Source organism: Equus caballus, chromosome 19 (genome assembly GCF_041296265.1).
Source record: "Equus caballus isolate H_3958 breed thoroughbred chromosome 19, TB-T2T, whole genome shotgun sequence".
Lineage (NCBI taxonomy): Eukaryota > Metazoa > Chordata > Mammalia > Perissodactyla > Equidae > Equus > Equus caballus.
The window spans coordinates 47,658,189-47,763,213 of NC_091702.1; the positions used below are offsets into that span (position 1 = coordinate 47,658,189).

The 105,025-nt window shown below is 35.9% G+C and overlaps 2 protein-coding genes across 10 annotated transcripts; one reads left to right on the top strand and one right to left on the bottom strand.

The window, feature by feature from the left end:
- Window positions 1–5,830: 5,830 nt before the first annotated feature.
- On the bottom strand, window positions 5,831–46,832 carry EAF2 (ELL associated factor 2). Of its 4 annotated transcripts, none has more exons than XM_023623151.2 (6): window positions 45,868–46,832; window positions 38,836–38,930; window positions 32,095–32,231; window positions 29,963–30,108; window positions 14,513–14,773; window positions 5,831–6,270 (listed from the first exon to the last, which is right to left on the bottom strand). In XM_023623151.2, the coding sequence occupies exons 1-6, from the start codon at window positions 45,890–45,892 to the stop codon at window positions 6,224–6,226; spliced, it is 711 nt and encodes a 236-aa protein (XP_023478919.1). In that variant the 5' UTR covers window positions 45,893–46,832; the 3' UTR covers window positions 5,831–6,223. The 4 variants fall into 4 exon arrangements, with proteins under 4 accessions (XP_023478919.1, XP_070098508.1, XP_070098507.1 ...); NM_001309227.2 differs by having other exon boundaries at window positions 5,835–6,270; window positions 45,740–45,896; XM_070242407.1 differs by lacking the exon at window positions 32,095–32,231 and having other exon boundaries at window positions 45,868–45,952.
- On the top strand, window positions 45,958–91,356 carry IQCB1 (IQ motif containing B1). 6 transcript variants are annotated; one of them, XM_023623670.2, is made up of 16 exons: window positions 46,015–46,113; window positions 46,638–46,719; window positions 49,795–49,856; window positions 51,520–51,631; window positions 51,867–52,029; window positions 54,081–54,210; window positions 57,463–57,556; window positions 61,399–61,498; window positions 70,091–70,269; window positions 71,322–71,431; window positions 72,031–72,140; window positions 78,165–78,307; window positions 80,221–80,369; window positions 87,850–87,981; window positions 89,736–89,892; window positions 90,759–91,356. In XM_023623670.2, the coding sequence occupies exons 4-16, from the start codon at window positions 51,532–51,534 to the stop codon at window positions 90,986–90,988; spliced, it is 1,797 nt and encodes a 598-aa protein (XP_023479438.1). In that variant the 5' UTR covers window positions 46,015–46,113; window positions 46,638–46,719; window positions 49,795–49,856; window positions 51,520–51,531; the 3' UTR covers window positions 90,989–91,356. The 6 variants fall into 6 exon arrangements, with proteins under 6 accessions (XP_005601999.1, XP_023479438.1, XP_005601998.1 ...); XM_023623667.2 differs by having other exon boundaries at window positions 46,045–46,165; XM_070243710.1 differs by lacking the exon at window positions 46,015–46,113 and adding an exon at window positions 46,162–46,293.
- The last annotated feature ends 13,669 nt before the right edge of the window (window positions 91,357–105,025 follow it).

Sequence of the window (105,025 nt, forward strand, 5' to 3'; positions counted from 1 at the left end):
AATGATGCTGAGCATCTTTTCATATGCCTGTTGGCCATCGTTATATCTTCTCTGGAGAAATGTCTGTTCAGATCTTTTGCCCAGTTTTTAATTGGGTTGTTAGTTTTTTGGTTGTTGAGATGCATGAGTTCTTTATATATTTTGGATATTAACCCCTTATTAGATACATGGTTTGCAAATATCTTCTCCCAATTGTTATGTTGTCATTTCATTTTATTGATCGTTTCCTTTGCTGTGCAGAAGCTTTTTAGTTTGATGTAATTCCATTTGTTTATTTTTTCTATTGTTTCCCTTGCCTGGTCAGACATAGTACTTGAAAATATGCTGCTAAGAATGATGTTGAAGAGCGTACTGCCTATGTTTTCTTCTAGAAGTTTCATGGTTTCAGGTCTTCCATTCAAGTCTTTAATCCATTTTAAGTTAATTTTTGCATACAGTGTAAGATAATGGTCTACTTTCATTCTTTTGCATGTATGTGGCTGTCCAGTTTTCCCAACACCATTTATTGAAGAGACTTTCCTTTCTCCATTGTATGTTCTTGGCTCCCTTGTCGAAAATTAGTTGTCCATAGGTGTGTGGGTTTATTTCTGGGATCTTGATTCTGTTCCATTGATTTGTGTGTCTGTTTTTGTGCCAGTACATGCTATTTTGTTTACTATGGCTTGGTAGTATATTTTGAAATCAGGGAATGTGATATGTCCAGCTTTGTTCTTTTTTCTCAGGATTCCTTTGGCTATTCAGGGTCTTTTGTTGTTCCATATAAATTTTAGGATTGTTTGTTCTATTTCTGTGAAAAGTGTCATTGGAACTTTGATAGGGATTGCATTGAATCTGTAGATTGCTTTAGGAAGTATGGACTTTCGACTATGTTAATTCTTCCAGTCCATGGGTAAGGAATATCTTTCCATTCCTTTGTGTCTTCTATTTCTTTAAGTAATGTTTTAAAGTTCTCGGTGTATAGATCTCTCACTCTATGGTTAAGTTTTCTCCTAGGTATTTTATTCTTTTTGTTGCAATTGTAAATGGGATTGTATTCTTAATTTCTCTTTCTGCTACTTAGTTATTAGTGTATAGAAACATAACTGATTTTTGTATGTTGATTTTGTATCTTGCAACTTTACCATATTCATTTATTATTTCTAAAAGTTGTTTTGGTGGATTCTTTAGGGTTTTCTGTGTATAAAATCATGTCATCTGCAAACAGTGATAGTTTCACTTTTTCCTTTCTAATTTGGATCCCTTTTGTTTCTTTTTCTTGCCTGATTGCTCTGGCTAGGACTTCCAATACTACGTTAAATAAGAGTGGTGAAAGTGGGCATCCTTGCCTGGTTCCTGTTCTTAGAGGGATAGCTTTCAGTTTTTCTCCATTGAGAATGAAATTAGCTGTGGGTTTGTCACATATGGCTTTTATTATGTTGAGGTTCTTTCCTTCTATACCCATTTTATTTAGTTTTTATCATAAATGGATGCTGTATCTTGTCAAATGCTTTCTCTGCATCTATTGAGATGATCATGTGATTTTTAGTCTTCATTTTGTTAATGTGGTGTATCATGTTGATTGATCTGCTGATGTTGAACCATCACTGCATCCCTGGTATAAATCCCACTTGATCATGATGTATGATCTTTTTAATGCATTGTTGTATTCAATTTGCTAGCATTTTGTTGAGGATTTTTGCATTGATATTCATCAGTGATATTGGCCTGTGGTTTTCTCTTTTTGTGTTGTCTTTGTCTGGTTTTAGTATCAGGGTAATGTTGGTTTCATAGAATGAGTTAGGAACTTTCCCTTCCTCTTCAATTTTTTGGAAGAGTTCGAGAAGGATAGGTATTATGTCCTCTTTGAATGTTTGGTAAAAGTCACCAGGGAAGCCCTCTGGTTCTGGACTTTTACTTTTTGGGAAATTTTTGATTACTATTTCGATCTCCTTACTGATGATTGCTCTATTCAAATTCTCTATTTCTTCTTAATTCAGTTTTGGAAGGTTGTAGGATTCTAAGAATTTATCCATTTCTTCTAGGTTACCCAATTTGTTGGTGTATAGCTTTTCATAGTATTCTCTTATAATATTTGGATTTCTGAGGTGTCTGTTGTAATTTCTCTTCTTTCATTTCTGATTTTATTTGAGCCTTCTCTTTTTTTCTTGGTGAGTCTAACTAAAGGTTTCTCAATTTTGTTTATCTTTTCAAAGAACCGGGTCTTGGTTTTTTGATTTTTTTCTATTGTTTTTTAAGTCTCTATGTCATTTATTTCTTCTCTGATTTTTATCAGTTCTTCCCTTCTACTGAGTTTAGGCTTTGTTCTTTTTCTCATTCCTTTAGGTGCACTATTGATTGTTTGAGATTTTTCTTGTTTGTTGAGATAGGCCTGTATTGCTATAAACTTCCCTCTTAGAACCGCTTTTGCTGTATCCCATCAATTTTGGTATGTCCTATTTTCATTTTCATTTGTCTCTAGGTATTTTTTTATTTCTTCATTGACTCAATCGTTGTTCAGTAGCATTCTGTTTAATCTCACATCTTTGTGGCTTTTCTGATTTTCTTCCTGTAGTTGATTTCTAGTTTCATACTGTTGTGCTCAGAAAAGAAGCTTGATATTATTTCAATCTTCCTAAATTTGTTGAGACTTGTTTTGTGGCCTAATATGTGATCAATCCTGGAGAATATTCCATGTGCATTTGAAAAGAATATGTACTCTGCAGTTTGGGGATGGAATGTTCTGTATATATCTACTAAGTCTATCTAGTCTAATGTGTCAGTTAAGACCAATGTTTCCTTATTCATTTTCTGTTTTGATGGTCTATCCACTAGTGTAGGTGGAGTCTTCAAGTCCCCTGCTATTATTGTGTTACTGTCTATTTCTCCTTCTATGTCTGTTAATAATTGCTTTATATGTTTAGGTGTTCCTGTGTTAGGTGCACATATATTTGCAAGTATTATATCCTCTTGTTGGATTGTTCCCTTTATCATTATGTAGTGCCCTTGTCTCTTGTTTGTTTTTGTTTTAAAGTCTATTTTGTCTGATATATAGGTACTGCTACCCAGTTTTCTTTTCATTGCTATTTGCATGGACTATCTTTTTCCATCCCTTCACTTTCAGTTTGTGAGTGTCTTTAGGTCTGAAGTGTGTGTCTTGTATGCAGCTTATATATGGGTCATGTTTTTTTAATCCAACCAGCCACCCTATGCCTTTTTATTGACGCATTTAGTCCATTGACATTTAAAGTAACTACTATAAGTGTGTACTTACTACCATTTTGTTACTTTTTTTCTGGGTGTTTCAGTAGTTCTTCTCTTGCTCTCTTCCCTTGTGGTTTGATGTCTTTCTTTAGTATTATGTTTGGATTCCTTTCTCTTAATTTTTTGTGAATTTATTACAGGTTTCTGGTTTCCATTCTTGAGTTCTTAATTTTTATTATTAATAAATTGGAAATTACTAAAGTAATTATTATAAGAATGGTACATAAATAATTCCTGAATTCTGACATGTCTAAGAATGCCTTCTTACCAAATTATGGATGACATTTGATGAATATATAATTCATAGGTCACACTGATACTCATACCCTTATGCAGATGCAGCTTTGCTAACTTTAGAGTTTTAATGTAGTGTTATGGAATAGTTCAATGCCCATTAATTTTTGTTCCTTTGTAGCTAACTTACTTTTCCTAGTTTCATGCTTATACCATCATCAATTTCATCAAACCACTCAAGTCAAACTAAAAGGATATGTGCTTATGTTAACCAACCTTATTGTAGCAATCATTTTGTAATGTATACATGTATCAAATCATCATGTTATACATCTTAAACTTATACAATGTTATATGTCAATTATATCTCAATAAAGCTGAGAGAAAAAAAGATATGTGCTTAGAATCATGTCAGGATCATCATCAGATGGTTCTGGCAGAGAACCTCTTATCTGAGAACTTGTCTCATCCACAACTCCCTACATTTCAATGTCTGGAAATGCATCAAATAAGGAGATACAGGGATACAAGGGCTGGCCCTGTGGCCAAGTGGTTAAGTTCACGCACCCAGCTTCAGCTGCCCAGGGTTTCGCCAGTTTGGATCCTGGGTGAGGACACGTCACTGCTCATCAAGCCATGCTGAGGTGGCATCCCACATAGTACAAGAAGAAGGATGTACAACTAGAATATACAACCATGTACTGGGGGGCTTCGGGGAGAAGAAGGTGAAGAAGAAAGGAGGAGGAGGGAGAGGAAGAGAGGGGAGGGGGAGGAGGAGGAAAAGATTGGCAACAGATGTCAGCTCAGGTGCCAATCTTTAAGGAAAAAAAAACAAAAAGAGATACAAGAAAGCACAGGAGATAGTATTTCATTCCTTTTTAAGGTACTTATATTTACCCTTAACGGGTATTGAGAATGGTATACCAGGTATTCAATCCATAAAAAACATTAAAAAATCCATAAGAACATGTTTCATTTATGGGGGAAATAGGAAGAAGAGAAGGATGAGCTGTTTAGATTGTAGGAGGTATGGTTTGTGAACATACTGGGTATGACATAGCCAGCATTATCAGCTCATATTACCATGTATTAATTTCTGGTAAGGTAAACACTAATAATAGAAATCTCAGCATAACAACTTTCAGTAAAAACATTATAATTTGTATTCCTACATTAAAACGATAAGCATGTATTACTAGCTACGTTCAATATTTGAGCTTGCTTTAGTTAAATAATAAACGACATAGTTGTGATACTCAGATAAACACTGATGAATAAAACAGAAATAAAGGTGAAGACAAAAATAGATTAGCTGAAGGTAGGCAAGAGAGAGAAAGGAGAAAGAAGAAAGTGGGAGAGACTAAAACCAAAATTTAGGGATTTTTTTGTTTAAACACCATAACTCCAGAAATTCCTATGGTAACAGGTGAAATTGAATAAAAATCTTTTTCATAATTCCCCAAACTTGGAAGGAATCAAGATTCTTTCAGCAGGTGGGTAGATACACAAACTGTGGTACATCCAGACAACATAATATTATTTAGTGCTAAAAAGAAATGAGCTATCAAGCCACAAAAATGACAAGTGCATGAAGCAACATAAGTGCATATTACTAAGTGAAAGAAGCCAATCTGAAAAGACTGCATACTGTATGATTCCAACTATATGACAGGCTAGAAAAGGAAACACTAATGAGACAGTAAAAAGATCAGTGGTTGCCAGGGGTTGAGGGAGGCGGGGAATGAACAGGCAGAGCAGAGGATTTTTAGGGCAGTGAAACTATTCTGTACGATACTACAATGTGGATACATGTCATTATACATTTGTCAAAACCCACGGAATGTACAAGACAAAGAGAGAATCCTAATGTAAACTATGGACTTTGGGTAATGACGTGTCCATGTAGGTTCACCAATTGTAAAAAATGCACCACTCTGGTGCAGGATGTTTATAGCGGGGGAGGTTGTGCACATGTGGGGACAAAGAGTGTGTGAGAATTCTCTGTACTTTCTGCTCAATTCTGCTGTGAACCTAAAACTGCTCCAAAAAATGAAGTTTACTAATTAAAAAAAATTTGCTACTGGTCAGTGGCTTTCGACTATAATCTAATATTTATTATTTTCCCCAAACTCAAAAATATTATACATGTAAATATTATTTATCCCCTTAACTGCTTATTTTTCTCTCAAAAGTGACATAAGAAAATAATAAAAAACATTGTAAGAGATAAGAGAACAGGTGTTTCATTAAAACAATTATTTAGTTTTGCCCTAAAGTATAGCTTAATTTTGTCAAGAATTTAAATATTTCAACCAAAATTTAAGGACTATTAGATAGAAAAGGCTCAGAGATTTAATTACAACCATGGACATTTATTATAAACCAACAGTGTTGACATTTCACAATTGGAGACATCAGGGTAGTACAGAACAGAGCACTGAACTTGAACCCTAGGACACCTGATCTACCACTTGTTGACTAACAGTACGTGGGCAAGTTACCTAACCTCTGAGTCTCTTTTCTTCTCTGTAAAACTTCAAAAAAGTCTTGTTAAAATTAAATGAAAAACACATGAAAATGCTGGTACTCACAGAAGATCAAAAATATAACAACTGAAAATTCTGAATCAAATTTAATTTCTTTTATCATCAAAAGTTAAGATACACTTTCCTCAGTCTTAGGAATATTTATTCTTAATATAAAATAATCACACGTCTTGTAAATTTTATATTTATAGTTGAATGTTTCTTCAGTCATCACTGTCACTTCCTGATTCGCTCAGCTGCAAATCATTTCCTAAAATAGAAAAATAGCAAAACTGTAGCAATTAAATATTTAATATTTTACTATTTAATAGATTTATTTTTGGATAACATAAATATTATGCAAAATATAACCCAAAAGTGATCCTTTTAGCCAGCATTTTGTCATTAATAATAAAATTGCTTATCCTCTAACTTAGTCACATCATTAGTAACTCATATAGTTAATACTGCCTGTAAAGAAAAAATAAACCACCAATCTTCAGCTTAGTTTTTGTATTACCCGGCATCCATTTTAGTCTTCTTGCACAGACCAACATCACCCCTCTTTTTACACCACTGATTTAATTACATCAGGAAATGAGAGCAAATGTGGTTTAGAAGATTAGACTATATCATTTTGAAGAGTGAAAAAAATGTTATATAGTTTTTTTACTTAAAATTCAGTCAAAATCATTAAATAGTGTTGTTAAGAGTAACTCATCATTGATCACTTTTGTAATTCACCCATGTGCTTACAGTCATGGAACTTACATTCCAGTGGGGGAGAGAGACAATACACAAATATATAACATAATGCCAAGTAGGGATAAATACTATGAAAAAATGAAGATGAGTATGGGGAGAGTGGCGGGAGGTGCTATTTTAGGTAGGGCAGTTAGGAAGGCCTCCTTGAGGCGTGAAATTTGAATAGAGAGCCAAATATAGAGAGAAAGTCATGAAAATATGAAGGGTGAGGGAAGTGTCCAGGCTCAGGGAACAGCAAATACAATTGCCCCAAGGCAGAAGCATGTTTGTTATGTTCTCTGACTGCAAGAAGACCACTGTGGCTGGATTGGAATGAATGAGGAATAGAATGGTAGGAAGTGAGGTCAGAAAGATATCCAGAAGATGATGGTTTCTAGGTCAAGGTAAAAACTTTGGATTTTGTTTGAAATATAATGGGAATTCATTGGAAAATTTTAAGCAAGCAAATGGCTTGAACACTATTGTATATCAGGGAATAGACTATAATGGTGTGAAAGAAACATGGAATCAGGGAGAGCAGTTATGAGTCTATGTAGTTTCTCAGATAAGAAATAATATTGGCTTTGACTCAGGTGGTTCAGGGAAAGGTGGTGCTAATTGGTCAGATTTATAATATACTTTTAAGATAGCGCTTACAGGATTATCAAAGCATTGGATTTAGGGCATGAGAGAAAGAGAAAAGTGAAGAATGACACCCAGGTCTCTGGTCCAAACAACTGGATAAATGGCGGTATCATGTTCTGAGATGAGAAACACCTGAGGACTAAGATTGTGTGAGAAAAAATCACATGTTCAATTTTTGAATGGTATATTTGAGATACCTTGTAAATATTTAAGTATATATAGTATAGGCAACTGGATATACAAGTCTGGAGCTCACGGTAGAGACTGAAGCTGGAAATAAAGAATTGGGAGTCATGGATTATGCAGGTTTATTTGAAACTATGGGATAAAATCATTTGGGTAGTAAATTACAATGGTTAAATAATTCTTATATTTTTTAACTACTCCACAATCAACAAAAGACGGCATATTTTGAAGTTAATACCAATTTAAGAGGACTAGTTTGTAGGCCACATATAAGTTGTAAGATATCTCAGTCCATGAACTCCAGAACTGATTACATCATTTGATAAAGAAACACGCTAAAGTTTATTTTGTGCATCTGGCTCCCATAACTATTTTATCATTTTCAAGCTTAGGTTTCCACTCGTTATACAACTATTGTATGGCATAAGAATGTTCAGTTTGATATGATGCCTGTAATATGAGATTCTCAAGTGACACAACCCAAACGTTCTGAGTTCCACTTTCCTTAACAGACTTCACGCTATGGAGGTTATACGCACAGTATCACCATACTGTTAGTTGAAATGTTCAGTCAGTTTTGAAGATATGAGATATAAGATATGAATATGAGATGCTTAGTAAAGGAAATATGTTTTCAATCAAAATGGTAATTACGACGTGGAAAAAAGAGAGTTTACCCAAAGCAAATGCAGACATCTAAACCAATGGTTCTCAAGGAGAGTAATACTGCCCCCAGGAGACGTTACAGACAATTACATGAGGGGTTGCTCGTCCCAGTGATTAGCAGATTGCTAGAGGCATAGTGGGAGGGGAATTTAGGAATGCTAAATGTCTTGCAATTTAGGAATCAGTCATGCACAATAAAGAACTCTTCTACATTCTGAAAAACTTTCCAAAGTTCTGTAGGATATTAATGTACTTGGAAGACCTGTTTATAATTTTAAGGTCAGAACCTAATTGCATTTTTATAAACTAAAAGTATTCTTTTGCAGAGATTTAAAATTCACTGAAATTTACAAGTATGCAATTATCATGTAAACTGAAAGAAGACTCTACTTTGTTGTTTTCAGAACTTTACAAAGATTTTCTTTTTTTAATCATTTTGGAAACATTAGTAATATCAATGCTGCTCACTATTTGTATCAGCAATACAGGACCTCAATACTTGTCTGTATATGCAATTCCACGAATATATATGTATACACTCTTCCAGTCCTTATTTCAACAAGTTAAATAAAAAGAAAAATTGTTGACATATGAGTTGAATGTTATCTTGCATTTCCTAATTCCAAATTTATTCATTAAAAGTAAGTGCCAACAGATGGCTACTTCATTATGTCTTCTGGTATAGCCACGTCTGAACACTTACAAAGTAAAATATATATTACTTTACTATAAATTATTTTTATTTTGTCTCAATATTACATTAATTATTTTCAAAGATGTATGTACCTAGGCGATATTAAGCTATAAAATTCATTTCAAAACAATAAAGGGGATTTAAAAATATCTGGTATAAAAGAGGGTATTGCTTCTGATAAGGTTGAGAAATAGGATAATTAGAGTAAGAGAGTTTATTTCCTCTTAGTAGGAAACTTCTAGTTTGGATAGAATATGTCAGGAAAAGAAATTCACTATTTTTCTTTAAACAAATTCTAAGTGGCTACTACTGGTATAACAAGATTACTACTGACTTTTGCATATAATTTTGCATCCACAATCTTTCCAAATTCTTTCATTCTTTCTTTCTATAGTTTGTTGACTCTCTTGGATTTTCTGTGTAGGCAATTACATTGTCTACAATTAAGGAGCATTTTATTTCTTGTTTCCAATTCTTCTATTTCATGTCTTTCACTTGTTTTATTGCATTTGCTAGAACCTTCAGTACAATGTTGAATAGAAATCATGATATTAGTCCTCCTTGTCTTCTTCCTGACTTTACTGGGAATGCTTCTAGAGTCTCTATTAGTACAATGTTGGCAGTAGTTTTGTTTTTTGTAATTAACTTTTATGAAGATAATGAAATCCCGTTATATTCTTTTGGTAAAAGTTTTTAAATTAATAAATATTGAATTTTATCAAATTCAAATTTGTTGAAATGATATGGTTTTATTCCTATAATCTGTTAATGTGGTGAACTATATTGATATCATTTCAGATACTGAACATTGCTTACATTTCTGTGAAGACCCTTATTTAGTCATGATTTAGCTTGCTTGTTTAAGTATACTAGTTATTCAATTTGCTAATATCTTATTTAGTAATTTTGCATGCACGTTCTTAAGTGAAATTGGTCTATGACGCTTTTTGTCTTGTTCCTGTTCAGTTGTGATATTAAGATTATCCTAGAATTCTTAAAAAAAAATTGGGTTGCTTTCCCTACTTTTCTATTCTCTGAAACAGTTTGTAAAAGATAAGAATTACTTGTTTCTTGAGATTTGTTAAAATTCATCCATAAAACTATCTTCAGTTTTTCAGCATCTTGAGGATATGGAGATAGGGTGGAGGAATAAGAGACATTAATTCTTACTGGTTTCTTCAGGCTTTCCATTTCTCTTTCAGTCAGATTTGGTAAATTATACTTTTTCTAGAAAAACATCCATTTCTATGCCAAATTTACTGAAATAAAATTCTCATAATTTAAAACATAAAAGTATATATAGCTATAATTTTAAGCACTTTTTCATTCCTAATATTGTTTATTTGTGCTTTTTCATTTTTTCTTCATCAGCCCATGTTTGAGGTCGGTCTGTTTTATTAGTTTTCAAGGAAATAACTTTCACTTTTGTTGATCCTCTAACGTTTCTTTGTTGTCTATTACATTAATTTAGATTCTAATCTATATTACTTTCTTTCTCTGCTTTAAGATGTTATTATTCTAGTTCTTCAAGGTGAACTTTCACTCATTTATTTTAAATTTTTTTTAAAAAAAGAACATTTTGAAGATATAAATTTCCCTCTAAGTATCATGTTGGCTGTATCCCAAAAGTGCTGAGATATATTACTTTTGATATTGCTTAATTATGAATATTTTGTAATTTCATTGTAGTTTCTTTTTTTTTTAAGATTTTTAAAATTTTTTCCTTTTTCTCCCCAAAGCCCCCCGGTTCATAGTTGTATATTCTTCATTGTGGGTCCTTCTAGTTGTGGTATGTGGGACACTGCCTCAGCATGGTTTGATGAGCAGTGCCATGTCTGCGCCCAGGATTCGAACCAATGAAACACTGGGCAGCCTGCAGCGGAGTGCGCAAACTTAACCACTGGCCACGGGGCCAGCCCCCATTGTAGTTTCTTTTTAACAGGTAAGTTATTAAGCATGTGCTTTGAAGTTTCTAGGTAGGTATTTTAAACTAATTTGTTATTTATTTATATTTTCATTGTATTATAGTCATAACATGATCAATAAAATATAACTTCTTTGGAAAACATTATTTCCTTTGTCCTAGCAGAAAGTAATTTCTCTAATTGTTTTGTATATATCTTTAAAAAAAGCCCACTTCAGGGGCCGGCCCCGTGTCCAAGTGGTTAAGTTTGCGTGCTCCGCTTCAGCAGTCCAGGGTTTTGCCGGTTCAGGTCCTGGGCGTGGACATGGCATCGCTCATTAGCCCATGCTGAGGTGGCGTCCCACATGCCACAACTAGAAGGAATGACAACTAAAATATACAACTATGTACTGGGGGGATTTGGGGAGAAAAAGCAGGAAAAAAAAAAAGCCCACTTCACATTTTTGGATTGTAGGATTCTATGTATTTACTATTAGAACAAGCACGTTAATTATGTTTTCAAAGATTTTACACTCTTACTAAATTGTGTCTGATTGAATACAGATGCTTTAAATCTCCCATTATAACAGACTTGTCAATTTCTCCTATTTCTGTCAATTTTTGTTTTATATATACACACACATATATAACTACATATTTTAATACAAGCATACCTCATTTTACTTGCACTTGGCTTTACTGAGCTTCACAATCATTGCATTTTTTACAAATTGAAGGTTTGTGGGAACCCTGCATGGAGCAAGTCTATTGGTGCATTTTTCCCACAGCATTTACTCATTTCATGGCTCTGGGTCACGTTTTGGTAATTCTCAATAGTTCAAACTTTTTCACTTTTATTATATTTGTTATGGTGGTCTATGATCAGTTATCTTTGATATTACTGTTATAGTTGTTTTGGGGTGCCACGACCCATGCCACTGTAAGACGGTGCACTTAATTGATAAACATTGTGTGTGTTCTGACTGCTCCACTAAATGGCTATTCCCTGTCTCTCTCCCTCTCCTCGAGTCTCCCTATTCCCTGAGACACAACAATATTGCAAGTAGGCCAATTAATAACCCTACAAATGGCCTCTAAGTGTTCAAGTGAAAAGAAGTGTTACACATCTCTCACTTTAAATCAAAAGCTAGAAATGATTAAGCTTAGTGAGGAAGGCATGTCAAAAGCCAAGATGAGCAGCAAGGCTAGGCCTCTTGTGCCAAACAGTTATCTAAGTTGCAAATGTAAAGGAAAAGTTCTTGAAAGAAATTAAAAGTGCTACTCCAGTGGGGGCTAGCCCAATGGTGCAGCGGTTAAGTTGGCACACTGTGCCTTGGTGGCCTGGGGTTCACTGGTTAAGATCCCACGTGCAGACCTACACACCACTTGTCAAGCCATACTGTGGCAGACGTCCCACATATACAGTAGAGGAAGATGTGCATGGATGTTAGCTCTGGGCCAGTCTTGATCAGTCAGCAGCAATCAACATGAAGGCAAGACCCTCCACCAGCAAAATGATTATGACTTACTGAAGGCTCTGATAATGGCTAGCATTTTTTAGCAATAAAGTATTTTTTGAGGAAGATTGGCCCTGAGCTAACATCTGTTGTCAATTTTCCTCTTTTTGCTTGAGGAAGATTTGCCTAACATTCATGCCAACCTTCCTCTGTTTTGTATGTGGGTCACCCCCACAGCATGGCCACTGATGAGTGGTGTAGGTCCACTCCTGGGAATCAAATCTGGGCCTCTGAAGTGGAGTCTGCTGAAGTTAACCACTAGGGCATGGGGCTCGCCCCTAAAGTATTTTTTAATTAAGGTATGTACATTGTTTTTTTAGACATAATGCTATTTCACAGTTAATAGACTACAGCATAGTGTAAACATAACTTTTATATGCACTGGGAAACCAAAAAATTCACATGACTTGTTTTATTGATACTTGCTTTATTGCAGTGGTCTGCAACCAAATCTGAAATATCTCTGAGGTACGCTTGTATATATGTAGACACATTGTGAAGACATATTATGGGCATACAAATTCATAATTGTTTATCCTCCTGGTGAACTGAAACTTTTGTCACTATTTGGCCATTCAAGAAATCAGACGCTCCAATTTTACCTCTCAAGTTAGAAATAATAGCACTAAAGACACAAGTGATTGGAAGGTCAAAAGACCTTTCCTGGTCCCTAACTAACTACTGATAGTTTTCTAACTCCCTGCCACCTGGTCCTGGCTCCTTCTTTGTTTCGTTCTGTTATCAGGCTAGAACTAGTCAGTATTTCCTAGCTGCTTACTTTATCATTATTAATTAACACAGTGAGACTAGTTTTAAACATACAGAAAGTTCCATTCTCTCCCAGAGAGTATCAATCTGCATTCCTTCATGAAAAAGTATTTACTGAGCATCTACTATGTATCAGGTACTGTGCCAGGTGCTAGTATTCAATGATAAGTAAAAATAAACAAGATTGCTGTCCTCCTGGAGCTTGTATTTTAGAAGAAGAGAGAAAATCATACAAATAAATATAAATTTATAATTGTGACAATTGACATAAAGAAGATATTTTTCTGAAGGTCTATTAAAAAAAGGGAGCTGATCTTGTCAAGATGGTCAAGGAAGACTTCCTTAATATAGTAAACCTTGAACTGTAATCTAAAGGAGAAAAGGTTAACGACATGAAAAGAAGGAAGTGTTTATGGCTGAATGGACAGCATGTATAAGGGCTCTGAGGTAGGTGAAAGTATTTGAGTATAGTGGCAAAAAGAAGGCAAACGTTGCTAGAATAGAAACAGCAAGACCATAATGTTAAGGTGTTCTGTCTCTATCCTAAAAGAAATTATAAGCTATTGAAAAGTTTAAAGCAGGAGAGGTGACAAATTATATCTGAATTATGAAAAGATCAATATGGCTGCAATGTACATTATGGATAAAAAATGGGTTTGAGTAGATAAGGGGTGAACCAGTTAGGAAGTCATTGCATAGGTAGAGCAAGAAATAATGGTGAGTTTAACTAGAGTGATGGTAGTAAGGATGCAAAGAAGTAGAAGAATTTGAGAAATATTAAGGAGGCTAAATAAACAGGACTTGGTGAAGGATTGACTATACTGTTAAGAGGGAGAGGAAGTCAATCCTTGAATACAATTAGGTTTCTTGTTTGCATAATTAGATGAATCTTGCCTTTTACTAAGAGGAAACAAGGTCAGCCAAAGATTATAAATTGGTTTTGGACAAAGTAAATTTGAAATATCTTTGACTAAGAGATGATGTTGGACTTATGTATCTAGAGGTCAGAGGTCTGAGATGCAAAGTTACAAGTTATCTATACATAACTATATTGATTGAAACAGAAATATGGAGGAGATTATCTAGGATAAGAGTACGGAATATAAAGTAAAAAGGACCTAGGATAAAAGCCTTGTGGAACTTCAGCTCTGATGACTGGGTAGAAGATTATAAACTAGGAAAGGAGAGAGAAAAGTATCTGGAAAGACAAGAGAAAAACCAATTAGGCATTATGTCATGGAGTCAAAAGAAAATAAATAATTCAATAAGGCAATGGTTAAAAGCAACAAATGAATAAAATAGGAGTCTTTATCCAAATTTTAGATCATAATCAGTATGGCTCCACTGTGAATTCTTACTTTTCCAACTACTTATGCTTATGTATACTTACTTAGAGTATTCATCATAAGGCCACTGTTGTCATGGTATCTATTATGACCGGCATCTATATCAGGAATCCTGCTCTGTGGCATGGCAGACATGGTGGAATGTCCTGAGACATAATTCCCTGGATCAGAAGGAGAAGATCTGCACTCTTCATCTTCTGAGTCACTGGAACTATCCTCACTGCTTGAAGATGATGAACTTTTGGAATCCGATGAACTATCACAACTACTCATCTGGTCCATTAGACTAGCTTCTGCCTTCAGTTCTGAAAATAAAACAGAAGTTAATAGATATGTAGAATAAAAACTATTAAATATAAATATTAAATAAAATAAATTTTGAATGTATTAGTTTCTAAGAAATTGTTGATAAGGAATAAATAAGACTAAACACACATTTACAGCACTTCAACCATTTTATTTAAAAAGCTCCTCTACTAGTACAAAATGAAAAGTAACATGCCTCTTCCTACCTCCTCCTCAAATTCCTTTAATCCTACTCCTCAGGAATAATCACTGCTAACACTTTCTTGTGACCATATATGATTTTAAATTCCGCTTGGAAACTGGAATTTTAGATTTAACACCAAATTCATCTATTGTTAGAGCTTGAGTACACTCTTTGTTACCATCCAACCAAGAGTTAAAAAAAAAAAAAGCAATTTTTCCAGCAAAAACTGTACCCTTAGACCCAAACTTTTCCTTTCTGGCTCTTGTCTGATAGCACCTCTTCCTCTCTGTTCCATTTCTGGACAACATACACACACAGTCCAAGGACATCCTCCACCCAAAATAAAAAGCTCCTCTGCTATCAATCCAAACCACACTTCAATGCTGGGATTATGAAAATTAAGACATAGGTAATGTCTAAATCTAAACACTGCATTTATTTATACCACTATACTTAAATATACAAGTAATTTGGGGGCCAGCCCCATGGCCGAGTGGTTAAGTTTGTGTGCTCCGCTTCGGCGGCCCAGGGTTTCACAGGTTGGGATCCTGGGCGTGGACATGGCACCGCTCATCAGGCCATGCTGAGGTGGCATCCCACATAGCACAGCCAGAGGCACAACTCACAACTAGAATATATGGCTATGTACTGGGGGGCTTTGGGGAGAAGAAAAAGAAGAAAAAAAAAGATTGGCAACAGTTGTTAGCTCAGGTGCCAATCTTAAAAAAAATATACAAGTAATTCAAATAACACACAATAAAGAATTTGAAAAATTAAAACTGTAAAAATTAAAATCTATTTCAGCAGAAACCATCCTCCAATTCTTTTCTTATTCCCCCAATACATATCATGCAATGCAATCCAGACAGACGAATTTCTTCTTTTTTTCATTTTTATTGAGGTATAATTGACAAATAAAATTGTATATATTTAAAGTGTACAATGTGATGCTTTGATATACATATACTTTGTGAAATGATTACCACAATCAAAGTAATTAACACATTCATCACCTTACATAGTTACTCTTTTTGTGTGTGTCTGTGTGTGGTGGGAACATAAGATCTGCTCTCTTAGCAGATTTCAAATATACAATACTGCATTATTAACTATAGATACCATACTGTACATTAGATTCCCAGAACTTTTTCATCTTATAAACTAAAAGTTCATAACCCTTGACCTGTATCTCCTTTTTTACCCTTCCTTCTATCCTGTGGCAACCAACCTTCTACACTGTTTCTACGAGTTTGACTTTTTTTATTTTGGATCCCACATATAAGTGAGATCATACAGTATTTGCCTGTGTACCTTATTTCACATATTTCTCTTTTCAATAGTTTATTGTCAGTATATAGAAATGTAACTGATTTTTGTATGCTAATTTTGTATCCTGCACTTTACTGAACTGATTTATTAGTTCTAATAGTTTTTTAGTGATGTCTTTAGGGTTTTCTATACAGAAAATCATGTCATCTGCAAACGGACACAAATTTATTTCTTCTTTCTGATTTGGAGGCTAATTCTTTTTCTTGCCTAATTGCTCTAGCTAGGATTTCCAGTACTATGTTGAATAGAAGTGATGAGAGTAAGCACCCTTGTCTTGTTCCTGATCCTAGAGGAAAAGATTTCAGCCTTTCATTGTTGAGCATGATGTTAGGGGTAGGCTTGTCATACATGGTCTTTATTATGTTGAAATATATTTCTTCTATATCTAACATGTTGAGAGGTTTTATTGTGAAAGTATGTTGAATTTTGTCAAATGGTTTTTCTGTTTTCATTGAGATGATCATACGATTTTTATCCTTCATTCTGTTAATGTGGTGTATCACGTTTATTGATTTGCATATGTTGAAACATCCTTGCATCCCAGGCATAAATCCCATTGGTTATGGTGTATAATCCTGTTAATCTGCTATTGAATTTGATTGATCAGTATTTTGTTGAGGAACATACAAGCATCTATATTCATCAGACATACTGGCCTGTAATTTTCTGAACGTGTCCTCATCTGGCTTTGAAATCAGGGTAATGCTGGCCTCATAAAATGAATCTGAAAACGTTCCCTCCTCTTCAACTTGTTGGAATAGTTTGAGAAGGATTGGTGTTAATTCTTCTTTACACATTGGAATTCACCAACGAAGCCATCTGGTCCTAGGCTTTTCTTTGCCAGGAGTTTTTTGATTACTAATTCAGTCTCCTTATTGATTGGGTCTGTTCAGATTTTCTATTTCTTCATGATTGAGTCTTGGTAGGTTGTTTCTAGGAATTTATCCATTTCGTCTAGGTTATCCAATTTGTTGGCATATAATTGTTCACAGTAGTCTCTTAAGAATCTTTGTATTTCTATGGTATCAGTTGTAATGTCTCTTTCATTTCTGATTTTATTTGAGTCTTCTCACTTTTGTTCCTTGTTAGTCTAGTTAAAGGTCTGTCAATTTTATCTTTTCAAAAAGACCAACTCAGTTTTGTTCAGCTTTCTATCGTTTTTCTAGTCTCTTTTATTTCTGCTCTGATCTTTATTGTTTCCTTCCTTCTGCTAACTTTGGGCTTAGTTTTTTCTTTCTAGTTCCTTGAGATGTAAAGTTAGAATATTTGAGATCTTTCTTTTTTATTTTAGGCATTTATTGCTATAAACTTCTGTCTTAGAACTGCTTTTGCTGCATACCGTAAGTTTTGGTATATTATATCTCCATTTACATTTGTTTCAAGATTTTTTTTTATTTCTTCTTCGATCCATTGGTGTTCAGGAGTGTGTTGTTTAATTGCCACATATTTGTCAAATTTCAAGTTTTCCTCCTGTTATTGATTCTATTTTCATACCATTGTTGTGGGAAAAGATACTTACTATGATTTCAATCTGCTTAAATTTGAGATTTGTTCTATGACCTAGCAAATGATCTATCATGGAGAATGTTCCACATCTGCTTGAGAGGAATGTGTATTCTGTTGCTGTTGGATGGAATGTTTTATATAAGTCTGTTAGGTCTATTTGGTCTAAAGTATAATTCAAATCCAATATTTCCTTATTGATTTTCTGTCTGTATAGTTTATCCATTGTTCAAAGTGGAATGTTGAAGTTCCCTGCTAGTATTGCATTGCTGTCTCTACTTCTCCCTTCACATCTATTAATATTTGTTTAATATATTTAGGTGCTCCATTGTTGGGTGCATATACATTTATAACTGTTATATTCTCTTGATGAATTGATCCCTTTATCATTATATAATGACCTTCTTTGTCTCTTGTGACAGTTTTTAATTTAGTCTATTTTGTCTGATATAAGTAAAGCTACCCCTGCTCTCTTTTGGTTTCTATTTGAATGGAATATCTTTTTCTATCCCTTCACTTTCAGCCTACATGTGTCCTTAAGGCTGAAGTTGAGTCTCTTGTAGGTAGCATATGGCTGGATCTTATTTTTTATCCATTCAGTCACTCTATGTCTTTTGATGGGAGAATTTAATCCATTTCAACTTAAAGTAATTATTGATAGGTAAGGACTTACTATTGCCACTTTGTTAATTGTTTTCTGCCATTTTGTAGTTCCTTTGTTCCTTTTGATGTCTTCCTTTGTGATTTGATGAATTTCCATAGTGGTATGCTTTGATTCCTTTCTCTTTATCTTTTGCGCATCTACTAGAGGTTTTTGCTTTGTGGTTACCATGAGGCTACATAAAATCTCTTACAGTTCTAAGTCTCTTTTAAGCTGATAATAACTTAACTTCTATTGCATACAAAAACTCAACCCTTTTATTCCCCTCCCCACATTTTATGTTTACATCTTTTTAAATTGTATATCCATTAACAAATTATTGTAGCTATAGCTATTTTTAATACTTTTGTCTTTTAACTTTTAAACTAGAGTTAAGCAATTTATACTACCATTACAGTAGAGTATTCTAAATTTGACAATATTATTTAACTTTACCAGTAAGTTTTATACTTTCATTTGTTTTCATGTTACTAATTAGCATCCTCCCATTTCAGCTTGAAGAACTCTCTTTAGCATTTCTTATAAGGCACATCTGGTGATGATGAAGTCCTTCAGCTTTTGTTTATCTGGGAAAGTCTTTACAATTCCTTCATTTCTGAAGGACAGTTTGGCCAGTTAAAGTATTCCTGGTTGGCAGGGTTTTCTTGTTTTTTTTTTTAGCACTTTGAAAGTTCATCCCATTCTCTCTTGGCCTGCAAGGTTTCTGCTGAAAAATCCATCAAGCTTCCCTTGTATTTGAGGAGTTTCCTTTCTCTTGCTGTTTTCAAAATTCTCTCTTTTTTTGAGGCCAGCCTGGTGGCACAGCAGTTAAGTTTGCATGTTCTGCTTTGGCAGCCCGGGGTTCACTGGTTTGGATCCTGGGTGCCAACCTACGCACCGCTTATCAAGTCATGCTGTGGCAGGCATCCCACATATAAAGTAGAGGAAGATGTGCACAGATGTTAGCTCAGGGCCAATCTTCCTCAACAAAAAGAGGAAGGTTGGTGGCAGATGTTAGCTCAGGGCTAATCTTCCTAAAAAAAAATTCTCTCTTTGTCTTTGATTTTGAATAGTTTTATTCTAATACGTCCTGGTAAAGACCTCTTTGCGTTGAAATTGCTTGGAGTCTTTTGACCTTCATATACCTGGATATCCATATCCAGATGTCCCCATTTGGGAAGTTTTCAGCCATTATTTCTTCAAATAAGCTTTCTGTCCCTTTCTCTCTCTCTTCGCCTTCTGGGATTCTTATAATTTACACATCATTTTGCTTGATGCTATCCCCTAATTCACGTAGGCTCTCTACATTCTTTTTCATTCTTTTATCTTTTTTTTCCTCTGACGGGTTAATTTTAAATGACTTATCTTCAAGTTCACAAATTCTTTCTTCTGACTGATCAAGTCTGTTACTGATGCTCTCTATTGCACTTTTTATTTCATTCTTGTAGTTCTTTAGTTCCAGAATTTGTTTGGTTCTTTTTTACTATCTTTCCATTGAACTTCTAATTTTGTTTATATATTGTTTTCCTGATTTTGTTGTCTGTCTTCTCTTGCAGCTCTCACAGAGCTTCCTTAAAACAATTATTTTGAATTATTTGTCCAGCAATTCACAGATCTCCCTTTCTTTGGGGTCCATTACTGGAAAATTACTGTGTTTCTTTAGTGGTGTCATTTTTCCCTCATGTCTCATGTTTCAGAGCCTTTGTAGTATTATCTTGGTCTTTGTAGTAAATCTCTAGCATCTGGAATTTCCACTGGTCACTGCGGGTGCTATTTGAAGGAAGAAAGGGACTTCACCAGATGGAAAAGGCTGATACCTATAGGTGGGGAAGGCTGGTGCCTGTAGGTGGAAAAAGTGAGTCTCTAGCCTGCTAGGATGCAGAACGGTTCCTGGGCCATGCAGATTTTTTGTGGCTGGCTACCCACTGCATGCAGTGGGGAGAATAACCATGCTTCCTAGCAGGGTGCCTATTGTGGTTAGATCCCCTTTGTCAGTGCCACCTAGCCTCAGGATGTCTTCAGAGGAAACAGACAAATCTTAGGGTGACAGGGCAAGGAGAGTGCTTGGGGCAGTGGGGGATAATGAACAGGCTTCCTGGGCTGAGTGCTTATCATAATGAGTTTCCACTTGTGGGTGCCTTCTGGACATGCAGTATCTCTGATTGGGGAGGGAAGTCTCAGGTCAGGAAGGGAAGGAGAGTACTTCCAAGACTGGAGCCACTCACTGTGGTATGATCGCTTTGTCAGTGCCCCTCATTGTATGGTGTCTCTAGGTTGGGTGGGCAGGGAGATTACCTTCCTTTTTCCATCTTTCAGAGTTCCCCTTTGGTTGTTTTTTGCCTTATTTCCAGGATTTACAGTTTTACTTAGTGGGGAGAAGCACAGAGAGATAAGTCTACGCCATCTTGTCCCACAATAAATTTCAAAAGATTGAAGTTATACATAGTACATTCTCTACCAAAACAAAATAAAATAAAAAATTTATAAGTAGAACCTAGATAGCCTCCAAATATTTGAGAAGTAAACACACTTCTAAAAGACCCATGGGTCAAAGAAAAAAATAAAAGATATATTAGAAAATACTTCAAATTAAGTGAAAATGAAAACACAGCTTATTAAAATTTGTAGAATGCAGCTAAAGTACAGCTTAGAGGGGGAGTGATGTCAGTGTCATGGCATTGTGAGCTTGCCCGGGACTCTCTCCCCTCCAACATACAACAAAAAAGAGCAACCATATTCCAAAAAAAAATATCCTAATAGCACAGGAATCCTCGGAGACCCATAGCAGCCAAACAACGGAGGGTAGAGAGGCTGGAGCCCCCCTCGGAGGAGCTGGAAGCAGGTAAGAGAGAACTTCACTCCCTCCCCTAAAGACTGGGATCACTGTGCGGGAGGCTCCACAAAGGAAGGAGTAGGGAAGGGGTCACGCTCTGCAGAATCACCCAGGACTCCCTAGCACCCTTGCAGCCTAGAGGAAAGCCCTCCAACAGGGCAAAAGCTTTCATGTGGGGTGACCTCATCAAACCAAGATCCCAGGAGACCAGATAGCGAGAGCTGATCAGAAACCCCAGTCTGCGCGCAAGAGAAAGTGCCCCCCACAACCCAAGCCATGCTGTGCCATCTCTGTTGAAGGTGGAGGGTTCAGAATACGTGGCTCTCGACCCCCATCTAGTGGCAATAGGCTGTAACTGCAACCAAAGAATATCACAATGCGGAAAAACCGTAATTTCAGCATCAGGCAGTTCATAAAAGCTCAAGACCAGAGGGAAAGCAATAACTGCACAGAATTATGTCCTGAAGACTCAGAAATAAGTAAACCAAACAACAATAAATCAGAATAGCTATCATCAAAAAACTCAATGAGGTAAAAGAAAATATAGAGAAACAATCCAACAAGTTCTGGAGCTGCTTCACAAACGAGCTTGAAACTGTAAAGAAGAATCAATCAGAAACACTAGAGATGAAAAATACAATGGAAGAAATAAAAAATACAGTGGATTATAAGAGAATACTATGAAAAATTATATGCCAACAAAATGGATAACCTAGAGGAAATGGATAAATTCTTAGACTCTTACAATCTCCCAAAGCTAAGTCAAGAAGCAGCATACAATCTGAACAGACCAATCACAAGGAAAGAGATTGAAACAGCAATCAAAAGCATCCCAAAGAATAAAACCCCAGGACCAGATGGCTTTCCCGGGGAATTCTACCAAACTGTCAAAGAGGATTTAATACCTGTACTTTTCAAGCTATTCCAAAAAGTTAGGGAGGATGGAACACTTCCTAACACATTCTACGAGGCCAACATCACTCTGACACCAAAGCCTGACAAGGAGAGCATGAAAAAGGCAAACTACAGGCTAATATCGCTGATGAACATAGATGCAAAAATTCTCAACAAAATTTTGGCAACCTGAATTCAGTAATACATCAAAAGGGTCATACATCATGATCAAGTGGGATGCATATCAGGGACACAGGGATGGTTCAACATCTGCAAATCAATCAACGTGATACACCACATCAACAAACTGAGGAATAAAAACCACATGATCATCTCAACAGATGCAGAGAAAGCATCTGACAAGATCCAACAGCCATTTATGATAAAAACTTTAAAGTACAGCTTAGAGAGAAATTGAAAACATTAAGTGACTATATTGGGGGGGAAAAAAGAGGTCTTAATTAAATGAACTAAACTCATACCTTAAGAAGCTAGAGAAAGAAGAGCAAATTAAAACCAAAGTAAGCAGAAAGAAAAAAATAGTAAAAGCAAAAGCCAAAAAAAAGAACAGAAAAAAATAATGAAAATTAATGAAACTAAAAGTTGATTGTTTGAGAACATACATAATATTGATAAAACTCAACCAAGTTTATACATATAAAAAAAGACATTAGACATAAATTACTAATATTGGGAATGAAATAATGACAGCACTACAGATCCTACAGACATCAAATGAATAGGAAGGAATATTATGAACCACTTTATGCCCATAAATTTGATAAATTAGATGAAATGGACCAATTCTTTGAAAGGCATAAACTACTAAATTTTACTCAAGAAGAAAGAGATAACCTGAATATACCTAAATCTGCTACAGAAATTGAGTTTTAGTTAATCCCACCTCACCCCACACACACAAATCTCCAGGCTTAGATGGCTTCACTACTGAATTCTACCAATCATTTAAAGAAGAAATAATATCAGTTTGATACAAACTCTTCTGTATAATTAAAAAGGAAGGAATACTTTCCAATGCATTCCTCAAGGACAGAATTACTGATATCTAAACCCAACAAAGACATTACAAGAAAAGAAAAACCAAACTACAAACCAATATTGCTTATGAACATAAATGCAAAAATAAACAAAATTTTAGCAAATCGAATTTAACAATATATAACAATGGTTCTCAACCAGTGATGATTTTACCCCCAGGGGGACATCTGGAAATGCCTGGAGACATTTTTGGTTGTCACAATTTGGGGGGGAGTGGTGCTATGTGGCATCTAGTGGGTAGAAAGCTAGGGATGCTGCTAAACATTCTACAATACACAGGAGAGCCCCTGACAAAGAATTACCCAATCCCAAATGCCAATATTGCTCAGGTTGAGAAATGCTAATATATTAAAAGAACAATATATCATGACCAAGAGGGGTTTTCTCAGGAATACAAAATTTCAAAAATCCATTAATATAGTTCACCATATTAAAAACCAAAAAATAAAAGCCATCTCAAAACAGCAGAAAGAGCATCTGACAAATTTCAACAGTCATTTTTGACAAAAACTCTCAACAAAATAGAAAAAGAAGGGAAGTTAGGACATCCATGAAAATCCTACAGCTGAAATCACACATGATTGTGAGAGACTGAAAGTTTTCTCTCTAGGTTCAGGAATAAGAGGACATTTTCCACTCTGACCACCTCTATTCAACATTGTATTGGAGGTTCTAACTGGTACAATAAGTCAAGCACAAGAAATAAAAGGCATCTGCATTGGAAAGGAAGTGGTAAAACTGTCATTATTCACAGATGACACGATTGTCTCTGTCAATATGACGATATGATATCTACAAAAAAATATAACGATATCTATAAAAAAGCTACTAGAAATAGTGAGTTTAGCAAGGTTAAAGGATACAGCAAGAATATACAAAAATCAATTGTATTTCTATATACTAGCAATGAGCAATTAGAAATCAAAATTATAAAAACAAGAGCATTTATAATAGCTTCCAAAAAGTTAAATAATTATAGATAAATCTGACAAAATATGTTAAGGACCTGTATACTGAAAATTACAAAGCATTGCTGAGAGAAATTAAAGATCTAAACAAATGGAGAGAGATACTGTGTTCATGGATCAGAAGACTCAATTGTTAAGAAGTCAGTTCTCCTCAAATTGATCTATGGATTCAATGCAATCCTAATCAAAATTTCAACAGACTTTTTAAGAAATTGAGAAGCTTTTTCTAAAATTCATGTGAATATGGGAAAGTCCTAGAATACTCAAAACAACTTCATTAAGAGAAAAACAAAGTTGTAATAAAACTACCTGATTTCAACACTTATTATAAAGCCACAGTTATTAGGATAGTGTAGTGTTGGTATAAAAATAAACAAAGAAATCAATGTAACAAAATAAAGAGTCCAGAAATAGATCCACACATATATGGACAACCGACGTTTTACAAAAGTGCAAATGTAATCCACTGGACAAAAGATAGTCTTTTCAACAAAAGGTGCTGGAATAATTCAATATCCATGTGCAAAAAAAAAAAAACTTTGATACACACCAAGTACCACATACAAAAATTAACTCAAAAAGGAGCCTTGACCTAATATAAAACTATAAATGTCCATCTTCAGGTGAACAGATAAACAAATTGTTGTATATCCATAAAATACATTACTACTCAGCAATAAAAAGGAATGAACTACGGATGCACACTAGATTCTCAAAATAATTATGCTTAGTGCAAAAACCCAGACAAAAAAGAGGACATACTGTATGATTCCATCTATATAAACTTCTAGAAAATGCAAACTAATCATAGTGACATACAGCAGATCAGTGGTTCCCTAGGAACAGGTAGGGTGGGGAGGAGTGGGAGAGAGGGATTACAATGGGGCAGTAGGAAACTTTTTGGGGTGATAAATATGTTCATTATCCTGATTGTGGTTGTGGTTATAGTTTCAAGGATGTATACCTATGTTAAAACCCAGGAAATTGTACTTTAAATATGTGAAGATTTTTGTGTCAGATACACCTCAATAAAGCTGTTAAAACACACACAAACACACATGCACAAATGATGCTCCATGACTTCTGAGCCTATGTAATTAAAAAGATAAAGTTTTCACCTCTCTCCCTCTATCTTTGCTCTTCCTTTCTCCCTCTCCTGACACTTACTCTTGGAACCCAGCTACCACGTTGTGAGGAAGCCCAGGCCACCTGGAGAGGCTATGTGCAGGTTTCCCAGCTAACAACTCCTAGAAAGGTCTCAGCCAAAAGCCAGCATGGACTGGCAGACATGTGAATAAGTGAGCCTTCAAATGATTCCAGCTGCTAGACTTCAAGTCATTCCACCTGACACCAAGTATAATAGCCATGAACTACCCCCACTGAGCCCTACAAAAATTGAAGATTTATAAGCAGAAAATATGTTGTCATTGTTTTAAGCCCACCCAAATTTTCCTTAAATTTCATACAGTATTTGAAAACCACAAAACATTCAACAAATGATTTATTGTCAAATACGGAAATTACAAAAATATTTAGAGTTTAACTACAATGGAAGCATTACTCATTTAGCGGATGCAGTTAGAGTGATACCTAGAAAGATATTTATACTCTTAAATGCATACAAAAAATAAACTCAACATAGATGAGCTAAGCACCCAATTATAAGAACAGAGAAAATGCAAAGCAAGTCAAAGAAGCAAATAATTTTTTAAAGAGCAGATATTAATGAAAGAATAAACAAAGGAACAAGAAAAAAATCCAATAATAAAAATTTAAATAATAGCTAATATTTGATCACTGCCTAGTGGCAGGAATTACTTTAGACACTTTATAGGTACTACTACATTTAATTCTCTTAACAATCCTAATTATTACCTCTATTTTACAAAAAAGGAAACAAACATAGAATAAGAGGTTAGGTAACTTTCCCTAGGCCATACATCTGATAAGTGATGGAGCTGGGATTTGAATGCAAGCAGTCTGATTCCAAAGAGGTCACTCCTAGTCACCCATATACCACATCTCACTAAGACCAAAAGCTGGTTCTTTGAAGACAAAGAAAACTTATCAAATTCTAGCAAGTTGGGTCAAGAAAAAGAGAGAAAGGGCACAAATAATCAGTGTTAGAAATAAAAAAAAAGGTGCATAACTACAGACAGTGTAGAAATCTATATGGATAAATTATGCCAGCAATTTGAAAAAGAGGATTAAACTGATAATTTTCAAGACAAATATGAATTACCAAAATTGATTAAGAAGAAATAGAAAACGTGAATAAACCTATAGTCATTAATTTACCCAAACTATCAAGAATCAGAAAAATCTATCATATACAAAGTGTTTCAAAGAATAGAAAAGTATACAAATCCTTTAGAGTACATTCAAACATGTGACAGACAGGAAAAGAAGAATGTGTTGGAAAGGAAAGAGACCTCTGTAATTTTTTTTAAAGCCTAAAGCCAAGGTGGTAAAATATTAAACCTCAGGTGTAGGTATATGATCTGTTATATTATTCTCCGTATTTTCTATATGTTTGAAATATTTCATAAGAAAATTTTAAGATTAATTAAAATAATGTGTGGAAAGACTTGGCACATAGTAGTTACCTATAAAAATATAATCGAAAAAATATACAGTATAAGCAGAAATTGACACAGCTGCTTTAGGGTGGGGCAATTATCAGTGGTTTTATATTAACATTATTCTTCAACATTATATTGTCTTCTCAATAAATAATCATTATCTGAAAAATGACAAGTTCATTGTAAAACTTCAAATAACAGTTTGTACCATAGGAAGTGAAAGGCTCCTATAATCCAAACTCCCAAAGATAACGTTCACATTTTAGTATAATTTTTCCAAGTTCTTCTATGCATCTATAAACATACAAATTTTGTTTTCAGAAATGGTTCACACACATACATAGATATGTACATTAGACGATATGTAAAAATGTGCTTTTTTGCTTAGGAATGTATCTGTATAGCCTTCTTTGTTACCAAAATGTGGTCTCTTTTTTTAAATGGATGTGTAGTATTGTAATCCCTTCTTGATGGGCACTTGGGGTTTTTCCATTTTCCCCTAAGTATGAAAATTACTGCATGGATCATTCTTATATAACTGACATAGATATATCTATGTAGATACCTACTTGTACAAGTTTCACTATTGAAGAAATTACTAAAATTTCTAGGTAAGGAATATGTGCATCTTTATTTTAAATGTAATTAGCAAATAAGGATGATGATAATGATAACAAACCCTTATATAAGTACTTCCTATGTACTTGACACTGTTTGACACTGCAAAGCAGAAGAAACTTCTCTACAAAAAATAAATATGCGCCAATTTATACTTCCTTTGAAAATGTATGAACATATTGCTTCCCTTTATATACTTCTAGTACTGAATGTTGACAAATGTTTTAGCTACTGCCAAGCTTATAAATGAAAAAGTATCTCTTAATCTTAAAATATGCATTTTAAAAACACTAGTGAAATCTGATCAATTTTTCATATATTTATATATTTATATATATATTTATAGAAATCCTGCATGTGATAAAAATGGCTCTTCACATCAGTAGAAGAAATGATGGCTTATTCAATATATAGATATTGATATATACTCTCTATCAATACCATATTTGTCAATTCTCTGTCAATACCACTGGGAAGGAGGGAAATTTGGATTCTTATCTTACTTAAACTAAAATTCCAGATGGTTCAAAGATGTAAATGTAAAAATTGAACAACAGAAACACTAATACAACTGCCAGACACCTAGCCACAAATTTGAAAAGATGATTCAGCCATAACAGTAGGCATTGGCATAGTAGGGTCAAGAAAATATCTAAGGGAAGACAGTCTAAGGAACATGCTATATAAACATCTCAAAGTAAATTCGTATACAAAGTTAGAGCTTATGCTTGGATCATGTTAACTTACCCTCTACAATATAATGCTTCAATACAATGCTTTTATTAAGGTCTCTGCTAAAAAACTGCCACATAGAGGAACTTCTTGTACTGTAAAATTATTCTTGACGATACTATATAATTTAATGCTCCCTAGAACAGGTACCTGGTGGTCTAGGGGTTAAGATTCAGCACTCTCACCACTGCAGCCCAGGTTTGTTTCCCGGTTAGGAAATCACATCACCCATCTGTCAGTTGTCATACTATGGTGGCTGCATGTTGCTGTGATGCTGAAAGCTATGCCACCAGCATTTCAAATACCAGTAGGGTCTTCCGTGGTGGACAGGTGTCAGCAGAGCTTCCAGACTAAGACAGACTAGGAAGAAGGACCTGGCCACCCACTTCTGAAACAATTGGCCATGAAAACCCTATGAATAACAACAGACCATTGTCTGATACAGTGTCAGGAGGTGAGAGGATGGCTCACAAAAAGACTAGGCAGGGTTCTGCTCTGCTGTACAGAGGGTCGCTAGGAGTTGGAATCGACTCAATGGCACTAACAACAAAAAGAACAGGTTCCATATGATGAATTCCTTTTAGAATTTAGTAAAAGGAAAGAGTGATTCTTTGGAACCTCTCTTAGATAATACAAAATATGATACTTAGGTTTTCCTTTTTGTCTTAGTGGCTAGGAAGTTCAGATCTAAATTTAATATTTTAATAATTAACAAATTTGCTTCCTCTTCCCCTTCAATATTTTGATTTTCTGTTTCAGTATTTTGTGTACATGTATATAATGACATCATGATTCAAATACATTTTGGAAGCGGATATGATATAATAATAAAATAAAATTCAAGATCTCTTGTAGCAACAAGGGTTCTGAGCTTATATCTTCCTTACTATTTGTAAAGGGAATGCTAATATGTTAGGAAACTAATACTATACCGGGCTTAAAAGGCAGCAAGTGGCATTGGAGCGCTACATGCAAGTTATGAAGGAAAAGTGTGGAAGCAAATACACTTTGGTGATCAGGGACTTATTCCTACCACAATTACTATAATACCAACACCCGAATTGCAGCTAGAAAAAAATGGAGATTTAAGTTTCCTTACTTTCAAAAGAACTGTGCCTCCCTAGAAATACCTTCCTGCTGAGAAGTGAGCAGCAATTCAGAACTCGCCTGCTGCTTGGGCTTACTACATAGCCTCACGTCGCTATTAGTTTGGTGACATCTTACACATCTATAGTCTGGCTATACATAAAGAACTTCGACAGGAAGATGCTGTGAAGAATTGAATTTGAGGGGCTGGCCCCGTGGCTGAGTGGTTAAGTGTGCATGCTCCGCTTTGGAGCCCAGGGTTTCACTGGTTAGGATCCCAGGCACGGACATGGCACCACTCATCAGGCCATGCTGAGGTGGCATCCCACATAGCACAACCAGATGCACTCACAACTAGAATATACAACTACGTACTGGGGGGCTTTGGAGAGAAGAATAAGAAGGAAAAAAAAAAAGATTAGCAACAGATGTTAGCTCAGGTGCCAATCTTTAAAAAAAAGAAAAAGAACTGAATTAGAATCATTACAACTGTCAGAAAGAAAACTCCAGTCACAATCTAACGATCAATGTTTTCCCCTGAATAATAAAAAAAATTCTCTTATATAGTTTTAATTACATAATACCCTAAATCACAAACTACACTCTCTCCCCTAGAAAAACCCATAACAACATATATATATATACACAAACTTTCAATAAAAGTTTATAGTTAGTTCCCTTGTTACTTAAAATGAAAATTTTCACTTACTGTTTCTTAATAATTTCTTGTAAAGGGACAGTATATACACTTCAATTTTACCTCGCTCAATATCATCCATCGGAGATGCTGGGGACAGCTTGTCTTCGGATGGAGACTGTTTCACAAGATTGGGAGTCCTAGGCAAATTCCGCATTTGTTGCTGCTGTTGCTCTATACGATAGTGAATTTTACTGCTTCCTTCAACTCTGCAATTAAGAATATCAAAGGTCAAAACAAGTATGACAGCAATGTGACAACAATTTCAACTTACAAAGTTACTAAAATTGACCACTTACTCTTTTCCCTAGAGATCTTTAAAATGATATTCAAGAATAAAAAAACTAATTTAATTCATTATATAACAAATATTTATTGAGCCCTGCTATATGCATGGCATACATACAGGTCCACTGAGGGATACAAATGCGAATAAAAACAAAATCACTGCTCAAAACTGAAGAGATAAGACATACACAAATGACTAAAATAAAATGAAATTATGCATGTATATAACAGGCACAATGTATTCCCTGAATTCTAAAATTATCATTTCTGTTAAAACTAAATCACTTCTACATTATTCATTCATAACTTTAAGACATGTTACAAAGGAGATTCATATATTTTCCTTTCAATACTTTTAAGAAGAGTATATAACACAATTATGCTTGACTTCTGCCTCTCCCATTTCGTCACCAAATACTCAGTTCTTCCTTCACAAAAGTATTTAGAACCTCATTTTTCTCTTCATCCTGACTCTCAAAAATCGCGGTTAATGTACTTTTCTGTTTCTTACATTGTTTCATTTTACTGTTTGGTGGACTAACGTTTCAAAACAAAAACGAAAGCATGTCAATCCCTGGTTAAAAAAACATTAATATGTAACCACTGCCATTAAGACGACATCCTAATTTCATAGCTAATACTGAAGGCATTAGCCTCAATCTACCTTTACAACCTTATCTCTAATCCACTATCCACCTCACTCCACACTTTCCAATGCTTATACACAGGCACAGAGACAAATCTCTGCTCTATTCAAATGGGTCTTTTTCATTGGCTCAACATAAATCAGATATATTCCTGCCTTCAAGCCTTGCTTACATCCTCATGTGTTCTCTGATCAATTAAATCAGTATTTTTGGTGCCAGTGCGGTGGTGCAGCAGTTAAGTTCACATGTTCTGCTTCAGTGGCCCAGGGTTCCCCAGTTCGGATCCTGGGTATGGACCTACACACTGCTTGTCAAGCCACGCTGTGGTAGGCGTCCCACATACAAAGTAGAAGAAGATGGGCACGGATGTTAGCTCAGGGCCAGTCTTCCTCAGCAAAAAGAAGAGGATTTGCTGCAGAAGTTAGCTCAGGGCTAATCTTCCTCAAAAAAAAAAAGGTTAAATCAGTGTTTTCCCAACTTTCCTAGTAATAAAAATCATCAGCAGGGAGGGGACGAAAAATAGAGCTTCCTAGGCCCCTTCCTCATCTGAAGTTGGATTTGGGAACTCATATATTTAACAAGCACCCAAGGTAATTCTTATCATCAAGTATTATTGGGGGAAAAAAAGCCCTAAATCTTAACCTCCTCTCAAGGTACATGAATAGGGCTCCCTGAATGCTCCAATCAACCATAACCTCCCCTTTCCTTTAATTCCTAGAACAATTTCTGTCTATACTATTTGTATGGCCTTTAGAGAAAGTCCCTTATATTTTAATGTACCACCTATTTCCAAAAAAGAATTTGGGATGGCTGTATTCTCTTACCGACTTTTTAAATAGAATTATCTGTTAATCCAACTAAAATGCACTAGTTTTGAGGTTGGTATTTGTATAGGAAACTTTCCTTTTTCTAGTGCTTTACATATTCTAGGTGCTCAATAAATTTTTACTAATAAAGATGAAATTATTTTGTAGAGTGTATAATGGCTTTCAGTCCAGTTCTACGAAAGCATCTACAATAAAAAAAAATGTATACCTGCATATATAAAAGACATTCAGAAATACAACATAGGGAGAAATGGTGAAAGCTTTTGGCTAAGGATCTCCACCAAATTTAAACTTGGAAAAAGCTTAAAACATTTTTATACCACAGAGAAATAACCCTTATATAATGTGACTTAATCCAGTAACTTTTTTTCCCACTGGCATTTCCTTAGCAATTTTTGTGTCAATAAAGTAATTTATTTCATTAACCACATACCTTGTTTTTTTTACAGTGATGTTGCTGCTGAGTTTTTCTAGTCGACATTCTCCAGTGTCATGGTTAATAATCAAAATACATTCTTTTAAGTAAGGTTTCTTTGAACCTTTGAAAACAGTTACTGGTGGAGTGGAACCCTGTTTAAAAAGTTAATTATCATTACTTGAAATTTATCATAGAAATTCAGTTAGGAGGGCTTCTGAGATCCTCTGTGTTTCTCAATCTATGTTACACTTCAAGTCACCTAACCACCTAAATTTACTACTCTAACAACAAGGAGAGTAGTAGAAAAACGATAGAGATGAACAGAGGCTGTGATCTCAAAGCTTCTATCATTGAGGAAAGAATAGAGAAAATGCTTGCCCTGAGCCAGTGAAGATTTGTTTCATTGGTCTACAACAGGCGATGGGGATTCAATTCTAACACAACCAGTATATTTTACAGATAAGGGAACAGAAGTTCTGAATCATATTTACTACCCTCTTCTTCTTCCTTCGTAAGTTTAGTTTTTTAAATCTGGTATTTTCTTAAAGTGGTGCTTCCCTATGCAGATTAAAGAAAACGAATGTATTGAGGAACAATATCACACTAAATCTACTGATTAATTTTAGCATTAAAAGTGGGACTGAGCTAGCCCTGATGACCTAGTGGTTAAAGTACAGTGCTCTCACGACTTCAGCGGCCTAGGTTCATTTCCTGGTGGCAGAACCACACCACCTGTCTGTCAGCTGCCATGCTGCGGCAGCGGCTCACAAAGAACTAGAAGGACTTACAACTAGGATATACAACCATGCACTGGGGCTTTGGGGAGAAAAAAAAAGAGGAAGATTGGCAACAGATGTTAGCTCAGGGCGAATCTTTTCCTACAAAAAACAAAAAGTGGGACAACTAGACATTAATTGCTTCATGATATGATAAAAAAGCAAGTATGCAGCATCACCTATAAAGTACTCTTGCCTTAAAAAGAAAAGCCCACAAAGAATCTAACTCTCATCAAGCCTTTAGATATAACTACCAGTTTACAGGAAATACGAGGAATAGAGGAATAAGTTAAACAATACCAGGCAGAAGTAATTTGAAACCCGGAACATGGGTATATTCTTTAGGACAAATCACCTGGTTTCTCCAACAAGCTAATGGCATAAAAAGGGGAAAAGACTTCGGTAGAACAAAAGAGACTTAAGATTAACATAATACCAAAATACAATATAAGAATCTTACTTGGATTCCTAGGTGAAAAAACTGTAAAAAGACATTTTTGAGGCCATCATGAAAATGTGAATATGGACCAGGTATTATAATTAATTCTGCTACATGTGATAATAGCATGGTACTTAGGTAAAAATAAAAATATCCTTATCAGTTAGAGATGCATACATAAGCATTTATAAACTGGTATAATGTCTGAGATTGCTTTCAAATATGCCAAGAAAAAAAAGTGGTAGGGGAATATATAAAAAAGATTAGCACAACACTGTAAGTGTTGAAGCTCAGTAATATGTACAGAGGGGTTCATTATACTATCCTATTTTCTATAATAAAAGGTTAAACCTAGATCATTACTAGTAACCTACAACTACCTACAAGCTCATCCTGTATCCTTTGTCCCCGCCTCCCTCAACCCTGAAGGAATTTTATCATTCTCTAACTTTATCTCATATATATGTATACTTCAATAATACAGTGCAATATTTGCTTGTTTTTGAACTTTATAAAAGTCTATTAAACTTTTAAAGCACTGATTATAATAATCTTGTCAAGTACAATAACAACATTAGATCAGCTTAGAAAAGAGTGACTACTAAAAAGAATAAAGGGCATTATCATATTTAAAAAGTTAACAATCATCAGAGATTTAACACATGACCACAAGGAGGAGTAGGAGATAAATTTTGTGACTGAGGATGCCATAAAAGGGGAGTAGGTTAGAGACTTCCAAGAGGTAGGGCAAGAAAATGATGAAACCAAAAGAAAGGACCAGGTTTTTACCTCACCTCTAAAACTAATGTGATCTACAGGAAATCAAGCATGCAAAGCACACAAATGCGGACATGTCTGCAGTGGACCTAGAGGGATGAGATGGAGAACACTTAGCTGAAGCCCTGGTAAGGTGCAGAGCCAGGAGCATAATCGTGACAAACAAACTGGGACTACGTGGCTCATAAGTATATTTTTCAGATGTTTCGGTTGAAAACAACAGAGTAAGATACCCCAAAATAGCAACCCAAGGACTTCAAATTACAGTTGATCAGAGACTTGTGCAATATATTCTTCTTAAAGATACTTGTATTCTTACTTAGAACAGAATACATCTTAAAATTACATTACATTATTGTACTCTGAGTTCCTGAAAAATAAGCACTAGATCATTAATATTTTTTTATGGCTCCTGGTACCTAAAGTACCAAGCCCTTCACAGATACTCAGTGAATGTCGAATACAAACAGTATGAACACTTTTTGATCACAAGTAACAAGTTTTTCATAATATCTATATCTGCCTTCTACACTTTGAGCAAGTTTTTTAAAATTAAACTTTTCCTCATTAAATTGAGCACATTTCCTATTTTAAACTTTAATTTCTGCCCAGTCCCTTATTTCATACCCCAAGAAAGGGGTATTAAAGTACTAGGAAAATCCTAAGCCTATGAACTATCCTTGCCTCTAAATAACTACTGAATACGTGATACCATCTCCATGTTTACTGTTCTTATCCAACTTCAGAACCCAATCATCATCTCACTTAGATTACTGCTTTCCTCCTCCCTATTTTCCCTTCCAGTTTTGTTCCCCATTCTTCTGACAGGCAAATCTGATCATGCCTGATTATGAATACCAGGAAAGGAAAGTAATCAGTAATGGAATGGGAAACTACAATAGTGCTCCCAAAGTAACACAAGGGAAAAGAAAAAGAAAAGAAAGAAGAGATACTTCACGAAACTAGTAAAGAGTGAAAAAAGGGAAACAAATTAAAATAACTAATAAACATAATATAAAATGATAGAAATAAAAATCAAGTATATCAACTTGGAACTAAATATGGATAGAATTCCCTAATAAAAATAGGAACTGTCAAACTGGGTTTAAAAATCAAACACAGAATATTCTGTTAATAAAAGATATACTTAAAATGTCAGCTAAATAAAAGTAAGGGACGCCAAGATTCCATGAACATACAAATTAAAAAAAAGAAAACGTGGTATTATTAATATTAGACAAGGTGGTATTTAAGCTTAAAACCACAAAAACAGGATAAAAAAGGTTTGTTTTGTAATGTTAAAAGATAGAATTCATTTAAAAATATAAGTGTAATATGATGTTAAAATAGGACTCTGGTCCTAAAACAGGCTGAGGTCCCAAGAACGTGATGGGCTATTTTCCCATGTGAGCTAAGTAAACTCAAGGGAAGTAATCAGATCAGGTTCATTCTGGAAGGGACTTTGCCCACAAGAGTCATCTGGGGTGGCAGAGTAGCCTATCAGACATACAGAACTCTCCTAAGTCCTGGGTTTGAGCGCTAACATCATAAGTAACCAACAGAGATGTATTTCCTGCATAACAGAAAGTCTAGTTGAAGTTTCCAGTGGGCTATTTCATCAAGGCCCACAAAAGTACCCCATAAGATAAAGAGTCAGCACTAAAAATATGCTAAACTTGGACAGCATCAATGACAAATCATAATAGACAAGTAAGTCTTTTCCTTTCAAAAGTCAACATTTTGAAATTTTATAGCAGTCAATCATAGAGAACTGTTTGTAAGGAAAAGAGATTGGTCAATGCCCAATATTAACCAGCCTAAGTCTTTATTTTTATTAGTTTCTTCTGTGTGATACTACCAAAGAAAACTTCCAGGAATGGAATTAGAAAATCTAACCTATCAAAGAACCACCAGAACCTGAAGGCACTCCTCAAAGTACAGTACAATAAAAATTCTATTTTATGGGATGGCTCCAAGCTTCTAGGCATTTTTACCAGGTTGATGAAAGCAAGTTTATAAAGAAAATCAGAGAATCTAAATGCCTCAAACTAATAATCATTACATTTCCACAAAATACACACAAACTCTGAAGAACCATAAACCTCTTACTGGTATAAAGAAGTTCTTTAACAAAGGGGGAAAAAACCCACAAAGTTTATTTGAGAATGTAATTTCTATTCTTATTCACAATTGTTCCAGGACTGTATGCCCAGCAGAAAAAATATATGCTCTCGACAGGTGGTAATTTTAACAATTCTCTTTCATTCCAGATGTCTAAAAGGGTTACAGGATAAAGTTCAAATTCTTTCGCATTACACATTTGGCCCTTTATTATCTGATCCTAAATACCCTTCTACCTTCCCATACGTCCCCATCTTCACCCCTTCTGACTTAGCCACAGTGGCTTATATGTAGTTCGCCAAATCTAACATGTCTTTCTCTTTTCTCTGCCTAAATGTCCTTCCCTCTTTCCTTCACCTGGGTAACTTGAACTCATCTTCAAGATAGCGTGTCCTGATGTCTCCTCTCCCTCCCCTGGCTGAGTTACCTCTCTTTTATACTCCCATAATATTCTGTGTATACCTGTACGATAGTCCTTACATTTTAATCAGTTATTTTCTGTCTTCCTCACTAAATGGCAGTATTTTTTAGAATAGTGACCACATCTAGTCTACCTCTGTATTCCCATTAACCACCTAAAACAGGACTTACCACACAGAAGGTACATATTTATATGGTCAGTCTGTTCATTTGTCCATCTGTCTCCCTCTTTCTCATGCCCACATATACACACACAAAAACACTGAGGCATACTCTTTATGGATATATTTCTGGTGGCCTGGTGGAGGGAGTTACTTTTTCCTACAGGATTTCTTTGCTGTTTCAGAAATTTACGATTTGAAGGTTTGAAAATTTCCTCCTATAGCTGTCATTCCTTCAAGAGGTATTTCAATTGAGACCATAACCAAACACATGGTGGATTGTAATTCTTGATTAAAGCAGGGTATGTATGAATGAAAAAGGTTTATTAATAACTATAAGAATCCCCATCTGCTTGGAGTAGAAAAGCAATGTGAAGAATGAGGATGGGAAGAGTGCAATTTGAGAAAACATTCTACATGGCAAAGAAGAACTGAACTAAAGTTTTTCTGCAAACCAATCATCATGCATCGATAATATTACAATCTGAGACCAGGCTAATGATGCTTGTCATCAATTTATATCTTTTCAACAACTTTTAAAATTAAGTAGATGGTTCAGGTTTCTTTAATATCATAAAGTAAGAAAGCCTTAGGTTATTGGGTACTACATTTCCGAACTATTTTAGAGATGCCAGAATCTGAACATCTTTTCATAACAGAGTAATACAAAGTTTTACTTATCTACAACTTCTCATACTGAATTGATTTTTCATTTCCTTCAGTTTCTAAGGGAAGAAATGAGAAATATACAATAAAAAGCCCCCACAAATTTACTTAACTTTAGGAAAACCTTCAGAGGCAGCAACAAATACAGTCTAACATAACAGTGGGATCTTAATAAATAGTGTTGACTGATAAAAATAAGAAAAAGATAGAAGACTAGAGGATAGACAGCTTGCTTGCTACACCTCTAACCATGACAAGCCACCTCATAAATGCATACAAGAGAACATGGATGAACCAGCACAAAACCATTCCTATTATAAAAATTAAACAAAAAAATCTCAACAACTCCAGTGTTTTCTTTATATATTAAAGTATAAATTTACAGTCTTGGAGTTCTCTTCGATCAAGCCAATATAAAAGAAAAAAAAGAAAAGTTGAATGCTAAGAAATTTCTAACTCAAGGAAAAAAACTAGAGAATAGAACAAAGAACTTGTATATTTATGTAAATAGTAGTTGACAGTGTTACTTGGATACACCTGGAAATTTAAAAGATGGACAAAACTTTTGGTTAAGGCCTCCCTGACCTAGTCTCTTTCTTTTCCCATCCATTCCCCAAACCACTCCAAAAGCACAAATCTAACAATGTTAGCTCTCTGCTTAAACATTCTAATGGTTCTCTAATACCTATGAGATAAAGTCCAAATTCTACATTACAACATAAAAGATTCTTCATAATCTGATCCCAATCTACCTTTCCAGTCTCTATTTCTATCAATCATTTTTCATTATTCCTTAATTTACTACACTAACTCATTTATTCCACAAATTCTTGTTCTTTCTCCATTAGCGCCTTTCATACACTGTTCCTTCTGCCTAGAATATTCTACTCCATTTCTACTAGATGAAATTCTACTTGTCCTTTAAGGCTCAGCTCAAAAAGCAACTGCTTTGGGAAGCCTTTCAAGACTCCACCATGAAGATTATTTGATTCCACTTACGTGCTTGCACAGAATTTTATACATGCTCTAACTTATAGCACTAGATCTTTACAAGTCTATCTGCTGTAACAGACTAGGACTAGAAGACATGGGATATGTTATTACTCCTAGTTCGAAGTACAAAATCCAGCTCATAATGGTAATTTAACAAATATTTGTTTAGACGTCCAATTGTTTCAAATCATTTGATATGATAGTTCTTGAAATTTATTAAATAAAGTATTTTAAGATTATTTTACCAAAAATAGTTTAAAACAAGGTTTTTTCTGCTTTGGTATGTTTATTAATTATTTTACCTGACTATTACCACTACATAAATTGTGCAATTATTTTCATTTAAATTTAGTGGAAATCCTGCAAAAAGATGCCTTTAGTCTAAATATATAAAAATACTCACTTCTATATTTGGCAGAGTTATGGTCACCTGTTCACCTTTGCCGACCTCAAGCTCTCCTTCACAAGAGGTGTCAATAGAAGCGGGTTTGAAGTCATCTAAAAATAGACACAGATGTGGATTTTCATAAAATGGAACAATACCTGGATACCTGTATATAAAAAGTTTGAGCATGTTTCAGAGTGATAAATCATTTTTCAACAGCCAGTAATTAGAAGAGTCTTCATATTACAAAAAAACAAACGAAACATAATCCAGTTGGTTGCTGTGTGTATAATTCTGAGGAAAAAAAAAACTAAAATAGTATTCCTCAAACCATGCTCCCTCAGAATCCTATTTAGATCAAGGTTAACTAGACTAAGATGTTCCACTGCTAAAAACTAAATAATGTCAGTGTTTTCACAATTTGCTAAAAACCATTATCAGTAGAATATCTTCAATTTTCAGTCTCTTGCTCCCACGAATTTTTCTTAAACCACCTTGGGTGCCTACTACCACTTGTCTGCTGTCCTAGAAAAACAAAATGAATGAATACACACCAAATACATATTCATGGAAAAATTTAAGAGAAAGCAATCTTATTTAGTTTAAAGCTTGAATTTTTCATGGATATGTACCACTAAAGAATGTGCAAATTTACCCAGATCTGCCACTTCAGAAGAACTCAAAATCAATTTTCATTTTGAGTTAAATCATAATTCAAATGATGTCATTAAAATATATTACCTAGAAGGAATTTATTAGGGTGCTAAGATATTGCTGAATAAACTTAAAAACCTCTAAGATATGAAAGTCACTGAAAAAGAATTCACATAAATATGTATCAATGACTGATGATAATTCTGATATTAGAACTGATATATAGAATTCCTCCAGTTATATTTATTTTTTCTAGGTTAACTCTTTATTAAAACATAGCATACATGCAAAATAGAACATAAATCACAAGCCTGATGCATTTTCACAAAGCGACACGTGTGTAATCAGCAACTAGATCAAGAAATAGAACATTAACAGCTCCTGAGAGTCCCCTCCCAATTACCCCTACCCCAAGAGATTTATCTTTATATTAACAGGGAAGCCCCAAAGGCAAAAAGTCTAAATCCAAAGCAATGAATATTTATTAGTGGAATTTAGGGAACTGTAATAGGCAGATCTTGGGAGAGAATCTTCCAGTGCTCATCAAACCATCACTCTGTCAATAAACAAAGGCTGGCCCTGCTTCTCAAGACAATTATAACAGCTAACACTTACGGAACACTTACAATGTGCCAGGCACCTTGCTTAACATTTCATATTTCATTTTCATAACAGTTCTATGGAAATAAATGAAATCCATCCCTCTATTCCTTAAACACATATGAATATAAACAATTCACACAAAATATTCTTTATAATATGGTTTATTCTTCATGCTACTTTAATTCAAAACTGAATACATGCAATAACTCTCTCTTAAAATCTTGATGCTTATTCCCAGATTTTAAGAAACATGAAAAAATAACATAAGCAATATGAAAAATGTGAAAGAGTTTGATTCATAACGTATCCCTAGGTAGCACAACTGAGGATAAAGACTACACTGAAAATAAATTGGGGAGTTTGTTAGTATCACAAGGTAATGAGAAAGATAAAAGATAATTAAGGTGTTAAGTTTTAGATGCTTGAAAGAGGTTTTGGACTTAGGGAAATAAGTGTTGACATCAATTGATAAAAAGTTCATATTGTTTACCCTTCCCTGAACCACCTCTAAACTTATTTTAAGTATAAACTTAAGCTAAATTATGTGTAAAAGCCTTGTTTTCTAATTGTTTCCTGAAGACCAGATTCATCTCTACTTCAAGACTCTGATTTCTTTAGGGTGGACATTGCCATATTCCTTTTGTACTTTTCACTAGTACACTTCTCTTCTCATAGAGGGCACCCATCACTTAATATTTGACAATAAAGAGTTCCTAAGATAAATAGGTAAAACATTATAAATGACATACTAGAGTAAAACCATGGCTCTCTGACCTCCCATATTTTTCTGACAGTGACACAAAGGACAATATTCAGAGATATGACTGTCATTTAATGACAACTAAATAATGCTTTAGAAGAGAGGCCAGACAGGTAACCCAAGGCAGTGAAGCTGACCAGCAGGAACCACAGTGACCTAAAGAATGAATAAACCCAATCTCAAGAGGACAACCACAAATCAGCTTCAGCCAACTTCTGCCATGAATAATATGGCTCAGTATTGCCAGGTTATCTTCTGATTTTTTAAAGAGAAACTGGTAATCCAGATTTTTGTATAAAAGATCTTGATTTTTAGGTATTTACAACTGACTCATGTTAAAACTACAACTGTGTGGGTCAAACAAAGCACCACTAAAGTCAAACTCAGCCAGTATGCTGTTAATCTACAGCTAATCTGTTTCAGTATTTAAAAGCTGATTCTTTTTCTTTATATCATCACTTTTGATCTCTACAACAACTGTTTGAACTGAATATTCTCATACATATTTTACCAATGAGGAACTCCTCTAAAGTAATTAAGCCAATAAAAGAGGAAGTCAGGAATTCAAGTCACATACTCTATCCACTCATATTATATAGCTTCCTTGCCTTATAGCCACAGTTCCTAACTTCTGTGTATGTCGGGGGAGGGGGGAGTATTAGGAGATGAGGAATAGCAATAAGCCTCTATGGGAATCTGATGAAAATCACAGACCAGCCATAGATCCTCTCCACAGAAAAATGCATACATGAGGATACATATCAAATACTGTATAATTGCAAGGGATTCACAAGCCCCTGAAGCTGATCAATGCCTACAGCATATAAGATAACTATAAGGGACAGAAATGTACTCAAAATATCTGTATCTTTACTTAATGATAAGCATAAATTTATAATCAATAAGTCTATCAAAACTATTCTGATCTTATTTACATTTCTAATTATTCTACTGATAAAATTAATAAATTCCACCTTTTTATTACTTATTTTATTAAACAGTGTTTTATTTACCTTCAAACAAGTTTTTTTTAAAGTATAAAGTGTTTGAGTTTCAAAGGGTTATGCCTAGTTCTAGAATTATAGAATCTGCTGAATAATTTCATGTTCATGCTTTCTATATGCTTCCAAATATCAAATGTATTCTTTTCTAAGGTGCTACGATTCCAGGCTAAATACAGTTGTTTCCCCTTATCTGGCAGATACATTCCTAGACCCCTAGTGGATGCCTGAAACCTCAGACAGTACCAAACCTTATACATACTATGTTTTTATCCATACACACATACCACTGTGATATAGTTTAATTTATAAATTAGGCACAGTACGAGATTAACAACAATAATAATAATATAGAACAATTATAACAACATACTATAATAAAAATTACTGTAGATCTTAGCAACCTCAGCATACGATTTTTTTCCTCCGCTAATTAAGTCCAGAACTTTCACCTTTTCCCTTAAAGCAAACACTTTATGGCTTCTCTTTGACATATCTGAATTGCCAGCATCACCACTCCTGTGCTTTGGGGCCATTGCTAAGTAAAATAAGGGTTACCTAAACACTGCTATCCTGCGACAGTCAATCTCATAATCACGAGGGCTACTAAGTGACTAATAAGCGGGTAGCATACACAGCATGTATACGCAGGACAAAGGGATGATTCACGTCCCAGGCAGGATGCAGTTGGACAGGGTGAGATTTCATCATGCTACTCAGAAATGCACACAATTTAAAACTTACAAATTCTTTATTTCTAGAATTTTCCAATTAATATTTTCAGGCCATGGTTGAGTGCAGGTAACTAAAACTGAGGAAAGTGAAATCTCTGATAAAGAGGGACTACTGTAGCTTCTTTCTTTTGGTTATCCTTGGTTTGGAAACCTCATCACCAGTTTTACCACTCACTTATTCTCTCTGGATATCCTTCATCTATGTTATTTTCTTCATGTTTATAGTACAATTACTTATATTACATGAAGAGTAGAAAAACATTTCGTATTTTGTACTTAATACTTTTTCTGTCAATGTTGATCACTTTTCTGACTATTTTGGCTGTAGCATCACATAATGTCAATATCTTCATAAAAGAATCCAAAGTTACTATCATTTACTTCCTGGGATTTAAACTAATTCAAGTAACTCCAAAACCCACACCCTTACCCATATACTACACTGATCAGACTACATTAACTGTAAATACAATTTCAATTCTATTTTTCATTTGTGTACTTTCCAATATTTGCTCACACCAAAGTTTAATAACCACCCTTTTGGGAGTGGCGCCACTTGATGCCTCAGACAGTCTTCCTGTTGTCACTGCCCATAAGCTCATCATTTCATGACAGCAAAAAGTGGTGTCATTTACAAACTTACGGATTTCAATATTTATTCCTTTATCTAGATATAAATTGTGAAACTAGCACTAGCCCAAATCCAAAATTTATTCTAGTGGATCCCCTTCCTCAAACTCTTCTATGAAGTGAAGCATTTGCTGCTAAGCATTTAGCTTATCAAGTATAGAACATCCCATGTCTTCCCTACCACATGCCAGTCTATCTTTTGATAGGTTTTATTGCCGAGCCCTGATAAGTGCTTTCTGAAAGTCTAAGTAAATTACATTCATTGGCATTCCTCATATACACATGACTATAACCCTTCGAGAATAATGGTAACTACTACTTATTGTCTACCATGCACCAAATACTGTGCTAAATTGTTTACGCTATGTTATTTAATCCTTAAAAACTCTGAAATGTACATATTATTATTACCATTTATATATAAGAAAACTGAGGTTGAGAGCTTAGAGAATGTTTCCAAAGTTACATTAGATATATAGGTGGTGGAGGCCAGAATACACGTCCAGGTTTTTCCAAAGCCTCAGCATAGTGGACCAGCGTAATTAGCTCTGTACATAAAGATAGAATTTTACTTTCTCCCACATTACAGTGACTTCAGTGTTTGTGATAAATTAGGTCCATCTGCCCTGGATGAAAGTCAGATTTCCTATTCTACAGTTTCTATCCCTCACTCTGAGTCCTTAAGAGTGAGGATCATATGGAAAATGAACCTATCCTCAAGGATAATGACTGGTTTTATTTAAATAAATCTAGCAAGAGTCTCTCTGCTTCAAGAAGAATAAAACTAACGGCTGAAAACCTTCCTAATGTCTTCCACAGGACTAAGAGTGTATTCAAACATCTGGGTTTATTGTGGTTATTATTGTTGTTGTTTTGCTTATTTTTCATTCTTGTAGCTGGATCATCTGATTCTCTGACTCTGAAGACACAATTCCAGCATTTTGAGAACTTCCACAAATGAAAGGTTTTTAAGTACCTGCAAAGAGTTTTTCAAAGGCTATTTTTTATTCACTGAATTTGGGGTTCACGCCCTTAAAAAGAGAATATCTATATCCAAGTTATATGAAAATATATTCTTGAGAAAATTTTTATAATCCTAAACTTTGTGATTTGAAAAATTAATTCTAAGACTACTGCATACCTGAGAAAGAAGAGGAAAGGAGAGAGGAGATACTGTTTGAGAGAAAGGCATGGAGAAACCAGACAAAAACTATATCATACTTTTGGAAAATGGGACTGACAAAGGAGAGAATCTGCACAGCCAGCACTAGCTGTCCCACTGTGGGGAGCCTTGGACAACAGAGTATGATAAAGAAGAATAAACCAGAGACACTGTTGAAGGTCTTCTGCAAATACCTCCTCCATTTATTCTACCAACTAGATATTAATTTTGCTTAATAAAACCCTTTTATAAAATATAAATATATCCTTGGAGAGTTTGACCTATTGGTTCTTCATACCTTTACTGTGAGTTACTACCATCAGATTGCCTACAACATAAGTAAACTTTTGGAGAATGTGAGTTTTAACTGGGTGTTTTAATTGAGACATGGAACACTCCAGAGTAAAAACCACAGAGGTCTCTGGACAGTCTAAGGGCAGCGTGACTGAGGAAGATGGAATGATGAGACACTAAGGAAGGACAGGGTTGGGGGAAGGAAGTGAAAAACTACCTACTTCACAATTTTGCCACAGAAAAATAAGAGGTTATGATTCAATGACCTCAAAGTTTCCTTTCCGCTCTATAGTTGTATGACGGCTATTATGCAAAGAATGAATGTTTTACATACCAAATCATAATATGCTATATTTTTCCTCCTGGAATCAACAGCATCCAATTATCAAAGCAAAAGAGCTCCCTTTTCCACCTCAACAACATAAAAAAGAAAAATTTATCAAAACTACTTCCAGAGGACAAGCAAAAGGAAATCAAAAGAAATCATAGGGGAGTAAATATCTTTCTAATAAAGAAATTAATAACACACCCTCCAAAACTTTAATAATCAGTATCAGATAACTGAAAGAACGAAATCAGAGGTCCAAAGGAGATACAGATTATGAGAATGGTTCAAAATTTCTCCCAAGGTACACATTAAATAAGAACCCTCATCAGCCAGACACAGAAAAAGAGAAAAAAAGAGAGACTATTTCCCCATGAGCCTCAAGGCATTCCCTTCCCCCTGTGTAGTAGTTTTGTACTTTGCTCTCTTCCATTTGCCACTTTATTTTTCTTTCCACTTCTGCATCATCCACCAGTCACATCTGTCTCCAGAGTCACCCCTGCAGACCTGGTCCACAAAGTTTCCCCTTTTGCCCGCTCGTCTCACTTATATCTCTCTGCCCAGGGTTTACCCACATCTGCTCGACTCCGGCTCCTTCCACTGACCCCAAGGACTCCAGGGAGGGCAGCGGCTCGCGCTGGGCACCCCATTCTCCCGCAGAGTAAGGGGGTCTGTGGGAACACAACTTGGAGAGGTTTGCGCCTCCACACACCCCCGTACCCAGAGCTCCCCGTTTTCCCCGGGGTCATCCTCACTCACAGCGCACAGTGTGGAAGGCGCAGCGCGGATGTTTCTCGAAACTCTCGCCTAACTTGAGGACCCGCTCGCGTCTGTCATTGTGCGAGCGTCCCGCTGCTCCATTCATCATCCTCGGGCTCCGACTTTACCTCTGCTCGCGGCGCTCGCTAACATCTGCCACCTCAGCCCGAATCAGCTGCACTTGTTGCGGCCGGCGCAGCCACCTCAGACTCCGCCCCGCGCCCGACGCGCCCCGCCCCATAGGGCGTGTCTTGCATGCTGATTGGTTGCCTGGCGAGGGGCGCCCCGCCCCTTGGCTCGGAGGATCCTGGTCCCGCCTCCAGGCTTCTTGCGGTGTTGCGACGCAGGGCGCCCCGGGAAGCCGCGCGAGTGAGGTACGTGGTGGGAGCGGGGTCCTTTGCTGGAGGAACGGCAGGCGAGGATGAGGTAACCGTCCCAAGGTGGCGGCTGGGGAAGGAGAGAGCCCCAGCACCCCAGGCTTCTGGGCCAACAGACCCAGCGCGTAGGGACTCTTCAGGGGAGACTCGGCCTGCTCCACGCTCTTTTATGTGGAGGTCTGGTGTGGAAACTGAGGCCCGGGGGGCGGGGCGGAGTCTGGGCACAAGGCCGGGCGTCTTGCCCCAGGCGTGGTAACGCCACCGTAGCTTGGTCTAGAATCCGGAGTAGAGAGTCCGCGGCCTCAGAGGCTCGGTGCCTGGCCCTGCCTGGCGGCGACGCCGTTACCTCGGCAATCGTTTTCTGACCTTCTGTCCCAGAGGAAGTTCCCGGTGGTGTTAGGACCGGCACAGGGGACGTGGAGGGAGAGGGAAAAAGCTTGGGAATTAGGAACTGCGCATGTTTAGGATCGGTTGCAACTCGATTGCATCGGTCGGCCTGCTTTCATTGATTTCCTCCACAGTGATCGGTGGAGGCAGTGACGGCGCGGCCGGCGAGACGCGGTTCCCAGAGGATCCAGGCCCGAGCTCCTGCTCTGGCTCAGAGTAAGAGCATAAATAGTTGAAAAATAATTGTTTTCTCTGTCGAAAGTTCGTGAGTTTAATGGGAAAGATGAGAGAAGCACGGTATTCGAGGAGAAGTACCTACGTGAAAGTTTACAAATCGTTGCCCTGTGAGGTGGTGGTCGTTCAGGGTAATTACATAATCAAACTCTACGCCTTCACTTCTGCATCAGCCAAATCTGCCCGTTTATTGTTCCAGGCGCGTAGATGCACGCGTCTTCCTCAGCCTGTCTGTCTGTCTAAATGCTACTCTCTTAAGGCGTGTAAGTGTGTTTCATGTGGGAAAGTGCTCAGGTTCTGGAGCCAAGAAATTTTGGGTTGGAACCCCAGCTTCGAACTCTACAGTGTGACTTTGTGCAAACCGAAGTTATGTGTGCTCCTCGCTAAAACTGGGGAAAAAATAATAGTACTTAGACCTTAGAGTCGTTGAGAGGGTTAAATGAGTTAATACATGAAAGCATTTAAAAGAATTTGCGGCATATAGTAAAAGTTGTCCAAAAGGTTGTTTTTATTGAGGCTTAACTCTGCTATCATACAATGTTTTAGGAGCATCCTTGGTGGCTGCGTTCTCTTCTAAATCGTGAATTACTCTAGGAGGTAGGAATTGCTATTTTCTTTACAGATAGGGAAACTTGTCTTCTGACTCTGTGGTCTGTATTATTATCGTCTGTATCATCTATTTGGCACTTATATATAATTATTTTACGTGCTTGTGTGTGTGTGTGTGTGTGTGTATACTTTTCTTTCCCACCCAGAAGATGAGCAGGGAATCTGTCCTGTATAAAATTTTTGTGACCCTTTCATCTAACATAGTGCCCTACACACATTTGGTGATAATAGTAACATTTCAGTGATGTTTTATTATGTTAACCAGAGAGCAAGAACAGTGTTTTAAGCCTGTTTTGCCTAAAAAAGACTTCCAATCAGAAGTCTGAGTTTCCATTTTGTGACAAGGAGAAAAGCACAGGGTCAAGAAATTATGTTCTGGAATGCCCAAAGTTTGTGCATTTATTCATTCTTCCAACATGTATTTAAGTACCTGCCACATGCCAGGTGCTAGTCTAGCCTCCGGGAACGTAGTGGGGAACCAGAGAGATAAGAAGGCAGCCACCAAGGATGGTATGAGTATTGCCCTCGTGAAGCTTACTTTCTATTGTGAATTTTCTCCAAACATAGATTAAAGTGAATTCTGTTGTACTAGCCCAGAAATAAATAAGTAGATTAATGAACTAAATAGATTCTAAAAATATATCCAAGTGACGTTTCAGACTGCTTCTGTTATATCTCTTCATGACAGGTTGCCTCAGGAATTTATGACAGCTATGTGCATTTGTTCTTTTTTCACCAATCTATGATGTCATCTAACTTAAAAAATTTAGATTTTGGGCTAGCCTGGTGGTGTGGTGATTAAGTTCGTGTGCTCTACTTGGTGGCCTGTGATTTGCTGGTTTGGATCCTGGACACGGACCCACACACCGCTATCAAGCCATGCTGTGGTGGTAACCCACATACGAAATAGAGCAAGATGGCAGAGATGTTAGCTCAGGGCCAGTTTTCCTCAACAACAATAAATAAATAAAATTTAGATTCCTTTCTTACACCATTCACAAAAATAACTTACATGTGTACTGAAGATATAAATAAAGATATAAGTAGATGAAGATAAGTAAAACAAAACTATAAAAACACTAGAAAAAATTAGGAGAATCTATGTTACCACTTAGGGTAGGTAGAACCCTTCTAAGCATGACACAAAATCAGAAGCCATAGGGATAAAGATTGTTATACTTGACTATATAAAAATTGTAAAACTATGGTAAAGACACCATAATCAAACTTAAAATAATAAATGGCAGACAAGGAGAAAGTGTTTACAGCAAATATAAAGGATAAAGGTTCATATCCATGTATGAAAAGCTTAAAGCTTCCACGAAAGAATAAGACAAGCCAGTAGAAAAATTGTTAACAGATATGAATAGAAAATATATAAGAGAAGAAATGGCCAGTGAACATGAAATGTACCTAACCTCCCTAGTAATCAGAGAAATACAAATTAAAACAAGATGCCATTTTTCATCTAACAGGTTAGCAAAAATGTAAATGAGAACATTATGTATTAGTTAAAGGCATAGTAAAATGAGCACCTGCATATGTTGTTGGTGGAAGTATAAGTTAGAACACCCATTTTGGAGAAAAATTTGGCATCTAATCAAAATTTTTTTGAGGAAGATTAGCCCTGAGCCAACTACTGCCAGTCCTCCTCTTTTTGCTTAGGAAGCCTGGCCCTGAGCTAGCATCTGTGCCTGTCTGCCTCTACTTTATATGTGGGATGCCTACCACAGCATGGTGTGCCAAGTGGTGCCATGTCCACACCCGGGATCCAAACTGGTGAACCCCGGGCCACTGAGAAGCAGAATGTGCAAACTTAACCGCTGTGCCACCGGGCCGGCCCCCACCTAATCAAAATTTTAAATATATGTGTCCTGCAACCCAGTCATCCAACTTCAAGGGAAATTCACCCTAAAAGTACTAGCATGAGTGCATAAAGATATGTACGTTGATATTCATTGCAGCATTGCTTGTAATAGCATACACTCTGAATAACTTCCAGTAGACAGGATGTTTAAATATACTTTGATGTACACTTACAAAGGAAGCATAACATAAGGCAGCCATTGGAAAGAATGAGATAACTCTATGTTTACTCTCTTAGAAAGTTGTATGCCTACTCTGTGCCAGGACTTGTTCTGGGCTTTCTTTAAAATATTTCCATGAAACTTTTTTTTTAATGTCTGCTGCCAGTCCTCCTCTTTTTGTTGAGAAATATTGGCCCTGAGCTAACATATGTGCCCATCTTCCTCTACTTTATATGTAGGACGCCTGCCACAGCATGGCTGGATAAGCCGTATGCAGGTCTGCGCCCAGATCCAAACCAGTGAACCCTGGGCCACCAAAGCGGAGCGTGTGAACGTAACTGGTTGGCCCTGGGCCAGCCCCCAGAAAACTTGTTTTTTCGTGATTTATATTTTACCTAATAAGGGATGATTTTTGTTTTAGGCCAAATCTTCAATATAAAGGATAGATTGTGGTGCCAGTTATGAAGAGTAATAGCTAAAAAAGTGAGTGAGAAGTAGGTTATTTGGGAATATGTTTTGTATTTTTACTGTTTTACTTGGGAGAGAATATAATGAACATTGTAATTAAAACCACAGACTTTGAAGTCAGACTGATCTGAGTTTGAATACTGACTCCACCACATGCTGGTGGAACCATGACAAATTTCTTCTTCAAGCTTTATTTTTCTTACCTGTTAAATGGAGATGACTGCAGACTCTACCTCACAGTCCTGTTAGGATTAAATAAGATAATGCACGTAAAAGCACTTAGCACAGTGCTTAGCTCATAGTAAACACTTAATATATGTTAGCTTTTATTAATTGTAATAAACATTATGCTTTTTTTAAATGATGATATCTTTGAGCTTTGAATGCCTTAAATTAAAACTTTTTATAAAGAAAAGTTTTAGAAACAAATTGAATTGGGATGTGGAATTTTTAAAAATTTTAACATAATTGATTTTATTCACTGTGCTGTTTATTAACAATCTTTGGTTATCTTATAATTACATAACATTTCTGAGTTGCATGTTGGGGATCCCCAAGATCAACTCTAGTTTCAGTGATTTGCTAGGAGGGCTCACAGTTTTCAGGATGTATAGTCATATTCATGGCTATGATTTATTACAGTGAAAGAATACAAAGCAAAATCAGCAAAGGGATGTCGCACATGGGGTGAAATCCAGAGGAAAGGAGGTGCAAACTTCCAAGGGTCCTCTCCCCATGGGATCACTTAAGACATACTTAATTCCTCCTGCAGTGAGTTATGACAACATCGAAGTGTTGTCCACCAGGGAAGTGCACTGGAGACTCAGTGACCAGAGTCTTTATTGGAAGATAGCCATGTAGTCATCCTCTGCTATTACGTACCAGAATTCCAAATTTTAGGAAGGAAAGCAGGTATTCAGCTATTCAGCTTAAACCACATTGTTTTTTTATTTTTTTTAAGATTTTAGTTTTTCCTTTTTCTCCCCAAAGCCCCTTGGTACATAGTTGTATATTCTTCGTTGTGGGCCCTTCTAGTTGTGGTATGTGGGACGCTGCCTCAGCGTGGTTTGATGAGCAGTGCCATGTCCGCGCCCAGGATTCGAACCAACGAAACACTGGGCCGCTTGCAGCGGAGCGCGCAAACTTAACCACTCAGCCACGGGGCCAGCCCCTTAAACCACATTGTTTTTACAAACAGTTTAAGCACAGTAAACCACTCTTATTAGAGAATGGTGGAAACCCTCCTGAAATCCAATTTCCTAGACACCAGCCAAGGGCCAGCCTTTGAAAGGATAGCAGTCTCGGGCTTGTGTTAGCTCTTTTCTGCACAGTTTCTCTTTTATGATAAAAGAAAATTCCTATTCTAGGATTGTTGTGCAGATTACAGAGTGAATGTGAAGCACCAAGCACAGTTCCTGACTCTTAGTGCACAATAAACAACACCCACAGTAGCTGTTATAGTAAGGTATAAGGGTCTCTAGCTCTTTTAGAGGTACACTAATTAGAAAAGCCAGAGTTTTCTATAAGGAAGAAATGGAAAAATCTATCCTTAACTTCTCAAACAAAGCAGGCAAAGCTAAGTTTTCATTTATGTTGAAACTATACTTCAGACATTACCTAGGGAGTGAATATTTTAGGGCCGTTTGACCTTTATTTTTCTGAATCTGTTAAAATATAGGTGATATGAGAAATGAAGCCAATAGGTACAGACCCAAGGATCTTATCTCTAGCTGCTGAAGTTGCAAAAAGTCCTGAGCAGAATGTCCCTGTTATATTGTTGAAGTTAAAAGGTAAGAAAATCTTTTTGTGATTGGCTAACACTGTTTAAGTAACAAAACAGTTCCATCATGGGTACAATTTTAGCATTTGTTTCTGATTTGTACAGAGAAGTCTTAGGATTGTGATAAAACAGTGATTCTTTTTCTTTTTTAATGAATTTTTAGTTATTATTCAACCTACAGAAATACAGATAGCTCTTGGATTTATTGAACAAAAATAAGTATATCTTATTTCCTTTTGCCTTAGAAATAATAAACAACACACCTTTAGGAAGCTCAGAGTTGAAGAAAATCAAACAAGATATATATTGTTATGACCTCATTCAATATTGCCTCTTGGTCCTCAGTCAAGATTGTTCTCGGATCCAGGGTGGTTGGACTACAATTTCCCAGCTTACACAGATATTAAGGTAAAATGAAGCAGTAAGTGAGCTTGTTCTTGAGGAATGTAGTAGTAGATTCTTACTTTCAACATTTGCTCCTTTTTATTCATCTGCCTAACAAGCAGTGGCAGCATCCTGTGGTAGGTTTATGGTTGTACTTTTCCTTCATACTAAATATTATTATTCATAACTTTGTATTTGTGAATATTTCACTGTCTAAAATTTTACTCCATAAGCTCTATGAAGATAGTGATCATGTCTTTGCTCACTACGAAATCCCAAGTACCTAACAGACTCTTTATTGACTAAGGAATATATGAAGAAATGAAGATATTAAGATAGAAATGAAGATATCATACAAGGCAGAATGAAATAGGTGCTGAAATGAAAAGCGTAGCAAAGTACTATAGGAGAACAGAAACAGTTTGTTTCATTTTGTATTGGTTTAGCTATCTCAACTATATATATATATCTCAACTATATATATATATAAAATTTAGAAGTAGCATTTACTGATCTACTGCTGTGGTAGAAATTAAGAGAAAAGAGATCAGAATCTTTTTTTTAAAGGAGGCAATAAAATAAACCAGATGTTCTCAGTGTCTAAGCCACTTCCTAATTAAGTAACAGAAAGCGTGCATTATTAATTAGATCTTAGCTTTCAAAACTACTTACTCCTGATAAAGGCCAGATTCAAGGTATACAGTAGAAAAAACAACAAATGTACATAATATTCTTTTTTATACTTTAATTTTCAAGATTATTTTACCTTAAGTAAATAAAATCTTGTGTCTTTGTTTTGATTAAATATGTTAGCTCTTGAAAATATTGCTTGAGATAAGGTCTCGGGGGGTGGAATCCAAGTCTTAAGAAATCCCCGTGATTGTGAATGCACAAAAAACATTTCATTTATTAATGATCTCAATCAAAATAAGTACTCTTGGGGCTGGCCCTGTGGCCTAGTGATTAAGTTTGGTGCTCTCCACTTCAGTGGCCCAGGTTCAGTTCCCAGGTGCAGACCTACACCACTTGTTGATGGCCATGCTGTGGCAGCAAACCACATACAGAATAGAGGAAGATTGGCACAGATGTTAGCTCAGGGTGAATCTTCCTCAGCAAAAAAAAAAATAGGTACTCTTAAATAGTTAACTTTAGGAACCAAAGAGAAAAGAGAAACTAATAAATGTGAGCATTAGTCCATTAACTTTAGGAATTGATGTGAAAAAAAAAAACCAAAACGTGATACACTGAGCATTAGCCAGTTAAATTTTTAGCATACTCAGTAGGTAGTTACTATTGCTTATCAGTGTCTGCACATTTTGTGAGAAGCCTCAAACAGCAGTACTTACTTATTAGAGTATACACATAGAGACCATTCTTGGATTGGAGCCTTTTTATGGTATTAGTCTACATAAATACCTTTTGTTATTGAGACTTCTGAATTACTCATTTTATTTCCAGAGAGTGACTTTTATTTGCAGTTTCAAGAGGGTCCATTTCTCTAAATGACTTTCTCTTCTTGTAAAGTGTTCCTCCTAGAGTTAGATTTTTGCTCTTTCTCCTTCTGATATAAGGAATATGCAGTCAGATACTTTGTAGATTTTAGGAAAGTAGATTTATTGGAAAGTAGAATTGATATAAAATTAGAATGTTTGATTTCCTAATCTGTCCCTTGCAGACTAATGCTACCCTGGGTATTTTTCAGCTATCAGATGTCTCAAATGTATCAGTTAACACAAATGAATTATGGGCTCAAGATATCGTATTGCTTTTAGAGTGTAGCTCATTCACTGAAAACTTGCCTCATTTTTCTTTATTATGAGCCAAGTGTATTTTGTTTCCTGAAGGGTTGACAAATAGGTTGTTAGGACATATGAGTCCTGGTAAAGCCCACACCACTGTTTACTTTTCTGGAAAGTTGTTATACTAATTTTCCAGCAGAAGTTCTTATTGTCTTGGGAACAAAAGAAAGATACTAAAAGTTCTCATTAAAGGTACAGTGTCTGTAGAAGCTTTAGCATTCAACTGAAATTTATAATTAACACAAACTGAGTCACAAACTTGTGCTCTTATTTCAGCCATTGCTGTGTGGGCTTGGAGCCAGGAGAAGATGCAGAGGAATTTTACAGTGAATTACTTCCCTCAGCTGCAGAAAATTTTCTGGTTTTGGGGAGGCGATTGCAAACCTGCTTCATCAATGCAGCTAAGGTATATGTGTTTCATTAGTGTTTTTTAGCCAAAACAGTTTAATTCTTGAGAAGATGTTCCATATTTTTTTCAAATGTTGCAGTATTTGGCTGAATGTACAATTAGAGTAGTGGATTCAAACATTTTTAAAGTTGCAACTCCCCTCCTCCCAAAAAAATCTCTGGTTTTGAAAATTTTAAAGTGCTGGCTGAAGCATACTGTATGACATTTTGAAGGATTTGCCTTACTACTCAACTTTGAGGTGCACTCACAGACATTTATTTTCATAGCATCTTCCTAAAACATACCTTTTACTTAAATGAACAGTCAAGTATTGTTCTCTAGGCCCAAGGCTTTTCCCGCTAGCTCCAGTGGTGAAGAATAAAGGTGAACTTTCTGTTTGATCTTTTAAATCTTCTCTAACCAAAATATTTCAACTCAAACGTAAGGGTCATTTCAATACAACAATATTTCTTGGGTGAATTGTGTTACATGCTGCATATACTCTTTCTTTTTTGGACACATGGGTTGTTTAGAAGTATGATGTTTAATTTCCAAATGTTTGAGGATTCTCTTCATGTTTTATTAGGGATTTCTAATTTAATTCTATCGTGGTGAGGTAGCATACTCAGTATCATTTCAATCCTTTGAAATATTTTCAGACTTGTTTTATGGCCCTCTGTGTGTTTTATCTTGGTGAATGTTTCACTACAAGCAGTCCTTGCTTTGTGCAGTGCTGTCTTAACTGAAACTCACACATATCAGAACCATGTAAAGGTTTTGATATGCACAAGTTTCATTTAACATGGTACCATGCAAAAGCAAGGTCTCTGTATACTTGAATGTGAAGTCTGCAGTTGTGTATAACTAAGTCACCATGGGATGTTCAGTTCCATTTGAGATGCTTTGAGTATATAAGGAATAGACACAGTCTTGCACTTAAAGAACTCCCAGGCTAATAAAGTAGACAGCAGTTTTAGCTGCTTCTTATAGAAAACTGACAGATGTATTTTTAATTCAAAAAAACATTAAATAAAAAAATTATGAGTGAAATTGAATGAGATGTACAATAATATGGACAGCATAGTGGTTTGGATATAAGAGGCATTGTTGGCAGAGAATTTAAGTGGTGGAGTATATGCTTTCTGTGTAATAGGTCACAAATTCTACTTGTAGCATTTCCAGTCGCATTTTGAGGGATGCTAGCACTAAATAAATATTTGTATATTTGCTAGATTTAATTTAATTCAGGTCAGTTAAAGTGGCATGAACTATGGAAATTGCGTTGGACTTGATTTCTTCTTCAGGCTCTGCTGCAGACTTACTCTGGGTTCTTAGGCAAATCACTTGATTTCATTCTACCTCAGTTTCTTCCTTTGTAAAGTGATTTCTATCTCATGAATAGCTCAGACCATTATGAAAGCTTTGCATTTTCTTCAAAGTGCTTTAATATTCCTCCTTTAAGGGCAATAATGTATTCTTTCTGTTTAAATACTTTAGTACTTTTCATAATACTTTCCTATTCTTTATAATGGGGTTTGTATAGAGATAAAAAATTCTTTAGTACATACGTCAAGAGAAATAAATCATCTATAGAAAAAGAGGGCCATTTGATCACAGGGCAAAGTTAAAATGGGATAAAAAGGAGACAACAAGAAAACTGAATTTATTTAATAGTTCTGTCTACCTAGGTGATTCCCAATCAATTTTTTTTTTTTAATTAGCCAGCATATAGGTAGTAGATCACATAGCGGGACATACACAGGATGGTCTGGCCTAAACTGCAAACTGGTTAAAATATACACACACGTATACATATATACACATACATATGTATGTATACACATACATATGTATGTATGCACATACATATATATATGTTTTATATATAAGAATAGAAAAACACCATGCCACAACTAGAAGGACCCACAACTAAAAAAATGTACAACTATATACTGGGGAGATTTGGGGAGAAAAAGCAGGGGGGAAAAAAGATTGGCAACAGTTGTTAGCTCAGGTGCCAATCTTTAAAAAAAAAAAAAAAGAATAGAAAATCACCTATGCAAGAATTTTGAAGTGATTTAAGGGTGAATTTTATTAATCAGTCTTGGGAGCTATGAATTTATGGGTGACATTATCTAGTGAGTTTTTAAGGAAAGTAGGAAGTATAGGAGCCCAGCACTTTCCTTTGAGATTGACAGTAATGAGGATTATCATGCCCTTTCTGCTGTGTCTTTTGGTGAAACTGGCAAAGGCAGTTTATTGGACTAAAAAGATTCTTGATCTAATGTGACAATTCTGTTTTTTGTTTTTGATTATTATATTTAAGTTAGCACATGTCTATTTAGGCACCTATCTAAATCTATGCTAGAATAATAGAAAATACATTCATTGTTGTGGAGAATAATCATAGTGATCATAATGTTTTTGCTGTTGCCATCGTTACTTTTGTGCTACAGTACAAACATTCAGGACATGGATAAGATTAGTGGCCTTTATACAACTTTTTGCTTAAGTTTCATGGCCAGTAAATGACAGAATGTGAATGGAATCTGTTTCTTATTTCTCATTGTGGTACGTACCCTAATCTAGAATAATTTCTCACCCTACTTTCCAGAAAGGAGGAAGCAGAAAAAATTGTCATTTATTTATTGAATAAATACTTATTGAACATTTACTGTGTGTCAGAGCTGTTTTAGACACTGAGTGTATGGTGGAGAGCTAAATGACATGGCCTTTTAGGTCTCATGGAGTCATGGAGTAGAAGCTGCAACGGCAGTGCACTAATAGTAGTGCTTTACATACTGATACCTACTTTTCCATAATGCAGTGATTTTCAACCCTGGCTGCATAACCAAATCACCCACCTAACTTTGTAAAAATACGCATGTCCAGACTTTAACTTTGGAGATTCAGAGTCCTTATGTTTGGACTAAAGCCTGTGCATGGGTATTTTAGAAAAAGCTTCTCAGGTGATTCTGATGCATAGCCAGTGTTGAGAAATGCTAGTGCATCAGCTCGTAGGTCTTATACTACTTATATTGTCTCATTTGACCTCTGGATAACAACCATTTCTAATAAGTAGAGTATTACTAGCCTATAACGACACATTAATTTTTTATAAATTAAGAAACTGAAGGCTACAAGATCATGCACCTCATAAGTAGCTAAATTAGATCCAGAAACCAGGTCCTCTGACTCCCCAGAGAGAAGTCTCTTTTTTTTCAATCAAACAATTACAGAAAAGTAAATTGAATTTTTGTGTGTGTGAAGGGTGAAGAAAAAGATGAATTACTACACTTTTTCCAAATTGTGACTGATTCTCTCTTCTGGCTTTTGGGAGACCATGTTCAACTCATCCAAAGTGGTAAGAGATAAGATTTTTAATGTAACTGATAGTCATTGTAGAGTCACTTCTAACAGTTTCATCTTTTTTCCTAAAAATAAATACCTTCTTAACTATACAGATAACCATAGTTAAATGAAACCACCTTGAAATAACCCCCCAAACTAAAAAATAAAAGCCCATTTGGATGTTCTAGCTTTAAATAGCCAACATTGGCAGTGTGAATATTATTTTTAGAGGAAAATTGCTAAGATATAACTTTCTCCTTAGCTTTTTCTATTTAGCAAATCCAAGATAATAGTTGATAATTTTAACAATTTAGTCTATGGAAAAAAATTTTTAAGTTTCAACGATTAAAGTTGTATTTTAGACTTAGTGTGAGAGAAATCTCTATGTACAGAGTAGATATGATTTAACTCCTAGTGTAAGTATTCATGTAAGAGTAAGCTTTTATATAATGACATCTTACTGAACTTAAAAGTGATTTTTTGGGTATTTCTACACTTAGATTGAGAAGTATAAATATATGTTAGTTTTATATTATGTTTTTTTAAGACTCATAAAGTAATCCTTAATGATAATCATGGCAACATTCCTATCCTCTTTAAAGATTTAATCTAACATAAATGTAACTATATAAGAACAATATAAGAACAGTGTTTGATTTTTTTTTAGAAAATAAAAGTTGAACTGAATTTTTATTTTTTACTTAATTTTTTTCTCTCAGGATTATGCATGCACATAAAGAGTCAAATAGTTCTGTAAGGATTGTTTTTAACAAACCACAATCCCTGGCTGCCTCACTCCATTTCCCATTTTCCAAAGGCAGCTACTTTCAATTAGGACAACTAATACTTTTGGCAACTATATCCATATAGAGCTAAGTAACATGCTTAGATACTTCCCTTTTCTTTTTAAGCATTGTCTATTCATTTCCCATTATGGGACAAATATTATAAAGTTCCCAATTTAAAGAACTATTTTACAAAAAATATGAAGTACTTAGTCTCACTGTAGTGGAATGTAAAAGGCCTAGTAAAGAGAGAGACAGCAAGAGAGAGAATACTTGAATAATTTAAAAAATAAGTCATATTCCTTTTTGAAAATAGTAACTATATCAAATGACAATGTTCCTCAGGTCAATCTGAGATTTAAAATGTCAATAAAGTAGATATTAAAACTAAGTTAAACAATTTTAAAATCCATATGCAAAAAATAAATGGGTACAAAATTGGGTTCTCCAACAACCTTTTCTCTAAAAGAATTAGCTCCTTGGAGAAATCTTGAATACCAGATATGAGGGAAGCAATCAAAGTCTATTAGGATTCTGTGAAAAGGACTCAAAAGGCAACATAAGGAGGCTTCTTCCAGCCAAAACTGGGAAGCTGGAACAGTAATAAAGATAATAAATATAGTGGATTGAAACATCTCAAATATAGTGAGACTCTTAAAAAATTATCATTATAGTCCGCTAGAGAACCACTTCATTTTGAAAACTGGTAAATGAAGGATCCAGCATTTATCCTCTCTTTTCTTACATATTGATGAGGAGAAATTTCTCTTTATAAAAATATTCCAACTAGTATGTGAAAAAGGTATGATAAAATAGTTACATTTTGCAACCCTTAGTGAATGAATTAACAGATTTAGGAATTAATCATCCAGCACTGTCAACATATCAAAAAGAGAGACAACCAGATGTTAAGTGCCTCCTAATGGCTCATCATAACCTCACATATGAAATTTATGTGCCAAAAATTCAGACCCAAGCCATTTTGATCCTCTAGCTCCAACTGCCAATTTATAAAAGGTCAGAGAAACATATTAAATTACACTCCAGGAATGCAGTTAGCAAAACGAGACTGTGGGAAGCTTATAGGACAATTGACGTAGTTTCGTCAACAGATAAATTGCAAGAGGGAAAAAAAAAGTAGAAGAGGAATCCATAGATTAAAAGAAATTTGAAAGCTAACCAATTACACTGTGTGAGTCGTATTTGGATCTTGACTCAAAACTAACTTTTGAAAATTCTCAGAACAGTTGGAAATTGGAACATGTACTGGATATTTGATAAAATTAAGGAATCATGATTATTTAGGTTAGATATTGGTTATGTTTTATTTTTCAATTATTCATACCTTTTGGGAATATATATTGAAATATTTGCGGGTAAAATGACTTGATGTCTTGGATTTGCCTCAAAATAAAATAGGCACGAAGTGGATGGAATAGGTGAAACAAAATTGGCTATAAAAGTTGATCGTTGTTAAAGTTGAATGACTGGTACATACAGAGTCATTATACTCTTCTCTCTGCTCTTATGTAGGTTTGAAATTTTTACTATAAAAAGTTTAAACAAAGAAATGGGTAAAAGTCTCAGTTCTTATTTGGAGAACCACATAATTATCTGACTACACTTGAAAAATAGAATAGGGCTCCAAAAATAAATTATATAATAATACAAGACAAAGAGTATAAAAATAAAATGGAATGACTATTTAATAAATTATTAATTTTTTCAATGTGGAAAAAAGATAAACTTATAAACACACTACTTATTACATGATTTCAGTGAATTCAAAGTTAATGAAATAGTTATTAATAAATGGAAATGGACAAAATGGAATAATATACTTATCCCAGCTACAGGAGAGAAGTTTTTAATATTGAGTTAATAAAAAATATGCCATAGAAATATTTAATAGTAGTTGAATTGGGTTTTTTTTGCAAGGAAGATTTGCCCTGAGCTAACATCTGTGCCAGTCTTTCTCTACTTTGTATGTGGGATGCCTCCACAGCATGGCTGATGAGTGGAGTAGGTCTGCACACGGGATCTGAACCCACAAACCTGGGGCTGCTGAAGCAGAGCACACGGAACTTTAACCACTTAGCTACGGGGCCAGCCCGTGGAATTGTTTTTGAAGTTGTTAAACATTTTAAAAGAATTGGTGTCTGGCAAAATACTGAAATATTGGACTATGTAGATAGAAATGAAGAACAATAGTTAGTATGTGAAAGAAATCAAATATGTTCCCTCAGGAGATAGAAAGAGGAGAATAGTGAAGTTGTTCTGTAGAAGCTAGGGTAGTGTTCATACAGCTGCCATGCCAGCATACCTGAGCCCACTTTAATTAAAATTCTGGTCAGTTAGCAGAGCAGGGAATAGAAACCGACATTTACTGGGAACCTGCTCTGTTCTAGGACACTGTGCAGTAGTAGCCTGTGACAGAGCTATTATTTATGGTTTTACAGATGAAGAAATGGATGTTCTGAGAGGTTAAGCAACTTGCATAAGCATCCAATGCCAAGTCTTTATAACTGGCTGCTCAGAGCCTAAAAATTATAAACCAGTGAAAACAAATGTTCTATAGTTAATGATTTCATTATTATTTAAGATATTAGCAAACATGATATATAGCAAGTTTTCTAAGGACGTAGGCCACTGATTACAGTCATCTGCACCATTTCCATTCCTTTATATTCTCTCTTCTTCACAGGAAATTTGATTTTATTTACTAAATTCACTGCTAGAAAAAGAGTTTCAGATTTAGGATATGTTATATTTTATTTTTAATTTAAGGGGAGATTATAGATTTTCTTAGGTTGGTATTTGTGGATGCTTTCCATTTATAACTGTTTATAAAAATGGAATGCCTATTTATAGTTATTGAAACTGCCTATCTTAAAGTCATTTTTTTTGTGCATTGTATTTATAATAAAATCATTTATTGTAAAGTATACAAAGGCAGGAAGTTTAGCAGAAATTGTCATGCTTTGATTTGGGTTTGAAAGCACAAATGAATCCCAATTGTATCATCATAGAATCTTTGTTTTAATCTTTCTTTTTTTTCCTCTTCCTTTAGTACTACAAAGTGATCATTTCTTGCACTTACTGCAAACTGACAATGTTCAAATAGGATCTACAGTCATGACTATGCTACAGAGCATACTACAGATCAACAGGTGACTTGGTTTTACAAAATATAATTTTTAATTTTTGATCAGAAGCATTACCAATTTTATTCCAGTTTTGCTGACATCATCAATTGCATATGGTTGTATGTGACACTTACAAAGCTCTATTATTAACTTTGTCTTTAAGGGAAAAAAAGAATATAAAACACCACAAAAGACTGGAAATTTATTATCTGGTTCCTATCTTATCTGAGAGCTTAAGAAGATTTTAGACCAAATCTCAGGCTTAGAGAAGAAAAATTACTGTGACATCTCAAGAAAACCATTGGGATCACAGTAAAAAATGCTTAATCATATATTTATTTAGCAAACTCACTATCATGCCAGGTGCTGTAGAAGGGCATAAAAGTAGTAATAGGAAATTTCCCCAGGTTAAAATGGAAAGGCAGAGTACAAACAGTTGAAATAATTGATTTTTTCAGTTCAATATGGATTTATTAAGCATCTACTATATGCCAAGTATGTGTCTGTCACTCAGTTTACAAAGTTAAGATATAAACCTTGTCTTTAAATAGCGTAGCGTATAATGGAAGACAATGACACACGAACATAATTCTGTTATAGTATATTAACTTAGGATGTTAAAGGTGTGTGCAAGAGTACCTCAAACTTACAAGGAACACTTCCTGGAGAAGTTAACAGCTGAAATGAAACTTTAAGGATGAGAAATTAGCCAGGGAAGAAGGAGGCAGTATTTCTAGGGAGAGGTAACAACATGAACAAATGCACAGAGATAAGAAACAACATGCTGAGGGTGAAAAGTAGATACAATTTGTTGTTGCTAGTGTTTAAAGTTTGGTATGTGGAGGTGGCTAGCAAGGTTTGCAGAGACTTAGTTATGAAGAGTTTATGTGCTGTGTTAAGGAAACTAAGTCTTATCCCATAGGCATTGGGGGCCATTGAAAGATTTTTAAAGTGGATGAAAATGGTCAGATTACATTTCACTTATGTCACCCTGGTCACTGCATGGAGGAAAGATTTAAGGGGGACAAAACTCTAGACAAAGAAGGCAGTTAGAGGATGCTGGCAACCATAGTTATCCAAGTGAAGTAATAAAATCTTAGCCTTGGGCATTGGTTCCAGGAGAATGGATTTTATAAAATAGTGAATTAAAATCATCAGGACTTCAGTTCCACTTGTGATTGAGATAGAATAATAGAAATAGATTTACCCTACCACCTGAAAAAAATAAACACCAGGCAAAACATGAAACTGGACTTCAGTCAATGAAAGAACATGAGTCCTGAGAAAAAGGAATGAACAAGGTGAACCTAACAGTTTTCCTAACTTATAGCATTGAGAGAGTTTTCAAGCTGTGTTAGGGGTAACCTAGCGAGACTGAGTTGAAGAGATATTGCTGAGAGTCTGGGGAGAACAAATGGCAAGAGTTCACAAGATAGAATACCACAGAAGAAAGAGGTACACGCAGAACGCCAGAGATCTGCAGAGGGTCCCCTTCAAGTATTCAGTAGAGTACTCATCAACACATACATGTGAGGAAACCACCCAGACAGTAGTCCAAAGAATTAAAAGGAAGAGTACCGGAACCTCACACAGAGCCAAGAATACTGCCTGATTCCAACAGCCAAACTGGAAAGCCTCATGAATAGTGGCACATTGCGTATAGTATTCAGGAAGGTTTCTCCTTGGTAACGAGGGGATAATTAGCACTAAACTGAGCACTATTCTGGACCATCCAAACAAAATAAAAGCAAGACCTGAAAGGATCAAGTTATGTCTGAGTAACTTAACTGCATCTAGTTATTGAAACTGCCTACATCTTAAAGTCTTTGTTATAAAGTATACACAGGCAGGAAGTTTAGCAGAAATGGTCATGCTTTGATTTGGCTTTAAAAGGATGAGAAAATCCCACTTGTGCTATCAAAGAATCTTTGCTTTGATCTCTTTTTTCTCTTCCTTTAGTAATACAAAGTGATCATTTCTTGCAGTTACTACAAACTGACAGTGTTCAGATAGAATCTACAATCATAACTATGCTATAGAACATTCTGCAGATCGACTTGGTTTTACAAAATGTTGCTACTTTTGCTTAGAAGCATTATCAATTTGATACCAGTTTTGCTAAAGCGTTGGTTGCACATGATTTGTATATGGCACTTGAAAATCTCTAGCCAGAAGAAAACTCAAAAATGTTTTTAGCAATACAAAAATATCCAGCACCCAACGAGATAAAATTCATGCAAGTGCCAGGCATGCAAACAAGCAGGAAAACAGGACCCATAATGAGAAGAATCAGTTGATCAAGATCAAGTATGTTAGAATTAATAGACAACAACATTAGGACAGTTATTATTTCATATGTTCGAAAAGTTGAATAGAGGCATATATGACATAAGACTCAAACTGAACTTTCATGTAGACATGTAAACTACAATCTCTGAGATGAAAAATACACCAGGCAGGATTAATATTGCAGAAGATTAGTCAACTTGAAGACATAGCAATAGAAACTATCCAAAATGAAATGAACAGAGAAAAGGAATGAAAAAGAGAGAGAGAGGGAAGAGAGAAAGAAAGAAAAGCACATCAGTGAATCAGTGATCTGGATAACTGTTTCAAACAGCTTTATATAGGTATAATCAGAGTATCTAAAAGAGGTAGTAAAATCAGAAGAAAATATTTGAAGAAATAGTGGCTGAAAATTTTCCAAATTTTTTTTTCCTGCTTTATTTCCCCAACCTCCCCCCACCCCCCCCCCACTCCCACCCCCCCTGTACACAGTTGTATATCTTAGTTGCAGGTCCTTCTAGTTGTGGGATATGGGACACTGCCTCAACATGGCCTGATGAGCGGTGCCATGTCCATGCCCAGGATCCGAACCCTGGGCCACCACAGCGGAGCCCGCGAACTTAACCACTCGGCCACGGAGCCGGCTCGCCCAAATTTGATAAAAACTATAATCTTACAGATTAAAAAAGCTCATTAAACCCCAAGGACAATAAATATGAAGAAAATTCTACACCAAGGCACGTTGTAATCAAAGTGCTCAAACCAGCGATAAAGAGAAAATCTTAAAAGCAGCCAGGGGGGAGAAAAGACATTATATACATACAGAGGATGAAGATAAGGATGACAGCAACTTTCTCATCAGAAACAACACAAGCAAAAAGATAGTTGAGCAATATCCTTAAAATACTGAAAGAAAACAACTGTCAAACTAGAATTTTATACCTAGCAGAAATATGTTGGAAAAACAAAGGCAAAATAACTTTTTCAGAAGTCACCAGCAGAGCCACACTACAAGAAATGTTTAAGGAAGTTCTTTAGCCAGAAGGAAAGTAGATCTACACAAAGGAATGATGATTAGAAATGATAATTATATAGGTAACTGTATAAAATTATTTTTCTTATTATGACAGTATTATATGTAATATAACATTTGCTTATACAAAGATAAGGGGGTTTTAAAACATGCGTATTAGTAAAATGTATTACAGCAATAGTATAAAGACTGGGAGGAGAGAAATGGAAGCATACTATTGTATGCTTAAAAGTAAAAGCATGAAAAAAGATATGCCATGCTAACACTAGTCAAAAGAAAGCTGGAGTGCCTATATTAATATCAGAAAAAGTAAACTTCAGAGCAAAGAATATTACCAGTGATAAAGTTATTTCATAATAATAAAGAAGTCAATTCACCAAGAAAACATGTTTATTGACCCAATAGCAGAGCTTCAAAACTTGATAGAACTACAAGGAGAAATAGATGAATCTGCAATTAAAGTGAAAGATGTCAATATCCCTCACTTGATAATTGATAGAATAGGTAGGCAAAAAATTAGTATGACTACAGAAGATTTGAACAGCAATATCAGTTTGACCTGATTGACATTTTTAGAACAATCTATCAAACAATGGCAGAATGCACATTCTTTCCAAATGCAAATGGAATATTTACGAAGAGACCATTTTCTGGGCCGTATAACAAGTCTGAATAAACTTAAAAGGATTTTGTCATACAAAGTATGTTCTCTGGCCTCAGTGAAGTTAAACTGGAAATTAATACCAAGAAGATCTCTGAAGAATCTCCAGATATCTGGCAAATAGTAACGTGTATCTAACCCAAAGGATGAAGAAGAAATAAAAAATTAAGTTATAAATTATTTTTAAGTGAATGGAAATGAAAACATATCCATATTTCTGGGATACATCTAAATTAAAGCAGTACTTATAGGAAAATTTACATCACTAAATGCCTATATTAGAAAAGAAAAAAATCATTGACTTCAGCATCCACTTTAAGAAACTAAGAAGAAAGAATTAAAGTAAGCAGAAGAAATCATAAAGATCAAAGCAGAGATCAATAAAATAGTATACAAAAACAATAGAGAAAAATCAGTGAAACCATAAGCTGGTTCTTTGAGAAGACTGATGAAATTAAACCTATAACAAGACTGATCAGGAAAAAAAGAGAGTGCAAACTGCCAATATCAGGAATTAGAAAGGAGACAACACAATAGAGTCTATCGAAATTTAAAATATCATAAGAGAATAATATGAACAACTTTATGTTTATCTAGATTAAATGGGTAAGTTCTTTGAAAGACACAAACTACCAAAACTCATTCAAGAAGCAATAGATAACCTGAATAGCCCTATAACTATAAATTGAATTTGTAGTTAAAACACTTCCCACAAAGAAAACTCCAGGACCAGACGACTTCTTCACTGATAAATTCTACTAAACATTTGAGGAAGAAATAATCCTAAACAAACTCCTCCAGAAAATTGAGGAGAAGGAATTACTTCCCCACTCATTGATGGGGTCAGCATTACCCTGATACCAAAACTAGACAAAGACATTATAAGAAAACTACTCAGTAATATACTAATGAACGTAGATGCAAAAATGCTAGTTAATACATCTTGAATAAGTTGGGTTTATCCCAGAAATTCACAACTGGTGTAATATTCTAGTCAATCAATACGATTCATCATATTAACAAACCAAAAAAGGAAAAACATATCATCATATCAATAGATGCAGAAAAGGCATTTGACAAAATTCAACATCCATTCCTGGTTTAAAAAAAAACTCCCAACAGAGTATTAATAGAAGGTAGAACTTCCTCAGCCTGATGAAGAACATCTATGAAAAACCTACAGCTAAGATACTTAATGGTAAAATAATAAATATTTTCCCTATAAGATCATGAATAAGATAAGAATGTCCACTCTGATCACTTTTATTCAACGTTACATTGGACTTTCTTGCCTACAGTACAGTCAAGCAAGAAAAAGAAAAGTGATCCATACAGAAAGGGAGAACTAAAACTTTCTGTGTTTGGAGATGACACTGTAATCTATACATAAAATCCAACAGAATGTGCAAAGCCACTAAAATTATAAGTGAGTATAGCAAGGGTAGTAGGATACAAAATCAATATAAAAATATAAATTGAATTCTTATATCCATCAATTAATACTCTGAAATTGAAAATATTGCAATTTACAATAGCACAAAAAATATGAAATGCGTAGGGTTAAATCTGATGAAAGATGTGAAAGATGTATTTACTTAAAACTATATATTGCTGAGAGGAATTAAAGAATAGGTAAATAAATGGAAAGGTAAACCGTGTTGATCAATGATGCAATATTGTTAAGATCTCAGTTCTTTCCAAATTGATATATACCTTAAACACAATCCTAATCAAAATACCATTTTTGCAGAAATTGACAAGCCCATTTCTATAATTCTATGAAAATCAAAGCACCTAAAATATAAAATAGCCTAACTAGCTTTGAAAATGAAGAATAAAGTTGGAGAGCTAACACTACCTAATTTTAAGACCTTTTTTTAATAAAGCTAACATAATTAAGACAATGAGATTTTGGTGCAAAGATATACAAATATATCAATGGAACAGAATGGAATCCAGAAATAGACTCATACATATATGAACAGTTGATTTTCAAGAGAAAATGTAAAGGTCATTCAGGAGGAAAGGATCATGGAACAATTGGCTTTCAATATGTAAAGAAAAGGATTTTGATCTGTAACTCTTATCTTTGATCTGTAATGCTTACCATATACAAAAATTAATTCAAAATGGATAATAGACCTAAATGTAAAACCTAAACTATAAAACTTATAAAAAAAATAGTAGAAAACCATTATGACCTTGGATTGTGCAAAATTGCTTAGATTCTTAGATTAACACCAAGGGAAAATCCAGAAAAGAAGAAATTGATAAATTAGACTTGATCAAAATTTTAAGTCTGCTGTTCAAAAGATACTGTTTAAGAAAATAAAAAAGACGAGGCACAGACTGGCAGAAAATATTTGCAAAGCACATATCTTAAGTATTTGTATCCAGAATGAATAAAGAACTGTCAAAATTTAAAAATAGAAAAAACCTCAGTTTGAAAAATGGGCACAAGATCTGAACAGACACTTTGTGAAAGAAGATATATAGATGGTGGACAAGCACATGAAAAGATGTTGAGCGCCATGAGTCATTAGGGAGATACTGCTACACACTTGTTAAAAGGCTAAGATTTAAAACACTGACTGACCCAAATGTTGACAAGGATATGGAGAAACTCATACACTGCTGGTTGGAGTGGTAAATAGTACAATCACTTTGAAAAATAGTTTGGCAGTTTCTTAACAAGGAAACATACACCTACCATGTTAGCCATCCATTCCACTCCTAGGTATTTGCCCAAGGAAAGTGAAAGCATATGTTCTTACAAAGACTTGTGCACAAGTATTCATACCAGCTTTTATTAGTAATAGCCGAAGACTAGAAACAACTCAAATGTCCATCAACTGATGGATAAACTGTGGTAAATATAATAGAGTACTACTCAGCAGTAAACAGGAATGAACTACTCATACATGTAGCAACACAGATAAAATCAAGATAATTGTGCTGAGTGAAAGAAGGCAGGCAAAAAAAAGGACATACCGTGTGATTCCATTTGTATAAAATTCTAGAAAATGTAAACTAATTTATAGTTAGAGAAAGCAGATCATTGGTTGCCTGGGTGCCAAGGAGAGCAAGGAGGGAGGGACTACGCTGAAGCACAAGGAAACTTTGTGGAGTGGTGGATATGTTCATTATCTTGATTGTAGTGGTGAAACATCAAAACTTATCAAACTGTACACATTAAATATGTGTATTTGTTTTGTATAAATTATATTTTAATGAATCTATTAAAAATAAAAAATCATCAGGCCTTGGTGAGCATTTTGATATGGGATAGGATAAAGGATGCATTCAGGCATGACACCAAGTGATCAGTATTGGGTAATTAGATAGACAGTGGTATAACCAAAACAAAGCATATAGAATTACTTTGTTGGGGAGACAGATGATGAATTCACTGTTGGTTATGTTGAACATAGGTGGATATATTCAGCAGGCAGTGAAATAAGAGTCCCTGCAAAAACTTGTACATAAATATTCATAAGCAGCTTTATTTTTAATAGCTAAAGACAAGGTGACTCAAGTGTCCATCAGCAGATGAATAGATAAACTATTATTTCTAGAAGAGATCTTGACTAGAGTTAGAGATTTATGAATTGTCAGCCTAGAAATGATAGTTAAAAATATGAGAGAAGATGAGCTCAGTGGGAAATACGAGTGAGAAAGGAAGTGGGCTGAAATGGAATCCTGAGGAATAACCTTTAAAGGGGTATGCTGGAAAAGAGGAGCTAATGAAGAAGACTGAGAAAGAATGGTCAGAAATCTGTAGGTGGAGGGTTGAGGGGGACCAGATGAACATAGTATCTCAGAAGCTGAATAATTCGGGTAGAGAGTATCAGGTACAACTTTTACAGTTACTTTTTTTACTGGACAAAAGTCGTTTATATTGTTGTCAAATAAGAATCTATTTGCATTGCTCTAAGAGTCATTGCTGTTACTCATTTTCTGCAAGACAACCTCTACTTTTACAGAATTGCAAAATATCCTAATCAATAGGAAATAGTCAAACAAAGGTACACACCCCTAGAAAATCACATACTCCTTAAGTGGGGTGAGTAAAAGGACACCCAGTAATCTCTTTTTAGTTATTTGTAAATTTCAGATAATTTTTTATGACATAAGGTAAGATGAGGTTGTTAGTTATAATGAAGGAAATACCAAAGGAAAGAGAAAGTTCCTCCTATGTTAAGTACACAATAATTGAATTCCTATAGCATTTTTGTCTTCGTACATCATTAAGCAATGAAACATGTTCTGTCTTGTGATTTTCCTCTTAATGTTGCCTTGAAGCTTTTGAATCATCTGTTTAGTATTTTGCACATTTATCTTTCCACTACAATTTGATTGCAGTTTCTCTGAGGAGAGGGCCTCTGGATGCTTTGTATTTGCTATTTTACCCAACATGGTGCTTTACGTACAGTAAGAATTCAATAAATACTAGTTGATTTAATGTGATGTATTCTTGGAACTAAGCTATGGCTTTAAAAAACTGGTTATCTTCTTGGATCAGGCCACAGTCAGGCATCAAGTTGCTGAACCTTTTATGTTTAATTTGTTGTGATACCGATGCATCAATTAGTAATGGTACATTTTTAATTGTTTAATTTTTTTTTTGTTCTGTTAGTGGTGATTTACTGAGAATAGAAGGAAAAACCCTGCATTCAATTTTAGATGAAGTTGTTTTCAAGCTTTTATCAACTCCTAGTCCAGTCATAAGACACACTGCTACGAAGCTGCTACTGTTGATGGCTGAATCGCATCAGGAAATTTTGATTTTACTGAGACTAAGTGCCTGCTACAAAGGTAGTACATGTATTCCTTCTTTTCTTGAGATTCTCAAAAAGGACATTTTTCTTGATAGTTTATGGAAAACAGAATTTCTGTGTTTTGAAAAAGTCAGTAACTGAAGTGTGTAGATAAAACCCGATCATAACAGATACCAATTCAGGAAAAAGTTTTTAGGTAATCAAGCTATCCTCATGTCCCAGCAGATGGCATATGGTACTTTGTTGATGAGGTTACAATGAATATTTACTCCCTCTCTGACAAAAAGGTTGTGTCTTGAATATACCATATAGTATGTTAAAAATAATGGCCAAAAAGATTGGTGACCTTACCAAGACTAGCTTTACAGTTATTAATACAGCTGAGAACTTGAGTCTTGAAGAGCGTATAAGGCACAGAAAGATCCAGATAGTGGCTTCCCCAGTTGTACACTCCAAGGCTATTTGACTTTACTTATTTGTATTGCATACATACATTATAATACATCATTCCAACATGCCCTGGAAATAGTACTTACTTTGTACCTTATCCTGCTACTGTTTTGTTTTGGGATGAAAATGCAGTATTTTAATGTTATAACACTATTGATTTACCCAAGATTACATATATTACTGTATATTTTAATTTAATAATAACTTTCTTTAATGAATAATGACTAATGATAACCTGCTTCAGTGCTTCTACAGGGTAGGCATTTACTCAGTATGTATTCATTACCTTTTTAAAAATGTTTTGGTTTAAGGTGTTTATGTTCAAACAGAAAAAAAATTCTCTATCTCTGCTCTTTGACTTACCATAATGACTCTACTCCCCTTTTCTTAATTAAAGTGATTGACTAGACATTTTGCATCAGATCTTACAAGTAGGCACATAAGAACTCTTAGGACAAGGGAATGTCTTAAAGACCTCAGTGTAGAAGTCTTTGAGAATAGGAAAAAGAAAAATCATATGATTAATCTTGTTGTGTTCATTTGTTTCTAAACCAGACTTTTTAACCTCAAATTAATACTGATTAGATAACAAAATCATATTTTTTTATTAATAGTTGTACTTTTGTTATTCCATTTCAGGACTCAGAAGTCTACTAAATAAACAAGAGCCTGGGACAGAGTTTAGTCAAGAACTTAGACAGCTCATTGGCCTTTTAAGCCCTAAGGTCTATCAGGAAGTAGAAGAGCAGGTATTAAATTATAAAAATAATTTGCACAGTATTTGCTAACAGTTCAGTAAACATTTTAGTTTCAAAATATTGGAGAGTGGTAGTCTGTTGAATCTTATTTGCTCTCTCTCCCCCTGTCTTTACTTACTTCCCCCTAAGATCCAGAGCAGCCATAGTTTGATGGGGGAAGGTGTTGTTTATGGACTGAATTTTTAACCCCAGAGCCTTTTTTTTTTCAGCTGGCACAAAGAGTTCTTCATAAGTTTGAATCCTTGAAGAAGTGAGGCCAGGCATAAGAAGTCAAGCATTTAAAGCATTAAATAAGCAGAACTATAAAAGTCTTGTAAAGGGAGTAAAAGATTAATCAGGGAGAATTTGGAGATAACCAAACTATATCTTGGATATGTTCTAGATGTTGCCTAACTAGTGTGCCTCCTCTGGGAGGTCAGGTTTAACATCCTTAGGCCTTCCGTGTCCTGGGACTATGAAAATGTTGCCTCTTGCCTGACTTATTAGAGATGGAGATTAATACTTGCCCAGTCTTGATATTTTAAGAGGTAAACTTCTAAAAAAGACTTTCCTAGTGATGTCTCTAAATTAATTCTGTCTTTTAATTTCAGAAACTACATCAAGCAGCTTGCTTGATTCAAGCTTATTGGAAGGGTTTCCAAACTAGAAAGAGACTAAAGAAGCTTCCATCTGCTGTGATTACTTTGCAGAGGAGTTTCAGGTAAAAAATTTTAGTGAGAGGAATGATGATCAGAGAGGGCTAGATATGTCTTACTAGAGTACAGCTGAGTGAAAACTTAAGGTTTTTGTTTTGGGGTTTTTTTTCCAATTTTTTAATCAGTTTTTGTTACTCTTTCATTCTTATTCCATACATTTCTGAGTACCAGCACTCCAGTAACCAGATGCACTTTCAAAGCAAAGGAGATAAAGTAAGACAGGAATCTACTGTAAGAAATACACAGTTCTATTCATTTAATAGGATTTTCTTGTGGGCCAAACCTTCAGAGGGAGCCAGTGATAGTAATTATCTTATTAAACCCTTAAAACAAAAAATTGCCGTAATTGTTCATATCTAGTTATGGTAAAAACATGTATGAATATGTAAAAGTTTAAGTATATTAACCTGATTTTCCTCAGTAAATATGGCATGGATAGATACGGTCTTTGAGATACAACATAGTTTATCATTCATCTCTATTTCAAGTAGACTAAAAATGAAATACTAAAGACATGGCCCAGTTTTTGATATGACTGATTTTAGTTCACTAAAGTGAAACTTGCTTATTTCAGAAGTTAGTGTTGCTTTTTTTACGAAAACTGAAACTATTTTAATAACTGCAGCTGCATTTCTCAGTTATAAGAATGTTTTAAAGTAGTGGACTAAAATTTAGCTTTAAGTTGGACTGCATGAGAACTCACCTCTGAGATGGCTCTACCCTATTATAAATGACCTAAGAGCTAAGTCATGTTTGTGTGAGTGTGTGTGTTGCTTTCCATTGCCTCTAAGAATCTGGATGGGTTAGTGGTGGATATTGAGCCCCTCTGGCTAACTATGTCCCTTAATGGACATCCTTTTCATTGATGAAAGTTTCCTTCAGAGAAGACTTAAGGATAGGTTATTAATATTATTTGGAATGAGTTTTGTTGGTAGCAAAAAAAGCATTAATTTTTTAAACATGTTTCAAGTGGCTGATATATGCCAGATGCTATGCTCTGCACTGGGAGAGTTAAACAGACTTGAGTTTGTATCCCACCTCAGCAATTTATGGGCTGAATGACCTTGGACAAGTTGCCCTATCTCTCTCAGCCTCAAATTTCCCGTCTATATAAAATGGGGATAGTTTTCTATGTACCTGACAAGATTAAAATAGTATAAAGTTTTTTAGCATATTACCTGGCACTTAGAACATGGTGAGGTGAGATGCATATGGCACATTTTTTGCCTTTGATTTACAAATCTAGTTAGATAAACAGATCTGTCAAATAAATAGTACTCATGAGAGGTAAGTATAATCCATTCCAGCATTGCTCAAAAGTTTATTGTCTATCCTACAAGCTATTTCTTAAAAAACATTAAAAAAGGATTCCTTTGGTCAAATAAATTTGGGAAATGAATACTTTGAGAGTCACAGTATACATTCTTCTATTCAAGAGTCTGAGATGTTCTTGGGATAGCCTTGCCTTCTGTTGTGAACTCAGAGTAGTTACTACTTATGGATTCTACTTGCTGTCATTCTCAGCTGTCTGTCCTCTTACATTAAAAGGTACTCCTATGCTGTGAATTCAAACCTTTAATGTTTAGTCTCACAACAGTTGTCAAATTTGCCAGTTTACTTTCTCTTGCAATATGTAAATCTTTATTTAAAAGAATCCCAGGGGGCCAGCCTGGTGGTGTAGTGGTTAAGATTATGTGCTCTACTTTGGTGGCCTGGGGTTCACAGGTTTGGATCCTGGGCACAGATCTACACAGTACTCATCAAGCCATGCTGTGGAGGCATTCCACATGCAAAATAGAAGAAGATTGGCATAAACGTTAGCTTAGGGACAGTCTTCCTCAAGCAAAAAGGAAGATTGGCAACAGATGTTAGCTCAGGGCCAATCTTCCTCGCCAAAAAAAAAAAGTATCCCAGGATTACAGATTTTGTCCACTTAGAAGTATATCTATGGAATCTAACTAATATTCCACTATTTTAAAATAGAAATTCTATTGCTTTATGTAACAGAACCAGATCTATTATAAATATTTCTATTAAAAGAGATTAGCTGTGAAGACAAACTGATTTAAATCTCACATTAGAATGAGTTTGTTTCCTTTCAATATTTTGAGTTTGAAGTTTCAGGACAGACTGAAGTATGTCTTTAACCTTTAGGTTCTATTTAATTTTTTTAATTTCAAGTTTGTTCCAGGCTTCAGCACCTTTCGTCTACTATTAGTTGCGACAGTTTATGCAAATTTCTCTTGCTTCCTTTATAGCTGGGCTTTCTGCAAAGGTTATTTCTGTCTCTTTGTGGTCAGATAATTCTCTCAGAGTAATTTCCCCCTCCCATGTTTTTTTGGGGGAAGGACTGTGCATCACTCACAATTATGGGCTCAGATTCATCAGTGCTCTTTAGATTCAGCAAGAGGCAGTCTTTTATAGTCACACCCTTGCTAAAGCACTTTCTTGGGAGTTTCTTTTTTATTTAATTATTTTTCATGGTCAGAAACTTTATTTTCTGTTAAGTACTCTTTACCTCAGCAAGGTTTTCTGTAGCAGCTATCAGCTGCTCCAATTATCTTTGGGAAACCTCACAAATTATCTGCCTCTAGCATGGTGTTGATGTTTAGGTGTTGTAATTATACTTGGCTTGACTTTGTAGAAGAAAACCGTTTTTTCCTCTACCCACCTTAGGTTCATTGGCTGGGGCCCTGAAAATTAGACTGACAAAAAGATCAGATTAACAAGAGAAAAACAATTTATTAATGTGTGCAGCACACATCATGCAGAAGAAACTTCATGTGATGAGTTAACTCAAAGAGGTGGTTAGAACTTGGGCTTATATTTGTATAGATCTTAACAAAGCATAATAAATTTGTAGAGAAGTGACAAGTGAAAAGAAAAGGCTTTTAGGCTTCCAAGGGTAGCAAATTGTAGGAAGGCAAATATGTTGGGGAAACTAATGGAAGATATGGGTTATTTGTGCAGGTTCATCTTGACACCAACTTTTCTACCTTCTTCATCAAAACTTCCTTGGGAGGGAGGATTTATGGCACTCCTCATTTCTCAGACATTTCTGTTTTTAGTTAGATAAGAGAAGCTCCCATGAAGGCTTTCTGCATTTGTTGATTCTTACTTCCCTCCAGCTCAGAATAATCTTTATGCCAAAGTAGCATATTCTGCTACTCTTCAACTTCCCCTTAAAACGGCTCCTTAAGGGCAGAACTGGATCTCTTCTCTGTTTGCCTGAGGGACAGTAGCAAGCAGGCAGCAGTTACTCAAATAAATGTTTGTTGAGTTAATGATAAATGTTTGTCTGAGGGACAGTACCAAGCAGGCAGCAATCACTCAGATAAGTGTTTGTTAAGTTAAGGAACAGAGCCTGTCAACAACTTTGACCATGAACTCATGGGACTATCCCTGTTCATACTTATTATTCTACAACAGAGGCATTCCTGGAGAATTCTTGATGTCTTGGCAGCAGATAGTTTGGTTAACTCCCCCTTTGATGGTAAAGATTCATGTTAATTAAATGTAACTCAGGAATGTACTTACGTAAGGTATTTTGAGACGATGATATCTGATCAGTCTTTTCCTTTTCAGAAGTGCAGTACAAATGCCAGATGGTCAAATGCCTACTCTTTCTTACAAAGAAACCAGTGAAAATAAATAATCTTTTAATTTTTGATGATTATAGGAACTTTTATCCACAGAATAACTAGAATGTTCCTAAGAAAGGGGAAAAACATTTAAAGTCACATTAATTCCTATTGTTTTCAAACATGATATTAAAGCATATGAATCCAGAAACATGTGTATTTCCACTTTGTAGTGGTCATTTCAGTTACTGAACCTCACTTATCTACTGTCTTCCTGGTTTGTATTTTACTTCCACATGCATGCTCCATAAGTCTTTGCAGTTTTGCCACATATTAGAGCTTGCATGCCTAAGCTGTTTCCCAAGCCCAGTTTTCTGACAGATTAAAGGTCCTAGCAGTGTAGTTGTAATGATTACTATGTTTCTCATACTAATAGTATATTAAAAATATTGGTAATTAGATGTTAATCTGTGATCAAATAGAAGTTAGAAACAGAGGTGGTTTTTTTGTCTTGTTTTCTTGTTAGTCAATTTGAAAGGAGATTCTGTTTAGGATATGTTCTCTTTTATCCTCCATAAGTAGGTAAATGGCAAAACGTTCTTATCAACATGCTGTACATCCCAAAAGTTTTGAAGGGGGAGTTCTGTAGGTGAGGCAAGTTTCCACCAGTCATTCTTTGGGAAGAGAAAGGCCCTTACTTACTTCATCTCTGTCTCAGGAGGAGCAAGAGATACTTAGAAACTATTCAACTCACTGCACATCCTCTCTCAAACCCCTTCTCCTTTTGGCACTTACATATACTTGAGGTCTTCTCTACCTATGATAATAGGGTTAAGAAAGAGGTTTTGAAACTATGAAATCCTCAACTCTGGCCTACATGGAAATCCAAAGAAAACTTAAATTGTAATTGGTAGCAGTTAAGAAATTGTAAGAAAAGAAACAAAAACTGCTCACACACACCTACACAAAATTTTATCAAAATAATTTTGTGAGTTTTCCTTCTCTGCTTTAAAATATTTCCTTTCAAAGTTGTCTTATGCTTAATTGTTTTTGCTTTTTCAAAGAAATTGAGTTAAAAGTTGTTATAACCCTCTCTAACTACACCATTATGAAGCCTGCCTGTTAACACTACAAAGCTATAGCTAAGGTACCACATTTGCTGGCAGTTTAATTTTAAGAAAAGAATATAAGAGAAAGCAAATGCTCTTGAGTGAGACACATGCAAAGTAAGTCCATAGAGAGAAAATAAATAATGCATTCTGCTTTTCTTCTTATCCTCTTTGGTTTCTTTTTCTATGTGTATCTGCAGGCATTTTGAATATATTTACTATAGACACACTTATGATCTCCTTATATAGTGATGTAGGAAGCAAAAATGGGTAGAAATGGCTAAGGAAAATTTTTGTGAATAAAAGCAGATAATACAGAAATGCTAGTTAAATAAAATTTTTGTGCCACATGAAAATTTTTATAATCAGTTATAAAAACAATATTTATTAGTCAATAGTTGAGAAGTAGATAAACATATGAATAAAATTAAGATCATCCATAATCATACTATGCAATGAAAATCTCTATTGAAATTTTAGTTTTTTTTCATAATTTCTTTTTCTTTTCTTTTTTTTTTTTTGAGGAAGATTAGCCCTGAGCTAACATCTGCCACCAATCCTCCTCTTTTTGCTGAGGAGGACTGGCCCTGAGCTAACATCCGTTCCCATCTTCCTCTACTTTATATGTGGGACGCCTACCACAGTATGGCTTGCCAAGCAGTGCCATGTCTACACCCAGGATCCGAACTGGTGAACCCCGGGCCACCAAAGCAGAACGTGCACACTTAACCACTGTGCCACCAGGCTGGCCCCTTATTTTTCAATATAAGTAAATACATATATTTTTACACAATTTGGATCTCTTCTATGTCCTGATTTTATTTTCACTTGACATTAGATTGGGAGTATATTCTCATCTTACTAAATATTCTTTGAAATTATTTTTTCATAGTTCATAGCATCTCATCCAGTGAATGAACCAGTATTTATTTATCCACTTCACTATTGTAGGACATACGGTTTGTTGTCAACTTGTTACAGTTGTAATGCTATAGAGAACATCCATGAACATAAAGTTTTACATACATGTCAGTTTTTTTAAGAAAATTAGTAGAAATGGAATTATTGGTTGACATTTTTAAGGCTTTTGATTCATTTGTTAAATATTTCTCAGACTTGTAATGCATATCTCCAAGTATTTCTCCAGAAGAGTTGTACAGTAGCAGCACATGAAAACCTACTTTATCATACTCTAACAACACTAGGAATTATCTTAAAAAAACTTTTTATTTGTCTGTATTTATGTGATTATTAGTGAGGTTAAGCATTTTTTCGTATACTTCTTGAGTGGACATATTTATAAAAATTGTGTGTAAGGTTTTTAATGTTTCCATCACAGATCTAAACGAACAAAGATGCTACTGAAGCTAAATAGGCAGAAGGAAGAAGAGGACCAGAGATTACAATTGCAACTTCAAAGACGGAGAGCCATGAGACTTTCCCGAGAATTACAGCTGAATATGCTTGAAATAGTTCATCCAGGTAGATGGCAGTATCAATTTTATAAATGTAATAAGAATGTTTAGGATATCATTTAATAAACTAAATTGTCCAGCTGCCTGATTATTTATTTTTTTTAATTTGGACCTTTTCTCTGTTTCTCCTTTTTCAGATAAACCTTATTAAATCTCAAGTCAAAAACAAAGTTACTATTTTTTCTGATTAAGGTCTATTAATTGATGATGAGCAATCTCTATACTGGTTTTTCTTTTCTTACCTTTCAGATAAATTAGTGAACATAAAAATTTATGCCTAAAGATAGCTGTCAGTGACATAAAGAATCCCCTTGAACTTAAGTAAGGAGTTAGAATATTGCTACATTCTGCCATCAGAACTTTACTTATACTGCAGCACAAACCTTGTAACACCTTCGTGCCACCTTTGACACTAGCTGAATTTAAAGTGTGGTCTGGGAAATCTGCATGGTTTCAAGATTCTTTTTTCATTCTTCCCCTTCCTCTGCTACTCCTCATTCCCAGTGTCCTTTACTAGCCTCTTATTTCTCTTTCCCTTAAATAGAGATGTTCCCGAGGGTTCCATTCTCACCCCATTATTCTCATGTTGCTTTTCCTAGGGTATCCCATCCATAACTGTAGCTTTAGCTACCAACTGAGTGCTTAGCACTCTGAAATCTTGTCTGCATCCTCATACTCTCTCCTAAGCTCTAGACCAGCGCTGCCTGATAGAACTTTCTTTTTTTTGTTTTTTGTTTTTTGTGTTTTTTTTTGTTTTTTTTGTTTTTTGGAGGAAGATTGGCCCTCAGCTAACTACTGCCAGTCCTACTCTTTTTGCTGAGGAAGCCTGGCTCTGAGCTAACATCCGTGCCCATCTTCCTCTAGTTTATACGTGGGACGCCTACCACAGCATGGCTGCCAAGCAGTGCCATGTCCGCACCCAGGATCCGAACCAGCGAACCCCGGGCCGCCGAGAAGCGGAACGTGCGAACTTAACCGCTGCGCCACCGGGCCGGCCCCCTGATAGAACTTTCTACAAAACGAAATGTTCTTTATTTGCATTGTCCAATACGGTAGCCACTGTCTAGAGTGACTGTTGAGTACTTGAAATGTGGCTAGTGCACTTGAGGACCTGAATTTTTAATTTTACTTTATTTAAATTTAAGTAGCCATTTGTGGCTAGTTTCTAGTGTATTGGACAACACAGCTTGGTAGCCAGCTGCCTATTGGGTAGCTTTACTTAGATATGCACAGGCATCCCAGGAACTAGTCATTATCTCCCCGTCAGAATTTCCTATCCCTGTCTTCTTCATCTCAGATGATTGCACCAACAGTCTTCTCAGTTTCCCATCTTTGAGACATCCTAAAATTCTTCCCTCTCTCACCTTCACATCCAGTTGATCATTAAATCCTATCAGTTTTTTGTACTTTCTCTCAAATACAGCCCTTTTTATTATTACCTTCCACTTCCTTATTTTATCACTTAGCTACTGTGAACCCTGGGCTATATGCTGACCAACGCCTAGAAAGTAATAAAAAAAGTCATCTGTAGAACTGAGTGAGTGACCGAAGAGAAGTTTAGAAGCACATACACATGTTTTGCCCTTTCCTTCTGATGGTACTGAATGACTTCCTAACCATGTTCTTGTGATTCTTTTTTCTAAGTGTTCTTGCTATTGTACTTTTGGCCCTTTTTCATTCCTCTGACACAAAAAATTGTATGAGTCTTTGCTCTAAAGAAGCTCCATAATCTGATAAATTTTTTGGAGCTCTTTGTTGCTAAAATGTAGAACCATTGTAAAATAATAGAATTGGGAAAATCAGTGAACAATATTGAAAAAAATAAAAATTCTGTGAGATTGTTACTATCATTGTCCTGGTTCCAGAACTTGAGAAAGCATAGAAGTGAATATGTTGTAATTGTGTCTGTCATCTTTTTAGGTCAGGTGGAAAAATATAATCGGGAAATAGAAGATAAATCAGCATTAATTATCCAGAAACATTGGAGAGGGTACAGGGAAAGGAAAAATTTTCACCAACAGAAGCCATCTCTCACGGAGCATAAAGCAGCTGTCACACTTCAGAGAGCAGTGAGTCTGATGTAGTAAAAAGAGTACTGGATTAGGAGGCAAAAACATGGGTTCAAACCTGACTTTGCTATTTACCTGCTGTGAAGTCTTCGTCAGGTCACTTTGCTTTCTTGAGCTATTGTTTCTTCCTCTATAAAATAAGAACCTCCTTACCACTGACCAAACTGATTTAGACACTTAGTCCTGAGCACTTCTGTAGACTCTTGGACATTTACCATAGTGCAATGTTGTTAATGTTTTTTCTTTCTTACTTGTGCGGTGATCATCTCAAGGATAAGGAACTAAGTCGTATTTATTGTTGCCAGCTCTCAGCATGTGCTTGATGTGTGAATGGATGTCTGCCCTACCTTTTTCACTCAGTTGTTATGTGGCTCAGGTGATCTAATTTATGTAAATTGCTAAGTCCTATGCAAGTGCAGCATATCATATTTGATGTTTTTTTAATGCACAGCTAATACATTAGATATAATTAGATCATTATAATTCCTGAATTATAGAATCGAGTTCTTAAATGATAATTTTCCTAGGATTTATCTGGCGCATAGTAATATTTTATTGCCTTGGAAGAGTATAGCACCAGCTGTTTATTTCATTTAATGGCCAGTTTTCCTAATATCCTGTTATTCACTTACACATGGTTAACTTTCACATTAGGACTTCAGGTCCTATAGCATTTAGTTTTACAATTCCTTATTGTTGAACTTCAGGTCAATTTCAGTTTTTCACAGTAATAGATTTTGAACAATCTGTTGAATTTTCTGTGATTAACGTTTTACAAAGATTTCTTTCAAATAATTTAAAAATAGAGTAGAGTAAGTACTAGGGAAATAGAAGGAGATGTCTGCCGCCTCCTTCTGCCTCAAACTTTTCTAGGGATCTCAGGCTGTATCTGCAACAAACAGTCCTGCACCATCACTGAATCACACCCACACCTGCTATTTACCCCCTGCTAACCAAGACAGTCTAAGGATTAAGGCATGGCTATCAGTTGGAGACACTTCCATTAGAGGAACCTTGGGTCTTTTCTAAGACTTGTACCTCATGGCTTTTTAAACTCTTCCCTGTCGGAGAATCACCTGGGCCCTTATGAAGTTGACTTACTACCTTGCCTGATTTAGATAAGCCCACTAGTTTGTAAAAGGGTCCTCTACTCTAAAGTGAGATACCCCAATTTGTCCACCATTCCCTAGAGAGAGAAGCAGGGGTCATCCTAGGATGATATCTGAGGGACTTGAAGGCATAGTTGTTGGGCTTTCATGCTTTCCCTTGGCATAAGAGGAAAACAAGTCACATCTGCCTCATGGCTTCCCTACCCAAAAAAAGGAATATGGGGTCTCCGTTGAAGTAAGAATAAAAAGAGAGGGGTCAAGATCACGTTTATAGTCTTTGCAGCTCACTACTAAAACTAACAATGAAATCAAAGCAAAGCTAGACATCAAAAGTAGAAATATAGAAAATAGAAAAAGAAAGAAGAGGATTACTTTCAAAGAGGAAAAAGAAAAATGACAAAGTACAGAGAGGAGAAAAAAGAATGTAGTAGAGAAAATTAGAACAGGGCAATGGTCAGTAAGGACACATTCTACCACATTTTTGAAGCATCCATTTCTAAGACGTCCTATAGACTTGCACTGTCTGATACATGAGTCACTAACCACATGTGGCTGTTGAGTAATTGACACGTAAGCTAGTCCAAATTGAGATGTGTTGTAAATGTAAAATACCCACCAGATTTTGAAGACTTAGCATGGAAAAAAGGTGTGAAATATCTCATTAACAATTTTTTATATCAGCATGTTGAAATGCTAATATTTTACGTATGTTGAGTTATAATATATTTACATAACTCAGTATATGCAAAATATTAATTTCACCTATTTCTTTTTAAGATTTTTTTTAATGTGCCTGCTAGAAAGTTTAAAATTGCATATGTGACTTGCATTATATTTCTATTAACACTGTACTTGACCTTGGTAGGAGAGAAAAGGAAATAATAATTCATCAGTTGAACAGAAAGGAATAGGAATATCATTTCAATAAGCTTGTCCCCTCAGGAGGAACTGGTTATTAATGTCCGTGGTAGAGAAAGGCCAGAACTGTTTACCTTCTGTCTCTCCCTTACTTTTTGCAAAAGCAGAGGCACTGTTTCTCAGATAGCTAAGAATAGAGAAAATCTTATGTAAACTTGCTAATTTCAAATTACACATCCTTACTCGCATAGACAAGTTGGAGTTCTCTGTAGCTGATTTAGTGTTGGAATTAAATTAGAAGTAAAAGTTAGCTGCCTTTTCCCTTTTAATGCTCCAGGATTTTCTTCTCTTGCTTCCTCATCTCTTAAGAAGCTCAGAAGGAAGCTGATGGTTGCCAGTGTCTGGTCTCTAGAACCAGAATGATGGCTAATTCTTGCTATTTGATTCTAGAAGAAAAGTACTATTGCACTATTATACATATCCATCACAGCCAACCACAAAAGCACTTAGTGAAACAAACCATTGGCAGTTGAGAAAATAAATAAAAACTGGGAGATAACCTATACAATGAAAACTATAAGACTTTCCTGAAAGAAATTGATGATGACATAAAGAGATGGTAAGACATTCCATGCACACGGATTGGAAGAATAAACATCATTAAAATGTCCATACTACCTAAAGCAATCTACAGATTCAGTGCAATCCCAATCAGAATCCCAGTGACAATCTTCACAGAAATAGAACAGAAAATCCTAAAATTCATATGGGGCAACAAAAGACCCTGAATTGCTAAAGCAATCCTGAGAAAAAAGGACAAAGCCGGAGGCATCACAATCCCTGACTTCAAAATATACTACAAAGCTATAGCAATGAAAACAGCATGGTACTCGTACAAAAACAGATGCACAGATCAATGGAACAGAATTGAAAGCACAGAAATAAAACCACACATCTGTGGAAAGCTAATCTTTGACAAAGGAGCTGAGAATATACAATGGAGAAAAGAAAGTCTCTTCATCAAATGGTGTTGAGAAAACTGGAAAGCCACATGTAAAAGAATGAAAATTGACCATTCTTTTGCACCCTTCACAAAAATAAACTCAAAATGGATCAAAGACTTAAAGGTAAGATCTGAAACCCTGAGATTTCTAGAAGAAAATATAGACAGTATACTCTTTGACATCAGTCTTAATAGGATCTTTTTGGACACCATATCTTCTCAGAAAATGGAAACAATAGAAAGAAAAAACAAATGGGACTTCTTCAGACTATAGAGCATCTACAAGGCAAGGGAAAACAGTATTCAAACAAAAACACGACTCAACAATTGGGAAAAAATATTTGCAAGTCATATATCCAACAAAGCATTAATCTCTATACTATATAAAGAACTCACACAACTCAACAACAAAAAATCAAACAACCCGATCAAAAAATGGGCAGGGGACATGAATAGACATTTCTCCAAAAAAGATATATGGATGGCCAATAGGCACATGAAAAGATGCTCATCATCACTGATCATCAGGGAAATGCAAATTAAAACTATACTAAGATATCATCTTACACCTGTTAGAATGGCGAAAATAACCAAAACAAAAAATAACAAATGTTGGAGAGGTTGTGGAGAGAAAGAAACCCTCATGCTCTGCTGGTGGGAGTGCAGACTGGTACAGCCACTATGGAAAACAGTATGGAGATTTCTCAAAAAATTAAAAATAGAAACACTGCGTGACCCAGCCATCCCACTACTGGGTATCTATCCATAGAACTTGAAATCAGCAATTCCAAAAGTCCCATGCACCCCTATGTTCATTGCAGCATTATTCACAATGGCCAAGGCGTGGAAGCAACCTAAGTGCCCATCGACTGATGATTGGATAAAGAAGATATGGTATATATATACAATGAAATACTACTCAGCCATAAAAAAGGATAAAAATCGTCCCATTCACAACAACATGGATGGACCTTGAGGGTATTATGTTAAGTGAAATAAGCCAGATAGAGAAAGACAATCTCTGTATGACTCTACTCATGTGGAAGTTAAACCTGTAGACAAAGAGAACAGATTAGTGGTTACCAGGGGAAAAGAGGAGTGCGGTGGTTGGCATAAAGGGTGAAGTGGTGCACCTACAATATTACTGACAATAATGTACAACTGAAATTTCACAAGGTTGTAAACTATCATAACCTCAATAAAAAGTAAAATGGATTAAACAAAAAAGAACCTGGGAGATAAATACAATTTCAGAGAGTCCTGAAATGACAAAGAATGAGGAAAAGAGAGAGAATTCAAGCTAAGATTTTCTGATATAGGAGCAGAGATTCCTCTGTTCTGGAACTTTTACTCTGAAGTTCCCAGCATAGCATCATAAGCCTAGGGTGATAATAAAAATAGGAGGTAGAGAAGAGAGGAGAAGCAAGGAAGAAAAATCGAGTAAAGAGAAGAAGAGAAGGAAAGGAGAGGGTCTATCAACAGGAGGATGCAGGCATAACTGAAAGCTCAGGTACCATACTGAAAACAAGAGTATTAGGGAAATTTTATATACTGAATGTGAAGACCTCCAGCCCTTTTTTCTTCTCAGCTCACAGAGTGCTGTCAGTGAGGCTTATATCCTGAAAACAGTAGACTAAAAGCATTTTCTCTGAGAAATCTGAACAGCCCAAGAGAAAAGTCATAAGTATACTCACGATGGGGCACCCAAACGACACAGCCCCGTTCAGCATCCCTACATTGAAGTACACAGTAGCTAAGCTCTACACACCTGCTCAGAATTTCTAAACAGCTTTTTAGTGCCTACTCTTAAATATCAGCTGAAAGTATCACTGGACATCTGAGGAAAGTTAAGGCCAAAACCAACAGAATAAACTACTTGGTAGAAATTCATTGCAGGAATGAGAAAACTTTTAAAAGTCTATTAATTCCTTACAGACTTAAGAGAAAATAATACATGAAACAAAACTAAGATGCTACATAAGAGGTAACAAATAGAATAAAATTTAAGAGAAAAAATAAAAGACATAATAAAAGGGCTAGGAAAGAAGGGTTGGGAAATCTCCTAGGAAAAGAAAAGATAACCAGTCCAGGAGGTCAAACATCCAAACGTTTGAAACAAAGAACAGCAACAAAAAACCTGAGGAAAGGAAATCAAATAATTCAAGATTTCCCGGAACTGAATGTCATGAGTTGTAGATTAAAAGGACGACCAGGGGATGGCTGGTGGTTAAGGGGTTAAATTCATGTGCTCTGCTTCGGCAGCCCAGGGTTTGCCAGTTTGGATCCTGGGTGCAGACCTACATACTGCTTATCAAGCCATGCTGTGGTGGGCGTCCCACATATAAAGTAGAGTAAGATGGGCACGGCAGGTTAGCTCAGGGCTAATCTTCCTCAAAAAAAAAAAAAAAAAAAGGACTGACTATGTGTCCAATACAATGACAGAAACACACCCGCATTTACTTCACATTACTGTGAAATAAACTGGGGACAAAAGTACTTCTCAATATCATCATTGGAAACTAAAAGGTTTTGGAGTAAGGCTGTCACATGTTTGAAAATGATTTCCAGCTGGAATTCTGTACCCAACCAAACCATCAGTTAAAAGTAAAGATAAACTAAAGACATTTTTATGCATCACAAAGTCACTGAAACAAAGGAATAACCCAAGAAAGAAACAACGTGGAATCCAGGAAACAGAAAGGAAAGATGAAAAGGAGTCATCAAGATGATGGTGAATGGAGATCTCAGGATGACACCTATGCACCAGTCATAGAGAACAGTCAATCCAGATTGGAGAGGTCAGAAAGCTCTAGAAAATGTGTGTCCAGGAAAATTAATTTGATAGAATCCCTGATGTGTTTTAATGTATTGACAATTAGGGCAGCGTTTGTGATATATAATCAGTGATAAGTACATAGAAAACTAAGCACAGGAAAACAATAGATTTATTAATTGAAGTGAAAATAAAAAATGTACAAGGAAGGAAAAGTAATCATCGTATACTACATGGTTCAAAAATGAATAGCCTTTATGTAGCCATAATTATGTAAACATAACATTAACTAAAATTATGATATAATATTGGGTGTTTGAAGATATGGCAAGTATGTAAGAGTGCTAGTGGTGAAAGAGAGCTAAATGCTTACCTTCCATACAAGAAAGTCAATAGAAAATAACTATAATCTGAAAAATTACAGAAAAGTAGATGGAGATAAGCATCAAAAGAAAAACCTAAAGAATTAAAAGTTGTTTTCTTTGGGGGAGGGGATAGGATAAGTCGGCAGAGAACTGTATAGCTTCTTTGTTAAGAATTCTTGTAAAACTGACACTTTAAACAATAGAATTACATCAACAAACTTTTTCGGAAGGTGTTCAACAATGAAATGCTTTAGGCTTTGCAGGCCATGCGGTCTATTGCAACTATTCAACTCTACAGTTGTAGCACAAAGGAAGCTGTAGACGATACGTAAACAAATGAGCATGACTGTGTTTCTATAAAACGTTATTTGTAGACACTGAAATTTAAATTTCATATAATTTACACATCATAAAATATTCTTTTCCTTTTGAACTTAGTAACCATATAAAATGTAAAAAACCATTCTTAACTCTCAGGTCATTCAAAAACATGCAGTAGGCAGATTTGGCTCGTGGGCCATAATTTGCCAGCCCTTGCCTTAAATAATGTGAGCATGAAACTTTGATAAAAATAAAAACTACCAAGGGAGAAGAATGGAAAAAAGTTGGCAGAATAATTTCAAATTTGTCTCAAATATTGCCTATTACAAAATTTCTTGTTTTACCAAGTCCATTCTGAGGGACATGAGGAAGAACATTCATTTACCAAGCTTTTTCTTATATACTGTCTCTTTGATCTTTGCAATCCTGTAGGCTAAGTAGCATTAGGGTCCCTGTTATCTGTAGACGTAGAACCTGTCCTATACATATCAAATGACTTTCCCAAAATCATACAGTTTATAAGAGACTAGACTCCAATGCTTACTTCTTACTTTTTCCTCTTTACTGCTTACTGTACAAATAGTACATGACTATACCCCTGTAAAATATTAAAACACTACAGAAGAATATAATTAAAAAGTCTTTGTCAGGACTGGCCCAGTGGCATAGTGGTTAAGTTCGCACACTCCACTTTGGTGGCCTGGGGTTCACAGGTTTGGATCCTGGGTGTGGACCTACACACCATTCATTAAGCCATGCTGTGGTGGTGTCCCACATACAAAAAATAGAGGAAGACTGGCACAGATATTAGCTCAGTAACAATCTTCGTCAAGCAAAAAGAGGAAGATTGGCAACAGACGTTACCTCAGGGCCAGTCTTCCTCACCAAAACAAAAAAGTCATCGTCCTCCCTCACCCCTGGGCAATCTCATCCCTCTCCCCATACACACTCAGAGTTAACTGTTACAGTGTTGTTGCTACCATATGTTGTTGTAAGAAGAAAATAGTTCTATTATGGAAGAAAAATCACTAATCTTCTCTTTTTTTTTCAGGCTCTTAAATTCCTAGCAAAGTGCCGTAAGAAAAAGAAAGTATTTGCTCCTTGGCAAGGACTCAGAGAACTCACGGATGCACGCAGAGTTGAGCTGAAGCAACAAGTAGATGACTATGTCAGAAGACATCCAGTATGTGGGCCATGATATCAGTGTCACATTATTTTAGTGCATGATATTCACCAACAAAGCAGTGTCTCAGATGTATATGTACATTTATTGTTGGTATAAGGCGATGCAGTTGCTTTACCATAGAGTTCATGGATTTGGAGTCTTCTTATAATTACATGGGCCATAGAAATATAGTCAGTAGTAAAGACTTTGCTTCAAGTCAGTTATTTTCCCTACTGCATCAGCAAGACTGTCTTCACATCCTCACCAGCATTTTTTATTTTTACGTCCTAATGGGTGTGAAGTGGTGGTGTGATTTGGATTTGCATTTCCCTAATGATTACTGATTTTGAGCATCTTTCCATGTGTTTATTGGCCGGTTATATATCTTTTTTGGAGAAACATCTAGTCTAGTCCTTTGCCCAGTTTTAAATCAGGTTGTTTGTTTTTTGTTGTTGAGTTTTAAGGGTTCTTTATGTATTCTGGATATTAATCCCTTATCAGATATATGATTTGCAAATATTTTCTCCCATTCTGTGGGCTGCCTGTTTACTCTATTGATAGTGTCCTTTGATGCACAAAAGTTTTTAATTTGATGAAATCCAATTTGTTCTTTCTTTTGTTGCCTGTGCTTTCAGTGTCATATCCAAGAAATCATTGTCAAATCCAATGTCATGAAGTTTTTCCCTCTATCTTTTCTTCTAAGGGTTTTATAGTTTTAGCTCTTAACATTTAGATCTTTGATCTCTATTTTTTCCTAATGCATTATGTGTTATTCTGATGCATATTTAATAAAGAAGTGCTTGGGGCTGGCTCAGTGGCGTAGTGGTTAAATTCACATGCTCTATTTCAGTGGCCTGGAGTTCATGGGTTCAGATCCTGGGTGCAGACCTATGCACCACTGATCAAGCCATGTTGTGGCAGCATCCCATATACAAAATAGAGGAAGATCGGCACAGATGTTAGCTCAGGAACCATCTTCCTCAAGCAAAAAGAAGATGATTGGCAACAGATGTTAGCTCAGGGCCAATCCTCCTCACCAAAAATAAAAGAAGTGTTGCTTCAGCCATACTCTAGTGCAGCTGTTTAAAATTCTGTGGCTGAAAAGTAAGGTGTTAGCTGGAATAGGTCTGTCTGCAAGATCTAGGAAGTGGAATATTTGAGAAAGCTGTGGTGTCAGAAGTTTTATCAGCTTCAAAGTTTAGATTATTTCATCCTTTGTCCAAACTAATTTCTTAAGTTCCCTTTAAAGTAGCTGACTAGCCAAAAGAATATGATCCTTTGGCTGATTTTTTCCCCTTGTTCTATGAAATCAGAAGCAGTTAAAACATTATAAACATTAGATAACATATAACATTAGATAAGTTTGAGAGCAGGGATAGAATGAGAAGTAAGATACTCTATCAGGTGGGGTCCAGAACAAAAGAGTTGGCCTTGTTACTCCTCTTCCAGGCCAGAGTCTTTACCAAACCATTTGTCGTTTTCACTATAATCTCTCAATCTTATCTCTTCTCCCAGAATACCATACTCTGGGGAAGTGAGGTATGGGAGCACAGCAAAAAGAAACTTCCCCACCTGCATTTTCATCTAAAGCTGCTTTTAAGAGGCTGTTTATTGCTTGCATGAGAGTACAAAGTAGACATCAGTCATAATATTCAGTTGAAAAGATGAAAGACAGCTAAGCATTCTGGAACCTCTATGCCAAGTGGTTGGGTGAAACAAACTTTGATATGTATGTACTTCCTGTGACAGTTTTTTCTGTCCTCTATTCCCAGGGCTCTCCGATGTTAGATGTGACCAGCAGGGAGCTTCACGCCCAAGCTCAAGAACGACTGCAGCACTACTTCATGGGCAGGGTCCTGGAGGAGAGAGCCCAGCAGCACAGGGAGGCGCTGATGGCTCAGATCAGCACCAACATTGAACAGTTACTGAGTATGTGCTCATTCCATTTTTGTTTCCTAAAAGGAACAACCTATGCAAGATTTTGTGACATCCAGAATCTTCAGAAGGAAAACACCATTTAATGGTCTATTAGCCCATCTTCTGTCATTGGAAATTTCTACATCTAGATCATACTAGCACACAATGTTTTCCAATGATGCAGATCCCATAACCTCCTCCACTGCTTCCCCCTGTCTTGCTATCATTCGTATCTATCAACTGAAAGTTATTAATTTTAAAGATGCTGAGCCCTACTAACCATATTCTATTATGTAGTCTCAGAAGCTTTTGATCATATTTTAGAAGTAGATGATGACAGTAGTTACAGTGCCATTTTATAATTTTTAATGAAGTGCTTTCACAAAAATTAATTTATCTGCTCCTGACAACCACTGGTGCATTTAATGACAGACCCCATCCATGAAGCCACAGTGCATCAGTCAGCCTCTGAAACAATTTCAGTATATGTGGAGTACAGAAGGGCCATGGTTCTCTCTTTAATGCCATTAGTTGCAAATTTTGTATTTTTGAATGGACAGCTGGCTATAACTGAGCATCTCGTCTATAAGATGGGGTTCTCCTGTTATTTTAAAATTCCCTTTTTTTAAAATAAACCATCTAAGAAAATCTACATCTTTTCTTTTAAACACAGAATTGGGGGGAAGGGGCAGTTGATGCCAGTCACAGCTACAACTTGTGAGTAATCACATGCCGTCTTTAGCTAGCAGTGATAACAAATTCAGAGTTGGAACCCTGTCCTTGCCTGCTATTGCAGAGGTCCAACTCTATAGTTTCCAAGTCCCTACTTGTTGGTATAGGACTCTTCCACTCACTTCTTTATTTTCTGTTTACTGCAGAGGCACCAAGTCTGAAGGAGGCAGAAGGGAAAGAACCTGAGCTCTTCCTGAGTAGATCCAGGCCTGTGGCAGCCAAGGCCAAGCAGGCCCATCTCACCACCCTGAAGCATATACAAGCACCCTGGTGGAAGAAGCTTGGGGAAGAAGCAGGAGATGAGAGCGATGTCCCAAAGGATGAGCTTAGTGTGGAATTAGGAACTTTATTCATTGGTGGAACCAAACCCCCTTAAGAAGTTACCCTGAGAAGTTACACATAGCCTGTATTTTAGATTATATTGGTTCTGCCTCTGGCTTGCTGGTAAACTAGAGCTATCTTAACTCATGGTTTTCCAGAGGTTCCTCTCCGAACAAGACTTGCAGGCAGTAAGCAAAGAGTTATCTTCTACCTCTATCTTAGTTCTCTTTTATTTTTTCCACACATCCATCCCTGGCCACACACACATATTGGTGGGCCTTTTAGTGTGGAACTAAACTCAGCATGGCATTCTATTGTTTAAATGAAATGTGATATTTATTTTCTTTCTTTTTTTTTCACTTCTGCTATTTTCCAACTAAAAATGTTTTCTAAATAAATATTTTCAACAATTGTTCTGAAAAACTTGTCAGAATTTCTTCAACTTTTCACATTTGTTATTTAGAATTCCTGTTTTTCTGTTAATATAGGAAATGTGCTTGCTCCTGGCCTTTATTAAGGTGAAGAAAAGAAATGGTCGTTTGAAGGACATTTGACTATTTTCTATAAAACAGTGTTTGAACTCAGTTTCTATCTTGTTATTTCTAAAAGGAACTGCATTAAAAAATCTTCCTAGGGTTCAATGCAAGAAATGTTTCTCCAGATAAAAGTGCAGTCTTTCTGTTAAACTATGAGACCTATATAATCCACTGTTTCCCTTTTTATCTTGTCTCCTAGGAATCTCAGAGCTAAATATAATTCTTAATATCTGTTTTGATTGTAGATACCTGTATGATTATTTGGTTCCAACCTAATAATTTCTGATTTCCCTATTTATCTTTAATTGTGTTTTAATACCAGAAGCCACCTCTATTTGTGTTTGTAACAATATAGAATTTAAGTTAAAGTCAATTAACAAATCATGGACTCTATATCATAAGGAACCTGGAGTATGCATTTTGTATAAATGAGTGGGAATACCAGTATTTCTAGATGGGAAGACCAAATAGTATAATGTTGTCCATTCCTCCAAAGTTAAGTTTAGGAAAATTCTAATGTAATTTTTATTCAAAATTGGAAAAGAGACGTATTCATCTGTAAGAATAAGTAGATGAGAGTTCTGGTTTCACAAAGAATGTGGAAAGCTACAGGAGACTGTTGCTCCCAGCTTAACAAAAAAAATGCTAGGTAATCTACAAAAATAATTTTTCTCAAGCCTATCAGATAGTTAAGGCCCCAGGACAACCAAGTAAGTTGAGATGGGACTCAGTATCTGTGAAATGAACTATTTCATCTTTAGTAGAACACAAGAGACAAAGGTGGCTGGATAAGAAGAAATTAACTAGAAGTTTAAATTGTTAAAGGCCAAGTGTGGGGTAGCACGTCAGTTTAGAATACGTAGGAGCCCCAGATGGGAGAATTTAGAATTCTACCAGTTACAGTCTTGTGCCACGTAATGACATTTCGGTTGACAACAGACTGCATATATGATGGTGGTCCCGTTAAGATCAATACCATATAGCCTAGGTGTGTAGTAGGCTATACGGTCTAGGTTTGTGTAAGTACACTCTGTATGATGAAATCACCTAATGACACATTTCTCAAAATGTATCCCTGTCATTGAGCAAGACAGGAGGCCTGAAGAGCCAGCCACCCTTACTGGGACAAGCAAACATGAGTGATAGGCTGCTACTGGGTGGCATGCCCAAAGCCTCACCCGCTTTCCCAAACCCTTCTCTTAAAAGCCTTAAGCTGCTAGAGCAGGGGTGGCAAGCCCTCTTACCTCAAAGGTGGAGACAAAATTCCATCTTGTGTGAGGAGGGAGTAGAAACAAAACTTATCGGTCCCTGGGGAGGGATGGGAAACACTCTAGCCCCAGACACAAGTGGAGATCCAGCATTGCTGAGGGAGGGATAGAAACAAACGCGTTCCACTCCTTGAAGAGGGGCAGGAAATCTTGGGCCCAGAAATCCTACACCAATTCAAAACGAGGTCTGCTGTTGCTGGGGAGGGAACTTCCCGCTAGAGACCAACCACAGATATGAGGCAGTTTGACTGCTGTAGGGTAGAAGGATAGGACCCCTGAGAAAGCCCCATCCCCAATCCCGGGAAGAAAAGACCTAGCCTAAAATTCAGGCTGGATCAGGACAACAGACCGACCATGTTCCAACAACTAGCTAGAACCAAGTAATAAGCAATAGCAGTTGACCACTGGGTTAGGAGAAAGTGCATGGAGAGACCCTCTCTGTGGCAAAGACATACAGGGATGGCTGAAAGTGGAGGGTGGAGTAGGAACACAGAAAAACCTTCAAGCTTTCCAGACTCCACTCGAAGCACAAGGTAAGAGCAGCTAAAAATAAAGGAACTTGAAGTCTACATTGAAGATAAAAAGCTAAACTCCTGACTAGTTTAACTCAACCCCTTTGCAATACTGCAATACAATTTTTTTCTTTTAATTTTTAACTTAATGCTGTCTTACTTTCTGACTTAAAATGCTGTTATATTTACTATATTAACATAATTCTGCATTACTTTACTCAGATAAGAGTGAAAAATAAGACATGGAAAAAGTGATTTTATCAATTATTTCATCAATTTGTCACAATTTTGTTGGATGACTTGTTCACATTATCAAAGCTCATTTTTCTGTAGAGAATAAAATACTGGAAAGGGTATAATACAAATATGAGAAGCACAACACTTAACATTTCATTGTTATGAACATATAGATTGCCTAGAAATACAAAATTCTGTAGTTAATAGAAATTCTGTAGAAAAGCCATTCTCTACCATATAATTTTCATTTTGGGAATCTCCATATCCATTGGTCAATTTCAAATTACGGCAAAAAAGAATTCAAATGCACGATTGTTAGACTGAAATTTAAGGATTAAATTTTGAAGACTTAATTTTCCCCAGCTTTATTGAGGATAGTTGACAAAACTTTATATATATAAAGTGATGATTTCATATATGTATGCATTGTGAAATGATTACCACAATCAGATTAATTAACACATCCATCACCTCGCATAGTTACATTTTTGTGTGTGTGGTGAGAATGCTTAGGACCTACTCTTAGCAAATTTCAAGTATACAATCCAGTGTTATTAACTATAATCACCATGTTGTACATTAGATCCCCAAAACTTAGTCATATAACTGAAAGTCTGTATCCTTTGACCAGCTTCTCCCCATTTCCCCCACCTCCCTGGTAACCACAATTCTACTCTGTTTCTATGAGTGTGCCTTTTTTTTTTTTCTTAGATTCCACATATAAGTGAGCTCTTACTTTTTTCTCTGTCTGGTTTATTTCTCTTAGCCTTATGTCCTCCAGGTTCATCCATGTCATCACAAGTGGCAGGATTTCCTACTTTCTTGTGGCTGAATAATATTCTATTATATCTATATATATATCTTGCATCTTCTTTATCCATTCATCCATTGACAAACACTTAGGTTGTTTCCATATGTTTGTTGGCTATTGTGAATAATGCTGCAATGACCATGGGACTGCAGATGTCTCTTTGAGATACTGATTTAATTTCCTTCAGATATATACCCAGAAAACAGGATTTCTGAATTATATGGTAGTTTTATTTTTAACTTTGTGAGGAAATCCATACTGTTCCATAATGGCTGTACCAATTTACATTCCCACCAAAGCTGTACAAGTGTTCCCTTTTGTCCACATCCTTGCCAACGCTTATTATCTTTGTCTTTTTTATAAAAGCCATCCTAACAGATGTGAGGTGATATCTCATTGTGGTTTTGATTTGCATTTCCCTGATGATTAGTGATGTTGAGCACCTTTTCATGTACTCATTGGCCATTTGTGCCAAGTTACATTGGCATATGATGCTATCCACTGAAGTGAATGTAAATTCCACAAGTTAAGGGCACAGTCCACAACAAAACTGCCCTTACTTCAGATGCCAGCCATAAATTCAGATGTCCCCAGGCCACCCACACTTCTGAGAAACTGACTACACATTTGGGAGTTCCCACAACCCCATCAGGTTTGATAATTCACTAGAACAAACCACAGAACTCAGGAAAGCACTATACTTTTGATGAGTTTTATAATAGATACAAATCAGAACCAGCCAAATAAAGAATACCCAGTGCAAGGTCTTGGAGGGTCCTAAACATGGAGCCTCCATGCCCTCTCTCCATAGAATCAGGATACATCACCCTCCTGGCACATCAATGTGCTCACCAACTGGGAAGCTCCATTGAGGCTTAATGTTTAGTTTTTATTGGAGTTTCATTACATAGGCATGACTGATTGAATCACTGGCCATGTGGCTGAACTCAATCTCCAGCCCCCCTTCCCTCCCCAGAGGTTGGGTGGTCAAAGCCTCAACCTCTAATCACATAGTTGATCTTTCTCATGTGACTCACCCCCATCTTGAGTCATCTCCTTAGTATAAACTCAGATGTGGTCCAAGAGCCCACTACTAAGAACAAAGACACTCCTATCACTCAGCAAATTCCAAGGATTTAGAAGTTCCCATCCCAGGAACTTGGGGCAAAATAAAAAAAGTTCTACACAACACTTCAACACTAACTGTCTAACAGAAAAAGAGGTGTACCCATATCTGGGCATAAGTAGCATCTACCTCAGTCTTTCTGTTCTACATGTCTGACATTTAGTCAAAAATCGAGACACACAGGCGCTGGCCCAGTGGCCGAGTGGTTGGGTTTGCGTGCTCCGCTTCAGTGGCCTGGGGTTTCGCTGGTTCAGATCCTCGGTGCAGACATGGCATCACTCATCAGGCCATGCTGAGGTGGTGTTCCACATAGCACAACCAGAAGGACCTACAAGTATAATATAAAACTATGTTCTAGGGGGCTTTGGGGAAAGAAGAAGAAAAGATTGGCAACAGATGTTAGCTCAGGTGCCAATCTTTGAAAAATTGAGAGAAAAAAGCTAGGGGGAAAAGTCCAACTTTTGTCAGGAGATAAATAAAATTAGATTCAGAGATGACTCAGATATTGGCACTCACAAAGACTCTAATAACTGTGATTAATATGTTAAAAGATATGATGTAAAAGTTGACAACATGCATAAACAGATGGGGAATTTCACAGGGATGGAAACTATAAAACAAAAGAGATCAGTGGAAATGCTAAAAAAAAAAAGGCACAATATCAGAGATTAAGAATTTCTTTGACAAGTGCATTAGCAGACTTTAATTGAATAAAGAATAGGTGAATTTGACAGTAGATCAATAGAAATTTTCCAAATGGAAACACTAAGAGAAAAGAAAAAGAATTGGGGGGAGGGAGGAGGGTATAATGGAGCCTCCATGAGCTGTAAGACAATAGTAAAGAATATCAAACAGTATAACATGCATGTAATTGGAGTCCCAGAAATAGAAGAAAGAGAAATGAGGTAGAACTATGTGAAGTAAAAGTGGCCAAGGGTTTTTGAAAATTAATGAAACCACAGATCCAAGAATCCCAGAGAACCTCAAGCAGGATAAATAATAGAAAATAATACCAAAAATTTTAAAACACACCTAAAAACATCATGATCACATTGCTTCAAATCAAAGATAAAGAGAAAATTGTGAAAGCAGAGAAAAAAGAAAAATTACATACCAAGGAACAAAGATCAGAATTTCAATAGACTTTTCATCAGAAACTATACAAGCCAGAAGACAATGGAATGACATCTTTACAATGTTGAAATAAAAAATTATCAAACCAGAATTCCATGTACAGCAAGAATATCTTTCAGAAAATGAAGGCAAAATAAAGATTTTTCAAGAAAAATGAAGGTGATCAGATTCATTGACCTGCATTATAAGAAATGCTAAAGGAAGTTTTGCAGACAGAAGGAGTAGGATACAAGATAGAAATTAGGTCTACACAAAGAAATAAAGAGTGAGGGAAATGATAAAAATAAATATAAAAGATTTTTTCTTATTTTTAATCAATTTAAAAGTTGTGTCAAAGTAGTAACAACATATTTGTGTTTTATAACATATGTAGAAGCAATAGACCAAAAAATTGAAAGAAGGAAATGGAACTATTAAAGTTTTTCAATTATAACTGAAGAAGTATGATATTTTTAGGTAGACTGTGATGAGTTGTGTATGTGCATTGTAAATCCTACAGCAACCACTGAAATAATAAAAGAAGAGGTATAACTTATAAGACAGTGCAGATAAAATGGAATCATAAGGCAACTAGCAAAATGGTAAATTCAAACCCACCTATATCAATGACACATTAAACATAAATCATCCAAATTTTGACTTTAAGAATCTTCTAACAAGTAGGAAGAGGAGGAGAAAGGGTGGGGCATGAGATGGGAGCCATGCTATGTTTTCTAATCCTGACCTGGCCCCTGCACGCTCCCCATAAATTATGCTTGCCAACTGGTCTATTCTTTCATTAGCTCATTTTCTTGTAGTTTCTTACCATACTCATCTAGTAAGATATTTTTTTCCCCCAAAGTTTCATTGGTCATATGCAAAAGTTCATCAGATAAATTTTCACTCTGCCAATTTTCTGCAGGTTTACAAATAGTTTCACCACTACATAATATGAGTTGCCAGTTTTCCACTTTCCTTGCAATTTTTTAGCCTATGCCCGCTGCCTGGTCACAAAGCTAGTGCCACATATTACAAGATTTTTCATGGCAGCATATCATATCCAACTATCAATTTCAGTATCATTTATCACTGTATCACAAACTACCCCAAAACTTGGTAATTTAAAACAACCATTTCATCCAAGATAGAATAATGGGAACCATATTGACCCTCCCACCTGAAAAACACAAAAACAAACAAATAATATAGAAACAACAGGTTTGAGGACACTGAACTTTGAGCACTGAGGGAAAGTCTCTACAGGAAACAAATAATGTAAACCCAATGATTGCCACAGTTTAATATCATAATCCAGGTCATGGCGGGTCTTTCCCAAGTTCTGCCTTCTCCTTCATTTCCTACACTTGCACTATAAATATCCTCCATCTCACATTTCTTTCATATTCCTAGAGGAGTTGGTGGCACAGCACAAAAAAATTTTCTTCATCTGTTCAGAGAAGTAAGGGGCTTCACATGTAATACTGTGGTCCTCTGCATCTCTCTAGAATGTCTTAAGAGGCATTCTTGTCCATGGTTTTATATATCCTCCTTCTAGTTATGATTATGCCCTTTGTACTCATGAGGAAGCTGGGGCACTGAGACATGATGATTTTTGCTCCAGTCACTCCAGTTACATTAATGTTCGAATGGAAAGACACAGCGAAGTGCTCAGAGATTTGGCCTAAACTCAACATCCTAGGGAGCAGGGCAGTGACAATGACAAGCTCAGATTTCCCCTCTTTCTAATACATTCTCCAGCCAAAGCAACATGCCCAGGAACTTTCCCCTTTTTCCTGTTTTGTGCCCTCTGCCTCCTAACTCTTTTCCCAGCTGTTTTCTGCTTCAAGCCTTGACAATCACTAGCCAATCAAAGTTTGCCCTACCCTTTCTCCTCCTCCTCCTACTTCCCAATGCCCCAAAGTTTCTATGGTGATAGCAAAGCTACAGACTGCCTGTTGATGTCAAGAGACAGAGATAGAGGGGTCTTGCTCTTGCCTAAGCAGAGACGCTGGAGTAGCAGAACCAGAAACAGGGAGGAAGAAGAATGAATGGCAGGTGGTAGGTAGGTAAGGGCAGGTCTCTGTGCAGGAGAAGGGCTTAGGATACTTAGATTATCTGTGCATGAGGTTGCGTGTGTGCAGAGATCGCGGGTGTATATGTGGGAAGAATGTATTAACATCTTCTTCATCTTGCTTCATCGTGTTCAATGTCCCTATTGCTGACGGACAAAAAATGTGCAAGTAGACCCAGAAATTTATGTTTGGATACCTGTACCTTCTTCCTCAATCAGTAGGGCTACTATCTATAAAGACTACTATCCCCTTTTCCCAAGTCTCTCTCTGTCACTCTCTCTCTGGATCTTTGTTTTTTTTTTAAAGATTGGCAACAGAGCTAACATCTGTTACACAGTACACAGTTGTATATTCTAGTTGTAGGTCCTTCGGGTTGTACCATGTGGGAGGCTACCTCAGCATGGCTTGATGAGCAGTGCTATGTCCACCAGTTTCCAAACCAGCGAAACCCCAGGTCAACAGAGCGGAGCACACAAACTTAACCACTCAGCCATAAGCTGGCCCCCTCTCTCTGGATCTTAATCCTTTGGGTGTGAAGATGGGTTTGGGCTCATTGTCCCGCTCTCTCCTGAGCCCCCTTGCCTGAGCACTGGGGCTATCCTGGCTGGCCGGTTCTGCTGTCTTCCATTTAATTTGCTCTCAGAGTCCGGTAAACACCAGAGCCTAAGGTTAGGAGGTGGGCTGCAGGGGAGCTGAGAGGGTCTGGGTTTCTGTTACTCCCCTTCTTCTTTCTAACACACACCAAGAGCTTACAGCTTATAATAGCCTTAGAGTTCCTCTGGTCTCATTTCTAAACTGCGGACAGACAGTTATTTAACCTTTAAAACATCTAATGTGGAGATTATTGCCTATCTTAATTTTACAGAAAGGATAGTCCTCAATTAATTTTGACTTTAGGAAGGTAGTTCTTAATATCTAACTGAATTCAATAGCATTCAAAGTACCTTCTCTGGTTTAATTTTTTGGGTAGATGAGGAAACAACTGGACAGCAACTGTTTTTTTTCCTGGAATCTTTGTTAAATTACATGTTCCAACTTTAGACAGTATCTATTGACTCTCTGCTATAGAAGATAAGGGAAATAGCAAACGTTCATGGTTTCTTCCTTTCTTCCTTTAGGTTTTTGTTAGTTCTATTTTTTTGTTCTAATAACATTCATGTTCTGTTCTCTTGCTTTACCCTCCACGTTGTTCAATCTCCATTTTATATTGAGATAGATTCCACACTTACTACTAGTCTTTTACCATTATGTCCCCATTTCCTACTATTTTGATTCACCCCTTCCTTCCTTTCTTCCTTCCCTCCCGTTCCTTGCCTTCCCTTCCTCTTTCTTTCTTTCTTTGATCTTTTAGATTAAGAGAGCATGCATAATGTGCACTACTAGTACACAGTTGGGTGAATTTTTGCATATGTAAAAATAACTCCTTCAGAGCCAGCACCTTTTCATTTATAATTCATTATAAACTCTATTTGAAGACTGTTAAATGCCTCAGTAATTTCTCTTCTTTAGGCTAAGCAGTGCCAGCTCTTCTTTTTTCTTTTCTCACGAATACTGTTTTCATTTTTATTGGCTGTTCTCTGTAGATTTTCCAATATTTCTATAATTTCAGTATAATTCCTCAAATATTTTGGAGCACCTATCATGTTCCAGTGACTGTGCCAGGTGCTGGGGATTCAAAGAAAGTAACAGAGGTCTCTCAAGAGCTCTTCACCTGGAGGCAGGAACAAGATTTGAGAGAATGACAATAACATAGCATGATAACAGTATAAAAGAAGTGTTTCGGGATTCAGAGAGCAGAGAGGAGGCATGATTAACTTTCTGTCAGTAAAGGGATTGGAAAATTGGGGGCTGGGCCTAAGAATGTGAATAGGAGTATGGTGGAGGAAGTGTAAGTTATACCGGGTAAAAGCCTGTAGAACTACAAAGAGTTTGATCAGGAGAAGTTCCTCAGAGTTGAGAATTCAATGGCTGAAAAAGTTTTGTAATACTTTAGTGTTTAACTAATTCAGAATACGGCAAAAAGATTTCTTCACATGTTTGCAGTGCTAAATTCTGTAACACAATCCAATCTCTTCATATCCTCTAAAATAGCCTTATTTTTAATTTGATCCACTGGCTTCAAAAGTCTGGTTCTGCCCTCATATATCATATCGGCCCACATATGTCATAGCTGAACATCCACCCCAGTGTTGTAGACAGAGATTCCAAATTCTTATTTAAAAATTTGGGAGAGAACACTCTGCTTTTCTTAACTCATTGTTAATTATAAAATAGACTCAACCCGTCACTCTTCAGCACTAATTAGTGACAGCTCCAGATTTGTCAAGGCTTTCTCCTCTTCTTAGTCTCTACTTTTCTCTTGATTATTTTGCACCTTTCTACTGCAAATCTTAATCCATCAATAATTAACTTTTAGCAAGGCCTTCTTTGCTTGGGTTCTCAACTTTGATTGCCCATAAGAACCTCCAGGGCCTTGCTAGTGAAGTGTAGTCCATGGTCCGTGCCAGCAGCACTGGCATCACCTGGGGGCTGTTGGAAAGGCCAAATCTCAGACGCTCCTAACTCAGAATCTACATTTGAATAAGATCCTTTCGTGATTCATATTTACATTAAATTTTAAGATGCACTGACCTATGGTGCTTTTAAAAACTCAACTGCTGTGCCCTACATCTAATTTTATTACTTTAGGGTGGGAACCAAGCATCAATGCATTTTAAAAGCCCCTCAGGCGATTCTAATTTGCAGCCAGTGTTGAGAAACTACAACTTGCTGAGTTTTAGTGTGGAAAGAATAGCCACAATTTTCTGAAAAGGCTATTAAAATCTTCCTTTATTTTCTAATCACCCAGCTGTGTGAAGATGGATTTTCTTCAAATACTTGAAACAAAACAACAAATCGCAACAGATTGAATACAGAAGCAGATATGAGAATCCAGTTTTTTTCTCTTACACCAGATACTAAAGAGCTTTGCAAAAATGCAAAAGAGTGCCACTTTTTCCTTTAAAACTTTTGTTTTGGAAAACATAATTATTTTTCATAAAAATGTTTTTTATGTTAGCACATAATAGCTTATTATTACTTTTTAAATTAATCAATAAATATTTTTAATATTTCTCTGTTTTAATTCTAATACGGTAAATATCAAGAGATACAAATAAGTAGTGGTGTGCTAGAGCTTTCTCATACTAGTTTTTACCAAAGCCAATTGTTAAATTTTTCAGGAATATTATGAACTAGTTACTTATTAAAAATAAATTATATATAGAAGATTCTGGGACGATGGTATAGTAGGAAGCACGAGGACTCTGTCTCCCTACTTAGACAACAATTGCACCAGCAGAATCTGTCTAAAGTAGCTATTTTGGATCTCTGAAGTCTATGGAAGGCTTGCAACTTACACGGGAAGACTTGGACAGTAAATTGCTTTTAATTTCAATTTCAGCTCTAGGCACAATAGCAGTTACTATTCCCCTGACTCACAGCTCCCACTCCCACCCTACAGCAGGCAGCTCTGCACATGTTCCTGGAGCACCTTGTACAGAATTTATGGGAGCCAAGATGGACAAAAAGAACCCTGTCCTCCGAATACTGGCAATCTCTTCTCTGATGGATGATTGCTGCTTCTGATCACAGAGGTCCAGACAAAGGACAGTGTGGTTATTGCTGCACCTCCTCACATTGTTGCAAGCCACTCCTCCTCTGGCTGAAGTGACTTACATGAGATTGAAAGGACTAGTATGCCATTTTCCCCTCCCTTCATTTTTCTCTTTTCCCTTTTTGGGAGCCAGACATTCAAAAGACTAGGACATTCAAAAGCAAATGCATATATGGAAAACATTAGAAAGTGACCACACATGCCCAGAGAAAGGCAAAGGCTCAGAAAAGACCCAAGAAGATCTTACGTTTACTACACTTTATGCTGACCCTTGGCACAGAGACAACCTACAACAATCAAAAAAAACAATAACAAAAAACAGCCAACACTGGGGAAGGGGGAGAATCTGATTTCTAGGGATACCACACTATTAGATTCAAATATCCAGTTTTCAACAGAAAATCATAAGGCATATAAAAAAAAGGAAAGAATGGACCCTACAAAGGAAAAAACCCAAAGCAACAGAAACAGTTCCTGAAAAAGATCTGATGGAAGATCTACTAGACTAAGACATTACAACAATGGCCTTAAAGATGCTCAAAGAACTAAAAAAGGATGCAGAGAAAGTCAGGGAAATGATGAATGAACAAAATGAAAAAATCAGTGAAGAGACAGAAAACCTAAAAAGAAACCAAAAAAGAATTACACAGCTGAAAAGTATAACAACTGAAATGAAAAATTCACTAGTGGGATTCAAAGGCAGATTTGAGCAGACAGAAGAAAGTCAGTATGGAAATTATTGAGTCTGAAGAAAGAAAAAAAATTGAGGAAAAGTGAACAGAGCCCAAGGGACCTGTGGGACACCATCAAGTGGACCAACAACACACACATTGTGGGAGTCCCAGAAGAAGAGAGAGACACGGGCAGAGAGAATATTTGAAGAAATAATGGCTGGAAACTTCCAAATTTGATGAAAGACATAAATATACACATCCAAGAAGCTCAATGAATTCTAGGTAAGATAAACTCAGAGACCCATATTGAGACACATTATAATCAAACTTTTGAAAGCCAAGGATAAAGAATCTCGAAAGCAGCAAGAGAAAAGTGACTTGTCACATACAAGAGATCCTCAATAAGATCAGCAGATTTGTCATCAGAAACTTTGGAGGCCAGAAGGCAGTGGATCAATATATTCAAAGTGCTAAAAGAAAAAAACTCTCACCCAAAAATCCTGTATCTGGCAAAACTACCCTTCAAGAGTGTGGGAGAGGGGCCGGCCCAGTGGCACAGTGGTTAAGTTTGCACATTCTGCTTCGGTGGCCTGGGGTTCACCGGTTCAGATATCAGGTGCAGACCTACGCACTGCTTGTCAAGCCATGCTGTGGCAGGCATCCCACATAAAATAGAGGAAGATGGGCACAGATGTTAGCTCAGGGCTAATCTTCCTCAAAACAAACAAACAAACAAACAAAAGAGTGTGGGAGAAATTAAGACATTCCCAGATAAACAAAAGCTGAGGGAGTTGGTTACCACTAGACCTTCCCTGCAAGAAATGCTCACGGGAGTCGTATAGGGTGAGATGAAAGGATACTTGACAGTAACTCAAAGCCATATAAAGAAATAAATATCTCAATAAAGGTGGTGGCAGGCATCTGAGTGAACACAATAGCATCTGAGAAGATGGAATCAACCATTTGGATGATTCAGCGTACATATGGATGCATGGCTGTGGTTTTTCTGTAGCCTCTTAATCATTTCTTACTTAGGACTGTTGCAAAATAATTCATATGTAATGGGGATATTCAAAGTCCCAAATGATGCCAAAAAAGTTATACATTTCAAATAAGATCAAATAAGATGCTTTAAAATAGAAGCATCTATAGAAATTGTTCTCATAGGCCACATTTACATTTAAAATAAAAGCAACCACATGGAAATATTAGGCCAGTTTGTTTTTAAATGTCTTTTAGGCATCTATTCACTAAACATAATATTATAAAGAAATCAATTTTAGCAAGATGAAGCAAACATTCAGTTTCCAAATGTCTCAAAGAAATGAGGGAAACATGATGTTCTGAAAGGCCTATTTCTCTTTGCCAAAATGTCAAGGACATTCATGGCAACAGAACTACATTTATATAGCTGTTCTAATGTACTCATGAATTAAAGAAGTTAAAAAGTTTACTTCTAAAAAGTTATGTTCCCTATTTCTTAATAAAATTTTTAAAATTCTACTTACTTCACTTTTAGGGTTCTTTGAAGAGGGGTTCTACAGTTTTGTTGTCAGCCAAATAGAGGAGTGACTGAAGAGCTTGTGTTCCATGGGCAAAAGTTAACTGATGCATACCTAACATCTGTAAAACTAGAAAGGCTTGGAGAGTTGCTCATCTGCATATTGTAGAGGGGTAAATGAGTTTCAAATTAGGTAACATAAGCAACATAATTTTTTAAAAAATATTAAAGTCAATCTTTTCCCGTAGAGTCCACAGTATAGAACAATGGTTCTCAATGTGTGATCCAAGGTCCCTGTCAGAGGGGTCCCAGGGACCCTTTCAGTATAGAAGGGTCAAAACTATTTTCATAATACTACTAAGATGTTATTTGCCTTTTACACTGTGGTGATATTTGCACTGATAGTACAAAAGCAATGGTGGGTGAAACTGCTGGCACAACTCAAGGCAGGGGCACCCAACGCTTGTAGTAGCCATTGTATTCTTCACAGTCACACACTCACAGTATTGAAACCAAAAGACGACTTTCACTTAAGAATCTTCTTGGGGCTGGCCCTGTGGCCTAGTTGTTAAGTTCAGTGTGCTCCA

Coding starts and splice junctions, on each gene's coding strand:
- IQCB1 (XM_005601942.4), top strand. CDS start 51,532: ATGAAGCCAATAGGTACAGACCCAAGGATCTTATCTCTAGCTGCTGAA. Junction 80,370..87,849: donor CTGTCACACTTCAGAGAGCA/GTGAGTCTGATG, acceptor TTTTTTTTTCAG/GCTCTTAAATTCCTAGCAAA. Junction 89,893..90,758: donor CAACATTGAACAGTTACTGA/GTATGTGCTCAT, acceptor TGTTTACTGCAG/AGGCACCAAGTCTGAAGGAG.
- EAF2 (NM_001309227.2), bottom strand. CDS start 45,848: ATGATGAATGGAGCAGCGGGACGCTCGCACAATGACAGACGCGAGCGG. Junction 32,232..38,835: donor TAACTCTGCCAAATATAGAA/GTGAGTATTTTT, acceptor CTTTTTAAACAG/GGTTCCACTCCACCAGTAAC. Junction 14,774..29,962: donor GATGGATGATATTGAGCGAG/GTAAAATTGAAG, acceptor TTTTATTTTCAG/AACTGAAGGCAGAAGCTAGT.